The 121,896-nt window shown below is 37.1% G+C and overlaps 4 protein-coding genes across 6 annotated transcripts; 3 read left to right on the forward strand and 1 right to left on the reverse strand.

Annotated features, from left to right (window-relative positions):
- The first annotated feature begins 53,614 nt into the window (after positions 1–53,614).
- LOC104089458 (LEAF RUST 10 DISEASE-RESISTANCE LOCUS RECEPTOR-LIKE PROTEIN KINASE-like 2.4) lies at positions 53,615–76,621 on the forward strand. The gene is made up of 6 exons (XM_070197717.1): positions 53,615–53,764; positions 53,895–53,999; positions 55,320–59,794; positions 61,019–61,841; positions 62,992–63,027; positions 75,164–76,621. The coding sequence occupies exons 3-6, from the start codon at positions 59,651–59,653 to the stop codon at positions 76,324–76,326; spliced, it is 2,166 nt and encodes a 721-aa protein (XP_070053818.1). The 5' UTR covers positions 53,615–53,764; positions 53,895–53,999; positions 55,320–59,650; the 3' UTR covers positions 76,327–76,621.
- Positions 76,622–86,073: 9,452 nt separating this feature from the next.
- LOC138908565 (uncharacterized) lies at positions 86,074–98,023 on the forward strand. Its single transcript, XM_070199241.1, has 7 exons — positions 86,074–86,104; positions 91,021–91,320; positions 91,404–91,504; positions 94,288–94,433; positions 95,000–95,288; positions 96,621–96,679; positions 97,903–98,023. The coding sequence occupies exons 1-7, from the start codon at positions 86,074–86,076 to the stop codon at positions 98,021–98,023; spliced, it is 1,047 nt and encodes a 348-aa protein (XP_070055342.1).
- A 7,394-nt stretch (positions 98,024–105,417) lies between these two features.
- Positions 105,418–113,568, forward strand: LOC104096837 (LEAF RUST 10 DISEASE-RESISTANCE LOCUS RECEPTOR-LIKE PROTEIN KINASE-like 1.2). Of its 3 annotated transcripts, XM_033656297.2 has the most exons (6): positions 106,219–106,539; positions 106,823–107,068; positions 109,609–110,428; positions 111,913–111,948; positions 112,039–112,299; positions 112,407–113,568. In XM_033656297.2, the coding sequence occupies exons 1-6, from the start codon at positions 106,363–106,365 to the stop codon at positions 113,339–113,341; spliced, it is 2,475 nt and encodes an 824-aa protein (XP_033512188.2). In that variant the 5' UTR covers positions 106,219–106,362; the 3' UTR covers positions 113,342–113,568. The 3 variants fall into 3 exon arrangements, with proteins under 3 accessions (XP_009601566.1, XP_033512188.2, XP_009601565.2); XM_009603270.4 differs by lacking the exon at positions 106,823–107,068; XM_009603271.4 differs by lacking the exons at positions 106,823–107,068; positions 109,609–110,428 and having other exon boundaries at positions 105,418–106,539.
- A 4,547-nt stretch (positions 113,569–118,115) lies between these two features.
- LOC104096838 (protein SAR DEFICIENT 1-like) lies at positions 118,116–120,863 on the reverse strand. Its single transcript, XM_009603273.4, has 7 exons — positions 120,622–120,863; positions 120,459–120,534; positions 119,739–120,300; positions 119,363–119,523; positions 119,030–119,224; positions 118,842–118,938; positions 118,116–118,595 (listed from the first exon to the last, which is right to left on the reverse strand). The coding sequence occupies exons 1-7, from the start codon at positions 120,708–120,710 to the stop codon at positions 118,420–118,422; spliced, it is 1,356 nt and encodes a 451-aa protein (XP_009601568.1). The 5' UTR covers positions 120,711–120,863; the 3' UTR covers positions 118,116–118,419.
- Between the last annotated feature and the right edge of the window lie 1,033 nt (positions 120,864–121,896).

A 121,896-nucleotide genomic window follows, 5' to 3' on the forward strand; every position in this document is an offset into this window, starting at 1 on the left:
TTGGCCTCTTAAAGCCAACATAAGGAACCAAGTGTTCCGATTTCAACTCAAACACTTCCAAATCCCGAACCAACCATCCCCGCAAGTCATAAATAATTAAAAGCACATACATAAAGTTTTATTTTAGGGAACGGGGTTCTAAAAGTTAAAATGACCGGTTGGGTCATTACATTCTCCACCTCTTAAACAAATGTTCGTCCTCGAACGGGTTTAGAATTGTACCTGGAGTGCTGAATAAGTGTGGATATCTGCTCCGCATGTCTTCCTCGGCTTCCCAAGTCGCTTCCTCGACTGGTTGTCCCCTCCACTGGACTTTTACTGTAGAAATTCTCTTGGACCTCAACTGGCGAACCTGTTTATCAACAATGGCAACTGTTTCTTCTTCATAGCCCAAACTATTATTTAGTTGAACTGTGCTAAAGTCCAATACATGTGACAGGTCAGCATGATACTTCTGGAGCATAGATACATAGAAAACCGGATGAACTCTCGATAGACTGGGAGGCAATACAAGCTCATAAGCAACTTCCCCAACTCATCTCAACACCTCAAGTGGGCCTATAAAACTTGGGCTCAACTTGCCCTTCTTACCGAATCTCATAATTTCCTTCATTGGCAAAACCTTCAAGAGAACTTTTTCAACTACTATAAATGATAAATCACGCGCTTTCTGATCCGCGTAACTCTTCTGTCTGAACTGTGCTATACGAAGTTGCTCCTGAATCAACTCTACCTTTTCCAAGGCATCCTTTACCAAATCAGTACCATATAACTTAGCCTCACCGGGCTCAAACCATCCGATAGGTGAACAACATCGACGGCCATATAAAGCCTCAAATGGAGCCATCTAGATGCTAGATTGGAAAATGTTATTATAAGCAAACTCGGCCAAAGGCAGGAAACGATCCCACTGAGCTCCAAAGTCAATCACACATGCCCTGAGCATATCCTCCAAAATCTGAATTGTCCGCTCTGACTGCCCGTCGGTCTACGGATGAAAGGCTGTGCTGAGCTCTACACGGGTCCCCAACTCACTTTGTACTGCTCTCCAGAAATGTGAAGTAAACTGAGGGCCTTTATCTGATATGATGGAAATCGACACGCCGTGCAACCGAACTATCTCATGAATATAAATCTAGGCCAACTTCTCTGAAGTATACGTAGTCACAACAGGAATAAAATGTGCCGACTTGGTCAACCTGTCAATAATGACCCAAACTGCATCAAACTTCCGCAAGGTCCGCGGCAACCCAACTACAAAGTCCATAGTGATGCGTTCCCATTTCCATTCTGGTATAGTCATCTGCTGAAATAGGCCGCCTGGCCTCTGGTGCTCGTATTTAACTTGCTGGCAATTTAGACACCTAGCTATATACTCAACTATGTTCTTTTTCATTCGTCTCCACCAGTAATGTTGCCTCAAATCACGATACATCTTCATATCACCTGGATGAATAGAATACCGAGAACTGTGTGCCTCCTCTGGGATCTTTTTCCTCAGTCCATCCATATTAGGAACACATAGACGATCATGGAGTCGCAGAACACCATCCGCTCCAATAATAACTTCCTTGGCACCACCTCGTAGTACCGTTTCTCGAAGAACCATCAAGTGTGGATCATCATACTAACGAGCCTTGATCTATTCAAATAGTGAAAATTGAGCTACAATACATGCAAGAACTCGGCCGGGCTCTGAAATATCCAGCCGCACAAGTCTGTTGGCCAAGGACTGGATATCTAAAGCTAATGGCCTCTCTTCTGCTGAAATGAAAGCCAAACTACCCATACTCTCCGCCTTTCTACTCAAGGCATCTGCAACTATATTTTCTTTACCCGGATGATATAGGATAGTAATATCATAATCTTTCAGTAATTCCAGCCATCTACGCTGCCTCAAATTTAGGTCCCTCTGCTTGAACAAATGCTGTAAACTGCGATGATCAGTATAAACTTCACAGGACACTCCATAAAGATAATGCCTCCAAATCTTAAGAGCGTGAACAATCGCAGCTAACTCCAAATCATGTACCGGATAATTCCTTTCGTGGTGCATCAGCTGACATGAAGCATAAGCAATGACTCGCCCTTCCTGCATTAATACACAACCTAAACCAACACGTGAAGCATCACAATACACCGTATACATCCCCGAGATGGAAGGAAATACTAACACTGGTGCTGTAGTCATTGTTGTCTTGAGCTTCTGAAAGCTCACCTCACAATCATCGGACCATCGGAACGGAGCACCCTTCTGGTTTAATTTGGTCAAAGGCACTACAATAGATGAAAAACCTTCCACGAATCGACGATAATAACCTGCTAAACCTAAAAAACTCCTGATCTCAGTCGCCGAAGTGGGACGATGCCAATTCTGAACTGCCTCAATCTTTTTGGGATCAACCTTAATACTATCACCCGATACAATATGCCCCAAAAATGCTACAGATTCTAGACAAAACTCATATTTGGAGAACTTAGCATATAACTTTTGTTCTCGCAATGTATGAAGCACTACTCTCATATGCTGCTCGTGCTCCTCCTTACTGCGCGAGTAGATCAAAATGTCATCAATGAAGACAATGACAAATGAATCAATATATGTCGTGAATACCCTGTTCATCAAATCCATAAACGCTGTCGGGGTATTAGTTAAACCGAAAGACATTACCAGAAACTCATAAGGACCATATCTAGTACGGAAAGCAGTTTTCGGAACATCCGAATCTCGAATCTTCAACTGATGATACCCTGACCTCAAGTCAATCTTAGAGAACACCCTAGCACCCTGCAACTAGTCAAATAAGTAATCGATACGCGGCAACAGGTACTTGTTCTTAATAGTAAATTTGTTCAATTGGCGATAATCAATACACATTCGCATTGTGCCATCCTTCTTCTTCATAAATAATACCGGTGCACCCCAAGGCGATACACTCGGTCTGACGAATCCTTTAGCTAGTAACTCCTCAAGTTGTTCTTTCAACTCTTTCAATTCTTTCGGAGCCATGCGATACGGTGGAATAGATATAGGCTAAGTATCTGGAGCCAAGTCAATACAGAAATCAATATCACGATCAGGTGGCATACCTGAAAGATCTGAAGGAAATACATCGGAGAACTCCCGAACTATAGGCACTGAATCAATAGCCGGAGTCTCTGCGGTGGTATCCCGAACATAAGCTAGATAAGCTAAACAACCCTTCTCAACCATGTGTTGAGCCTTTATAAAAGAAATAATCCGATTAAATGAACTAACCGACGAACCCTTCCACTCCAGCCTAGGCAAAGATGGAATATCCAAGGTAACAGTTTTGGCATGACAATCTAGAATAGCATGATATGGAGATAACTAGTCCATACCCATAATAATTTCAAAATCGGTCATCTCGAGCAATAAGAGATCTGCTCTAGTTACATAACCACATAATGTAATAATATAAGACCGGTAGATCCGGTTCACAATAATAGAATCGCATACATGAGTGGACACATAAACTAGAGTACTCAAGGACTCATGAAAAATACCTAGGAATGGAGCAAATAGAGATGACACATATGAATGCGTAGATCCTAGATCAAATAATACTGAGGCATCCTTACCGCAAACAGAAATAATACCTGTAATCACAGCATCTGAGGCTTCTGCATCTGGTCTAGCCGGAAAAGCATAGAACCGAGCTGGAGCGCCAACTGGCTGGCCTCCGCCTAGCTAACCTCCACCTCTAGGAGGACCCCTACCCACCTGTCCTCCACCTCTTGGTGGTCGGACTACTAGTGGAGCAACTGGTCCGGTAAGCATAGGCTGCTGACCCTGCTGTACTGGTCTACCCCGAAGCCTGGGGAAAAACCTCCGCATGTGACTGGGATCCCCGCACTCGTAATAACTCTTCAGTGCGATGGGCTGCTGACTAAGTGTATGGCCTTGGGGAACTGAATACCCACTGGGAGGACCCTGAATAGCTGGTGGGCGGTAAGAACTCTCTGGTATAGCACTGAGATAAGGTCGCACTGGAGCACCTCGAGGAGGTGGTGGTGCTGGATATTGGGGCCAGCTGGACTGCCCTCTCACGAACTGACCTCTGCCCCCCGACCCCCCCCCCCCAGACGGAGCACCTCTGAACTCTCCAGAGTACCTGAACCGTTTATCTCTCATAATCTGCTTTCGGCTCCGCTGACGTACACCCTCAATCCTGCGGGCTATCTCCACAACTAGCTCAAAAGAAGTACCCATCTCAACTTCTCGAGCCATAGATGCATGAATACCAGTATGTAAACCAACTACAAACCTCCGCACTCTCTCCGCCTCAGTAGGGAGTATTATAAGTGCATGGAGAGATAATTCAGAGAACCTCGCCTCATAATCGGTCACTGACATCTGACCCTGTTGAAGCTGCTCAAACTGAAACCGCAACTCTTACCTCTGGGAGGGTGGAATATACCTGTCCAGGAAGATACGGGTGAACCTGTCCCAAGTCATGGGAGGAGAATCTGCTGGTCTGCCAAGAACATAAGACTGCCACCATCTACGGGCCCTGCCCTCTAGCTGAAAAGTAGCGAAGTCAACCCCATGAGATTCCAATATCCTCATGTTGTGCAGTCTGTCCCTGCAAGGATCAATGAAGTCATGTGTATCCTCATGTCACTCACCCCCAAAGACAGGAGGATGTAGTCTAGTCCATCAGTCCAATAGTTTCTGAGGATCGGCGGATACAGCTGGCCTGGGATCAGGTGTAGCTGCTGCCACTGACTGGGCTCCACCCACGGGTAGTGCACTCTAGGTCTGATATACAGCAGTTGTCTATCCATGAGCCTGCGCGGTAGGGGTCTGTGCTCCCCCGCCCGCCTGAGATGTTTCTGGGTCTGCCGGAAATAAACTGGCCTGAGTCATATTGTCCATGAACCGCAGCATACGACCCATGACATCCTGAAATCCCGGTGCAGATGTGAAATCCACCGGAGCTGGATCTGCCACAGGCACCTCATCCTGTTCCTCAACAATGGGGTTCTCTACTGGACCCACTGGCGGCATAACTAGAATAGTCCTGGGACGTCATCACCCTCTACCACAGGCTGGAGCCCTCCCTCGGCCTCTGCCTTGGCCTCTAGCAACTGGGGGAGTAGCTCTTCCCTGGTCTGGAACCTCATTCGAGCGCGTTCTCACCATCTGTGAGAGAATAAAAGAAGGATATTTATTAATACATTAATTTCACGATGGAATATGAAGAAAGGTAGTTTCTTAACACCCTATAGCCTTTCGAAGATAAGCACAGACGTCTCCGTACCGATCCGTAAGACTATATTAGACCTGCACATAACTTGTGAGACCTACGTGAACCTAGTGCTCTAATACCATGTTGTCACGACCCAGTTTCACCCATAGGTCGTGATGACACCCAACACTATAGCTAGGCAAGCCAACTAATAAATTAAACATATATCGATAAAATTTAAATCCAAGAAAAATATAAATACCAAGACCTGGTGTCACAAGTGTATAAGCATCTAGTAGATTATACAAAACTTCTAATACTGTCTGAAATAAAAATAGACAGAATAAAAAATACAAGGAGAGACGCTAGTAGCTGCAGAACGGCTCAGAAAGGCAGCTCACCACTATACCCCTGGATAACGTGGGTGTAAGATGATAGGCTACCCACTAGTACTTGCCTCAGGTCTTGCACAAAAAGTGCAGCAAATGTAGTATGAGTACGTAAGCAACGTGTACCCAGTAAGTATCAAGCCTAATCTCGAAGTGGTAGAGACGAGATGGCCGACTTTGACACTCACTATGGGTCAATAATAATAATTGAAATACAACTAGAATATCTAAATCAGCATGATTCACAAAATTTACAATAATTTATTTAACCAGCAGAAATAATCAAATTCCTTCAAATGCAACAATTCTCAATATATAAATTAAATTCCTTCAATTCAAATAATTTCCAATTTATCAATTAATCTCATTTACAGGAATAACAATTAATTCCTTAACAAGCACGCATAATAATTCATTAAATTCCAAGGATTCTCCAATTTATCAATTAGCTTCGCAAGCTGAAATAAGCTATTAAGGTATTGTGTGATAATTATTATTAAGCATGATTTCTGCCGAGGACGTATGACCCAATCCAGAGTGTCGTGTACACTGTCGAGGGACGTGCGGCACGATCCATAGATGCATCTATCCTGCCGAGGCGTTCGGCCCGCTCCACAAGAAAGGAGGACATTTTCTTATGTACCTCCGGAATGAGAGTATATTTATTATAAGATAAATTCAGGAGGAAGAATAATTTCTCTTAACAATTAATTAACTTAAACAGAAAATCAAGTATATGAGATTTTCATCCTTTAATATTTTTATCTAACAATTCACAAGAGATTTTCATCCTTTAATATTTTTATCTAACAATTCACAATATATATATATATATATATATATATATATATATATATATATATATATATATATATATATATATATATATACCAAATAATATTAATTAAACAAAGAATATAATTTACACAAGTAATTCATGCTTCGAGTCCTAAACTACCCGGACTTTAGTATTAATAGTAGCTATGCACGGACTCTCGTCACCTCGTGCGTACGTATCTCCCATAATTAACAACAATTATTTAATTTTTAATCACCTATGAGGAAATTTTCCCCTCACATGATTAGACAAGAGATTTACCTCGTCTTGCTCCAATTTAATCCACTAGAAGGACTTTTCCACGATTATCCCACTCTGTCTGGCTCGAATCTAGCCAAAATAATTCGATACAATCATTAAAAATTATTGGAATCAATTCTATAAGAAAATACTACATTTTCAATCCGAAATTAATTAAAAATTTGTCCGTGGGGACCACGTTTCGGAATCCGGCGAAAGTTACGAAATATGAACGCCCTCTAAACCACGAGTCTACCCATACCAAAATCACTAAATTCCGATAATAATTCGGCCCTCAAATCCTCAAATCAATCCATGAGGGTTTTCAAACTTTTCCAACTCAATTCACCAATTAAATGATAAAAGTAGTGATAGATTCGGGTAATTTAACCAATATTGAGTTAAGAATACTTACTCCGTTGTTTTCTCTGAAAATATCCCAAAAATCGCCTAAATCCAAGCTCCAAATCGTTAAAAATGGAAAATCCCATTTTCAGAACTTAAACTCTCTGCCAGTGATTTCTTCTACGCGATCGCGAACTTCCTCACGCGATCGCGTAGCACAATTTATTTATTCCCAAACATTAACCCTACGCGATCGCATCACCTTCCACGCGATCGCGATGCACCAGGTGGCCCAGCTTCACACGATCGCGTAGCACAACGCGTGGCTGAGCTTCCTCTCAAATTTCCCCTACGCGATCGCAAATAATTATACGCGATCGCGATACACAGCTGCCCAAATTAACCCTACGTGATCGCAACCCCATTCACCCGATTGCATAGAATAAATCCACCTCTGCCTAAATTACTCTACGCGATCGCAGACCAACTTATGCGATCGCGTATAAGGAAATCAGAAGAAAATACCAGCAGTGTTTCAAAGGCCAAAAGTGATCCGTTAGTCATCCGAAACTCACCGGAGCCCCTCGGGACCTCGACCAATTATACCAACAAGTACCAAAATATCATACGAACTTAGTCGAACCCTCAAATCACACCAAACAATGCTAAAACCACGAATTATCCCCCAATTCAAGTTTAATGAAACTTAAGATTTCCAACTTCTACATTATATACCGAAACCTATCAATTCAAGTCCGATTGATCTCAAATATTTCACACAAGTCATAAATGACATAACGGAGCTATATAAATTTTCAGAACTGGATTCCGACCCCGATATCAAAAAGTCAGCTCCCCGGTCAAACTTCCAAACTTAAATTCCTATTTTATCCATTTCAAGCCTAATTTAACTACGAACTTCCAAATAAAATTTCAAACACGCTCCTAAGTCCAAAATTACCATACAGAGCTGTTGGAATCGTCAAAATTCTATTCAGGGGTTGTTTTCTCAAAAATGTTGACCGAAGTCAAACTTGGCCTTTTAAAGCCAACTTAAGGAACCAAGTGTTCCGATTTCAACTCAAACACTTCCAAATCCCGAACCAACCATCCCCACAAGTCATAAATTATTAAAAGCACATACAGAAAGTTTTATTTTAGGAAATGAGGTTCTAAAAATTAAAATAATCGGTTGGGTCATTACAACATGAGAACATACCAGCTCATATGCACGAGAATGCACCCCACAACTTGAACAACCAAGTACCAAACCAAGAGGTCGAGGCAGAAGAAATAGAACCACAGCTCCTCGAGTAGAGAGTGGAATTTGCAAGCCTAAGCGAGGTAAAAGTATTACTGTTCAGGGAGATACAGGACAAGAAGTTCATCTTCAGCTATCCAACGACACTATACAAGCGTTCCCTGGACATCAGGCCTCCCCAGGACCCGACTGTAGGGAAACATGTTGTGATCCTAGTTCCTTGCCTTAGGCGAACCCCACCTCTCTCACCGGAGGAGAGGAGGAATGTAACAAAACCCCAAAACATACTGATGAATAGACCTTCTAAGATTATCTCGTGGAATATTCGTGGAGCGAATAATGATAATTTTCGTAGGCACTTTCGTGACCTTGTTGACACTCACATACCCTGCATAGTCACCTTACTTGAAACAAGAATGGCATCCCACACTGCACTTCTAAATGATCATGACTTAACTGAAATGATCGAAATACCTACGGAAGGACAAGCAGGAGGGATGATCATCCTTTGGAACAACAACTTTGTTAATGTCTACAGCTTCACCCGAAGAGACCAAGCCATCCATGCAATGATTGAGGTAATTACCACTCGTAAAACTTGGCTCTTTAGTTATATATATACTAGTACATGCACTAAAAATAGAAATAATCTATGAGATAACCTTAAGGATATACATAATAGTTACAAAGGGCCCTGGATGGTGGTTGGAGATTTTAACGATATTTTTTTTTTGGAAAAAGATAAGTTTGATGGTGGACCTATTAATCTAAAGAGATCTTCCTTACTTTGGAAATATATTAGTGATTGCAAATTAATAGATATTGGCTTTAAAGGATGCAAGTTTACTTGGTTCAACCATAGAAGGAGATCGAAGGGTCTTATTATGGAGCGCCTTGATTTCTTCCCTAATGCTTTCGTCACTCATCTCCCAAAAGCGTGCTCTGACCATAACCCTCTCCAGTAACATTATTAATTTAGGGCCCAAACCTTTTCGCCTAGAAATATTTTGGTGTAATCATCCTGGTTTTTTTAATGTCGTATACTTCAGTTGGACAAACAAGAACCTTATCACTACCACAAACGACTTCCTAGATCAAGTAATTAGGTGGAAAGACACTACCTTTGGTGATATCTTTTGGAAAAGAAGGAGAATCCTAGCTAGGTTAAATGGCCTCCAAACCTTTAATCATTATCACACGAGTGACTTCCTCAAAAACCTTGAAGATCACCTTCAAATAGAGTATAATGGTATCCTCAAAATGGAAGAAGACTACTGGAAGATAAGATTTAGATTTGCTTGGACCAATGACGGAGACGCCAATACATATTTTTTTTACATTATTGCTTCCAATCGACAAAGAAGGAATAAAATTATTTTTTTCAAAGATGATAATGACAATTGGTTTGACAGTGAGGAGGCTATCATAGAGTACACCACAAATTTCTTTAAAGACCTTTTCACCACCTCCATGACAACTACTAATGAAAAATATATCATTAACAACCCAACCAGTTTTGCTACTCTGAATCTCTCATCCTTGGATAAACCTCTTTTAGATGTGGAGATCACAAATGACATCTACTCCTTTAAACCATTCAAGGCTCCTGGACCGGATGGCCTACGCCCTTTCTTCTTACAGAAATATTGGCATATTATAGGCCCCTCAGTCACCTCCTTTTGCCACAAAGTTTTCAAAGAATTCTCTATCCCCCTCTCCCCCATAAACAATATTTACATCTGTCTAATCCCTAAAGTTTCCAATGCAAATAACCTTAAAAAATTTAGACCAATAGGTCTTTGCAACACTATCTATAAAATCATCTTCAAAATTAGTGTCAATAGAATTAAACCATCCTTGCCTCCATCATTAGCCCTTACCAAGCCAGTTTCATCAAAAATAGAAAGGCCGGTGATAATGCTATCATCATCCAAGAACTTATCAGGTCCATTAATAATTTAAAAAAAAAGGTAAGGTAGGCAACATTCTTATTAAAATAAATCTTGAAAAAGCTTTTGATAGGCTTGAATGGTCGTTCATATATCAAACTCTCCACCACTTAAAATTTTCTCCCATATTACCAAGATAATCATGTTGTGCATCACCACTAGCAACATATCCATCTTGGTTGATGGTAATAAGACTAGCTATTTCAGCCCTAGTAGAGGTATCTGTCAAGGTGATCCAATTTCCCTCTATATTTTTATTCTTTGCATGAAAATGTTATCTCGCTAGATAAATCATTTAGTGGATATCAATATCTGGGACCCTATTAATGTAACGTCTAAAGGCCCACATTTCTCACACCTGTTCTTCGCAGATGACCTAACTCTAATGGGCAAGGTCAACAAAAAAAGCTGCACCACTATTCTTAGTTGCATCACCAATTACTGTGAACTTTCAAGTCAAAAAATCAACCATTTGAAATAAAAAATTTACTTCTCCTCCAACTGCTCAAAGGATGACATCTCCTACATATCTAGCCAGTTATAGATTAAAAGCAATAATTACTTTGGGAAATATTTGGGATTCCCTATCCACAATTGCTGCCCTAAAATAAAAGACTTCTATTACATCTTGGATAACATGCGCACCAGACTGACCAACTGGAAAACTAACTGCCTCAACATTGCTGAACATACCACCCCGGCAATTTCTACCGTAGCCAGTATCCCTAACTACATTATGTAATTTACTTTTTTACCTATCAAAATCCTACAAAATATTGATAGAATTATTAGGAGCTTTATTTGGGGTACCATGGATAGCAAAAAAAGAATTACATCTCCTTAGGTGGAACACTGTCACAACTGATAAATCCATAGAGGGGTTAGGAGTTAAAAAAGCTAAATCCAAAAACAAAGTACTCCTAGCAAGCCTTGCTTGGCGTCTCTTAAACTACCCTCACTCCCCTTGGGCAAACCTTCTTATAACCAAATACATCAAAAACTCCCCCAAGAGCAATTCCTTTATCTGGAAAAGCCTTAAGATTGGTGGAAATATTTGCTCTAAAGGCACTGCCTAGACGGTAGGTAACAATTCATCTCTTGATGTCTGGAACTCACGATGGGTCCCCAATTGCCAACCCCTGCGTGAACTCGTTGTGGGGCTCCTAAATAACTTCGATCTAAACCTTACGCTTAATGACCTCTACCAGAATAACACTTTCTTTAAATAAAAATTTCTTTGGCATTCCTCATATAGGAACCAATAAAATTAATTCCATTATCATACCATCTGGTAACCTACATGATAGAGTTTATTGGGGGGAGGGGGGCACAAATGGTTCCTTCTCTACTAAGTCTAGCTACAAGCTCATTAACGAGTCTCGTGGTGATCAAAAGCACAATAACAAAAACTTTGATTGGATCTGGACTTTATATTGTCCCAACAAAATAAAAAAATTCTATGGCTATGCTACCATGACAGAATTCCGTGCAGAAAGTACTTACAACACATATGCATAAATATAGACCCAATTTACACCTACTGTAGGAATGGAGAAAAATATATCTATCATATTTTTCTAGAATGCAGTATGGCCAAAAGGTTTTGGAACCCAATCCTAGGCCAACCTCCAGATAAAACTAGCATCAACCACAATAATCACTGGTTTCTCTCTCTAAGAAACCTCAACCCCCATGGCTTCAACTTAACCACAATGCCCATCATAATAAGCTCGAAGGACCTCTTCCCGTTCATTATATGAAACCTTTGGTTGAACAGGAACAAGAACAACATCAACAATACATCCCATCCTTTATCGGCTTCTTTTGTAGTAAAACAAGCCCTCGAGTATAAACCTTTCACTGACAGGGAGAACAACACTTCTAAGAGAATTCACATAAGTATCAGTTGGCATACATCGCCCAATCGATGGTACAAACTTAATGTCGATGATGCTTTTCGAAGCGGCAAAACTGTCTCAGGCATTGGTGGGTTCATCATAAATGATGACGCAAACTGGTCACTTGGATTCATAAAGTCAATTCATGCAGACTCTCCCATCCATGCAGAACTCCAAGCACTCTATCAAGGATTAACTTCACTCCATTAGAAGTAGAAATGGACTCCACACACGTAATACATTATTTCCAGAAGGGATACCAAACTTACAACAATATTATTTTTTATTACAGGTGGTTAATGGCCAAAATGGGGCAGGTGGTTCTCAGGCATAGCTGCAGGGAAGGGAACTAAGCTGCTCACCTAATGGAAAGGGACGGATCAAACCAGTCTACCATAAATAAACTTTTATGTTTTACTGTTCCACCTCTTTTTGTCGAGTCCAGGATGCTGGAGGACAAAAGAGGGGTTGTTGTAGTACGAACTATGTTATTTAATGTTTGCAAAAGTCTAGTTGAACTAGGTAATATTGATGTCGTCCATGGTATCTGTAGAACTAGCAATGCTACATGTAATAGTGCTACACTACTTTAGTCTTTATGAATAAAATGCTTGTATCCTTAAAAAAAAAATCTATTCGTATTTTTTACAGTAGATTTTTTTCCCTCTTTGAAAACCTTCTTTGCGCAGTTTTTGCATGCTAAATAAGACCATCCACGATCTAATTCTAGGTGTACAATAGTTGCCACAATCCAAAAATTTTCTGGTTGCGAAAGAATTCAAAATACAACTGTTATGTAGTGAAAGATAAGATAAAAGTTGTGCTTATTAAAAATTAGGTACTCATATGCTAACGGTCAATCAAATCCTCAATAGTTTTTACTCCAATACTTTCAGATGCTAACTCATCAGCAAAAAAAATGAGTCTTTTGAGACGAAATTTGAGTAATTCTTTATAAGCTTTCTCCCGCACAGAAACAATTATATTTCATTGAGATAACTTAATAAATATTAAGAATAAAATTTAATTTAATATAACCATTAATTTAGTATAACTTATAGAAACCTGGAGCAAAAGTCAACAACTTGAGGAAGGTCTGAATTGATCCAAAGCTTGGAAGCATGTCAAGTATTGCTCATCGAATATTGTTTTGCAATATTAATTGTATACGTAAAAGTTTGCTAATCGTACAGAGAGATTGAATTGCAAAGTAATTAGACGATTCAATAACCTCAATATCGATGTGCTTTATTCAACTGCATGACGACGATAACATGCTTATCATTGGGTCCATTCAAATATGGCTTGATCTGATCCACAAAGTCACCCCAAAAGTTGCAGAAATGTTATTGTTGCTATATGAATAGAAATAACAAATTATTGAAACATTTATTTCGTTTAATTAATTATGGGTAGCTTACTCTTAATCCTCTATCTCAACATTCATGAACATACAGATTCTATCATCTTGTTTGATAGAATGTACATCTCCATAACTCACAATTTCACCAATAACATCTGCAATAATATTGATCAAAACAATCAGCGTAAAAATTGATAATAATTGAAGTCAGTATAAAGCAAGAACGTATAATAATTAATAAATTTCAGAAGAATCTACCCAAGATATAGCAATTGGTATACCAAGCTAATAAGACATAAAAGAGATAAATAAAATACACAACTTTTACTAATAAGATGATAAAAAAAATTCAATCAAAAAATATACAGATCCACTCTTTTATAAGAAGCTTGCAGATATACTATTTCTTAAAGCAGCTTAAAAGTTGCTTCATTAATTAAATATCAAGAGAATGCAACAACTTACAAAAAGACAAAAAGAAAGAAGGATAAGGTTGCAGACCGCAAAACTAACATTCCACATAAATGATTAAATAACTAACAAAATAAAGTAATTCACATTTGATATGAAAATTCAACTTTTACTGTAATTGGGATTGATTTAGTTCTCAATGAGTACTGATAAGACAGAAAGAAGATAACGAATCATAGATTAATGGTTATATTTCACTTGGCATTTTTGAAGCACCCTATTTCACAAAGGATCTATTTAAGATGCTTAAGATATTTTAAGTTACTAGCTTTAGGGTACGCGTACCTATGTTAATAAAAATAATAATTAAAAATTACATAAGTATTACTAAACAATATGTTTGAGTGATCAAATAAAAAATAAATATAAGTTTCTGAAAATGATAAATGTTAACCATATTTAGCTAGCTTAATAAAAAAAAAGATGTCTTATTGTGATTTTGGCATTGTCTTTAATTATTAAAGATAACTCTCTCTTTCTCTCTTTAGATTTTTTATTATTATTATTATATTATTATTATTATTATTTTGTTATAACTGTTGAGTATAATTTTCAAATATTATGCAAAAAACCCGAAGAAGAGGAAAGTATTAGTATTTGAGTAGAAAATTAAAATTGTTCAAATATAATATCGAACAATTTATAGTTAAACAAGATTAAATGATAATTCTATTTAACGTAAAATATATTTTAAAGAAAAAATGGATCATTATACAAATATAGATAAATCAGTACTAATCGAAATGGTTGCAACATAAATTGCATATAAATTTTGTGTCATAAGAATTATCCTTCTTAAAAGAATTATAATTGCAAAGGCATATGAGGAAGTCATGGTGATATTGTTGAGTTAAGTGTAAAATAAACGTGCTTTAAATATGTTTTTTTCCTTTTTTATATTTATTTTCTGATTATATTTTAGAAAATCATAGCTCCACTTTCACTCTATTACATTGTGTACTATCTCCGAATGATTGAGTTGATAGTGCTTTTGAATAAAATATTTAATAGTATATTTACGTTAATTTATTTAGCAGGGATGGTGGGAACTTTGATTACTCCCCAAAACTAAAAGATATTGATGGGAGTTAGTTTCAATATTAAAAAAACAGTTATCAACTTTTTAAAAAGTGTGAATTTATATTTATACGTTTCTTGTTTATGCAATGAACTAAAATTAATTTTAGCTGTTTTCAAATTAGGAAAATATTTATATAAGGTGAAACTTAATTAATTTTAAATTCCTAAATATAGGAGTTTTTACATAGTTCAAATAAGAAAAGAAATTTTAGATGATTTCAAATTCCTAAATATTAGGAACATAATTATTAAATTACAATTTTGTTCAATATGAAATCTAGTTTTAAGGGACAAAAAAGGCGAACGACATTTCGTTAAGGGTTTTCGTACTTTTAATATAGTACTAGTCATAGGGTACGCGCTTTGCGCTTATACCCTATATGTCACGACCCAATTTCACCTATAGATCGTGATGACGCCCATCACTACAGCTAGGCAAGCCAACTAATAAATTAAATATATATCGATAAAACTTAAATCCAAGAAAAATAATAAGACACCAAATTCTACCAATGTCTATGCCAAGACCTGCTGTCACAAGTGTATGAGCCTCTAGTAGATTATACAAAACTCCAAATACTTTCTGAAATGAAAATAGACAGAATTAAGAATACAAGAAGAGGCATTGGTAGCTGCAGGACGGCTCAGAAAGACAGCTCACCACTACGTCCCTGGATAACGAGGATGTGCGATGATAGGTCCTTCACTAGTATCTGTCTCAGATCCTGCACGAAAAGTGCAGCAATTGTAGCATGAGTACGTAAATAACGTGTACCCAGTAAATATCAAGCCTAATCTCGAAGTGGTAGAGACGAGATAGCCGACTTTGACACTCACTACGGGTCAATAATAATAATTGAAATAAAACTAGAATATATAATTCAGCATGATTCACAGAATATAACAATAATTTATTTAACTAGCAGAAATAATTAAATTCATTCAAATGCAACAATTCTGAGTATATTAACTAAATTCCTTCAATTCCAATAAATTTTCAGTTTATCAATTAATCTCATTTACAGGAATAACAATAATTCCTTAGCTAACAGGAATAATAATCCTTAAATTCCAAAGATTTTCAAATTATTCAATTAGCTTCACAAGCTACAATAAACTATCAAAGTATCGTATAATTATTATTATTAAGCACGATTTCTGCCGAGGTCGTACGACCCGATCCAGAGTTTCGTCTACACTGCCGAGGGACGTGCGACACGATCCATAGATGCATCTATCCTGCCGAGGCATTCGGCCTGCTTCACAAGAAATGAGTACATTTTCTGATGTATCTCCGGAATGAGAGTATATTTATTATAAGATAAATTCAGGAGGAAGAACAATTCTCTTAACAATTAATCAATTTAAACAGAAATTCAAGCATATGAGATTTCCATCCTTTAATATTTTTATCTAACAACTCACAACATATATATAAATATATCAAATAATTTAATTAAGTAAAGACTACCATTTACACAAGTAATTCATGCTTTTGAGTCCTAAACTACCCGGACTTTAGCATTAATAGTAGTGTCACGACCCAAAATCTCACCACAGGCGTCGTGATGGATGAATTAATTAGGTAATCAAAACTAACAGCGGAACAAATATGAATACACAATCTCCCAAGACTAGTAGTACTGAGTCACGAACTCTAACTGAATATATTGAATGATCACGAGGACCGAATATACAATACTGTTTGATTAAAAATTAACAGTACAATGAAATGAAAAGACTCCAAGGGACTGCGACGACTAAACAGCTCTACCTTGAATTCTTACGATCCCACTTTACTCTGCCCAAGTTCGCCATCTCCAATACCTGGCTCTGCACAAAAATGTGGAAAAGTGTAGTATGAGTACACCACGGTCGGTACCTAGTAAGTATCAAGACTAACCTCAATGGAGTAGAGACGAGGTACAGTCAAGACACTCACTAGTCAAATAATCTGTACAATATAGCATACAAAAATAATAAAAAAAATAAACAACAATAAGGGCAACACTAATCAACTAGTGATTTAAACAGCAAGGCAACAGGAACATCATAAATATTATTCAAACGAATAATAAACACAGGTAAAACCAATTAATCAAGTCTTTCAAAATATACATCTATTATCTATAAGTTTTTCAATGAAAGTCTCTAGAATATAATCATTTTTAATAAATATATTTTAAATATACTTTTTTCAATTAAATATCTTTCCATTATAATTCTTTCAAATAAATATCTTCTGAATAGAATTCTTTCAAATAAATCTCTTCTGAATATAATTCTTTCAAATAAATATCTTCTGAATACAATTCTTTCCAATAAATATCTTTCGAATATAATTCCTTCAAGTAAATATCTTTCAAATATAATTCTTTCAAGTAAATATCTTTTAAATATAATTCTTTCTAGTAAATATCTTTCAAATATAATTCTTTCAAGTAAATATCTTTCAAATATAATTCTTTCGAATAAAAGTCATCATGTGACGCCTCATTTAACTTTCATGGCGTGAGAAATATATTCAACACATCACATCAAATGGCACGGTAATATATTCGTGCACTTATCTCATTCTCACTCCATATATATATATATATATATATATATATATATATATATATATATATATATATATATATATATATATATATATATATATATATATATATATATATATATATATCAAATCAATTGGCACGGCAACACCCTTCGTGCATTTTTATCTTTCTCACTGTACATACATACAATAGTACCAACTAAGTGGGAGAAGTGCCAATAACAATAAAAAGAATAAAGTAGAGGCACACAGGAAGCAACAACGACTACAAGTCACATAGAAAACATAGGTGCACAATAACATCTCAAGATAAAGGCATGAATGTATACACAATAAACGATATCACAATATAATGTATGTCTCTCGTCCTCTCCTGCACGGAAACACCCTTCGTGCCATGAGTATATGATAATATAAAAATAATTGCACGGCATCACCCTTCGTGCTTTTACTCTCATCCTCACCTGATAATATAAATGAAACGGCACGGCATCACCCTTCATGCTTTTACTCTCATCCTCACCTGATAATATAAATAAAACGGCACGGCATCACCCTTCGTGCTTTACTCTCATCCTCACCTGATAATATAAATGAAACGGCACGGTATCACTCTTCGTGCTTTACACTGTCAATGGCACAACATCACCCTTCATGCTTTACACTCTCCCTCACATGATAATATAATTGAAATGGCACGGCATCACCCTTCGTGCTTTACACTCTTCCTCACCAAGCATATGTATATCATTAACAAGCAAGGTAGGAAGCATAAATAATATCAAGGAGAGTGTTTAATCCACAACACAATACAACAATTCATATCACAATTTGCCACTGACCACAATCAAGTTCCAAATATGTAGCAGAACCAATAAATTTCTCAATAAATAGCCCAAGGCTCCACACAACGTATATAAAACTTCAAAACAGTCAACAGAGGTGAAAAATACTCAGTATAGGGCAACACCTTCATTAATCCACATTCTTGATAATTATATTAACTCCTCAATTTAAACTTATTTAATAAATATTTGCAGATAAGGATTCCATCATGAATTTAGTTCCAAGAAACATATCAAATCAACAAACACATGGAATTCACATAAAATCCAAATAAGAATAACACCAAATTATTATATAAAATACAAACTTGACAAATAAGGAATGCAGCATGATAATTCAAGGATTTACTAGTACCAACAATTATCCAATTTAATACATAAAGATGCCTAAAAGTTTAAACTAATAAAATTTGCACATATAAGCCCGAGTACGTACTCATCACCTCGCGTACACGAATTCCAACCACACAATTTACACATAAGACTCAATGCCTAAGGGGTAATTCCCCCACTCGAGGTTAGGCAAAATACTTACCTTTTGAAGTTATGCCGATATTCCAAAATCGCCTTCTTGCTTGAATTGACCTCTGGGCCGTTCAAATCTATCCAAATTACTTGTATAACTTCATTAAAATTCATCGAAAATAATTCTGGATAATAATAAGTCGACTTAAAATTTTATTCCATAAAGTCAACAAAAGTCAATGCGGGGCTCACCATAATTTTCATAAAATCCGAACACCCATTCCGATATGAGTTCAACCATATCAATTTTATCAAATTCCGATACCATTTCGTCCCTCAAATCGTGATTTTTCATTTTGAAAATTTTCTTCAAAAACCACCCATTTCCTCAACTCAAAACACAATTTAAATGATAAACATAAAGATAGAATCATGGAAATAAATAGATTCTAGGTGAAGAACACTTACCTAATCAATTTGCTTGAAAAACCCACAAGGAATCGCTCAAAACCGAGCTCTACAAGTCAAAATGTGATAAGAATGGCCTAACCCTCGATTTGGAAAACTTATAATCTGCCCAGGTCTGAAAGCATTGCGAACGCGGAGAAAGGCTTGCGTTCGCGAAGAAGGAAGATAAGGTTGTCCAGAAAAACCCTTCGCGAACGCGAGGGAAGGAGTGCGAATGCAAAGAACAAGGGACGAAACCTACGCGAACGCGAGACGTTGAACGCGAACGCGAACACGAAGAAGAAATATGAGGCTGCCATGAAGAGCTTCGCGAACGTGAGTGGCTAATCGCGAACGCGGTGGAGGAAAAAGGCAAACCTTCGCGAACGTGAAGAAGAAATATGGGGTGGTCAGCAGTAATACTTCGCGAACGCGAGATACTCTTTTTGTTCGCGAAGAAGAACACCAGAAGACAGAACAACAGTTCAAAATAGGAGGGAAATGACCCGTAGCCCATCCGAAACTCACCCGAGGCCCCCAAGACCCCGTCCAAACATACCAACAAGTTCAATAACCTAACACGGACTCGCTCTAGGTCTCAAATCACATCAAACAACGTCAAAACTACAAACCGCACCATGAATCGAACTCATGAACTTCCAAAACATCCAACTTCGAAAACTCGTGCCGAAACCTATCAAACCAACTCGGAATGACGTCAAATTTTGCAGATAAGTCCCAAATAACATAACGGAGTTGTTCCATCTCTCGGAATTACATTCCGACCCCGATATCATAAAGTCCACTTCCGGTCCAAAACTCCAAAAATTCGACTTTCGCCATTTCAAGCTTAAATCAGCTACAGACCTCAAATTCACAGTACGGACATGCTTTTAAGCCCAAAATCACCCAACAGAGCTAACGGAACCGACGAAACTCCATTCCGGAGTTATTTTCACACAGTTCTGACTACGGTCAAAATCCTAAGACTTAAGCTTCCGTTTTAGAGACTAAGTGTCCCAAATCACTCTGAATCATCTGGTAACTGAATTCAACCATGCACGCAAGTCAATACACATAATAAGAAGCTTAGGCCTTATGCCGCCTGACGGAGCATAAATTCTTAAAACGACAAGTCGGGTCATTACAAGTAGCTATGCACGGACTCTCGTCACCTCGTGCATACGTAGCCCCCACAATTAGCAACAATTATTCAATTTAATCACCTATGAGGTAATTTCCCCCTCACAAGATTAGACAAGAGACTTACCTCGTCTTGTTCTAATTTAATCCACTAGTAGGCCTTTTCCTCGATTATCCAACTTCGATTGGCTCGAATCTAACCAAAAATAATTTGATACAATCACTAAAATTTATAGGAATCAATTCTATAAGGAAATACTACATTTTCAATAAAAATCCCGAAAATAATTAAAATTTTGTTAGTGGGGCCCACATTTCGGAATCCGGCAAAAGTTACGAAATCCGACAACCCATTCAATTACGAGTCCAACCATACCAGTTTCACTCAAATCCAACTCTGAATCGATACTGAAATCTCAAAAAATCGTTTCTAAAAATTTCTCAAATTTCAATCTCAAAGCACTAATTATAACGGTGAAAACAATGATATATTTGTGTATATAGACCTAATCCGAGTTAGAATCACTTACCCCAATGTCTTTCCTTGAAAATCTATCCAAAATTGCCTCTGCTCAAGCTCCAATTTGTTAAAAATGGCGAATGGGATAAATGCCCTCTTTTTATAAAACTGCCAAGACAGCCTTCGGAACTGGGTCTCGAACTGGGCTTCGATCATGCCTTCGATCATGGCCCTCGAGCCTAGGCCTCGATCGTGGCTTCGATCACAGGCTCGATTCTGGACCTCGGTCATGGCCTCGATTATGGCATCGAGCCTGGTCTTTCGATCATAGCCTTGATCATGGCATCGAGCCTGAGCATTCGATTGTGACCCTCGATCTTGGGTCTCAATCCTGGCCCTCGAGCATTGCCTTCGATCATGGCCCTCGAGCATTACCTTCGATCATGGCCCTCGAGCATTACCTTCGATCATGGCCCTCGAGCTGGACCTTCGATCATGGCCCTCGAGCTGGACCTTCGATCATGGCTTCGATACACAAGCTAGAGCCTGAGCCTCGTCAACCCTAGGCTCGATATCTGGGCTCGATACCTGGGCTCGATCATAGCCCGGAATGTCCCACAGAAGAGGAAAAATTGCAGCAGCTTTTTAAGTCCAACTTTTGATCCGTTAACCATCTGAAACTCACCCGAGGCCCTCGAGACCTCAACCAAGAATATCAACAAGTCCTAAAACATCATACAAACTTATTTGAAACCTCAAATCACATAAAACGACGCTAAAATCACGAATCATGCTCCCATTCAAGCTTAATGAAACATAAAATTTCCAACTTCTACATTAGATGTCGAAACCTATCAAATCAACTCTGATTGACCTCAAATTTTGCACACAAGTCATAAATGACATAACGGAGCTATGAAAATTTTCGGAACTGGATTCCGACTCCGGTATCAAAAAGTCAACTCCCCGGTCAAACTTCTAAACTTAAATTCTTGTTTTAGCCACTTCAAGCCTAATTTCACTACGGACTTTTAAATACAATTTCGATCATGCTCCTAAGTCCAAAATCACCATACGGAGCTGTTGGAATCATCAAAATTCTATTCCGGGGTCGTTTGCATATAATTTGACATCCGGTCACTATTTGAACTTAAAATTTTAATTTTTCATCAAAATTCCATATCTCGGGCTAGGGACCTCGGAATTTGATTCCGGGCATACGCCCAAGTCCCAAATCACGATACGAACCTATCGGAACTGTAAAAATATTGATCCGAATCCATTTGCTCAAAATGTTGACCAAAGTCAACTCAGTTGAGTTTTAAAACTCTAATTTACATTTTAATCCATTTTTCACATAAAAACCTTTCGAAAAATTTTACGGAATGCGCACGCATGTCAAGGAATGATAAATAGTGCTTTTTGTGGTCTTAGAACACAAAATTAATTATTAAATTTAAAGATGATATTTTGGGTCATCACATTCTCCACCTCTAAAATAAACGTTCGTCCTCGAATGGGTTTAGAATTATACCTGAAGTGCTGAAAAGTGTGGATATTTGCTCTGCATGTTTTCCTCGGCCTCCCAAGTCGCTTCCTCGACTGGTTGGCCCCTCCACTGGACTTTTACTGCAGAAATCCTCTTGGACCTCAACTGTCGAACCTGTTTATCAACAATGGCAATTGGCTCCTCTTCATAACCCAAGTTATTATCTAGCTGAACTGTGCTGAAGTCTAACACATGTGATAGGTCGGCATGATACTTCCGGAGCATAGATACATGGAAAACCGGATGAACTCCCGATAGGCTGGGAGGCAATGCAAGCTCATAAGCAACCTCCCCAACTCGTCTCAACACCTCAAATGGGCCTATAAACCTTGGGCTCAACTTTCCCGTCTTCCTAAATCTCATGATTCCCTTCATCGGTGAAACCTTCAAGAGAACTCTTTCATCCATCATAAATGATAAATCTCGTGCTTTCTAATCTGCGTAACTCTTCTGTCTGGACTGTGCTATATGAAGTCGCTCCTGAATCAACTTTACCTTTTCCAGGACATCTTTTACCAAATCAGTACCATATAATTTAGCCTCACCTGGCTCAAACCATCCGATGGGCGAACGACATCGCCCACCATATAAAGCCTTAAATGGAGCCATCTCGATGCTGGATTGGTAACTGTTATTATAAGCGAACTCGGCCAAAGGCAAGAAACGATCCCACTGACCTCCAAAGTCAATCACACATGCCCTAAGCATATCCTCCAAAATTTGAATTGTCCGCTCTGACTGCCCATCGGTCTGCGGATGATAGGCTGTGCTGAGTTCTACACGGGTCCCCAACTCACTTTTTACTGCTCTCCAGAAATGTGAAGTAAATTGAGGGCTTCTATCTGATATGATAGAAATTGGTACATCGTGCAACCGAACTATCTCCTGAATATAAATCTGGGCCAACCTCTCTGAAGTATACGTAGTCACAACCGGAATGAAATGTGCTGACTTGGTCAACCTGTCGACAATGACCCAAACTGCATCAAACTTCCGCAAGGTCCGCGGTAACCCAACTACAAAGTCCATAGTGATGCGTTCCCATTTCCACTCCGGTATAGTCATCTGCTGAAGTAGGCCACCTGGCCTCTGGTGCTCATATTTAACTTGCTGACAATTTATACACTTAGCTACATGCTCAACAATGTTCTTTATCATTCGTCGCCACCAATAATGCTGCCTCAGGTCACGATACATCTTCGTAGCACCTCGATGAATAGAATACCGAGAACTGTGTGCCTCCTCTAGGATCTTTTTCCTCAGTTCATCCACATTAGGAACACATAGACGACCCTGGAGTCACAGAACACCATTCGCACCAATAGTAACTTCCTTAGAACCACCTCGTAGTACCGTTTCACGAAGAACCATCAAGTGTGGGTCATCATACTGGAGAGCCTTGATCTGCTCAAATAGTGAAGATTGGGCCACAACACATGCAAGAACTCGGCTAGGCTCTAAAATATCCAGCCTCACAAGTCTGTTAGCCAAGGACTGAATATCCGAGGCTAATGGTCTTTCCTCTACTGAAATGAAAGCCAAACTACCCATACTTTCCGTCTTTCTGCTCAAGGCATCTGTAACCATATTTGCTTTGTCCGGATGATACAGGATAGTAATATCATAATCTTTTAGTAACTCCAACCATCTACGCTGCCTCAAATTTAGGTCCCTCTACTTGAACAAATATTGCAAACTGCGATGATCAGTGTAAACTTCACAAGACACCCCATAAAGATAATGCCTCCAAATCTTAAGAGCGTGAACAATCGCAGCTAACTCCAAATCATGTACCGAATAATTCTCTTCATGGGGCTTTAGCTAACGTGAAGCATATGCAATAACTCGCCCTTCCTGCATCAATACATAACCCAAGCCGACGCGTGAAGTGTCATAATACATTGTATACATCCCCGAACTGGAAGGCAACACTAACAGTGGTGTTGTAGTCAATGCTGTCTTGAGCTTCTGAAAGCTGGCCTCACAATCATCGGACCATCGGGACAGAGCAACCAAATTCTACCAATGTGTGTGCCAAGACCTGGTGTCACAAGTGTATGAGCATCTAGTAGATTATACAAAACTCCAAATACTGTCTGAAATGAAATAGACAGAATATAAATATAAGAAGAGACACTGGTAGCTGCAGAACGGCTCAGAAAGGCAGCTCACCACTATGCCTCGGGATGACGTGGGTATGTGATGATAGGTCCTCCACTAGTACCTGTCTCAGATCCTGCACAAAAAGTGCAGCAAGTGTAGTATGAGTACGTAAACAACGTGTACCCAGTAAGTATCAAGCCTAATCTCGAAGTGGTAGAGACGAGATGGCCGACTTTGACACTCACTATGGGTCAATAATAATAACTGAAATACAACTAGAATATCTAAATCAGCATGATTCACATAATTTACAATAATTTATTTAACCAGCGAAAATAATCATATTCCTTCAAATGCAACAATTTTCAATATATTAATAAAATTCCTTAAATTCAAATAATTTATCAATTAATCTCATTTACAGTAATAACAATTAATTCCTTATCAAGCAGGAATAATAATTCATTAAATTTCAAGAATTCTCCAATTTATCAATTAGCTTCGCAAGCTTGAAATAACTATTAAAGCATCGTGTAATTATTATTATTAAGCACGATTTCTGCCGAGGACGTACTGCCCGATCTAGAGTGTCGTATACACTGGCGAGGGACGTGCGGCACGATCCATAGATGTATCTATCCTGCCGAGGCGTTCGACCCTCTCCACAAGAAAGGAGGACTTTTTTTATGTACCTCGGAAGGAGAATATATTTATTATAAGATAAATTCGGGAGGAAGAACAATTTTTTTTAACAATTAATTAATTTAAACAAAAAATCAAGCATATGAGATTTTCATCCTTTAATATCTTTATCTAACAACTCACAATATATTCATATATATCCATTAATATTAATTAAATAAAGAGTACAATGTACACAAGTAATTCATGCTTTGAGTCCTAAACTACCCGGACTTTAGCATTAATAGTAGCTACGCACGGACTCTCGTCACCTCGTGCGTACGTAGCCCCCCGCAATTAGCAACAATTATTCAATTTAATCCTTATGAGGTAATTTTCCCCTCACAAGATTAGACAAGAGACTTACCTCGTCTCAAAGTCCACTTTTCGATTACCACATCGCGTTGAATTCTTGATTCGACGTCGAAAGATCCAAAACTATCCAATATTATACACAATAATTAATATATGCTAAATGATTCGAAATTTATCTATTAAATAAATTACCTTATCCAAAATAGTAAAATTCCTAAAATTCACCCCGGGCTCACGTGCTCGGATTCTGGAAATATTCGGATGAAAACATTACCCATAGTCTCATGAACTTAAATATATAATTTCTACCCAATTCCATAAATATTTTCGTGGTCAAAATCTCATTTTTATAAAAATCTAGGGTTTTCACCTAAACCTTTGATATCTAAGATTTACTAGTTATAATCTACCCATAATCTATGTATTTAACTCAACGGGTGTAGAATTAACTTACCTCCAAGTTGATAGTTGAAAACTCCTCACAAAGAGCTCTGAAATCGCCCAACAATGAATGAAAAATAGAAAGAAATGGACTGAGTTTTCGTCCGTTTTAAGGTTCTGCCCAGACAGGTTTTTCGCACCTGCGGAAGGATTACCGCACATGCGGCTTTTGCACCTGCAGAAATTCCTCGCAGGTGCGCATTTTCCTTCTTTTCCTGGTTCCGCACCTGTGGAAGAAGTGCTCGCTTCTGCGCAAGCGCAGGTGCGCCCATCCCTTCGCACCTGCGCATTTTTCCGCTTCAGCGCACAAGGCCATCGCGCATGCGCGTTCGCATGTGCGCCAAATGCTTCGCATCTGCGATGGCTGGGCAGGCTTCTCTCATTCGCACCTATGATTGGTGGCTCGCACCTACGGCTGTCCAAGCGCAGGTGCGATTATGACAGTAGCTGGGTGCTTCAGTCCTTGCTCAATTTCCCAAAATTGGTCCGAGCCTCGTCCGGTTAACCCTCGCGACCCCCGGGGGCCCGCCCGAACATACCAACAGGTTTGAAATCATAAAATAGACTCGCTCGAACTCTTGGAACGCGTAAAACAATATCAAATCTAAGAATCATACCCTAAACCAAATTGATTCAAACTTAAGAAATTTCAAGTTCTTCAACTTACTTCCAATGCGCCGAAATATACTTAAACTACTTGAAATGACACAAAAATTTGCGTGCAAGTCTTAAATCACTATATGGAACTATTCCCAAACTCAGAATTCCAAACAGACTTCAATTACTCAAAATCCTACTCCAAACCAAATTTAAAGAATTTTAAACCTTCAAATAGTTGAGTTTTACTATTCAGCGTCAAAACGCTCCTGGGTTATCCAAAATTCCATTCGGACATATGCCCAAAAATCATCATACGAACCTATTGGAACCGTCAAATCCCGATTCCGGGGTCGTTTTCTCAAAATGTTGATCAAAGCCAAACTTAGCCATTTAAAGCAAACTTAAGGAACCAAGTGTTTCGATTTCAACCCAAACACTTCCAAATCCCGAACCAACCATCCCTATGAGTCATAAATTAATAAAAGCATGTCCGGGGAGTTTTATTTTAGGGAACGGGTTTCTAAAAGTTAAAATGACCGGTTGGGTCATTACATTCTCCACCTCTTAAATAAACGTTCTTCCTCGAACGGGTTTAGAATAATACATGGAGTGCTAAATAAGTGTGGATATTTGCTCCGCATGTCCTCCTCGGCTTCCCAAGTCACTTCGTCGACTGGTTGGCCCTTCCACTGGACCTTTACTGTAGAAATCCTCTTGGACCTCAACTGGAAAACTTGTTTATCAACAATGGCAAATGGCTTTTCTTCATAACCCAAACTCTTATCTAGCTGAACTATGCCGAAGTCCAACACATGTGATAGGTCAGCATGATACATACAGAGCATAGATACATGAAAAACCGGATGAAATCCCGATAGACTGGGAGGCAATGCAAGCTCATAAGCAACCTCCCCAACTCGTCTCAACACCTCAACTGGGCCTATAAACCTTGGGCCCAACTTGCCCTTCTTCCCGAATTTCATAATTCCCTTCATTGGCGAAACCTTCAAGAGAACTTTTTCACCTACCATAAATGATAAATCACGCACTTTCTGATCTGCATAACTCTTCTGTCTGGACTATGCTGTACGAAGTCACTCCTGAATCAACTTTACCTTTTCCAAGGCATCCTTTACCATATCAGTACCATATAACCTAGCCTCACCGGGCTCAAACCATCCGATAGGTGAACGGCATCGACGGCCATATAAAGTCTCAAATGGAGCCATCTCAATGATGGATCGTTAACTATTATTATAAGCAAACTCGGCCAAAGGCAGGAAACGATCCCACTGACCTCCAAAGTCTATCACACATGCCCTGAGCATATCCTCCAAAATCTGAACTGTCCGCTCTGACTGCCCGTCAGTCTGCGGATGAAAGGTTGTGCTGAGCTCTACACGGGTCCCCAATTCACTCTGTACTGCTCTCCAGAAATGTGAAGTAAACTGAGGGCCTCTATCTGATATGATGGAAATTGGCACACCGTGCAACCGAACTATCTCCTGAATATAAATTTGGGCCAACCTCCCTGAAGTATACGTAGTCACAAAAGGAATAAAATGTGTCGACTTGGTCAACTTGTCTACAATGACCCAAACTGCATCAAACTTCCGTAAGGTCCGCAGCAACCCAACTACAAAGTTTATAGTGATGCGTTCCCATTTCCACTCTGGTATAGTCATCTGCTGAAGTAGGCCGCCTGGCCTCTGGTGCTCATATTAACTTGCTGGCAATTTAGACACCTAGCTACATACTAAACTATGTCCTTTTTCATTCGTCGCCACCAATAATGCTGCCTCAAGTCATGATACATCTTTGTAGCACCTGGATGAATAGAATACCGAGAACTGTGTGCCTCCTCCAGGATCTGTTTCCTCAGTTCATCCATATTAGGAACACACAAACGATCCTGGAGTCGCAGAACACCATGCGCACCAATAGTAACTTCCTTGGCACCACCTCATAGCACCATTTCTCGAAGAACCATTAAGTGTGGGTCATCATACTGGCGAGCCTTGATATGCTCAAATAGTGAAGACTGAGCTACGACACATGCAAGAACTTGGCTGGGCTCTGAAATATCTAGCCGCACAAGTCTGTTGGCCAAGGATTGGATATCCCAAGCTAATGGCCTCTCTTCTGCTGAAATAAAAGCCAAACTACCCATACTCTCTGCCTTTCTACTCAAGGCATCTGCAACTACATTTGCTTTACCTGGATGATATAGGATAGTAATATCATAATCTTTTAGTAATTCCAGCCATCTGCGCTGCCTCAAATTTAGGTCCCTCTACTTGAACAAATGTTGCAAACTGTGATGATTAGTATAAACTTCACAAGACACCCCATAAAGATAATGCCTCCAAATCTTAAGGGCGTGAACAATCGCAGCTAACTCCAAATCATGTACCGGATAATTCTGCTCGTGGGGATTCAACTGACGTGAAGCATATGCAATAACTCGCCATTCTTGCATTAATACACAACCCAAAATAATGCGTGAGGCATCGCAATACACTGTATACATCCCCGAACGAGAAGGTAAAACTAACACTGGTGCTGTAGTCAAAGCTGTCTTGAGCTTCTGAAAGCTTAACTCACAATCATCGGACCATCGGAACTGAACACCCTTTTGGGTTAATTTGGTCAAAGGTGCTGCAATAGATGAAAACTCTTCCACAAACCGACGATAATAACCTGCTAAACCCAGAAAACTCCTGATCTCAGTTGCCGAAGTGGGTCGATGCCAATTCTGAACTGCCTCAATCTTTTTGGGATCAACTTTAATACCTTCGCACGATACAATATGTCCCAAAAATGCTACAGACTCTAGCCAAAACTAACATTTAGAGAACTTAGCATATAGCTTTTGTTCCCGCAATGTCTGAAGCACTACTCTCATATGCTACTCATGTTCCTTCTTACTGCGCGAGTAGATCAAAATGACATCAATGAAGACAATGACAAACGAATCAATATATGGCTTGAATACCCTGTTCATCAGATCCATAAATGCTTCCGGGGCATTAGTTAAACCGAACGACATTACCAGAAACTCATAATGACCATATCTAGTATGGAAAGCAGTTTTCGGAACATCTGAATCTCGAATCTTTAACTGATGATACCCTGACCTCAAGTCGCTCTTAGAGAACAACCTAACACCCTGCAACTGGTCAAATAGGTTATCAATACGCGGCAATGGGTACTTGTTCTTAATAGTATCTTTATTCAATTGGCGATAGTCAATACACATTCGCATTGTGCCATCTTTCTTCTTCACAAATAATACTGGTGCACCCCAAGGCGATATACTCGGTCTGACGAACCCTTTAGCTAGTAACTCTTCAAGCTGTTCTTTCAACTCTTTCAATTCTTTCGGAGCTATGCGATACAGTGGAATAGATATAGGCTGAGTATCTGGAGCCAAGTCAATACAGAAATCAATATCCCGATCAGGTGGCATACCTGGAAGATCTGAAGGAAATACATCGGAGAACTCCCGAACTACTGGCACTGAATCAATAGCCGGAGTCTCTGCAGTAGTATCCCGAACATAGGCTAGATAAGCCAAACAACCCTTTTCAACCATGTGTTGAGCCTTTATAAAAGAAATAACTCGATTAAATGAACTAACCGACGAACCCTTCCACTCCAGCCTAGGCAAAGATGCAATAGCCAAGGTAACAGTTTTGGAATGACAATCTAGAATAGCATGATATGGAGATAACCAGTCCATACCCAAAATAATTTCAAAATCGGTCATCTTGACCAATAAGAGATCTGCTCTAGTTTCATAACCACAGAATGTAATAATACAAGAATGGTAGATCCGGTTCACAATAACAGAATCACCTACAAGAGTGGACACATAAACAGGAGTACTCAAGGACTCACGAGAAACACCCAGGAATGGAGCAAATAGAGATGACACATATGAATACGTAGATCCTGGATCAAATAATACTGAGGCATCCTTGCCGCAAACAGAAATAATACCTGTAATCACAGCATCTGAGGCCTCTGCATCTGGTCTAGCCGAAAAAGCATAGAACCGAGCTGGAGCGCCAATTGGCTAACCTCCGCCTAGCTGACTTCCACCTCTAGGACGACCCCTACCCACCTGTCCTCCACCTCTTGGTGGTCGGACTACTGGTCGAGCAACTGGTCCGGTAAGCATAGGCTGTTGACCCTGCTGTACTGGTCTACCCCGAAGTCTGGGGCAAACCCTCCGTATGTGACTGAGATCCCCGCACTCGTAACAACCCTTTGGTGCGATGGGCTGCTGACTAAGAGTCTGGACCTGGGGACTTGAATACCCACTGGGAGGACCCTGAATAGCTAGTGGGCGGTAAGAACTCTCTGGTATAGCACTGAGATAAGGTTGCACTACTGTACCCCGAGGAGGTGATGGTGCTGGAAATGGGGGTCTACTGGACTGCCCCCTCACGAACTGACCTCTGCCCCCAGACGGAGCACCTTTGAACTCTCCAGAGTACCTGAACCGCTTATCTCTCATAATCTGCTCTCGGCTCCACTGACGCGCACCCTCAATCCTCCGGGCTATATCCACAACTAGCTCATAAGAAGTACCCATCTCAACCTCTCGAGCCATATTAGCCTGAATGCCAGTATGTAAATCGGCTATAAACCTCCGCGCTCTCTCCGCCTCAGTAGGGAGTATCATAAGTGCATGGCGAGATAATTCAGAAAACCTCACCTCATAGTCGGTCACTGACATCTGACCCCGTTGGAGCTGCTCAAACTAAAACTGCAACTCTTTCCTCTGGGAGGGTGGAATATATTTGTCCAGGAAGATACGGGTGAACTTTTCCCAAGTCATGGGAGGAGAATTTGCTGGTCTGCCAAGAACATAAGACTGCCACCATCTACGGGCCCTGCCCTATAGTTGAAAAGTAGCGAAGTCAACCCAATGAGATTCCAATATCCTCATGTTGTGCAGTCTGTCCCTGCAACGATCAATAAAATCCTGTGGATCCTCATGTCGCTCACCCCCAAAGACAGGAGGATGTAGTCTAGTTCATCGGTCCAATACTTTCTGAGGATCGGCGGCTACAGCTGGCCTGGGCTCAGGTGTAGCTACTGCCACTGGCTGGGCTCCACCCACGGGTAGTGCACCATGGGTCTGATATACAGCAGCTGCCTGTCCATGAGCCTGCGCGGTAGGGGTCTGTGCTCCCCCGCCCGCCTAAGATGTGCTGGGTCTGCCGGAAATAAACCAGCCTGAATCATATTGTCCATGAACCGCAGCATACGACCCATGACATCCTGAAATCCCGGTTCAAATGTGAAATCTACCGGAGCTGGCTCTGCCACAGGCACCTCATCCTGTTCCTTAACAATGGGGTTCTCTACTGGACCCACTGGCGGCATAACTGGAATAGTCCTGGGACGTCCTCTCTCTTTACCACGGGCTGGAGCCCTCCCTCGGCCTCTAGCAACTGGGGGAGTAGCTCTTCCCTGGCCTGGAACCTTATTCGAGTGCGTTCTCACCATCTGAGAGAGAATAAGAGAAGGATATTTAGAACTACATTAATTGCACGATGGAATATGAAGAAATGTAATTTCCTAACACTCTATAGCCTCTCGAAGATAAGTACAGATGTCTCCGTACCGATCCGCAAGACTCTATTAGCTCAGCTCATAACTTGTGAGACCTACGTGAACCTAGTGCTCTGATACCATGTTGTCACGGCCCAATTTCACCTATAGGTCGTGATGGCGCCCAACACCACAGCTAGGCAAGCCAACTTAATAAATTAAGCATATATTGACAAAATTTAAAATCGAGAAAATAATAAAACACCAAATTCTACTAATGTGTGTGCCAAGACCTAGTGTCACAAGTGTATGAGCATCTAGTAGATTATACAAAACCTCAAATACTATCTGAAATAAAAATAGACATAATAAAAAAAATACAATGAGAGATACTAGTAGCTGCAGAACGGCTCAGAAAGGCAGCTCACCACTATACCCCTGGATAACGTGGGTGTAAGACGATAGGTCCCCCACTAGTACTTGCCTCAGGTCCTGCACAAAAAGTGCAGCAAGTGTAGTATGAGTACGTAAACAACGTGTACCCAGTAAGTATCAAGCCTAATCTCGAAGTGGTAGAGACGAGATGGCCGACTTTGACACTCACTATGGGTCAATAATAATAACTGAAATACAACTAGAATATCTAAATCAGCATGATTCACATAATTTACAATAATTTATTTAACCAGCGGAAATAATCATATTCCTTCAAATGCAACAATTTTCAATATATTAATAAAATTCCTTAAATTCAAATAATTTCCAATTTATCAATTAATCTCATTTACAGTAATATCAATTAATTCCTTATCAAGCAGGAATAACAATTCATTAAATTTCAAGGATTCTCCAATTTATCAATTAGCTTCACAAGCTTGAAATAACTATTAAAGTATCGTGTAATTATTATTATTAGGCACGATTTCTGCCGAGGACGTACTGCCCGATCCAGAGTGTCGTATACACTGTCGAGGGACGTGCGGCACGATCCATAGATGCATCTATCCTGTCGAGGCGTTCGGCCCTCTCCACAAGAAAGGAGGACATTTTCTTATGTACCTCCAGAAGGAGAGTATATTTATTGTAAGATAAATTCGGGAGGAAGAATAATTTCTTTTAACAATTAATTAATTTAAACAGAAAATCAAGCATATGAGATTTTTATCCTTTAATATATTTATCTAACAACTCACAATATATTCATATATATCCATTAATATTAATTAAACAAATAGTACAATGTACACAAGTAATTCATGCTTTGAGTCCTAAACTACCAGGACTTTAGCATTAATAGTAGCTACGCACGAACTCTAGTCACCTCGTGCGTACGTAGCCCCCGCAATTAGCAACAATTATTCAATTTAATCCCTATGAGGTAATTTCCCCATCACAAGATTAGACAAGAGACTTACCTCGTCTCAAAGTCCACTTTCTGATTACCACGTCGTGTTGAATTCTTGATTTGATGCCGAAAGATCCAAAACTATCCAATATTATACACAATAATTAATATATGCTAAATGATTCGAAATTTACATATTAAATAAATTACCTTATCCAAAATGGTAAAATTTCTAAAATTCACCCGGGCCCACGTGCTCGGATTCTGGAAATTTTCAGATGAAAATGTTACCCATAATCTCATGAACTTAAATATATAATTTCTACCCAATTCCATAACTATATTCGTGGTCAAAATCTCATTTTTTATAAAAATCTAGATTTTTCACCTAAACCCTTGATTTCTAAGATTTACTAGTTATAATCTACCCATAATCTATGTATTTAACTCAAAGGGTGTAGAATTAACTTACCTACAAGTTGATAGTTGAAAACTCCTCACAAAGAGCTCTGAAATCGCCCAACAATAGATGAAAAAAGAAAAAAATGGACTGAGTTTTTGTCCGTTTTAAGGTTCTGCCCAGACAGGTTTTTCGCACCTGCGGAAGGAGTACCGCACATGCGGCTTTCGCACCTGCAAAAATTCCTCGCAGGTGCGCATTTTCCTTCTTTTCCTGGTTTCGCACCTGCGGAAGAAGTGCTCGCTTCTGCGCAAGCGCATGTGTGCCCATCCCTTTGCACCTGCGCATTTTTTCGCTTCTGCGCACAAGGCCATCACACCTGCGCGTTCGCAAGTGCGCCAAATGTGTCGCATCTACGATGGCTGGGCAGGCTTCTCTCGTTTGCACCTGCGAGCTCGCACATGTGGCTGTCCAAGCGCAGGTGTGATTATGACAGTAGCTGGGAGCTTCAGTCCTTGCTCTATTTCCCAAAATTGGTCCGAGCCTCGTCCGGTTAACACTCGGGATCCCTGGGGGGCCCGCCCGAACATACCAACAGGTTTGAAATCATAAAATAGACTCGCTCGAACTCTCGCAACGCGTAAAACAATATAAAATCTAAGAATCATACCCTAAACCAAATTGATTCAAACTTAAGAAATTTCAAGTTCTTCAATTTACTTCCAATGCACCGAAATAAACTTAAACTACTCGGAATAACACACAAATTTACGTGCAAGTCTTAAATCACTATACGGAACTATTCCCATACTCGGAATTCAAAACGGACTTCAATTACTCAAAATCCTACTCCAAACCAAATTTAAAGAATTTTAAACCTTCAAATAGTTGATTTTTATTATTAAGCGTCAAAATGCTCCCGGGTTATCCAAAATCCGATTCAGACATACGCTGTAATGACCCAACCGGTCATTTTAACTTTTAAAACCCCGTTCCCTAAAATAAAACTTTCCGTAGGTGCTTGTAATGATTTATGACTTGCGGGGATAGTTGGTTCGGTATTTGGAAGTGTTTGGGGTGAAACCGGAACACTTGGTTCCTTAAGTTGGCCTTAAAGTGCTAAGTTTGACTTCGGTCAATATTTTGAGAAAACAACCCGGAAATAGAATTTTGATGATTCCAACAGCTCCGTATAGTGATTTTGGACTTAGGAGCGTGTTCGGAATTTTATTTGGAAGTCCGTAGTTAAATTAGGGTTGAAATGGCTAAAAACAAGAATTTAAGTTTGGAAGTTTGACCGATGAGTTGACTTTTTGATACCGGAGTCGGAATCCAGTTCCGAAAATTTTCATAGTTCTGTTATGTAATTTATGACTTGTGTGTAAAATTTGAGGTCAATCGGAGTTGATTTGATAGGTTCCGACATCGAATGTAGAAGTTGAAAACTCTTAGTTTCATTAAGCTTGAATTGGGGTATGATTCATGGTTTTAGCGTTGTTTGATGTGATTTAGAGGTTCGACTAAGTTCGTATGATGTTTTAGGACTTGTTGGTATATTTGGTTGAGGTCCCGAGGGCCTCGGGTGAGTTTCGAATGGTTAACGGATCAAAAGTTGGACTTAAAAAACGGATGCAATTTTCCCTTCTGCTGTATATTCTGGGCTATGATCGAACCCAGATATTGAGGCCTGAGTCGAAGTCAGGTACGAGGCTCAGTATCGAAGCCACGATCGAAGGCAAGGCTCGAGGGCCATGATCGAAGGCAAGGCTCGAGGGTCAGGATCAAGACCCAAGATCGAACTTGATCGAGGCCATGACCATGTCCCAGGCTCGAGGCCTGATCGAGGCCATGACCAGCTCCCAAGATCGAGCTCCTTGATCGAACTCGACAGAGTTGTAAGTTATAAAAACAGAGGAAATTCGTCCCATTTGCCATTTTTGACGAACTTGAGCTTGAGCAGAGGCGACTTTTGTTAGATTTTCAAGGGAAAAACATTGGGGTAAGTGATTCTAAATCGGATTTGGTCTACATATACAAGTATATCATTGTTTTCACCATAAATTAGTGTTTTGAGATTTAAATTTGGGAAATTTTTAGAAATCTCATAGAAACGAACTTTTGAGATTTCGGTATTGATTCGGAGTCGGATTTGAGTGAAACTGGTATGGTTGGACTCGTAATTGAATGGGTTATCAGATTTCGTAACTTTTGCCGGATTCCGATACGTGGGACCCACGGACGAATTTTTAATTAATTTCGAGATTTTTATTAAAAATATAGTATTTTCTTATAGAATTGATTCCTATAATTTTTAGCGATTGTATCGAATTATTTTGAATAGATTCGAGCCAGACAGAGTTGGATAATCGTGAAAAAGGCCTTATAGTGGATTAATTGGAGCAAGACGAGGTAAGTCTCTTGTCTAATCTTGTGAGGGGAAAAATTACCCCATAGGGATTAAATTGAATAATTGTTGCTAATTGCGGGGGCTACGTACGCACGAGGTAACGAGAGTCCGTGCGTAGCTACTATTAATGCTAAAGTCCGGGTAGTTTAAGACTCAAAGCATGAATTACTTGTGTGAATTGTATTCTTTATTAATTAAAATAATTTATGTATATATTGTGAATTGTTATGAAAAGTAAAAAAATATGAAATTTTCATATGCTTAATTTTTGTTTAAATCAATTAATTGTTAAAAAAAATTGTTCTCCTCCCAAATTCATCTTATAATAAATATACTCTCCTTCCGGAGGCAAATAAGAAAATGCCCTCTTTTCTTGTGGAGCAGGCCGAATGCCTCGGCAAGATAGATGCATCTATGGATCGCGCCGCACGTCCCTCGGCAATGTACACGACACTCTGGATCGGGTCGTACGTCCTCGGCAGAAATCGTGCTTAATAATAATAATTACACTATACTTTAATAAATTGAAAAATCCTTGGAATTTAATGAATTATTATTCTTGCCTGTTAAGGAATTAATTGTTACTCATGTAAATGAGGTTTAATTGATAAATTGGAAATTATTTGAATTGAAGGAATTTAATTAATATATTGAGAATTGTTACATTTGAAGGAATTTGATTATTTCTGCTCATTAAATAAATTATTATAAATTCTGTAAATTATGTTGATTTAAATATCTTAGTTTTATTTCAGTTATTATTATTGACCCATAGTGAGTGTCAAAGTCGGTCATCTCGTCTCTACCACTTCGAGATTAGGCTTGATACTTACTGGGTACACGTTGTTTACGTACTCATACTACACTTGCTACACTTTTTGTGCAGGATCTGAGACAGGTACTAGTGGAGGACCTATCATCACATACCCACGTCATCCCGAGGCATAGTGGTGAGCTGCCTTTCTGAGCCGTTATGCAGCTACCAGCGTCTCTTCTTATATTTATATTCTGTCTATTTCATTTCAGACAGTATTTGGAGTTTTGTATAATCTACTCGATGCTCATGCACTTGTGACACCGGGTCTTGGAACACACACATTGGTAGAAGTTGGTATTTTATTATTTTCTTGGAATAAAAGTTTAACCAATGTACGTTTGACTTATTAGTTGGCTTGCCTAGCTGTAGTGTTGGGCGCCATCACAACCTATAGGTGAAATTGGGTCGTGACAATATGGTATCAGAGCACTTGGTTCACGTAGGTCTCACAAGTTATGAGCAGACCTAATAGAGTTTTGCGGATCGGTACGGAGACGTCTGTACTTATCTTCGAGAGGCTATATGGTGTTAGGAAACTACCTTTCTTCGTATTCCATCGTGCAATTGATGTAGTACTAAATATCCTTCTATTATTCTCTCACATATGGTGAGAACACGCTCTAATGAGATTCCATACCAGGGAAGAGCTGCTCCCCTAGTTGCTAGAGGCCGTGGCAGAGGCCGAGGGATGGCTCCAGGCCATGGTAGAGGGCGAGGACATCCCAAGACTGTTCCAGTTATGCCGCCAGTGAATCCAGTAGAGAATCCCATTATTAAGGAGCAGGGTGAGGTGCCTGTGGCAGAGCCAGCTCCGGTGGACTTCACATCTGCACCGGGATTTCAGGATGTCATGGGTCATATGCTGCGATTCATGGACAATATAACTCTGGCCAGTTTATTTCCGGCAGACCCAGCCACATCTCAGGCGGGCGGGGGAGCACATACCCCTACTGCGCAGGCTCATGGACAGGCAGCTTCTGTATATCAGACCTAGGGTTCACTACCCGTGGGTGGAGTCCAGCCAGTGGCAGCAGCTACACCTGAGCCAAGTCCAGTTGTAGCCCCCGATCTTCAGAAACTATTGGACAGATAGACTAGACTACATCCTTCTGTCTTCGGGGGTGAGCGACATGAGGATCCACAGGATTTCATTGATCGTTGCAAGGATAGACTGTACAACATGAGGATATTGGAATCCCATGGGGTTGATTTCGCTACTTTTCAGCTAGAGGGTAGAGCCCGTAGATGGTGGCAGTCTTATGCTTTTGGCAGACCAGCAGATTCTCCTCCCATGACTTGAGACAGGTTCACCCGTATCTTCCTGGACAGGTATATTCCACCCTCCAGAGGGAAGAGTTGCGGTTTCAGTTTGAGCAGCTCCAGCAAGGTCAGATGTCAGTGACTGATTATAAGGCGAGGTTTTCTGAATTATCTCGCCATGCACTTATGATACTCCCTACTGAGGTAGAGAGAGTGCGAAGGTTTGTAGCCGGTTTACATACTGGTATTCAGGCCACTATGGCTCGAGCGGTTGAGATGGGCACTTCTTATGAGCGAGTTGTGGAGATAGCCCGGAGGATTGAGGGTGTACGTCAGCGGAGCCGAGAGCAGATTATGAAAGATAAGCAGTTCAGGTAATCTGGAGAGTTCAGAGGTGCTCCGTCCGGGGGCAGAGGTCAGTTCGTGAGGGGGCAGTCCAGCAGAGCCCCATATCCACCGCCACCACCTTCTCGAGGTGCTCCAGTACGAGCTTATTTCAGTGCTATACCAGAGAGTTCTTATCACCCACCAGTTATTTAGGGTTCTTTCTGTGGGTATTCAGGTCCCCAGGGCTAGACACTTAGTCAGTAGCCCATCGCATCGAAGAGTTGTTACAAGTGCGGGGATCCCAATCACATGCGGAGGTTTTGCCCCAGGCTTCGAGGTAGACCAGTACAGCATGGTCAGCAGCATGTGCTTACCAGACCAGTTGCTCCACCAGTAGTCCGACCACCGAGAGGCGGAGGACAGGTGGGTAGGGGTCGTCCTAGAGGTGGAGGTCAGCCAGGCGGAGGCCAGACGGTTGGTGCTCCAGCTTGGTTCTATGCTTTTGCGGCTAGACCAGATGCATAGGCCTCAGATGCCGTGATTACAGGTATTATTTATGTTTGTGGCAAAGATGCCTCAGTATTATTTGATCCAGGATCTATGTATTCATATGTGTTATCTCTATTTGCTCCATTCCTGGGTGTTTCTCGTGAGTCCTTGAGTACTCATGTTTATATGTCCACTCATGTGGGCAATTCTGTTGTTGTGAACCGGATCTACCGGTCCTGTATTATTACATTATGTGGTTATGAAACTAGAGCAGATCTCCTATTGCTTGAGATGACTGATTTTGAAATTATTCTGGGCATGGACTGGTTATCTCCATATCATGCTATTCTAGATTGTCATGCCAAGACTGTTACCTTGGCTATTCCAGCATTGCCTAAGCTGGAGTGGAAGGGTTCGCCTGTTAGTTCATTTAATCGAGTTATTTCTTTTATAAAGGCTCAACACATGGTTGAGAAGGGTTGTTTGGCTTATCTAGCCTATGTTCAGGATACTACTGCAGAGACTCCAGCTATTGATTCAGTGCCTGTAGTTCGGGAGTTCCCTGATGTATTTCCGTCAGATCTTCCAGGTATGCCACCTGATCATGATATTGATTTCTGTATTGACTTGGCTTCAGATACCCAGCCTATATCTATCCCACCGTATCGCATGGCTCCGAAAGAATTGAAAGAATTGAAAGAACAACTTGAAGAGTTACTAGCCAAAGGGTTTGTCAGACCGAGTGTATCGCCTTAGGGTGCACCAGTATTATTTGTGAAAAAGAAGGATGGAACAATGTGGATGTGTATTGATTATCGCCAATTGAACAAAGTCACTATTAAGAACAAGTACCCGTTGCCGTGTATTGATGATCTATTTGACCAGTTGCGGGGTGTTAGGGTATTCTCTAAGATCGACTTGAGGTTGGGGTACCATCAGTTGAAGATTCGGGATTCGGATGTTCCGAAGACTGCTTTTCGGACTAGATATGGTCATTATGAGTTTCTGGTGATGTCCTTCGGTTTAACTAATGCCCCGGCAGCATTTATGGATCTGATGAACAAGGTATTCATGCCATATATTGATTCGTTTGTCATTGTCTTCATTGATGACATATTAATCTATTCGCGCAGTAAGGAGGAACATGAGCAGCATATAAGAGTAGTGCTTCAGACATTGCGGGAACAAAAGTTATATGCTAAGTTCTTTAAATATGAGTTTTAGCTAGAGTCTGTTGCATTTTTGGGACATATTGTATCGGGCGAAGGTATTAAAGTTGATCCCAAAAAGATTGAGGCAGTTCAGAATTGGCACCGTCCCACTTCGGCGACTGAGATCAGGAGTTTTCTGGGTTTAACAGGTTATTATCGTCGGTTCGTGGAAGGTTTTTCATCTATTGCAGCACCTTTGACCAAATTAACCTAGAATGGTGTTCAGTTTCGATAGTCCGATGATTGTGAGTCAAGCTTTCAGAAGCTCAAGACAGCACTGACTACAGCACCCGTGTTAGTGTTACCATCTGGTTCGGGAATATATACAGTGTATTGCGATGCGTCACGCGTTGGCTTGGGTTGTGTATTGATGTAGGAAAGGCGAATTATTACATATGCTTCACGTCAGCTGAAGCCCCACGAGAAGAATTATCCAGTACATGATTTGGAGTTAGCTGCGATTGTTCACGCTCTAAAGATTTGGAGGCATTATCTTTATGGGGTGTCTTGTGAAATTTACAATGATCATCGCAGTTTGCAGCATTTGTTCAAGCAGAGGGATCTAAATTTGAGGCAGCGCAGATGGCTGGAGTTACTAAAAGATTATGATATTACTATCTTGTATCATCCGGGTAAAGCAAATGTGGTTGCAGATGCCTTGAGCAGGAAGGCGGAGAGTATGGGTAGTTTGGCTTTCATTTCAGCAGAGGAAAGTCCATTAGCCTCAGATATTCAATCCTTGGCTAACAAACTTGTGAGGCTGGATATTTCAGAGCCCAGCCGAGTTCTTGCATGTGTGGTGGCCCAATCTTCACTATTTGAGCAGATCAAGGCTCGCCAGTATGATGACCCATACTTGATGGTTCTTCATGAAACGGCACTACGAGGTGGTGCCAAGGAAGTTACTATTAGAGCGGATGGTGTTCTGCGACTCCAGGATCGTCTATGTGTTCCTAATGTGGATGGACTAAGGAAAAGGATCCTGGAAGAGGCACACAGTTCTCGGTATTCTATTCATCCAGGTGCTACTAAGATGTATCGTGACTTGAGGCAACATTATTGGTGGCGACGAATGAAAAAGTACATAGTTGAGTATGTATCTAGGTGTCTAAATTTCCAGCAAGTTAAATATGAGCATCAGAGGCCACGTGGCCTACTTCAGCAGATGACTATACCAGAGTGGAAATGGGAACGAATTACTATGGACTTTGTAGTTGGGTTGCCGCGGACCTTGAGGAAGTTTGATGCAGTTTGGGTGATTGTTGACAGGTTGACTAAGTCGGCACATTTTATTCATGTTGTGACTACGTATACTTCAGAGAGGTTGGCCCAGATTTATATTCAGGAGATAGTTCGGTTGCACGGTGTGCCAATTTCCATCATATCAGATAGAGGCCCTCAGTTTACTTCACATTTCTGGAGAGCAGTACAGAGTGAGTTGGGGACTCGTGTAGAGCTCAGCACAGCCTTTCATCCGCAGACCGATGGACAGTCAAAGAGGACAATTCAAATTTTGGAGGATATGCTTAGGGCATGTGTGATCGACTTTGGAGGTCAGTGGGATCGTTTCCTGCCTTTGGCCGAGTTTGCTTATAATAACAGTTACTAATCCAGCATCGAGATGGCTCCATTTGAGGCTTTATATGGTCGGCGATGTCGTTCACCTATCGGATGGTTTGAGCCAGGTGAGGCTAAGTTATATGGTACTGATTTGGTAAGGGATGCCTTAGAAAAGGTAAAGTTGATTTAGGAGCGACTTCATACAGCACAGTCCAGACAAAAGAGTTACGCGGATCAGAAAGCGCGTGATATATCATTTATGGTAGGTGAAAAAGTTCTCTTGAAGGTTTCGCCGATGAAGGGAATTTTGAGATTCGGGAAGAAAGGAAAGTTGAGCCCAAGGTATATAGGCCCATTTGAGGTGTTGAAACGAGTTAGGGATGTTGCTTATGAACTTGCATTGCCTCCCAGCCTATCGGGGGTTCATCAGGTTTTTCACGTATCTATGCTCCGGAAGTATCATGCCGACCTATCACATGTGTTAGACTTCAGCACAATTCAACTAGATAATAGCTTGGGTTATGAAGAGGAGCCAATTGCCATTGTTGATAAACAAGTTCGCTAGTTGAGGTCCAAGAGGATTTCTGCAGTAAAAGTCCAGTGGAGGGGCCAACCAGTCGAGGAAGCGACTTGGGAGGCCGAGGAAGACATGCGGAGCAGATATCCACACTTATTCAGCACTCCAGGTACAATTCTAAACCCGTTCGAGGACGAACGTTTGTTTAAGAAGTGGAGAATGTAATGACCCAACCAGTCATTTTAACTTTTAGAACCCTGTTCCCTAAAATAAAACTTCCCGTAGGTGCTTGTAATAATTTATGACTTGCGGGGATGGTTGGTTCGGTATTTGGAAGTGTTTGGGGTGAAACCGGAACACTTGGTTCCTTAAGTTGGCCTTAAAGTGCTAAGTTTGACTTCGGTCAACATTTTGAGAAAACGACCCCGGAATAGAATTTTGATGATTCTAACAGCTCAGTATGGTAATTTTGGACTTAGGAGCGTGTTCGGAATTTTATTTGGAAGTCCGTAGTTAAATTAGGCTTGAAATGGCTAAAAATAAGAATTTAAGTTTGGAAGTTTGACCGATGAGTTGACTTTTTGATACCGGAGTCGGAATCTAGTTTCAAAAATTTTCATAGCTCCGTTATGTAATTTATGTCTTGTGTGTAAAATTTGAGATCAATCGGAGTTGATTTGATAGGTTCCGACATCAAATGTAGAAGTTGAAAACTCTTGGTTTTATTAAGCTTGAATTGGGGTATGATTCATGGTTTTAGCGTTGTTTGATATGATTTAGAGGTTCGACTAAGTTCGTATGATATTTTAGGACTTGTTGGTATATTTGGTTGAGGTCCCGAGGGCCTCGGGTGAGTTTCGGATGGTTAACGGATCAAAAGTTGGACTTAAAAAGCTGCTGCAATTTTCCCTTCTGCTGTATATTCTGGGCTATGATCGAGCCCCAGATCGAACCCAGATATCGAGTCCTGAGTCGAAGTCAGGGACGAGGCTCAGTATCGAAGCCACGATCGAAGGCAAGGCTCGAGGGCCATGATCGAAGGCAAGGCTCGAGGGTCAGGATCAAGACCCAAGATCGAACTTGATCGAGGCCATGACCATGTCCCAGGCTCGAGGCCTGATCGAGGCCATGACCAGCTCCCAAGATCGAGCTCCTTGATCGAACTCGACAGAGCTGTAAGTTATAAAAACAGAGGACATTCGTCCCATTTTCCATTTTTGACGAACTTGAACTTGAGCAGAGGCGACTTTTGTCAGATTTTCAAGGGAAAAATATTGGGGTAAGTGATTCTAACTCGGATTTGGTCTATATATACAAGTATATCATTGTTTTCACCATAAATTAGTGTTTTGAGATTTAAATTTGGGAAATTTTTAGAAATCTCATAGAAACGAACTTTTGAGTTTTCGGTATCGATTCGGAGTCGGATTTGAGTGAAACTGGTATGGTTGGACTCGTAATTGAATGGGTTGTCGGATTTTATAACTTTTGCCGGATTCCGATACGTGGGCCCCATGGACGAATTTTTAATTAATTTCGAGATTTTTATTAAAAATATAGTATTTTCTTATATAATTGATTCCTATAATTTTTAGTGATTGTATCGAATTATTTTGGATAGATTCGAGCCAGACAGAGTTGGAAAATCGTGGAAAAGGCCTTATAGTGGATTAATTGGAGCAAGACGAGCTAAGTCTCTTGTATAATCTTGTGAGGAGAAAATTATCCCATAGGGATTAAATTGAATAATTATTGCTAATTGAGGGGGCTACGTACGCATGAGGTGACGAGAATCCGTGCATAGCTACTATTAATGCTAAAGTTCGGGTAGTTTATGACTCAAAGCATGAATTACTTGTGTGAATTGTATTCTTTATTAATTAAAATAATTTATGTATATATTGTGAATTGTTATGAAAAGTAGAAAAATATGAAATTTTCATATGCTTAATTTTTGTTTAAATCAATTAATTGTTAAAAGAAATTGTTCTCCTCCCAAATTCATCTTATAATAAATATACTCTCCTTCCGGTGGCACATAAGAAAATGTCCTCCTTTCTTGTGGAGCGGGCCGAACGCCTCGGCAGGATAGATGCATCTATGGATCATGCCGCACGTCCCTCGGCAGTGTACACGACACTTTGGATCGGGCCGTACGTCCACGGTAGAAATCGTGCTTAGTAATAATAATTACATAATACTTTAATAATTTATTTCAGCTTGTGAAGCTAATTAATAAATTAAAAAATCCTTGGAATTTAATGAATTATTATTCTTGCTTGTTAAGGAATTAATTATTACTCCTGTAAATGAGGTTTAATTGATAAATTAGAAATTATTTGAATTGAAGGAATTTAATTAATATATTGAGAATTGTTACATTTGAAGAAATTTGATTATTTCTGCTCATTAAATAAATTATTGTAAATTCTGTAAATCATGTTGATTTAAATATCCTAGTTTTATTTCAGTTATTATTATTGACCCATAGTGGGTGTCAAAGTCGGTCATCTCGTCTCTACCACTTCGAGATTAGGCTTGATACTTACTGGGTACACGTTGTTTACGTACTCATACTACACTTGCTGCACTTTTTGTACAGGATCTGAGACAGTAACTAGTGGAGGACCTGTCATCACATACCCATGTCATTCCGAGACATAGTGGTGAGCTGCCTTTCTGAGCCGTTCTGCAGCTACCAGCGTCTCTTCTTATATTTATATTCTGTCTATTTCATTTCAGACAGTATTTGGATTTTTGTATAATCTACTAGATGCTCATGCACTTGTGACACTAGGTCTGGGCACACACACATTGGTAGAAGTTGGTATTTTATTATTTTCTTGGAATAAAAGTTTAACCAATATACGTTTGACTTATTAGTTGGCTTGCCTAGTTGTAGTGTTGGGCGCCATAACGACCTATAGGTGAAATTGGGTCGTGACATACGCCCCAATCCAAGATCATCATACGAACCTATTGGAACCGTCAAATCCTGATTCCGGGGTCGTTTTCTCAAAATGTTGACCGAAGTCAAACTTGGCCATTTAAAGCCAACTTAAGGAACCAAGTGTTCCGATTTCAACCCAAACACTTCCAAATCCCGAACCAACCATCCCCGCGAGTCATAAATTAATAAAAGTATGTTCGGGGAGTTTTATTTTAGGGAACGGATTTCTAAAAGTTAAAATGACCGATTCGGTCATTACATCTCGATCCTGGCCCTCGAGCATTGCCTTCGATCATGGCCCTCGAGCATTACCTTCGATCATGGCCCTCGAGCTGGACCTTCGATCATGGCTTCGATACACAAGCTCGAGCCTGAGCCTCGTCAACCCTGGGCTCGATTCCTGGGCTCGATATCTGGGCTCGATCACAGCCCAGAATGTCCAACATAAGAGAAAAAATTGCAGCAACTTTTTAAGTCCAACTTTTGATCCGTTAACCATCTGAAACTCACCCAAGGCCCTCGGGACCTCAACCAAAAATACCAACAAGTCCTAAAACATCATACAAACTTATTTGAAACCTCAAATCATATAAAACGATGCTAAAATCACAAATCATGCTCCCATTCAAGATTAATGAAACTTAAAATTTCCAACTTCTATATTCGATGTCGAAACCTATCAAATCAACTCTCAAATTTTGCACACAAGTCATAAATGACATAACGGAGCTATAAAAATTTTTGAAACTGGATTCCGACTCCGTTATCAAAAAGTCAACTCCCCGGTCAAACTTCCAAACTTAAATTCTTGTTTTAGCCATTTCAAGCCTAATTTCACTACAGACTTCTAAATAAAATTCCGATCACGCTCCTAAGTCCAAAATCACCATACGGAGCTGTTGGAATCATTAAAATTCTATTCCAGGGTCGTTTGCACATAATTTGACATCCGGTCACTATTTGAACTTAAACTTTTAATTTTTCATCAAAATTCCATATCTCGGACTAGGGACCTCAGAATTTGATTCCGGGCATACGCCCAAGTCCTAAATCACGATACGGACCTATCGGAACTGTAAAAATATTGATCCGAGTCCTTTTGCTCAAAATGTTGACCAAGGTCAACTCAGTTGAGTTTTAAAGCTCTAATTCACATTTTAATCCATTTTTTACATAAAAACTTTTCGAAAAATTTTACGGACTGCGCACGCAAGTCAAGGAATGATAAATAGTACTTTTCGAGGTCTTAGAATATATAATTAATTATTAAATTTAAAGATGACATTTTGGGTCATCACATTATATTAACAAATATACTGTTTTAAAAAAATTACATAAATATTGTTAAATAATATATTAACTTATAAAATAAAAATTAATAAAAAATATATAAGTTCCTGAAAATGACGAATATTAATCTCATTTAGCTAGCTCAATGAAAAAAGAGTCTTGCTCATAAAAGTTCTCAATTGCGTTATTATAAGTTCTGAGCTCTTCTACAAATATGTCTTATGAAAATATTTATATTCCTATGATCAAATATGAAAATAAACAAAACAAAACAAAAACATTTATCAACAATAATTTGTCATATAAAACAAATTTAAAATTTAAATTTCTCTGTTTAGGAATGAAGAGGTTGTCATTACTGATAATGGGCAATGTAAAATCCGAAATGACAAATTTTAACTTAATATTCTACAACGACTAACTTAATATAAAATATATATGGAGTTATCATTTGGAATAAATATAAAATACTAATAATAATAATAATAATAATAATAATAATAATAATAATAATAATAATAATAATAATGACAACTCGTTTATTATATAGTTTGTATTCTACAATTTCATCCTTATTGCTTCAAGTTTTAATTTTTACCAGTTTGGCTCTCAATACGTACTATTATTATCAATTTTTCTAGATTTTTTGATTTATTTTACCGCTAATGCTCTTCTTATCAAAACAAATCGATGTATCCTAAGAGATTTATCAACTTCAAAATAATTTTACTTATATAAAAAAATAATTAAATTACATTATTTTGCTAATTAGTTAATTCTAAAACTTAGTTATTTATTCTCAATATTAAAAAAAATAGTTTAATTTTGGTTGATGCAAGTTCGTCACATTTGCTTATCTGTAATTTTAGATACTGAACTGTAATTATAATTTTATTCAATAAGATTTATATTATCAAAGCGTAAGAATTTAATTTGATTTTCACTTTTGAGATTTGTGTTTGGAGAATCATTAGTATCATTGATTTTTGTCAACCACTTTTCTTCCCCTCCCCCCCAATTCATTTGATTCTTAAATATTTTGTTAGTAATTTATTTTAATTATTAATCAGTATAATTTTCAAATATTAGAGTAATAATAATTATTACTACTATTTTTATTATCAAAAGAAGAATTAGGAAGAAAGAATAAAAATGCATGCATAAACCTAACGTCTACTCTTGGATAATCTATTTAATTAGGATAAATTTTAACAATATAAAATTCTTTGGTAAATTAAGTTCCTAAATATTAAAATTTTATATAACTCAAATAAAGAAAGATTTATTAATCAATATTTTAGTTGATTTAAGATTCATAACATAATTAAATTATAATAATAATTATAATAATAATAATAATTTTATCCAATGTGAAATCTATTTTTAAAGGCTAAAAGAATTGAATTATATCTTGATAGGGACTTAGTACTTTTAATATAGTATAAATAGATATAAATAATTATATAATACAATAAAGCCAAGATATGATAGTAGCTCGTTTTAAAGATCGAAATGTTCAATTTAAAATGGAAAGAGTTATATATTTAACCTTCAAAATATTTATATTTTTGCATTCTCTTTCCATTTTCCCCTTTTTCCTTTGCATTCCATTTTCTTTAGATAATATTTTGTGATGCATGTAATGGACAAATAAAAACATGTCATCTTGGAATCATTTTACTTTGTAACCAATCCTAATAATGTTTCGCATTTTACCTTCCGTTACTTTCGATTTGGAACAAACAATAAAATATGAAATATTCTAAATTCATTCAAAATAAGATAATGTATTGCTATCTTCCTTTCCTTTTCTCTAAATTAACACTTTAGAGTATATATCATGATTACAAAGATAATAATATAAATCTAACAATTTGTAGGAAAGATATTGTTGTATTGCTAATACAGAGTTAAAACGTCTATCATTTTATTGATTCTCAACCCTAATATATACATATATTAAAATGTTTTCAGATAATTAAATCTAATAAATTTTCTTTTATATAATTTTAATAAGTTTTTAGATGTTTTTTTCCTTATGGATGAACTAATATAGATTGTTAGATAACAGTTTAATTTCCACACCTATTTAGACAGCACCACTCAAAGTTTGGACGGAGACGTGAAGAGCCTATTCCCTGTTCGTTCATATTCTTAGTTTTACTATGAAAGTTAAATTAAATCTGTTGTAACTAAAAGTTTAGGAAGATTAACTTTCAAAACCACATACAGATATTCAATTTATTATGTATGAAGTATTTATATTGATCTTTCAATTTATTGGGGCAGTGTTATTAGAGGTGAGTGGTGACAAATATATAATTTTTTATGATTCTTATGAAATATTATTATGTTTTTTTTTCTACATTTATATTGAAGGAATAATCTAGTTTTCATAGGGTTAAATACCGACAAAGTTACATTTATACGTAATATTTGAAATAAGAACAGATATAATAAGTAAACAAATTTGATAATATTTATGTCATATTATATTATGGCCCGTCATATGTTTTCAAAGTATTAAATTAAAAAGTTGGAAAACTGAAACCCCCCTAACCTTGGCAACTATGTGTTAGAAACTAATCTTGTCTATCACTTCGCCACTTAGGTAATTGTATCTGTAAGCAAGGATATCACACCAAGATGGATCATTCACCCATAAATCACGAGAATACATACTCATTACCAGAAAAACAACAATTTAGACCAAAAAGAAAACTTATGATTACAATGAAATTTAACTCTAGGAAATCCAAAAACTAAAAGAGAAACTCAATTTAAAATCGAAAACCAACCATATAAGAAGATGGCCAACTGAAACTCATTTTATAATCGAAAAGTCAAACCTAATGAGAAGTTGTCAGCGATTGAGAAACTCGTGCAATAGTGATTTCTTAAATAAGTTATTCAAGATTGTTATCATTGCTGTAGTTCTTTAATAGATGCGCTATATTAACCCTAATTAAATATTAGGATTTCCTACATATTCAAATAAGAAAAAAAAATTTAACTAAAATTTTAGTTGATTTCAAAATTCTAAATAGTTGGAAAATAACTTAAATTACTATTTCGTCCAATTTAAAATCTATTTTTAAGGGTAAAAAAGACGAACGACATTTCACTAAGGGTCAAAAAGACGAATAATATTTAAATATTAAATTTATTATTTAATATTTAAGTTCCTGGAACTCATGTTCAGGAGCTTAAGCTTCAACTACTCCTAATTATAAGAGAGAGCTTGGAATTCAAACTATAACCTGTCCATTGAAAATGTTGTCAGCTACTCATAAATATGAAAGTGGTGGAATCTTGTAAAGTTCTGATCGGTCGTTTTGAGAATTAGTATTCTGTTCGGTGGTTTAAGATCTCGAGCAACTTCGTATTAGGTGTTATGGCTTGCGTGTGTGGTCAAGTTTGATTTTTGGATGATTCGGGATCAATTTGGAAGAAGGATTCTTGTTTTAGAAGTTTAAGCGGTAAGAGTTGACCAGAGTTTTTACTTTTGTGTAGACGACTCCGTAATGGGATTTTGATGATTCAAATAGTTTCATATGGTAATTTTGGACTTAGGCGTGCATCTGAATTTGGATTTGGAGGTCTGTAGGGTAATTTGAAATATTTCGGCGAAAATTGGAAAGTTGAAGTTTCGGAAGGTTGAAAGGTTGGACCGGGAGTTGACTTTGGTGGTATCAGGGTCGGAATGCGATTTTGAGAGTTGGATTAGCTCCGTTATGTCATTTGGAACTTGCATGCAAAGTTTGACGTCATTCCGGGTTGATTTGATATGTTTCGCCGCGTGTTTTGGAAGTTAAAAGATTTGGAATTCATAAGTTCGATTTGTGGTGCAATTCATAGTTTCGACGTTGTTTGATATGATTTGATACCTCGAGCGGCTCCGTGTTATGTTATGGAACTTGTTGGTATGTTTCGACGGGGTCCCGGGTGCCTCAGGTGTGTTTCGGATGGGCTACGGACCATTTTCTCATGTTTTGGATGGCTGATCTAATATCTAGTGTTCCCTTATACGCGATCTCGAAGTTCATTCCGTGTTCGCCTAGGTTATTTTGGTGACTGGACCTTTTCCTCTTCGCATTCGCATTATTCTGCTCGTGATCACGTACGTGTGTATGCCCCTTCATCGTGTTCGCCTTCGCAGCTCTGCGTTCGCATAGCACAACGTTAGCAGCTGGTATATTTTCTTCTTCGCGATCGCATGTTATTGTTTGCGATCGCGTATTACATTTCTTGGGGGCATAAGTTGTTCCCTTCTTCGCGATCGCGTAGTACAGTTTCTGGGCAGTAGTCATTTCCTTCTTCGCGATCGCAATTGCATTTCCTTGATCGCGACTTGTAAATCACTGGGCAATAGAATATATTTTCCAAAATCGTGGGTTTTGTATATTTTTTCATCTTTTGAGCTAGAGACCTCACATTTGAGCGATTTTTGAGGGGTTCTTCACGTGGTTGTTTGGGGTAAGTGATCTTTACCCGGTTTTGATTTTATTTCATGATTTTATCTTTGTTTTTATCATTAAATTAGAGAATTAAGTTGGAAGTTTGGGAAAATTTGTAAAATCTTTCAAAAGTGTAAAATGATGATTTGAAGGACGAATTGATATCAAAATTTGATAATTTTGGTATGGTTGAACTCGTAATGGAATGGGTGTTCGGGTTTTGTAAATTTTATCGGGTTCCGAGGTACGGGCCCGGGGGTTGACTTTTGAGTTGACTTTTTAGTTTTTGTTAAAGATTGAACCTTTATTATCTGAAATTATTTCCTATGAGTTTTATTTATGATTTGAAGTTATTTTGGCTAGATTTGAGCCGCCCGAAGATTGTTTCACTCGAGAAGCTTATTTTAGATTATCGGTCTAGCTTCTTTGAGGTAAGTATCTTACCTAACTTTGTGTGGGGGATCTACCCCTTCAGATTTGAGTCACTTATGCTGATGTGTCATGTGAAGGCCGTGTACGCGAGGTGACGAGTACGTACCCAGACTTATCTTTGGAAATTTGACCGTCTAGGGCTCTTAGGTTCTTATGTCCATTAAATATGAAGTTGTTTTGCCATGTTAAATTCTCCATTTACTAAATTCACCCGTACGTATCTTATTTGGAATTAATTACTTCATGTTTTACCCTTATTACCGATTAAACTCTTATGTGCCTTAACTGAAGTTATTGGCTCTTTTATTGCTATGCTATCCTTTCCGTAATTCTTTATCCTTGATTGAAGTTATTATTATCTTTTCCATAATCTATTTATCCTTAATTGAATTTGTTGTATCTCTTCTGTAATTGCTCAACCCTAAATGAAGTTTTGTTATCCCTTATCATTGTTGACTTATCCTTATTTGGAATCATTGATTCATGTTATCGCTCTTATCGTTGAATTGTACTTTTGTGGAATCATTGCTATGTCAAGACCCAAAACCCACTATAGGTCGTGATGGCGCCCAACGTCACCGTTAAGCAAGCCAACAATGAACTAACAACTTACAACAACAACAACAACAACAATAACAACAACAACATACCCAGTATTATCACACTATGGGGTTTAGGGAGGGTAGTGTATATGCAGACCTTACCCCTACATTGTGAGGATAGAGAGACTTCTTCCAATAGACCCTCGGCTCAGGAAAGCATAAGTACCAAAACAACCATTTAATTACTCATTTTATTATTTTTGAAATCATGAATCTTGTTAGATGGAGACATAAATGAGTTTAGAAATCATGAATACCTAAAATGTTAGAAAGATATAAAATAAAAGATGACAATATCAAGTCGAACCATAAACAACCACTAGAGTATTTCAAAACCGTGTCACAAGTGCATGAGCATTTACTAACGAGTACAATAATAATACAATATATGTTTGGAGTGAAAATAAGACATGATAAGATAAATAGTACGATGGAGGCTCTATGGGGTGCGATACGTAACCTGAAATGCAACTCACCATGAAGTCTCCTAAGCGGTTGCGCCTACATACCAAGATGACCACCAAATGAACCTCTCAGATTCTGCACATTTAGTGCAGAAGTGCAACATGAATACGTAAATCAACATGTACCCAGTAAGCATCTAGCCTAACTCTGGAGAAGTAATGACGAGGGGGTCGACATCGACACTTAGTAGAGGTCCAGTAAAGCAATATGATAAATCGTAAACAGATATGAAGCACAACAATAATAATGGGATAAAATGATACTTTTAACTATATAAACTTCTCAATCTCGTATCCTATCTCAACAGCTCGAAAAGTATCAAATGCCAATATCAAATGAATAAGGAATGCCATATAAAATGCCATACATCAGTGGAAGGATAATCTCGTGAATATTCGGACTGCTAGCGATATAACGCACGATTATGCCGAGGTCGTACGACCCGATCCCGAATAATGTGTCACTACCAGAAAAATGCTATTTTCTGACTACAGATTCCGACTACAAAATAGTAATCGTAATTTTTCGACTACAGTGATCGAAAAATTATAATTAATTTATATATATATTTTTTAATTTGTAGGCGACTGCCATTTCGACAGTAGTAGTCATAAAATTTGGCGCAAAATACAGCAAATTAATTTTTCCGATCACTATAGTCGGGATAAAGTCAATAAAAAAGTTTGACCAATCTTCCGACTACAGTAGTCGTAACTTTTAAAAATTTTAATTTTTAATTTTTTGACTACAGTAGTCGGACAGTGCACAAATTTCATGGTCACAATTTTAATTAAAAAGTCGACTAAAGTTGTCGGCCACTGTAATCGAAAAATAAGTCAACAAAATTTTGACCAAAATGAAAAAGAAATTTCCGACTACAGTAGTCGGAAAAAATCAAATAATTGCACAGCTAGGCTTTATTTCGCTCATCTCCTCTCTTTTTCAGTCTCCTCTCTCTCTCTCACACCGCCTAACGCTGCTCTCCCCCACTCCGCTGCCAGTCACTCCACTTCGGTAAGTTGACCGTTCTTCCGCCGGATTAGGCGGAGCTTCTTTCTCTTTCTTTAATTAGCAAAACCCTTCTCTAAACATTATTATAAACTGTCATACTGAAGTAATCCGATCTCTTTTTCTTCAATTAAAGTTCAAAGACTACCTCTAAACTTGAGGAATCCAAGTGAAGGAGATGGATTCTCGCTCCTCCAAGGAAGCTACTGCCAATTTTCGCCCCTTGAAGAGCTTGATCTAGGTAAGGAATTTTCTCTTAATTTGTCTACATTGTATCTGTTACTGTCAACTTAATTTGAAGATCCAATGCTTATCTTTGGTTGGTTTGAATAGAGGTTTGGTTTAAGAAACTTGAACAATTTTACTGTCGGATTTTGTTAAGGTTGATTATTGAAGAAGAAGCAGTAGGTTTATTGATTATTGAATATTTTAGTTGAATCTAACCATTGGAAATTATTGGAGTTAATTAGAATCAATTTTCAAAGCATATTTTTTCTTCTCATAGCTAAGATCATTGACACGGGAAACATAAAATCTCTTATAGAAAAAGATTTTTGTAGTTACTTCCATGGTACCAAGTTTGTTTAGAGACCTTCATCTGCTTTTCCAGATTTGGAATATTAACAAGGACTCATATTGTTCCAAATTGATGCCTCTTGTATTGTGCTTGATGAGTTTCTTATATTTAGAACCCATGAGTGCTTTAATAATCAAACTTGGAGTCCTGCAAATATGTGCCGTGATGAAAGCAAAGTTCCCCTTTTTATCATAAAAAAACTGATCGGATCTGACACTGATCATATGGTCATCTTATTGGAGTTATGTAAGCAGTACTTTGGCAGCCAACTTTTATAGTTGCTTGTGCTTATAAACTTATAATCACAATATAATTTCAAGAAATTCCTTTAACAAACTATTACTATCTTGTAGTACCTTCTATTACTACTACACATCAATCTCAAATTATTTGATACAGACATAAATTTCAATTGGCATGAATTAGCTTACGAACTATGTACTTTCTGTTTAACATGAATGATGGTTTTTTTGGTTATGATTTACAAATTGCTCAGTTATGTTCATTTATCTTTCTATTATGATTTACAGCCCACACGTTTAACACCAATTTTTTTCTCCTTCATTTGTCAAATGGTCTGTTGAGAAAAACTTAACATAGACCATAGATATGTATGTGAAAAACTCTTGAAAGAGGGATAGCTATTAAGGATATTGAAAGAGTTTTTCCCTACATCATTGCTTATATGTAAGATAGCAGAAATAGTATCCAAGATTACAAAATCACATAGACCTTGTATATGAAATACAATAATGTTGTCCACTATTTGCATTAGGGACTAGAAAAGGGACAATAATAGAAGATTTGAGAATATTATAAGCTATTTTGACTGATCCAACTTATTGTGTTGTTTAGTGTTGATTGGGATTATGAGTTGTATTTTCTTACTGTGATTATGCTCTATTTTTAAGATGAAATTGTATACTTCAGAATGATATATTTGGATGTTAATTGTGTGATCATGGTTTGGCAATTCGTGTATAGGAATTCTCTAACGAGAGGAAGTTGCAGATTGCAAGGCAAAGGGAAGAACATTTTGGTTAGCAATTTCATTGTTATAAGATACGAAACCTTTACCAATTTGCAATTCTAACTAATTGATTGCTTTTACATTTTCATAACCAATTTGATTATTAGAATAAGCTATAACAATTGAACTGGTTTTTCTTCATTGGAGCTATTTGTGTTTATCATTGTCATGTTTCGTTCACCTCTATTAGTCCACGACTAGTAGCTTCGCTTGATTCTATGTATGATCGTGCTAAATAAGTTTGTTTCTAAGTTATCAGTTTGTTTCTAAGTTCATTAGCTAATTAGTTTTCAGTTTGATTTACTTAGCCGCATCAATTTGATCAACTCTATTTTTGGTTAGACTAATTGATTGGAAATCTTATCTTCAGAGTTGTTGATTCATGAATCCTTTCTGATTAGCTGATCACTAAGTGTAGATTAGTCGTACATGTAGTCGTTGGATCATGTGCTTAAACTCTTTGCTCTTGCTATATAGTGCTGAAATTGTAGTTAGTAAGTTCCATGAGCTTATCTAACTTTGCTTGAATGTTTGGGACAACTATAAGCTGAAAATAATCTGTAAAGGATAAAAAAAGGATAAGGTTGAGTAGTAAAGGGTAAAGAAGGACGATTCAAGAGAAGGATGGATTGAGACACGTGCATCAGAAACATATGTAAGATCATAACTTTAAGAGTATTTCCATTTTTCCTTGATATTAATTTATCTTTATTACTTTTATTTCACGATGGATATCATAGAAGCTTGGATGAATGGTGTCAGACGCAGCCTGCTTCTGATGATGTGTCACGATCCAAAATCCAACTAGTCGTGATGACACCTAACCCAACCCGCTAGGTAAGCCAATTACCAACTATCCAATTCCAATGAAATTAATAAGGCAATTAAGTAAAAGAAAATATCTAAAACCAATACATTTCTCCAAGAACTGGTAGTACAAATCATGAGTTTCTAAGAATAGAGTTTACAAAGCTGGTATGAAGTAAATACATCATCTGTTTGAAAAGTACATAAACAGAGTTTTATGAATCTAAGGCTACCATGAACAAGAGGCAGCTACAACCGGAACGCATGTACATCTTCAGATTCAGCTCCCAACGAACACAGCAACATCAACAGCCAACATCTGCATGCAAGGTGCCGAAGTGTAGTATGAGTACAACCGATCCCATGTACTCAATAAGTAACAAACCTAATCTTAGGTTGAAAGTAGTGACGAGCTTGTACCAAGGTCGGGTCCCAATTTCAATAACCAACAATAGTTCATAACAACTTAAACAAGTAATACCAGAAGTAACTCAACAATCAAATGCTCAGCAAAAACATGATTTTTGAAAATAGTTCTGCCTTTCAAGTACATCAATGAAAACCCAAATCGTTTATCGGAGTTGCCAAAAATATGAATAAGTTTGAAAACAGTAATTTTTCCAAAATCCTTTCAATAATAAATAAGATGTTTCATTTTTCTTTCCAGATAAACAGTGTAAAACAAACGCATCACTATGCCCATCTGTCAACATGTGTGAGAAATCATGAATGATGTAATATCGTACAACATGAGGAAAATACATCTTTAGGCATGTATGTCATGTGTGCATGTCAATGCAATGTATTTCAGAGATGAACTCATATGCATACTCTCAGAGTATCAATTCACTCAGTCCTCACAGTCATTCAATCCTCACAGTTGCTCGGCACTCGCACTCAGTAGGTACCTGCGCTCACTGGGTGTGTGTACAGACTCCGGAGGGGTTCCTTCATCCTAAGCGCTATAATCTGCACGGACAACTCACGTGCTGCACGGACAACTCACGTGCTATAGTATCAACATCTGGATCCATACGGACAACTTACGTGCTGCATGGACAACTCACGTACTATAATATCAATATCTGGATTTGCACGGACAACTCACGTGCTGCACGGACAACTCACGTGCTATAGTATCAACATCTGGATCCGCACGGACAACTCACGTGCTATAATAAGCCAATCTGGCCTGCTGCGGCGTGCAACCCGATCCCATAATTATCCTCACAATCAGGCCCTCGGCCTCACTTAGTCATCAATCTCTCCCGTCTTTCGGGTTCACAATATCATGAAAATAGCCCGAAAATGATAATATAATGTATCAATAAATAACAACAGAGACTGAGATATGATATGTAGTGACATGAATATGACTGAGTATGAAATTTTCAATTTAAAACAAATAATTCACAACAATATGACCTCTATGGGTCCCAATAATACTGGCACATAGTCTCAACATGATTTTTAATATGATTCTCAGCTCAATTTCTTTAGCACATAAAACTATATAGAAAATGCCAAGATTATTTGACTACAAAATTCCACGGAAATAATTATGCCACAATTTCTATGGTGCACGCCCACACGCCCTTCACCTAGCATGTGCGTCACCTCCCAACAATTCACATAATGCATATATTCAGGGTTCATACCCTCAGCTCCAAGATTAGAAGAGTTACTTACCTTGAACAAGACGAATCTATTGTCGAGCAAGCTAAACAATGCTCCAGAAATTCCATTCTGCGCGTATCAACTTCCGAACGGCTCGAATCTAGCCATAATTAATTTGATTCAGTCCACAAAATTATAAGAATTAATTCCATATCAAAATACTAATATTTTTCACAAAATCCGAAATTACACCCCAAAAATCACCAGTGGGGCCCACGTCTCGGAACCCGACAAAAGTTATAAAATTCGATAACCCATTCAACCACGAGTCTAGCCATACCAATTTTACCAAAATCCGACCTAAACTCGACCCTCAAATCTTCAAGCTCCGAAAATACTACAATGCTCCAATTGATTAAAATGTCCAAATATCACCCACAATTTAATACCTACCATTAGATATCCCAACTACATCAAAATAAATATGAAAAGATTCATAAATATCCATTTAGGCTTCATAATTCGGCAACAAGCCTTCAACTATCCCAAATTATCCAATAGGCTCATCCATTAGCTTATTCAATTCCATTCTTATCATTTAATACTCATTTGGAGTCATTAATAATACTATGTTAATTACCCAACACCATTAAGTCACTATTCATTGTCTTCTCCAACAAAACCCTATGTTCAAGAACACCAATTTCAAGAACTAGTGTTGTATCTTGTCAAAATGATGATTCCCTATTCAATTCGTTCATCAATTAAGTTATCAAGTCTATTGGAATCATTAGAAACTCAAAACAATTCCTTTTATATCAATTCATCACTATTCATCTTCTTCTTTGCCCAAAATATCATTTTCAAGACCCTCCCTTAGGGGTCATACAATATCCCATTACAACTTCAAATAAAACTCATAAACATGCTACCCATACTCCAATATGACATATATATGAAGCTCAAGTGAAGAGATTACCTCTTGGTGGAAGAATCTAACTTTTTCTCCTTTTGGTGTTCTTGAAGATTCAACTCATTTTCTATAGATTTGATCCATATTAATGTTAGTATTATCACTAAATGATGTTATATAATCATCCTTGCACCAAAATAACTTACCTTGAAGTGTATCCATAGTGGAAGAGCTCCTCCTTCTCTCTAGAAATTCCTTCCAAGATGAAGAACTAACCCATTCTCTCTCTAAACCCACGTTTTTACCTCTTAAAATGACCCTTGAAGCTACTGGATTTGCCTACGCAATGGTGCGTAGGCTACGCAAGACTCGCGTAGCTGTTCTGCTACCCTTTAGTAAAAAGTCGTAACTTCTTGTAGTAATTTCCAAATGACAAACGGTTTGAAGCATTAGAAACTAGACACATAGACCTTTCTTTTGATAGGTTATACACCATATAACTCTTCATATCTTGAGAGTTATGCTCGTTTGAAGTTAGGTCTTGTGCGAACTCACTTGAAACTTTATCCCATCATAAAATTTTCAACTTGACTTAGCTTTAGGGCTCTTCTTAGACCATAAACCATTCTTAATGCACCTCATACATATATTATCATTATCAATTGATATTATTCAAATTATCAGTCTTGTTCATACCCGAATTAATATAATTAGCACCCGCCAATCTTCTTAATGGTCTTAAAACTCTTCGAAATTTTTGGGGGTGTTACATGATGGTACCCCAGTCCAACTGTCACCTCATGATATGAATTCAATATGGACAAATGTGGCAGGTGGTATATCGAAAGGTAGAGTTTACAGCATTGGAGTACAACGACCTTCCTCTTCTCGTCCATCGCCATTATTCTCGGAGGCTCCTACTGCGCAAAGTCAAGAAGAAATGGAGCAATGCGAAAGCAAATTGAGTTTCTCTTGAAACGGTGTGAAACAACCGAAACTCACATTGCTAGAGTGGATAAATTCATGAAAAAGCGCATTCCCCCTCTTACGATGATGAAGAGACTGAATCTGATGCGTAGTAGTGGGTTTATGGTAGGTTTGAATGTTTAGACTTTATATTTAGACTTAATGGTAGGTTTGAATGTTGTGGTATATATGTTTATACTTTATTATATTAATGTCGATCTATTATTAGCTACTTAGACTTGATGTTGAATATTTAGACTTTAATTAATGTTTTGGTTTGATATTATGAGATTTTAATGTTTGTTTGTTGAAGTTGGAATTGGTTGTTTAGTTGGAATTGTTTGGTTGAACTAGTTGTTTAGTTGGAATTATTTGGTTGAATTGGTTGTTTAGTTGGAATGGTTATTTAGCAGGTGGTGTGCTAATAAAATGGCAGTATTCTGCCAAAACTCAACCCAGTTTTCCGACTACTGTAGTCGGAAAATGTGCCTAAAAATAGTAAATTTTCGACTACAGTAGTTGGAAACTTTCCAGAAGATTTTCAAAAAAGTTTCAAAAAATTCAATATTCCGACTGATGTGGTCGGAAAATAAAATAAAATAAAATAAAAAATTATTATTATTTATATTATATTACGACTACAGTAGTCGAAAATATTTTTTAAAATAAATAATTATTTTATTACTTTTCCGACTACTTCAGTCGGAAAATAACTCCCTTTTGAATTTTTGGCGGAAACAAAATTCCGACTACTGTAAATCAGTCGGAAAGTAGTCGAAATAGGTACTTTTCCGACTATTTTGGTAGTCGGAAAATAGCGAATTTCTAGTAGTGTGTACACCGCCGAAAAATACGTATGTGATACCACTTGAATTTTTTTGTTTCCTGTTATTTTGAATTTTTCTTCTTTTTAAGTTTCTGAAAAAATATTTTATAGGCTGTTTTATATTCATTCATTGTGGAAATTAAGAAAGTCTTTTTATATTCATTCATTGTGGAAGTTAAAGAAAGTCTTTTTACAGTCTGTCTCGAAGGAAATTTCAAGGTTACTCAATTGAAAGCTACCAATAAGCTGGTTGTAAACATTATATGCCTTTTTATTCCTTTGAAATTTCTCCGTCTAGGTGTGAACATTAACCTTATTTTCTCCAATTCTACGTTGAAAAGTCAATATTCTTTATTAATCAGTAGAAAAGTCATCAAAACTAGCAGCTCTTCCGTTGTTGTCCATAATAGATTGGCAGGATGACATCTTTCGTCCGTCAAAAATGGATTATTTTTACACTCAAACATTAATTTCAATTGAATTATTTGAAATCATATACTTAGCAAAACTTTTCTAATACCTAGGTATTCTCCAGCCAACCTAGTCTCTCTTTGATGAGTTCTCACAAATGCATGCTCAAAACTTACTTCTTCCACTTCATCATCACCATCCTATTCTTCTTGATCACTTCCTCACTATCTTATGGCCAAGAAAATAAACAGCATGCCACTTGTAATAGCTCCTACAGCTGTGGGAATATTCGGAACATCGGCTTCCCTTTCTGGGGTGGTGATCGACCTCAAGAATGTGGTCTTCCACAATTCGAGCTTGAATGTGAAGCCAACCATAATCCCGTTATGAAGATTGCCAATCATGATTTCCGTGTACTTGACATTAATGGAGAAAAGCAAACCATGAGAATTGCACGTAAAGATTTTGAAGAAGACATTTGTCCTGATAGATTTGGTAACACTACCTTGAATGATGCTCTTTTCCGCTATGTTCCTGACTTGCAACCCTTCGTCCTGTTCTATGATTGTCCTTTCGATATACCTTCAGAATGGAAAAAGTTCTCCTTTAGCTGCAATATCAATGGAAACTCTAGTCTTGGTTTCTATCCAGATGAGTCATTTTCATCATTCTGGGGCCCAAGGTACCCGAGATGTGAGCATAAGGTCATGGTTCTTGTTGTGATGAAGGCATTTGAGCAGTTCAAGAACGAAGGAAGTACGAAGATATTGGAGCTATTGAAGCAAGGGTTTGATGTGGTGTATAACAAAAGCACAGAATGTATAGTTTGTGAGAAGTCAGGCGGGATATGTTGGTCAGAAACAAATCTTACGGAGCCAACGTGCCTTTGTAGGGACCAAACTTATTCATATAACTGCGGTTATGTAACAGATCAAGGTGTGTTCCATCTCCCTCATCTAACTTTACTCTGTCTGCCGAAATTGGTTGAATCTAACTGGTAGCCCAGAACTTCAACTGTTAAATAAGCGCCAGAAAGGGGGAAAAACCCATAGGCTGGCATATGGCCTAGTATTTTTGGCCCCGACAGACATATCTAAAGTAACTTTTGGAGAATCTGGTCCATTCTAAGTACTACCAAATTTGTTCCCGTCTTTGGTGTGGAACTTCCATTTCTTTTCTCGCCTTTATAATTTATTCCATCTCTTATGATCATTCTAGAGATTCAAACCTGAAAGATCTCTGTATAATTGATCTAGCTACACCAAATATTTATAATTTTGGGTGGTACTTGACAAGTATAATCCATCATTTTGCGACCAATGAGTCATCTAACTTTTGAAAGGTCTCCAGAAGAAGTTCGTATTGATGAATTTCTATAAGCAACCTAATAAAAAAAAGGTCATTATCTGGAAAAGTCATGCTCAAATAGTAAAATATACTCCTAGTTAGAGATTGCTCATGCACAAGCGCATTGCAGTGATGCCCATTCTGAGATTTGGGTATTAGACAGCAGCTTAATTTATGTGGCACAAGTTTTGTTTCAGCTTATCCTGGGAAGATGGATATATCGAAATATGCGAACAATGGAGATGAGAAAGTACAGTTCATAAGTTTAGCAAGGTTGTCCAATGCCGCAAAGTAATTTCAGCCTCCGGAGTGCTCCATTTAGCCTAGACCCTAAGACAACACCTCTTCTTCTCCTATGGCTGTACACAATCTTATAAAAGGGAGACAACATTATGTTATATATTGTGCCAGTGATGTGAGGACCCTGTTTATGCAAAACTGAGTTACTCACAAGTGTTGCGAAAGGGTGTTTTTTCCTACACTAGGATGAGGCTGAATGTCGTCATTGGCTGAATAGTAGAGGACACTGTGGTGCTCGGATGAATCCCCAAAGCAAAACGTGTCATCATAGTAAATCGAGAAACTAAAATTCCATATCCACATTTGACCATATCTCGATTGTTGGAGTGAGAAAAACTTCTTTCTTCATATATAGGAAAATAGTTGATTTATTATACCACTGAAGATCCTTTATTATGCTTCTGTATCAATTCATCACTTGTTTATCTTTGCATTACAGGCAATAAAATAGATATCAGAGTGAAGGCTGCCATAGGTAACTGTCCTTAATTTGACCTTGTTCATCTTATTATTATTATTATTATTATTATTATTATTATTATTATTATTATTCATCTCGGACGCAGAAGGAATATCCTTATCAGAAATATTATCACTATCCTGAACAATATTTGTCTGGGAGTTAATCTTAACCCTTTCAACTGGCTTATCACCCACTTCAGTAGAAATTGTGTGTAAAGATGCAACACGATTTCTAGCTGGTCCATAAACTGGTTCAACAGGAGAAATATGTTGAATATCAGGCAACAGTCTACGACTAGTAAAAGAATGTCTATTATAATTAGAACTAGTAGCAGGCAAAAGTCTATTATTAGAAAATGACTGCCTATTATAAGTGGAACTATTTTCATCAAACTGAATGCAAATCCTACCATCCGGATTTTGAGTAATATGGGAATATTCAGTATTACTAACAACATTTGTAATGTGACTTGGTGATATAACCGAGTCCAAAGTCCATGTAGTTGGAAAATTAATTTCTTCCCACTTAATAGGTCTCCTCGTGGTGACCTTAAACTTTGTAAAATTGGTTTCCTCTAATATAGTCTAATCAGATGTATCATATAATTTATATCTAGGGTTTAACATAGATAGCAATTTAAAATAAATTCTATACGATAAACATATAAGTTCGGAACCAGGTGCATAATTATAACCATGCTTTTTTACATTTAATGTCAATGCATCAAGTATATTAACATCAGATAGAGATAATTGGAGATTGGGTTGAGTATTAAAATATACTGGACCGTAGGCCAAAGTAGATTCAATAGAACCCATTAGAGACTGTCTGAAATTCAGATTTCTAGCATCTCTAAGAGCAGCTAAAAACGTCTCTGGTAACCCTTTAAGGGTTAATGGCTTAAAAGTAATTTGAACCATACCAATATGCAGATAATTATACTGATTTTTATAAATATCTACATCATGTTTGTTTAACAAACGAATAGTCTGTTCAGACGAATTTAAAGCTAAAGATTGCTCTATTGTTTTAACAAGTTGTTTAGAAGAAAGTTTATCAAACCATCCATAATCATAGATTGTTCTAATAAGGACTTTAGGAATCGTCCATTTGTTTAACAAATCAAGGTTTTGAGGTATATCTACCTCTTCCAACCTAGTATTTTTCATACTAGTTTCTCCTAAATTCATATTTCAGAAACATATCTATGTCGAATATTTCATATCTATCTCATATATACCATGAAAGTACCTAGGCTCTGATACCATTTTAACAGGATCAAGTGGCGGGCGGTAATCCGCACGGCCTTCTCAACTAAGCTAAAACAGAAATTACCGTTTGACCGGGAACTGGAATTGTTTCGCACCTCTGCTGACATTTATATGTCCACCGATGTTTCCACCAGTTAAAGATTTCTATTTTAACATACTTGAGAATTCTTAATCTAGCTAATTCAGTACCCTTATATTTAAAGACTGACGGTAATCCGCACAATCAGTAAGGATTTAAGAATTGAAATATACTTGAATTTTATATATAGTTTAATGACTGTATGGAAGGTTAAAACCTTTACTCAAGCAAGGGGTCTGTCTTAATATAGTACATACTTTTATTGAGCCCATGTGTCTAGCAGTTCTAACCGTGAAAGACGATGCCCTTTTTAACTCCTTTATCGGGCTGAGGTTCACGGCTGGCTAGACGAAGCCACTAAGGCAAAGCCAATAAGAGCAGTGTTATATTAGACTGTACCAACCATCTTGACACCAAGTCAAAATTCTATATATAAAGTTCATTTATATTTAAATATATGCCGTCTCTTTCATGGTTTATATAGGAGAGAAGTTAGATACTCAACATAGATATGAAGTCTCTTAGTCGGACATCGTCACGGCCAGAGAGGAGAAACTAGAAGGAAAACTAACTAGGAAAGAAATCAGTACCTTTTGGCCGGGATGCAAGGCCTGAAGATGAAGAACTGAAGACTTTATTTACTTTGTTCTTCTATTACAAGCTAACTCTTACTTACAACTTAGAGAGAGAGAGAGAGAGTTTTAGAGAGAGAGAGGGTCTCGCTCCTTCCTCCTTCTTTCTGAACGAATGAAACGTATAAATAGAAAAGAAAAGAATCTATGAACAGTAACAGTGGGTTCTGTGGGTCCCTATTACAGTAGTTTTACTATACAAAACAGTATTTCTACTGTTGATGAACAATGTATCTACTGTTGATGAACAATGTATCTATTATTTGAGTGGGGTCCGTCGGCTTCACTGTGCTGTGGGTCTGGCGGCTTCACTGTGCTTGTGGGGTCCAGTTGTTTCACGGTGCTGGTCTTTTGTCTGATTCTTTCATTTTGCGGAGGAATTATTCCGCATTCTGCAAATCTTCATCAGATAGTATTTTTTCTGATTCAAAGGGTTGAGAATCTTCAGCGATATCATCGTTGCTGGTTTCACTCTGCATAGAAGTGTCTGATTTCTCATATTGATTAATGGAACGAAGCAAATTTCTTTTGACTTCTTCCAAGTAGTTGTTAATCATTTCTTCTTTATCTCCTTCCTGAAAGGAGATCTTTTTGGCAATATGCCGTACTGAGCTGTCATCAATCACCTCTTTCTGAGGTTTGCTGGAATGTTCTTGGATTTTTATTTTGATGGAATCCAAGAGTTCTTGACCGTATAATGTCTTCGTTTTGGGATCCTTTTTCATTAGTTTATCCCAAAAATTGTTGTAAAAGGTCCTGTATAAGCACGGGACTCGTTCTTCGGTGAATCCAACTTCTGGAGTCCATTTATGAATCTAGGGAATAGAGAATTCGAGAAAGAAATAAATCTGGTCAATTTTTTCTGGGTAACAGATATGGTCTGTGTGATATAAATCGTTTATAAAAGGGGAAATTTTTATCCATTCTTTGTATAACATGAGAAATGGATCAGGTAAATTTTTTACTGTCGGATCGTGGTATAACCACCAGTTTAGAAACCAATTAGGAATAGTCTCTACAAATATCTTTGCACATACTTTAATAAACCAAGTATGTTTGTGTCGATCATTATTGTAGTGTAATACTTTATCAAATGCCTGGATGTAATCCCAATAGATAAAACTCATTCGAGATTTGTTAAGGCTTATCTGCCTTTCTTTCATTGTGGATATACCTCAGTCTTCAACAGATATAATCTGTTTAATTATAATCTTCGAGAAGTTATAAACGTTCTCGTCTGTGCTATAACCAGAAAAGTGCTGAAACTCTGCACTGCCAGTACTGGTGAGTATTGTTTCATAATAAGAGCGAGTTTTGTATGACTCACCCGGATAATACAATCCATTTATCAAATACCTTTGGAATATCTTCCACGACTCTTCTTTTCTCTGAATATCAGAATTTTCTAAAAGAAGTATCATTTCTTTTTTAGACACTTTCTCATATGACTTGATATCATCATTGTCATCTTTTGTAATGGAAGCAAAAGTATCACTTTGCTTAGCAAAAGTATTCTTTTGTTTTTGAGCAGTCAAATATGCCTGTAAGTGTGCGTATAACGAACTATCTTCTGGAATATCTTCCAGATGGACGGATGGTCCGATCGATGATTCTTCTCTGAGAGATATCCTCTAATTGGTTTAACTCTTTCTTCCCATTTGTATAACTGGGGAGTTTGATGTGGATCCGTATGACGATCCTGAAGGGGATGATCTTCCTCTGGATTGTGGGGATGATCTTCCCCAACCTCTACCTCTTCCCCTACCCCAGGGGGGTTCCATCCTGTAAATATTCACGAGATAAGAAATCTGGCAGAGAATTATCAATTTCCTTTTTGTATTGTATTTCAAAATCAATAGGGGCTAATTGAGCCTGCCATCTTGCAAATATCATTTTTGAGGCATCATGTTTAAAGTCTTTGTTAAACATATATTTAACAGATTGTGCGTCAATTTTCATCAAAAACTTTTGATTGTATAAATCGTCTTGAAATTTTAAAACACATTTTACTATGGTTAACATTTCATGTGCCACAATAGCGTATTTTCTCTGGGCTTCAGACCATTTACCAGAGTAGAATCTAATCAGATATTCATGCTTATTATTGGGATTTATTTGTTTCAAAATCCCTCCGTAACCAATATTAGACGCATCAGTCTCGATAATCTTTTGCCATGCAGGATTAGCAAGGGTCAAGCAAGGTAAAGATTTAACACGTTGCTTAATATTTTTAACCAAAGTAATATGACAATCACGCGATAAATCTTTATAAAAAGGCGATATATAATTTAAACTTCCCAAAAATCTTTGTAACTGAGTTCTATCAGTAATAACATCGGGAAATTTTGAAGCAAAATCGATCAATCTTTGAATAGGAGTAATCTTTCCTTGACAAATATAATGTCCTAAAAATCGAATGTTAGTTTGGAATAAACTCATTTTTTGTTTTGAGATAACCAAACCATTTTGTATAACAATTCTTTTAAAAATATCTAAATGCTTAATATGCATTTCAAGTGTTTTGGAAAATGCCAAAATGTCATCGATATAAACAATGATAAAGTCTAGATAGGGGTTGAAAATATCATTCATAATTTTTTGGAATTCAGAAGGGGCATTCTTCAAACCAAAAGGCATAACATTCCATTCATATTGCCCAAATGGAACATTAAAAGCAGTTCTATAAGTATGTTCTTTAAATATTTGAATCTGCCAATATCCAGATTTTAAATCAAATTTTGAAAATATATTGGCATTATATAACCTTGACAATAAATCTCTTTTATTGGGAATAGGATACCTAACCCACTTCAAATATTTATTCAAGGGTTTATAATTAATGACCAATCTAGGAATACCACGTTCCTTTTCAGCTGCGTTATTAACATAAAAAGCTGTGCAAGACCAAGGAGATTTTGAGGGTTTTATCAAACCCTTTTGTAACAAATTATCAGTCTCTTTTTTGCAGAATTCTACCAATTCCGCGTTCATCTGACAAGGTCGAGATTTAGTAGGAATATCATCCTCAGAGAAATTATCTTCATAAGGCAGAGTGACAATATGCTTTTTTCTATTCCAAAAAGCACTGGGATGTTCTGCACAAATATCAATAGCAATATTTTCGGAAATCAATTTGATCTTTTCCTGTACTTTAGTAGAATTCAAAGTATCCAATATATTCATACTAAACAATTCTAACTGCAAAGAATCAATATGTTTCTGCTTCATATCAATTAAAGCATTAATATCTCTAGTTACTGGATCTGTAACAAAAGTATAACTTATCTCTTTATCCTTATAAGTAACAGTAAAACCTTTCGAGTCTATGCTAGTAAAAGGATAAATGGCGTTAATAAACGGTGTTTCAAGTATAATAGGAGGGTATAACTGGTTTTTAACCAAGAAAAAGAAGTGAGAAATACAGACTTTATTCTGACAAATACCCGTATTAGGTAATTTATACTTTATATCTAAAGCATGTCCGGATGCAGATCTAACTATATGAGTAGTTTTTTGAAAATATTTCGTAGGTATTAAACCTTCTTGAATGCAGCTAACATCTGCTCCACTATCAATCATGGCAATGTTTGTAATAGAAAAACTATTATCAATGAGAATAGTACATTTGATATACCATTTATGAGCAGTAATAATTTGCATCATTCCTAAAAACATATCATGTTTAGGATCAAAACTAATAGGTTTTTCTTCAATATCATTTTCAGAAATACCTTTATTTTTATCATTAGATTTCTCAGCTGGAGAATTGATTTTCTCAATCTGAGTAATCCTATGATCACAAATCATTTGATTTTGTTTAAGAGATTTGATTTCTCGTTTCAAGTTTTCAACTTCAACTTTTAAATCATCGAAAGAAGAATCTCTTGCTGGAATTGTATTTTTATTTAAAAGACGGTTATTAACCTCAAGCAAAGAATAAGGCGGGGAATATTCAAATTCTTTTTCAAAAGGTTTTGAAAAATTAAAACTTGAACTAGCAGCCAAATTAATAATTTTTTCACGAAGTTTTTCATCAGCAGTGTTTTTAAGAGCGAGAAGCGCAAAAAAGCGACAAGGGCTCGCCTCGCTTCAAAAGCGAAGCGCACGCTTTATTAAAGTGAAGCGCAATTCTTAAAAAACATAATGTAAACCTTGCAAAGACACAATATAAAATTATAAATAATCAAAAAGTTCAAATTGTCAAAATCAAAGCTACTAAATTACTAGAATCAACCTCTTATTCTTCTACTCTTCTTGTTCTTCTTCAAGATTGTCAAAATCTTGAATTCCTCTATTATCTTCATATTGCTCGTCATCTTCCTCCTCCCCCTCCTCTTCCTCTTCATGATCACTTTCATCTTCATCAATTAGGGATATGGATCGACTTGTAGTAGCCACACTTTTTCCCTTCCTAATCGAGCTTGAACTTGAAGTATTCCCCCTTAAACCATAAGGATTCTCCCCAACTCCACTAGCAACCGCAACATCACCCCAAGTGAAATTAGAATCGCCTTCAAATACTTCTTCATCTTCACAATTTTCGGGGACTCCGGTTAGCCACTCATTAGCCTCATCAATATTGTCCAAAAGAATTGGATCAATTAGATTGCGGTGGTTGTAGCGACGCCTCAATGCTCTATTATATTTTATGAACACTAGATTATGGAGGCGCTTCAAGGTTAGTCGATTCCTCTTCTTTGTATGAATCTGCAAACAAGATGTGTCAACTAATTAGTAGGAGTTGGGACAATTGAGATATAATTTACTTTATCTCAAAACATGAAATAATTCTTTTTATTTCTCACGTGTTCAAAAACGCTCCAGTTCCTTTCACATCCGGATGAGCTACAAGTTAAACTTAGAACTCTGATGGCGAAAGTCTGTAAATCCGGAGTCTCTACACCATATTGGTCCCACCACTCAACTATAGAAGTGAAAAAAAATTCAAGAGTTAATAAGTATAAAAAATACATTAAAGTTAGAGCTATAAAATATAGAAGCACTTGGTCACCTAGTGATTTCGTCTTTCTTTGTTTAATAGCAAGTCGGAGCTTAAAAAGTTCCTCAGCTGCCTTGTAAATAGCAAGCTGATCTACTATCTTTTCTTGCATGTCTTCATCTGGGGTCAACTTGATAACAACCTCATAGAATCCTGTCCACACTTCTCTAGCCAATGAATTATTCTCATGCTGATCATAAAAGAGTGACGGGTTCAGAATAAGTCCAGCTGCATGCAAAGGTCTATGAAGTTGCTCACTCCATCTTGCATCAATGATCTGAAAGACCTTTGCATATTTCTGCTCATCAGTGAATGATGCTTGAATAACCTCCTTGGCCCTATCCATAGCTTCATAGAGGTAGCCCATTGGTGGTTTTTGCTCCCCATCCACCAAACAGAGTACTTTAACCAAAGGGCCACCAATTTTAAGAGCATGAAGGACATTATTCCAAAAAGAATAAGAAAGAATAATGCGTGCAACATCTTTCCCTGCACTTTCCTTTGCAAATTTACTCTTGTTCCATTCCTCTGAAGTGAACAACTTTCTCAAATTGTATTTTTGCAAGTGGATACTATGTAAAGTCAAGAAAGCAGTGGCGAACCTTGTCTTGCCCGGTTTCACCAAATTTTTTTGTCCGGTGAATCTTCTCATCATATTCAATAACAAGGGCCGCTGAGAAATATAAGAATGTACCCTAACGCCCTGGCCAAAAACTGTAGAGAAGGGTTTTTCCTTGAAAATGTCCCCGAAGATTAAGTTGATACAATGAGCCGCACATGGAGTCCAATAGACATTCTTGTACGCTCCTTCCACCATGCCACCCGCTTTCACATTTTCACTCGCATTATCAGTGACCACTTGAACAACTTTGCTTGGGCCAATCTTTTCAATGGTGTTCTGAAACAAGGTGAACATTTTGATGTGGTCAGTGGATGAGTCGCTAGCATCAATGGACTCAAGAAACAAACTTCCCTTGGGAGAATTCACCAACACGTTAATAATCATTTTTCCAGTTCTTGCCGTCCACTTATCCATCATAATGGAACAACTATACTTGTTCCACGCAACTTTATGTTCCTCCACAATTTTATTAGTCTCCTCCACTTCCTTATTTAGATAAGGACCTCTGATTTCATGATAAGTGGGAGGCTTCATTCCAGGTCCGTATTGACCAACGACCTCAATAAAGTCTCCAAAAGTGTCAGTATAGTTGACACAATTGAAGGGGAGCCCAGCATCATAGACCCATTGTGCAAAAGCTCTAACTGCACGATCCCTCAAAATGTCCTTAGCAATTTTTTGTACATCTTTTCCACCGTTCTTTCCTTCCGGCTTCTTTGGGAAATAGCAATCTATAGGACCTTTAGTCCTACTCGTACCCGTCGATCCATGGCTTGAAGAGATTGTATCTCTTCCCGTTTTGTTGGAAGTGACAATTCTTCAATATCATCATCATCATCATCATCAAGATTGGTCACCAATGGTTGATGACTCATTTGATTTTTTTGCTCCTTCTTCTTCTCAACAAAATTCTTTATTTCATCCCTCACCTCCGGTGGACATTTCGGACAACTTGTGACGTTTCTATCGCCACCAATAAGATGAAATTTAAAGCGATAAATTCCATCCGTTGTAATCTTGTTACAAAACTTGCATACAATATTTGTATTCTTCTCATTAACTCTATCGCCATATTGCCGAGCCGGGTCTTTATCTTTCGATCTTTGAGACATTTTGAAATCCCTATTAAGATATAAGAAAATACATAATCAAATAAACTGAAAATACATATAATATATATAATAATTAATTTTATAAACCGAAATACACATTAAAAAAATCAAATAAACTAAAATATAACATATATAATTTTCTAAAATGAAATACATATAAAATTAATCAAATAAACTGAAAACATAACATATATATAATAATTAATTTTATATACTGAAAAATACATTAAGAAAATCAAATAAACTGAAAAATATAACATATATAAATAATAATTAACTTTATATACTGAAATATACATTAAAAAATGAAATATACTGAAATATACATTAAAAAAATCAAATAAACTAAAATATAACATATATATATATATATAATAATTAATTTTCTAAAGTGAAATACATATAAAATTAATCAAATAAACTGAAAATATAACATATATAAATAATAATTAATTTTATATGCTGAAATATACATTAAAAAATCAAATAAACTGAAAAATATAACATATATAAATAATAATTAATTTTATAAACTAAAATACATATTAAAAGTAATAAATAAGAAGAATAAAAGGGGGAAAAACAAAATGGGTTAGAGATAAAAGGAAGAAGAAGACGCTGAAGTCTGAACAGTGCAAACTGGACTGTCAGAGTCTCAGAGATAAACGAAGAAGAAGAAGGAAGAAAGAAGGAAAAAGAAAGAGAAAAAAGCAGAATCTGACAGGACCAAGAAGAAGAAAGAAAGAAGAAAGAAAAAAAAGAGAAGAAGAAAGGAGAAGAAGAAAATTACCTGGACTGGTCAGAAATGTCGATGAAGTTGAACCCTAGGCTTTGGTCGAGCTCGATCGAAGAAGAGAGAAGAAGAAATGGCCAATTTTTGTCAATTTAGGGTCTGTTTTGTATAATAAAAAAACAGACCCAAAGTTTTTTTATTTTAAAAAAAGGGCCCTCTACGCTTTTTTAACAGAAGCGATCGCTTCGTCGCTTTACTCGCTTCGTCGCTTCGTCGCTTCCTCCGTTGAAGCGTGCGCTTCCCTCGGTCGAGTCGCCTCAGGCAGCTAGAAGCGACACTGAGTCGCGTCGCTTCGCGCTTAAAGCGACGAAGCGATCGCTTTTCTAAACACTGTTCATCAGTAACTTCTTTTAAAAGTTCTATCACATTATCAGATGTAATAGTTTTCATGTTCAAATCTTGGAACTGAGATTGCAATTTATAAAATTCATCATCATCACAAGTGCATGTATTACCATTGCAAGTTGTACAAGTATTATCAACATTTTTATCACTATCAGATAAATCAAGTAAATCTACTTCAGCTTCAGATTCTGACTCAGAATAATAATCAGATTCTGATCCAGAAGTGTATAACAAACCATAAACCTTATCACGTAACTCATCGTCTAGTCCTAAGGTTTTCAGCTTTTGAAGCTTACAATTTGGGGCTATATGGCCAAATTTACCACACTTGTAACACTTAATGTCAGCAAGATCTCGCTTAGACCTATTTTTGGTAAATCTAGTAGCCTTACGATGGGCTTTCTTAGCTTCTCATTCTTCTTTGGATCTATATCTAGATCTCTTTCTCCTATAAGGACTGTCTTGGTTGCGGTATCTATGATACTTATGTTTCTTTTTCTTATGAGTAGAAGTCTCGGGTAGACCGAACTGAGTACAAAAATCTCCTAACTGGGATTTTTCTTTAAGCTTATCCATCTTAAGCTGTCTGGATAACTTTAACTCATTGCACAAGTTTAATCCTTCTTGTGTGCATATTCCTATCAACTTACCATAGGTATAATTGTTGTACGGGATTTCACCAAAACTACCTCTTAGAGTCTTTCTAACTCTTTCAACAAATAAGGAGGGAAGACCATCTATAAACTTGGCTTTCCAATGGTCAAACTTATTTTCGGGTAGTTCCATAATCCTACTCATAAAGGTATCTTTATACCATCTGAATTCACCTAAGGTCCTACATCTAAGACCATTAAGGAGAGTACAAACTGTCTCATGCTGGTTGGTAAATCTACCGTTGAAGTGTTCTAATATAGTAAGAATAAGAGTATAAACAACATCTTCTTTATTTGCCACTAGGGCCATGCCTAAGTTATCAACTCCTTCGTCAGGGGCTTTAGCATTAATAACCATTGCCCTTTCATCGACAATCAAATAATTATCCCACCAGCCACGAAGTTGGCCAGTGAAACCTGCAACAATCATTTTGCAAATAGTTCTATCTGTATTTTCACACTTTTACAAATAGTCGCATACATAAGCAATCTATGCACAAGAATAGTCAATTGTCTATCAGTCAATCCATCAAGATTCCATTCGTAAATTTCGGAACCACTGTAAGACGTATTAGTCTGATTCCAATCACGTTCTTCTATTAAAACATCTTGAGGAGTAGGACGATTGTAATAATAAGTTTGCATTCTGGGTTTATCAGCATATCTGCTATCAACAAACTTACTATTCTTTTTGGGATAACCTCTGAGTTTATTAAACTCTGACAAAACATCATTTTTATAATCAAAAGTAGTATCCAATTTATCAGCAAAATCTTTTGATAAATCAATAGGTTTGATATTCAAACCGGATAACTTTTTATCAAGAAGTTCTTCTAAATCATTTAAAGATTTAAATTTAAAATCCTGAATCTCAGGGGGTCTTTTAACATGAGTAAGAACAATTTGAGCTCCTGACTTGCTTCCTGAAGTAGAGACAATATCAGTTATTTTCTTGCTAGTACTCATATCCTTTATCAAAACTGTTAAATCTTCAAGTTTTTTATCAAGAAAACTGATTTGTTTTCCCAAAACTTTAACATATAAGCTCAAATAATTATTTTGAGAAATTAATTTATTAATTTCTGCGACGCTGACTGCAGCAACATCTTCATCAATAAATTTTTGAAATGCAGTAAAAGTAATACCTGTATTATTAAGTAAAACAAAAGGTGCTTGAGGAGGGTAAATGACTTTAGTAATATTGCCACTCCCATCTTTATAAAATCTTTCCAAAACTTTTATAAAAAGTGATAAATATGTGGTTATAAACCAAGGAACAAAATACATAGTTTGATTATGTAAAGCACAAGTTTCATAAAATTCTTGAGAAATATTGTTTAAATCCTCTTTACTATAAGTATCAAAAAATCAAGTTTTAAACCGGTTCCATTTATCACTGAAAAATTCCTTTTGAATATAACCTCTAGCTTGTGACCCTTGACTAAAATCAATTTGGTGTGGAATCATTTAAACTTCATTTGGGTATATATAATAATAATAATAATAATAATAATAATAATAATAATAATAATAATAATAATAATAATAATAATAATAATTATCTTTCTCTTCTCAACAATGACCAAGAATTTATAGATAATCAGTGTATTTGAACACCCTTTTTTCGTCTGGTTAATTACAGGCATATCTGCTGCTGGGATAACAACGATATTGGCCTGCTTTATCTTTTACTGCTTCGCAAAGAAATCATCTGGTACATGCCTTTTGTTATCAAAGAAGAGGAGAGAACACCAGAATATTGAGTCTGTCCTCCGGCAGTATGGATCCCTAGCCCCTAAAGCATATAGCTATTCAGACATTAAGAAAATGACAAATTCACTTCAAGAGAAACTCGGACAAGGGGGTTATGGAGGGGTCTACAAAGGTAGCCTTAATGGCCGTCTCGTTGCTGTCAAGATTTTAAATGAGACTAAAGGGAATGGGGAAGAATTTGTCAATGAAGTTGCAAGTATCAGTCGAACTTCCCATGTCAATGTAGTTACTCTGTTGGGATTTTGTTTTAATGGTCGAGAAAGAGCTCTTGTTTACGAATTCATGCCCAATGGATCCCTTGATAAACACATCTATGGTGAAGGTTCTAAGTTGGGATGGGAAAAGTTGTATGAAATCGCTCTTGGGATAGGTCGAGGACTGGAGTATTTGCACCGAGGATGCATTGCACGAATATTGCATTTTGACATAAAACCTCACAATATCCTTCTGGATGAGGACTTCTGCCCCAAGATATCTGATTTTGGCCTAGCAAAATTATGCCTTCAGAAAGAAAGCATCATATCAATGTTGGAAGCTAGAGGAACCATCGGTTACATTGCTCCAGAAGTATTCAGTAGAAATTTCGGAAGTGTCTCACACAAATCTGATGTTTACAGCTACGGAATGATGGTTCTTGAAATGGTTGGAGGAAGAAGGAATTACAGCGCTGAAAGAAGCAATCATAGCGAAATATACTTCCCACGTTGGGCTTATCAACGCCTTGTGACAGATGAAGACATAAATATACAATGCAGCACGACAAAAGAAGAAAAGGAAATTGCAAAGAAGATGATATTAGTAGGTTTGTGGTGCATTCAAACTGATCCGTCGCAGAGACCACCAATGAGTAAGGCAATTGAAATGCTGGAAGGTAGCTTAGAGGCCATCCAATTTCCACCGAAGCCTTTCATATGTTCTCCCTCAAGATCAGAAGGATCGACGATAATATCTTTGGGGCAGCCAACGAAGCCCTTTATATATTCTTCTACGAGTTCAGCACTTGATTCTACAGCCTCAGCAAGTGAAGAATGACACTTGAATAACAAATGTTTGGACAAGACTTAGACTCATTGGAGAACAAAACAGAGAGATGGAATGTTGAAATAGCCATACACCACCAACTTTGAAATGTTGAAAACTGATCTATATCTTGCGCAAGCACCTGTATATTTCTCAACCTAATCTTAAGTGGTACTTCTTGATATTAAGGTAAGTGATATTTTAGGATAGTTTCAGAACACAAAATTTTTTCTGTAGAATTTCGTAACAATTACAAAACATATTACTTTATATAAGGATGATGCCCTCTATGAATGTTGAGAAATTATACTTGTGACTTGTGCAAGCACCTGGTAATTCATTCCAAATAAGGAGGACAACAATTCAATGTTACACTAATCAAATTTTAACTTCAAAATACTTTTAATTAGTACTTTTGATAAAGATAGACTAAAATTTTAGGATAGTTTCAGAAAACAACAATTTAGCAGTACGTTTGGTAAAAATAGAATTTCGTATCACAAGGACTGTATATTTCAACGATGATTTTATATTTTCAAAATCTACCACATACAAACATTTTCGACTATTTCAGCAACATGCAGTCAAGTTTTGCAATAATAGAACATTTGGAGACGATAAGTTTAAACAAATAGAAGTGTATCATGTCTACCTCGATAAATCTTTTCTAATGGAAACATCAAAGCAAGTTCTTCTCTAAGCACTTCTTTAAATTCTTAAAACCTTCTTGTTCTTAACGCGCTATTTTTTTTTCCATATAACTTAAGAACATTAGGAACGTAGCGTTTAATGACGATTATACCTACCACTTAAAATTTGTAATTAAAAAAAGGTTTCTAGTGACACTTAATGTTTTTCTTGTTCTCTTGTTTCCAATATGAAACACATTTAATATTTTAAATAACTTAACAATTCTGTTTTAAGTGCAGAACTGAGTTCTCAAGCAAGCCCATAAAAAAAAAAAAAAAAAAGAAGTAAAGGATTTTATATTTATGAAAAAGAGTGGTGCATATGTGCGTGCGTCACGTCGTGTATATAAAGTATGGAAACGAGTACTGAGTCAGTTGTGGTCAGCAGCATTAATATTGTTTAGACACCAGCCAAAAATAAAACAAAAAAAACAACGGAAATGAACGAAGATTTTTAAACAGCGTCCTAACATTTCAGGTGGCCATGTGATTATAGCCGCAAGTATAGGTTTAATTATCTCTAGATAAAATAAGTAAAATGAAAAAAATGTACATCTGTTAGCAGCCATGGAAATGACGGTCACGGCTCTGTTATAGCTGAGCAATTATGGTCGTGAAGAAGAGAGGAGAAAAAAGAATGAAGCCACCGACTCTACGAAACTGAGAAAATAAAATCTTATATTCACTTCAATGAGAGTGCAGTGATTATACACACAACTACAGCATTAACAACCTTCCTAACTAACATTTACCACCTAACTAACTTTTTAACAACTAACTCTACCCTTTTAACTTAACTATAGTATAGTCAGCTTGGTTAAACATAGTCAACACTCCCCTCAAGCTCACAGTCGAATACAGATTCTTCACCCCTAGATTATGCAGCAAATGATCATGTTGTGTTTTTGCAAGGCTCTTTGTAAGTATATCTGCAAGTTGCTCCTTGGTAGAGACATGATTCATTTGTACCATACCCTGTAATATTCTTTCTCTTACGAAATGACAATCTATATCAATATGTTTTGTTCTCTCATGAAATATAGGATTGGCAGCACTCGGAATTGCAGCCTTGCTATCACACCTCAATTGTACTGGCAGCTGAATCTCAACTCCAAGCTCTCTGAACAGACCAATAAGCCAATAAGCCAATAAGCCAAGTAATTTATGTTGTGCATGTAGCCATACTTCTAAACTCAGCTTCAGTTGAATTTCTTGACACTCTTTCTTGTTTCTTTGACTTCCATGAGACTAATGCATCCCCAAACTTCACTGGATAACCTGTTAGAGACCTTCTTGTCTGAAGACAAGCTCCCCAGTATGAGTCACAACTCACAATAGGCTAGCAATTGGTTAGAGCTCTTTACAGGCATAAGCAACCCTAGTCCAGGTGCTTCTTTTATGTACTTGACCACTCTTAAGGCAACTTCCATATGACACTATAAGAAAATCACGTATTACATGGGAATTTCCCTGGGGATTATATAGAAACATTCGCAGGAAATTAAGTTTCCTGCGGATTTTCCTTCTGAAAAAATCCGATGAAAAAACCTTCGTGGGTAACTATTACCTGCGAATTTTATAAATCCCCAGATAATGTACCTGGAGATTTTTTATCCGTGTGTAAATTACCTGGAATTTTAAATCTGCATATAAATTACTTGCGGATTGTTTCGTAAGAAATTCTAATAATTCACATGAAATTTTTGGTAAAACTTTATGAAAGTTAGGAAGTAGTTTTCTTGCTGATTTTAACATCCTCACCCCATATTTGTTTGTATATGAACCCACACACCCTGGCACCACAATATTATTTTTATTTAGTAATTACTCTTTCTCATTAACTATTATTATTAATTATTATTAATTTTCTAAACATATTTGCAACCACCCCCTCCTTTTTTTTTTATTTATATTTTCTAATTATCTTATCTTAACTTAAATACAAGTTTATCACTTATACCAATATACTTCTACCATCGAAGCTCATTACCAGTTCACGACTGGACGCACCAACGTGCTGAGCTTATAAAGTGGAGAATCTCACATCTCTTGTCCAATGTGAGACAAAGATGTCCCCACGGTAATTTCTCTCCCAACATACTACTATTTTTATGTTTTCCTCTTCTTCTTCTTCTTCAATTTTTTTTTTTTTTGAAAAAGGATGCATTAATTAGAGATTTCATAATCAAATGAAAAAATCTTTTTAGATGTAAAAGCAAGTGAATTGAATTATAATTATATTACTTTTAATTTTATTTTCTTTAAAAGTTTTATTTATATTCTTGGTCTACCACATTAATTTCCTTTTTATATAAAAACATACATTAATTAAAAATAATAGTTAGACATGATAATTGGTAAGCATTATTTTGTTAATCCTAACGTATACAAGATTAATTTATTTTAATAATATAAGAAGTTAATCAAGATCGATGATGTTAAAAAGTAGAATTATATAAACACTTGAATTGTATTAAAAGGTAGATGATGTTAAAAAGAGAATTATATAATCAAGATAGATATTGTTGGGTATTTGTGATAGTTTTTAGAACTTGTGGGTATAAGTCATGTTTCATATTTTTTTTAAAAAAAAGTAAAATATGTTTTGAAAACTGATGTCCAAGTACATTTTTTATAATGACCCGACCGGTCGTTTTGAGTATTACAACCATGTTCCCCCATTTACTCCTCAATTTATGATTTATAGTTGTTATATGACTTGTCGGAGTAATTGGTTCGGGTCCGATGAAGTTTTGAAATGAGTTGAGACACTTAGTCTCCAAGATGAAAACTTAAGTTGAAAAGGTTGACCGGATGTTAACTTATATGTAAACGACCCCGGAATAGAATTTTGATAATTCCAATAGCTCCGTATGGTGATTTTGGACTTAGGAGCATGTCTGAAAAATTATTTGGAAGACCGTAGTTAAATTAGGCTTGAAATGGCTAAAATAAAAATTTAAGTTTGGAAGTTTGACCGGGGAGTTGACTTTTTGATATCGGGGTCGGAATCCGATTCTGGAAATTTGAATAGTTTTGTTATGTCTTTTATGATTTGTGTGCAATATTTTAGGTCAATCGGACTTGATTTGATAGGTTTCGGCATCGAATGTAGAAGTTGAAAATTCTTAATTTCATTAAGCTTGAATTGAGGTATGATTCGTGACTTTAGTATTGTTTGATTTGATTTGAGGTTTCGACTAAGTTCGTATGATGTTTTAGGACTTGATGATGTATTTTATTGAGGTCCGGGGGCCTCGGCCCTCGGGCGAGTTTCAGATGGTTAACGGATCAAATTCGGACTTAAGAAAAAATCCGAAAATTTTAGTCTTCTAGTGTACTCACACATGCAGAACTTTGGTCGAGGTGCAAGCTCGCAGGTGCGAGGAGTGGAGCGCAGATGCGGCCAGGCTTGGGGTGGTTAGAGCTCGCAGGTGCAAAGATTTTTCAGCACCTGCGTGGTCACAAGCACGGTGAGGGATTCGCAGTAGCGCACCCGCAGGTGCGCGAGTCGGGGACTTGGCGTGTCTTCCACATAAGCGGTTGCACATGTGCGGATAGGGGGTCACAACTGTGAAAAGCCTGGACAGAATGTTAAAAATAAGGGTCCGCGATTTTGTCTTCATTTCTAACATTTCCAACACGGGTTGAGGCGATATTTTAGCGAGAAACACGGAAAATTTTGAGGTAAGTCACTTATGATCATTGTTAGTCAATAATATTAGATTATCATTGAGTATTTCGACTAGATTACATATTTTTGAGGTGAAATTAGAGGATTTGGGCCTCGGGATTTCAAAATAAGAATTTGAGATTTGGAGGTCGAGTTGATGTCAGAATTTGGTAAATTTAGTATGGTGGTACTCGTGGTTGAATGGGTGTTCATATTTTATAACTTTTATCGGATTCCGAGACGTGGGTCCCACGGGCGATTTTTGACTTAAATTTCGAACTTTGTTGGAAAATTAGTATTTTCGTATGGAATTAATTTCGATAAATTGTATTGTTTTAATCGAATTAATTATGACTAGATTCGAAGTTTTCGGAGACCAATCCGCGAAGCAAAGTCATAGCGGAGCAAGAAATTATACGGTTTGAGGTAAGTAACACTTCTAAACTTGGTTCTGAGGGTATGAATCTCCGAATTTGGTGTTATATAAATTGTCTGGAGGTGACGCACACGATATGTGACGAGCGTGTGGACGTGCACCATAGAAATTGTGACTTGAATAAATCCTGCGAAGTTGTAAAATTAAAGAATCGTGTTATTATTCGCATATTCTCCACGTGTTAGGAAATTGAGCTGAGACTCGTATTAAAGATCATGATTAGGCTACGTGTCGATATTTTGGGACCCAGAGGGTCGTGATGCTGTTGAATTAATTGTTTTAAAAATTTATATTTCATACTCAGTCATGTTCATCCATTGTGAGGATATTTATGGGATCGGGGCTGCCCGCCTGCAGCAGGACATATCGGGCTATATATATATATATATATATATATATATATATATATATATATATATATATATATATATATATATATATATATATATATATATATATATATATATATATATATTATTATTATTATTATTATTATATGGAACAAGGTTGCCCGCCTGCAGCAGGCCTTATAGGCTTTATCATTATATGGACCGGGGTTGCCCACCTACAGCAGGCCATATCGACTTTATATCACGCTTGGGCTCAAGGAGCCCCTCAGGAGTCTGCACCCCCCACAGTGAGCGTAGATGATTTATATACGGGATGGACTTCCCAGGGCATGGACTTGCCTTATTTGTTTATATTTGTGATGAACTTTCCTGGACATGGATCTTGTCCGAATCATTTATATTTGGGGATAAATTACCCCAGGGCTGGATTGGCCTTATACGGTATTGAATGACTGACTGTCAGTCGATGCGTATATATATATATATATATATATATATATATATATATATATATATATATATGAGATGGAATATCCCTAGGTTGGATTGGCTATAAAAAAGTACCGAGTGACCGAGTGATTAGTGATTGTGAGTACACGAGGTTTTCTACTGAGATGTCATATTCCTCATATCATGCAGTATTGGTCTATCTTACTTGTACTCAGTTTAACGGTCGAACTTGAAAGCATGCCTACATTTCTGTACCGTTATTTCTATACTGGACTATACCTGTGGAGCTCGTCACTACTTTCAGCCCAAAGGTTAGTCTTGTTACTTATTGAGTTGGTTGTACTCATACTACACTTTGCACCTCGTGTGTAGATCCAGGTGCTTTCGGACACACCGGCTGTTAGATTTCAGAGTGCTATCAATCGGAGACTATCAAGTAGCTGCATGGCGTCCGCTGACCTTGACTCTCTTTCTTTCAGTTATTGTACTGTTCTATACTTTCAGACAATATTGATATTAGTCAGATTTTGTTATCATTTAGATGCCCATGTACTCAGTGACACCGGGTTTTGGGAATGTATTAATATCTGTATTTGTGAGATTTTCTGTGGGAATTCAAATATTATGTTTTCAAACTTAAAAGATATTGTGGTTTATTGAGGTTGTCGGCTTGCCTAGTATTGAGATATGCGCCATCACGACATGTTAGGATTTTGGGTCGTGACATTTTCATCTTCAAACAAAACTTCACCCAAATCAGATTTTTCAAAACAAATTTGGAAATCTATGGTCAAACACTAGCTAAGTTTCAATACTGACATTTACAAACTAATATCATTTTATACATACTATAATTAATTTTTATCGTTTTAAATACACGTGAAAAATTGACATACATACATAAAAAGTTAATAAAAGTTAGTTATTTTTTTTAAATGTAATATATTTTTTAATGCTTAGAAATTAAACTTAAATTATGTACTTATGCATAATTTAGTATACAAAATTAATAAAAGTTACATAAATGTTTATAAATATAACATAAATTTTTATGCTTAGAAATTAAACTTAAATTGTGCAATTATGCACAATTCAGTATACTTTATGATGATATTAGCTGAAAATGCTAGATGTAGTCGTATCTTTAGTTTTGTTATATCTTTTTATATCAACCATATTAAAATTTTAATTCTTAAAATAACTAAATTTATGATAATTATTTTGTTATTGAATTTGTTCAAAATATTAATGACTGACTATATTATGCTTAATGACTTGTAATGTTCAATATGAAATATGTATATTATTAGTATTATATAAAGTTATCATTTTAACTATATTTACCTACATAATCGACAAATATATAATAGATAAGATCAATACTGAAGGATGTGTTTTACATATCAAATTTTTGTAGCTTTCAGAAAATATAATTTTAAAATTATCAAATTATATTTTTTTAAAATTTCAAATAATATTTTTTTAAGTATTTAAAGAAATTCAAACTTAAATATGTATCCATAAAATCCTCAGGTAAACTCTCAGATGTTAGATATCTAATTAAATCAACAATAATAAAATTTCTATCTAAATCCCGAGAACAAAAATCCCCAATCAAAATATGAGATAAATCTTAAGGTAAGAAAATCCCCAACTATATCACCAAGAAAAAGTTTGTAGCAAAAATTATATTACTAAAATGCCCATGTAATTTTTCAAATAAGAAAACCCCCAAGTTAATCCCCAAAAAATTATCCTTAGCTGAATCCGTAACAACAACATCTTTAGTAGTTCCCTAGCTAAGACAATCCCCAGGTAAATTCCCCAGCAAAAATCTCTAGCTAAATCCTTAGCAACAACATCCCCATGTAATTCCTCAAATAAGCAAATCCCCAGGTAAATCTCCAAAAAAATATCCCCAAGTAAATTTGCATGTAGCTCTACCTGGGGATTTTCCAACGGATTATCATAGGAAACATTTTCCATTTTCTTCATTTGTTTACCTGCGAATTTTCCTACAGATATGTACTTGCCGATTAATTTTCCCAGGTAATTTCTCAGAAAATATACCTATGATTTTTCTGGAAAAATATTTTTCGCAGGTAAAATATTTTAAATTTAGGAATTTTAATTTTTCTCATAAAAATTCGCAGGTATTATCTACGAATAAAATCCCGATGTAACATTTCCATGTAATTAGCATTTTTCTTGTAGTGTGAGAAACCTTTGGGCTGTGCATGTATTTACTCAGTACTTGAACTGTAAACGCCAGGTCTGGTCTGGTCATGGTGAGATAGAGCAGCTGCCTACTAGCCTCTGATAAGGGCATGCATCCTTGAGATTTTCATCCTTGTTGCTGCTTTGTGTGTGCTTATCATACTCCTCAGATGTCAGCATGTGGTTAAGTTCTAAAGGTGTACTAACTGGCTTAGCTCCTCCAAGTCCAGCTTCAACTATTAGTTCTAGGGCATATTTCCTTTGACACATCACAATACCTTTACTTGATCTTGCAAACTCAATCCCAAGGAAGAACTTTAACTTAGGGTTGGGCATAATACCGTCCGAACCGAAAAAATCCGCCGAATCGTGAATTTTAATTTTTTCGGTTTCGGTTTAATCGGTTATTCGGTCAGTGCACAGTTTTTAAATTATTAAATTTTGGTTTTTCGGTACAGTTTACGATTTTGGTGTTTCGATTTTCGGTTAAACCAAAAAACTAAAATTTTGGGTATTAGTTGAGAAAAATAGGTTTGAACATATGGGTTCTTTTGAGAGTTTAAAACTTATTACCCATCTGAAGCGCAATAGTCCAATACCCATCTGAAGCCCACCTAATTTACCCAAACCTATCTGAAGCCTAACCTAAAACTTACTCACTTAGTGACTTAAGTTATTACCTTCCTTAGAAATCAAAAATTAGGGTTCCTCTTCTAGTCCTCTCACCTCTGTGCGACTGCTGATGCCGACGCCCGACTGCTAACTGCTGTGACGCCTTCTTCCTCAGCTCGTCGCTCATTTTTCTTCCTAAGGTTAGTGGTTACCTCCTTATTCTGAGTTCTGTATTTCTATATCCAATGTTCACTTTTTAGGCATTCATGAATTCCATAATTGAAAACAAAAGTATCAATTTTTATTTTTATTTTCTGAAGATTACTTGCTTGCTTCATTTTCATCATTTTAGATCAGTAGATGGTCTAGTTTTGTTTTGACCAGAGCTGCTTTTTGACATGGACAATTGGAAATTGCTAAGGCCATGGTGGACATTGTTTGTTAATAGTCTCTGGAGACTTATCATTTGAACTATTTATACATCTTAGATTTGCTTTGATGGTAAAGTTCATGAGTCATAATAATGCTCAGTTTTTGTGTTGGAGCCTTTTTCACTGTATATATAACAGAACTCAATCTTATGAGTCGGACCCTTTTCGTACTTATCTAGTTATTATCACTTGTAATTGAAAAGAGAACTTATAGTTATTCTGGCACCAGAACTGGAAGTTTACACGGAACAACGGTGAAAGAACTGGAAGTTTATGACCAAAACAGTGAAAGAATAACCACTGGACTGGAAGTTTATGACCACCGGAAGTAAATCCAAGATATAAAAATCTTGAACCGTTAATAACCGAAAAACTAAACCGAAAATAACCAAACCAAACCTTGAAAAAACTGCACCGAACCGTAAATACTTTTGTTTGATTTAGTTATTAATATTACATAACCAAAAACCGATAAAACGAACCGTACTTTCATAATAACCGACCGAACTGACCGACGTCCATCTTGAATTTGGTTTGCAACTCATCTCTGGTTTTATGTAGAATATATTGACTACTGCTTGTAATTAGTAAGTCATCTACATAGACTAACACCACTGTTATATTACCATTGGTCTTCTTGGTGAAAAGAGAATAGTCATAGTGACTCTCCTGAAATCTCATATGGACCAAAGCCTCTGTCAGCTTTTTGTTCCATTGTCTAGGAGTATGTTTAAGGCCATATAATGACTTGTTGAGTTTGCAGATCTTCATAGTCTCCCCCTATCTAGCAAACCCCTGAGGAATATTCATGTAGACTTTTTCTAACAGATCACCATTCAAAAAAGCATTATGGACATCCATCTGACAGATGATCCAATTCATAGAGGCAGCAGGAGCAACAATGGATCTTACTGTGACCATCTTAGCTACAGGTAAAAAGGTTTATGTATAGACAAGGCCTTCCTGCTCACTATTGCTACACCATGTGCGTCCCAAGGTGATGTAATAAATATGATACTTGTTAATCATTATTTAAATAATTTTAGAATCATAATATAGCTATATATGATGTTTGGATAGAAAATATGAAGTTTAAGAAAAATCGGATTAAAGTTGCGGAAATACCGACTAAGGATTTGTCATGTAACAGAGCTTTTTGAGAAATATATTTCGTGTACTATATGAGGTCTTTTTGGGACATATTATATATAAAATTGAAGGTATTGGAATGTATTTTTCAACGCACTTAATCGTTTATTTATTTGACACCTGGATAAAAAGTTATAAGTATTGAAAGAAGGGCCAATCATAGGGTACCAAGTAGCACCTTTATGACTTTTAAAACAATTGGGATATTTACATCCCATCTCGTCTCTTTCTACAGTTTTCCAGAGAGCTCGCCCAAATAACACCCCTAACTTTACTCTTAATCTCTCTATAAGAGCTTCAAATAATAATATCATCCCGGGCACGGAATCAAGAAGCGATAATATTAAAACGATCCCTACGATGTAAGTATCGCTATATCGCCTCTTTTTTTCTTTGTGGTTTGAGTTTTGGAAGGTACTTCATAGTTAAGAAAACGTGTACTTTCTGTATTTAAGTTTTTAAATATCAAGGAATATTGATAAATTCATTTCCTAATAGTTAAAACTTACGGGACGATGATCGAAAGTCGTGAGTTCGAGTTATTTGATTTGTAGTGGACTGTTTTATGGGTTGTTTCGTGTTGCCTTTGGGCTGTATATTTTTCTATAATTTAATGGAGTTTTTGAGGATAAATGGTGTGGAGAAATACCATATAATGACAGAATGGTGGTCTGGTCGTTCGTCGTTACATTATTTTTGTTGTTTGACACTACTTTGGTTGTCGTTTTATGTATGAAGTGATTAGGGTGTGTGGGCTATTTTGTGGTATATTGTGATGGAGATAAGGTTGGAAAATGATGCTTATATGTTATTATTGTTGTGTTCTTATTGTTGTTGGTATATGGTATTGGAGGAGGGCCTAGTTACCGGGGAGATGCTGCCCAAATTTACGTAAACGAGCTACTAGTTTAAGTTGTGGACTTAGCATTTACTCAACACTAATTTTAAATCTCCTAATGCTGTGGTAGATTGGATTGAGTTGTTTGAAAAATTTCTTGGAAGGTATTAAGGACTCAACGGAGTTAAGGTATGTAAAGGCTATCCATTCTTTCTTTTTGGCATGATCCAAATGATACATACGAAACGAGCAAAATACGCAACTTTCATAAATGAATCTATTAATAGAAATACTAGGGGTATCTATATTCTTGATTACCTATGTGAATTATTATTATATCCTCTATTTATGGGTCTCAGAAAAATACGTATTTGATAAAGTTTGTCTGAAAGGCATATTGATTTTATGATATTCCAGAAATCTTATTAACGTATTTCTTATGCATTTCATGCATTTATACATGTACATTGAACCAAGACCAGAAGGCGTTATATACGCGTATATTATATGTATATGGGATATGGGAAAAGGTTAAGGCGTTATATACGCACCACCACGTGATCAGCAGGTATACGTTGATGATTTTGCCCACAGTGGCTGAGATGATATAATGGGATGCCCTTAGAAGCTTGATGATGTTATATACGCATATACCTATGCATGGTATGACATTTATAGGCACATGCATGACATTATAAATTTTCATGATTCACAGAGCTATTCAGAATTACAGGTTGAGTTCTTTACTCCATGTTTCTCTCATGTCTATTATTTACTGATTTTCATTCCTTACATACTCGGTACATTATTTGTGCTGACGTCCCTTTTGCCTGGGGACGCTGTGTTTCATGCACGCAGGTCCCGATAGACAGGTTGAGAGTTCTCCTAGTAGGCTATCAGCTCAGCAGAAGGTGTTTGTGCACTCCACTTGCTCCGGAGTTGCCTATTTGGTCAGTATGATTTGAATATATATTGATTGGTATGGCGGGGGCCACCGGGTGCCCGTCGCGGCCCATCTGTTTGGGTCGTGACAGAAGTGGTACCAGAGCAGTTCTGTCCTAGGGAGTCTACAAGCCGTGTCTAGTAGAGTCTTGTTTATAGGTGTGTTTTGCACCACACTTATAAGCAGGAGGCTACATGACATTTAGGACTGTCACTCTTTCTTCTTATTCTAGATCGTATGGTAGAGCTCAGTTGTAAGAAATTCAAATTCCTAAATTATATTTTATTCGTTATACAGCGACATCTACTTTCAGAATGACAGTTGGTAAGAGATTGAATGTGGCTGTGGAAGAGTTGAGTCAGAGGAACTCGATTTTGTGTCATGCTTATGATGAGTAAATGTAAGGCCTTTAGTAGATATGTGTGTACTACGACGTGTGAGCCTCTTGATAAGGATCCCTAAGGCATGAATATTTATCTACCCCTATGGTAAAAAGTAACGAGAGAATCAGAAGGTAGATACAAGTTTCAACAAGTAGAAGAAGCTAGGTGAAGAAGGATATGAGGTACCCAGTTAGTGAAGATTATCTGTATTTACAATTCAGGCAGAGAAATATAAACATTCGGAGTTACTTTCAACAGTAACAGAGATATATACAATTGGTCATACCTATCTCAATTATGTCCTATGAGAGCTAACAAATATAATTTAAGAGAAGGGTGGGATATCAGCGTCCAGCCGGGGTTAGAGTGACCCAAATTTTTGGATGGATTGTTATCATTAGCTCACATTTCCGAGGGATATTGCAAACATGGTAATGGTTCTCCTTGTGAGACACCCAGATGGTACACTCTAGAATAGTACAATCAGATATGAATACTAGAATGTTCAGAAATTTTAGAAGATTGGCATTGGAATCCTAGAAGGGATAAATATTTACCTTTGTATGGCTCTCGTCCCTAGTAAAAAGAGAATGTTAGGCATTTCGAAGAGCCAGTGAGATGAAGCAAGTGGAGCTAAAAGTGAAGGAACATTTTGAAGAAGTTTTCATAGTAATGTGATAGACAGAAATATTAGTAGGAGAATAAGAAGAAAGTAAATGAAGCATTATGAGTAAGATGTGATAAATGGATGATAACGGTACATCAAAATATGACAGGACTATAGATTCCATAGTCAAGTGAAGGAAAAGACAAGAAGTCACAATCCTTGAGACAATAAAAGAATATAAGCCATAAAGTCATGTCCCAATTTCAAGAAATGAGTTGGTGACTCATACATGATTACCAGAAGGAAAAGTTAGACCTCGGAGTAATAGAAATTAGTATGGGCTAGTGAATACAATAAACTGAACATGAATTCGGGATCGAAGGATTTGATAATAGTTGTCATCGTGAGAATTTCAGAGGTCGCATTGCGACGATAATTGAATGGACAACAGAAGAATAGCCTTTAAATGTCATTCAGGAAGACGCTTCCCTAAAACAAGCGTTGTGAGCAGAGTTAAGCTAAGGGACTAAGTGTGACAGTTACACTAGGTGTCACCTTTGTGTGTAAGAAATTAAATTATCCCTGGTACAGAAGGGTTACCGCAAGGCAAGTAAGAGTCCATAAAGATGTGAAAAGACGCCAAGTATGAAGAGGTGAAGCATTTATAGGTAAATCTTCATAGCAATAAATGTTAGTACTTCCCTAAAGGGGGGAAGATGGTGTGATATGGTATTAAGTCGGAGTTATGTGGTTAAGGTAACTATGAAATAGTAAAGAAAGAATGTGGTAGAATTGCGAAAGGAATGAGATTGCATTTATTCAGATCCTACGGATATGATACTACTCTGGAACATTATGAAAGCATAACGACGGGGAGAGACAGTACGGATTCCATCACTAGATGTTATTGATAAATAAGTGCAAATAAACACTGGATACATAAGGAGCCAATGTACGGGATAAGTTAAGACAAAGGATATAACCCACGAGAGATTACGCAGAATATAGATATGATAATGGACTAACGTGTAGTTAGTAGTTGATTTAGGAAGAGCCTAGCCATGACTTAACAAGAGGGTACCGACAAATCAACAGGTTGTGCAAGATAAACATAGCGAAACCCAACATAGGGAATTCAGTCTCGCAAATATGATGACATCGTAATCCTTGAGAAATATTCAAATAGGAGTTGGGGTTGTTAAAGGTACCGTATAAGTGTTACGAAAAAAATATGGTGCCACTGAGAAGTCAGTCAAAATATTTAGTATAGAATCAACCTTACGAGCATAAGGGCGTGGAGGTAAGTAATTAAGGATAATTATAGGCGAGTAAGAACGTCAAAAATCCTTTCGGGTATACGATGTAATAAGCTCGCAACTTTACAGAAGACAAAAGGGTCTCTCTTAAGTACTACAAATAAAGACTAGCTGGGGGATAAAGGAAGAAGGCTTCAACTTAAGCATAGTGACATAAGGAAGAAATGGTCTTGTAACAACAGTCTCATAACAACATTGTATGCACTCCATAAGAAAGTGGTACATATCGTGACTAATGAACGAGAAGAAAAAAAAAATTCAAAAGATGATATTTGAGATCATATGAGTTACAGGAAATTCCAGTATTTGTGGGCAATGAAATAAGCCATGTATTCATGCAACAAGTGGCAAAATGGCCACGAAAAGTAATTGCTTATATTTAAAGATAACTAAGAAAGCAGGAGAAGAATTACCCAACCCACGATTTAGAGTTAGCCGCGGTGATTCATGCACTAAATATGTGGAGGCACTATTTGTATAGCATTCATGTTGATATCTATACGGATCATAAGAGCCTTCAATATATCTTCAATCAAAAAGAATTGAATGTATGCCAAAGGCGATGGTTGGAGCTACTAAAAGACTATGATGTTGATGTTTTATACCATCCAGGAAAGGTGAATATAGTAGCCGACTCCCTCAACCGTAGATCTATGGGTAGCATGTCATATTTACAGTTAGATAAGTGTGGGATAGCCCATGAGATTTATCAGTTAGCTAGTCTTAGAGTTCGATTGCTGGACTCAGGTGATACCGGAGTTACTATTCAGTACACGACAAAATCCTCTTTAGTAACTAAAGTGAAGGAACGCCAGTATGAGGATCTTGTGCTAGCTCATTACAGAGATACATCCCCTCAAAAGGAGAATACACCATTTGAGATTACAGGAGATGGAGTTCTCAGATATCGAGGTCGATTATGTGTTCTAACGTGGCAAGTTTATGTCAGCAGGTTATGGGAGAAGCTCACTATTCTCGTTATTCTATTCATGCAGAAGAGACGAAGATGTATCATGATATCAGGGAAAGATACTTATGGGACGGAATGAAGAAGGATATAGCAGAGTTTGTTGCTCAGTGCCCTAATTATCAGCAGGTTAAGATTGAGAAACAGAAACCCGGTGGATTATTACAGGCTATAGAGATTCCGACTTGGAAATGGGAAGTGATTATTATGGATTTCATCATAGGCTTATGTTACAACCCATGTTTTCGTACGTACGAGTACGTCGTAAGTCAATTGATGTAAGCTCAAAAATGAAATCATATTTGAAAAGTTTATAAAGTAAGTTAATCATATTACCACAGAGGTTACAAATATTGAAGATCATGAATAACAAGTACAAAGATGGTTGGAAGGTTCAGAAGCTAAAGGAATTGAAAAATAAATAATGTTTTGTCGAACGTCGACAAATTGGGAATGTTATAACATGTACTTTTGGAGTGAGACCAGGGTGTTTAAATTGATAAGGAGGTTATTTTATGAGTTATGTTAGTTGCATGATAGTCGTGTGTTGTTTTGAAGTCAAGCGAGTGGTGGAACAAAAGTCGATGAAAGTCATCACAAGTTACGTTCATGAGTTTTACTGAAACTTTGGGTCAAATGTAACTGCCATGTTCTCCCAATATACGTAGAGTTATGGGGTGTTCCACCCATCAAATTAAAGATCTATGAGTCTATTTTCTAACGCATTAAACCGTTTGTCAATACGATATTGGATTAGAGAGATATGGGCATTGTTCCGAGACTGCGCAGACTGTCACCTACTTGCTTAAACGAGAATCCAAAACTAGGCCTGTTCGGGTCGTCCAAATATGGGCCAGTTTGGGTAAAATAATAGGATTATAATAGGGTAAAATAACCAGACTTAATCTCTGCAAAACTCCTCCCAAATATTTTCCCCAAACCCCAATTGATTTTCTCTCCCTTTCAAGTTCTAATTGGAGGTAAAGCCTAGAGTTTGAAGAACCAAAATAGGAGCCGAGTTATCCAACAAATAAGGCAAGTTTACTGCTCTCTTTCATCCATTTTTTTTCTGCTGTATATTCATAGTAAGTCGTTCTATATTTGTAAGAACTCACGGGACGGTGATCGGAAGCCGTGAGTTTGAGTTATTCACTTGTAGCGGACTGTTTTGTGAACTGTTTGGTGGTGCTGTTGGGCAGCGTGTTTTACTACTGTTTTGTGGAGTTTTGGAGGAGGAAGGGTGTGGAAAAACACCACATAAATGCAGGATGTTGGGCTGGTCGTTCATCGTAACAATTTTGGGTTGTTGACACTACTACGGTAGTCATTTTGTGTATGAAGAGATTGGGGTGTGTTGGGATATTTTGTAGTATTGTGTGGTGTTTATAAGGTTGGAAACTAATGTATATATGTTGTTATTGTTGTTTTTGGTGTTGTGGTGTTATCTTGAATTTGGAGGAAGTAAGGATTATAGGGGAGATGCTGTCCGTTTTAATACAAAATAAGCTTGTCGTTCGTTGTGCGTTAGTTGTACCTTTCGTAACTTAATGATAGTATTATTATCGTTATTGTAGATTAAGGTGAGAAGAGGCGAGTTCAAGTTGGTGATTGGAAAGATTGTGATAAGGTATGTTAAGGCTAAACCTTTCTTCATTTTAGCATGATCTCGTAACTACATGAGTTTGATAACGAGGCATAAAGAGAAGTTCGTATTCCTGAATTTATTCACATTATCCTAGTCTCAGAAGTTACAGTATTCTCCCTTATCGGGACTTCATATTCAGTTTAGTATTGTCTTATTTCAGCTAAGAGAGCAGAGAATGTGTGTGTGTATGTGTGTGTGTGTATATATATATATATATATATATATATATATATATATATATATATATATATATATATATATATATATATATACAGTGTTACAGTATTTTTTACCACCATCGAGCTATAATCGGTGGGCAGGCCCCTATTGGAAAACCTCTGATCAGATGGTAAGTTATATACCGAGCCTACTGTGGCCGAGCGCCTATGAGCGAGCCCAGAATGGCCGAGATACAGAGCCTAGTATGGCCGAGCGCCTATGAGCGAGCCTACTACGGCAGGGCAGTTACACATACCGAGCCTTATAGGGCCGGACAACTATTTTACATACTATATGGAGAGAGTTGAGTCAGTATCAGCAGGTAAGCATATCTTCAGATTATTTTTGACTCCCAGTTACATTCCGTTATTATATCATCAATTCAGTTTCAGCTTTCAGTTATTTTGTTTCCTTACATACTCAGTACATTATTTGTACTGACGTCCCTTTGCTGGGGACGCTGCATTTTATGCTTGCAGGTCCTGATAGATAGCTGGATAGACCTTCCCAGTAGACAGAGCCAAATATCAGCTTGGTTGGTAAGCTCCACTTCCCCGGAGTTACCAGGTCTATACCTTGGAGTCCGTTTTATATATATACAGGTCTGATGGGTAGGTCGAGGCCCTGTCCCGACCATGATATAGTTCAACTATCTCTAGAGGCTTGTAGACAAGTCCTGTATAGTTTGTATAACAGTAGATGTTCACGGCGACCTTGTCAGTCTGCACACACACACACACACACACACACACACACACACACACACACATATATATATATATATATATATATAATGTTTACCCCTTAGATGAGACAGACGATATTTTCAAATGATTCAGAATATGGCCTCATCGGCCTAGGTTGAGGGTTATTCCTCTAGAGTTCACAATTACAGAGTGGTACGCTCGGGCCGAGTATGGTACCGGGTGCCGGCCACGCCCCTTCAGGTTTGGGGCGTGACAGCTTACATCGTACCCAACGTAAGTTCGATTCTATATGGGTTATTGTCAATAGACTTACAAAAGCAGCCCATTTTCTGTCTGTCAAGGCTACTTATTCAGCAGAGGATTATGGAAGGCTTTACATTAGGGAGATAATACAACTTCATGGTGTCCCTATATCTATTATCTCAGATAGAGGTGCTCAATTTACAGCTAATTGCTGGAGGTCCTTACAAAAGGATTGGGGACTCATGTAAGTCTTAGTACATCATTTCATCCCCAGCAAGACGGTCAGGTTGAACGTACTATTCAGACACTGGAGGATATGCTACGGGCTTGTGTGATGGACTTCAGGGGTAGATGGGATGATCATTTTCCATTTATTGAGTACGCATATAATAATAGTTATCATTCTAACATTCAGATGGCTCCATATGAAGCTATTTACATACGGAAGTGTAGGTCACCTATCGGATGGTTTGAGGTTAGGGAAACTAAGTTAGTAGGACCAGAGTTGGTACAATATGCAGTTGAGAAGATTAAGCTTATACGGGAATGACTATTAGCATCTCAGAGTCATCAGAAGTCCTATGCAGATAATCGACGACGAGACTTGGAGTTTCAGGTAGATGACTGGGTATTCCTAAAGGTATCACCGATGAAAGGCGTTATGAGATTCGGTAAGAAATGAAAGCTTAGCCCTCGGTACATTGGACCTTATAAGATTATACGCAGAGTAGGCCAAGTAGCATATGAGTTAGACTTGCCTTCCAAATTGGAGTCTGTACATCCAATATTTCATATGTCTATGATCTGTAGGTGTATTGAAGATCCCTCTAAAGTCATTCCAGTTGACGATGTTCAGGTTACAAAGCAGCTATCATATGAGGAAGCTCCCATTGTTATACAAGATAGACAAATTCAGAGATTAAGAACTAAGGATGTAGCTACGGTTAAAGTACTTTGGATTAACAATAATGTGGATAAGATGACTTGGGAAGCTGAAGAAGAAATGAATACTAGGTATCCTCACTTGTTTCCACTTCCGAAGGAGGATCAAACTAAGACATCACAACCTTTAGGTACGTATATTGTACTTGATTCTTATGTTAGTTATTGTTATTGGTCGTGTGAGGCCATTGGTGTTATTGATGATTGTGGCCCTGTGTGGATTTGTATTATTGGGTTATTGTGTGACAATTTGGTAGTAGTACCGCTACAGAGGAGACTCTGCCAAAAGTTCTATAGATTTCTGGGAGTTTAACATTCGAGGACGAATGTTTCTAGGGGGGAGGATTGTTACACCATATGCGTCCCAAGGTGACGTAATAAATATGAGACTTGTTAATCATTATTTAAATAATTTTAAAATCATAATATGGCTATATATGATGTTTGGATATAAAATATGAAGTTTGAGAAAAATCAGATTAAAGTTGCGGAAACACCGACTAAGGATTTGCCATGTAACAGAGCTTTTTAAGAAATATATTTCGTGTGCTATATGAGGTCTTTTTGGGACATATTATATATCACATTGAAGTTATTGGAATGTAGTTTCCAACGCACTTAACCGTTCATTCATATGACACCTGGATAAAATGATATAAACATTGGAAGAAGGGCCAATCATAGGGTGCCAAGTAGCACCTTTATGACTTTTAAAACAATTGGGATATTTATATCCCATCTCGTCTCTTTCTATAATTTTCCAGATATCTCTCCCAAATAACACCCCTAACTTTACTCTTAAGCTCTCTATAAGATCTTCAAACAATATTATCATCCCGGGCACGGAATCAAGAAACGATAACATTAAAACGATCCCTACAATGTAAGTATCGCTATATCGCCTCTCTTTTTCTTTGTGGTTTGAGTTTTGGAAGGTACTTCATAGTTAAGAAAACGTGTACTTTCTGTATTTAAGTATTTAAATATCAAGGAATATTGATAAATTCATTTCCTAATAGTTAGAACTCACGGGACGGTGATCGAAAGCCGTGAGTTCGAGTTATTTGATTTGTAGTGGACTGTTTTGCGGGCTGTTTTGTGTTGCCTTTGGGCTGTATATTTTTCTACTGTTTAATGGAGTTTTGGAGGATAAATGGTATGGAGAAACACTACATAATGACGGAATGGTGGGTTGGTCGTTCGTCGTTACATTATTTTTGTTGTTTGACATTACTTTGGTTGTCGTTTTATGTATGAAGTGATTAGGGTGTGTGAGCTTCTTTGTGGTATATTGTGATGGAGATAAGGTTGAAAAATGATGCTTACATGTTTTTATTGTTATATTCTTATTGTTGTTGTTATATAGTATTGGAGGAGGGCCTAGTTACAGGGGAGATACTGCCCAAATTTACGTAAACGAGCTACTAGTTTAAGTTGTGGACTTAGCCTTTACTCAATACTGATTTTAAATCTCCTTATGCTGTGGTAGATTGGATTGAGTTGTTTGAAAAATTTCTTGGAAGGTATTAAGGACTCAACAGATTTAAGGTATGTAAAGGCTATCCATTCTTTTCTTTTGGCATGATCCAAATGATACAAACGAAACAAGCAAAATACGTAACTTTCATAAATGACTCTATTCATAGAAATACTAGGGGTGTCTATATTCTTGATTCCCTATGTGAATTATTATTATATCCTCTATTCATGGGTCTCAGAAAAATACGTATTTGATAAAGTTTGTCCGAAAAGCATATTGATTTTATGATATTCGAGAAATCTTATTAACGTATTTCTTATGCATTTCATGCATTTATACATGTACATTGATCCATGACCAGAAGGAGTTATACACGCGTATATTATATGTATATGGGATATGAAAAAAGGTTAAGACGTTATATACGCACCACCACCTGATCAGTTGGTATACGTTGATGATTTTGCCCATAGTAGCCGAGATGATATGATGGGATGCCCTCAGAGGCTTGATGATGTTATGTACACATATACCTATGCATGGTATGGCATTTATACGCACATGCATGATATTATAAATTTTCATGATTCATAGAGCTATTCAGAATTACAGGTTGAGTTCTTTACTCTATATTTCTCTCATGTCTATTATTTACTGATTTTTATTCCTTACTTACTCGGTACATTATTTGTGCTGACGTCCCTTTTGCCTTGGGACACTCCGTTTCATGCCCGCAGGTCCCGATAGACAGGTTGAGAGTTCTCCTAGTAGGCTATCAGCTCAGCAGAAGGTGTTTGTGCACTCCACTTGCTCCGGAGTTTCCTATTTGGTCAGTGTGATTTGAATATGTATTCATTGGTATGGAGGGGCCCTATCCCGACCTTTATGATATTTATGTACTCTTAGAAACTTGTAGACATATGTTATGTATACGGATACTGGTATGGCCTTGTCGGCCTATGTTCTGAGTATATTAAGGATCATGTCGGCCTTATAGGCCAGTACGTCAAATGTATAAGTCGGTATATCAAGTTGGGCCATCCTATATCGAGTATTCCCTTATGTTTTATTCTAGTTATCTCACGTTAGCCTTTCTGGCTCATTTACCTATGATAGTATGATACGAAAGATACGTTACGTTGGGTACTCGGTTGAGTAAGGTACCGGGTGCCCGTCGCGGCCCATCGGTTTGGGTCGTGACAGTAGCCCTTAGCTACCAGTCTTGCTTTGTACCTCTCTATCTCCCCGAAAGCCTTGTACTTGATCTTAAATATTCACTTTCACCTTATAGGCATTTTGTTAGGAGGAAGATCTACCATGCTCCATGTATGATTAGCTTTCTAGGGCCTCAATCTCCAACTGCATTACTTTTATCCACTTTGGTTCCTTGGTTGCTTCAGCAAATGACTTAGGTTCAGTGGTAGAAGAATACACTGTGAGAGCATGGTAGTATGAGGTTGTGATATTGTTATATGTGACATAGGAAGACAGGGGATAGTAGCAAGATGCATTTTTTGAATTGGTTACATAATCTTATAACCAAATATGTGGTCTTCCTATCCTACCAGATCTTCTGAGAGGATGATCATTAGTTGGTTCATATGTGTGCTCAGTAATGCTCCTTTCTCCTGCATTTGTTGGTATTAGCTCAGTGATATGGAGTTTCTCATGAGGACTCTTGGCTTCCTCAGATGGTGCCACATATAGTGCTGAGGCAGACTCCCCAGGTGGTGAACTAGAGGGAGCACCACATGATACTGCTTCATAGGGAACACTGTCACTAGAAGACAACAAGTCAAGAACTGGAAATAGACGAGTGCTTATATCCCTCATATGCATGAAGGGGAATATCTGCTCCTGGAATATGACATTCTTGCTAACAAAGAAAGATTAGTGTGTAGTGAGTACAGTTTATGCCCCCTCTGAGTGGAAGAATACCCCATCATTACAGCAGGTATGGCTCTAGCAACAAATTTGCCATGATCCTTTGGATTGGTTACATACAAGAGGGATCCAAAGATTTTAAGATATGACAAGGAATGTGGATGCAAATAAAGCATTTCAAAGGGATACTTGTTGTGAATGACTCTAGAAGGTAGTCTGTTGATGAGGTACACAACAGTACTTATGCATTCACCCCAGAACTTCAAGGGAACTTGTAACGACCCGACCGGACATTTTGAGTTCTAGCGCGTCGTTCGGCTGTTTGGGGCCATGAGCAGTTTCACTTCAGGTATTATGACTTATACGTGTGGTCGGAATTGAAATTTCGGAAGTTCAGAGTTGATTTGGAAAGAAAATTCTCATTTCGAAAGCTTTAAATTGGAAGAATATATTAAGATTAGATTTTAGAGTAAACGGCCTCGGAATCAGGATTTGAAGGTTCCAGCAGGTTTGTATGATGATTTCAGACTTGGGCATATGTCCGTATCGGGTTTTGGATGACTCGGGAGAGTTTCGGCGCCTATCGTGGAAGTTGGCATTTTAGAAGAATATCATAAATTTGGGTTGAAGTGAATTTCAATATTATCAATGTCCGTTTGGGATTTTCGGGTCTGGAAATAGCTCCGTATAGTGATTTTGGTATTGGGAGCGCGTCCGGAAGTGAATTCGGAGGTCCGTAGGTCATTTTGGGGCCATTTGGCGAAAGTTAGAAATTTGAAGGTTTTTGAGAAGTTTGACCAAAAGTGGCTTTTTGATATCAGGGTCGGAATCTAATTCCGGAGGTTGGAGTAGGTCCATAATGTCAAATGTGACTTGTGTGCAAAATTTGAGGTCAATCGGACATGATTTGATAGGTTTCGACATCGAATGTAGAAGTTGAAATTTCAAAGTTCATTAAGTTTGAAATGGGGTGTGATTCATTATTTCGATGTTATTTGATGTGATTTAAAGGCTCGACTAGGTTCGTAATGTGTATTGGAATGTGTTGACATAATTGGTTGAGGTCCCGAGGGCCTCGGGTGTGTTTCGAGTTGGTTTCGGTTCAATTTCCCCATGTTTTTCTATTGCTGATGCTGGTTCTGGTATCCTTCATCACGAACGCGGGGAGGAGATTGCGTTCGCGAATAAGGATTTGGTGCTGGAGGAAATTACTCATCGCGAAAGTGAGGTGTAGGTCGCGAACGCAGTGAGGTTGACTGAGGAAACTACGCGAACGTGAAGGGGAAATCGCGAACGCGTGGAAGAAATGATGAGCTGGGCCTAAGGCCATTTGGCCTACGCGAACGCGAGGGGTCCGGGCAGTTGGCCTTCATGAACGCGACCAGTATGACGCGAACGCGAAGAGAAAATTTTGGTCAGGAACCTTTGGCCTTCGCGAACGCGAAGAAGGGCGGACCTGGGCTGGGCAGAATTAAGCGGGGTTTGAGTTCATTTCACCCATTTTTCACACTGCTTGGGGCAACTTTTGGAGCTTTTGAAGTGGGGATTTCATAATCAAGTATGAGGTAAGTGATTTCTACTAGTTGTGAGTTACATACAAGGATTATACACGGATTTAAACATGAAAAATTTGTAGAAATTTGGGATTTTGAAGAAAAACCTAGAAATTGATATTCTGGGATTTTGACCACGGATTTGGGCATGAAATTGGGAATAAATTATATATTTGAGTTCGTGAGGTTATGGGTAAAGTTTATCTTCGAAAGTTTTCGGAATCCGGGCACGTGGGCCCGAAGGTGATCTTATCAACTTTTCAAACAGAGTTGGAAATTGTTATAAAATGATTAATTATGAGTATTAGAGTATATTTTGATTCGGTTGCGTCATATTTGACTAGTTTTGGAGCAACGGACTTCAGTTTGAGTTGTTAGAGCGGCTTTGGAGTCGGTTATGGAATTTTGGAGTGAGGTAAGTCTCCTTTCTAATCTTGTAAGAGGGAATTAACCCCCTAGGTGAACTAAATTATTGTGTGCTTCTATGTGTGGGGGCTACGTATGCACGGGGTGACGAGAGTCTGTACGTAGCTACTAGTTATGCCTATGTCCGGGTAGTTTTAGGCTCACATCAAGCCTTATTGATATTGTTAGTGATTTATGTTTATTGTTTGTCTTGAGAGGGAGCGAGATTGAGTCTGCTTATTAAATGTTTAGAAAGGAGTCAAAATTGAAGAATTTAGGATTTAAAAGGTTTCATTTGAACTTCGAGATTTCAAAAAGAATCGAGGAGTATTATAATAGCTGAAGAAATCTATGTGTAACCGTGTCGCATGTATGTTTCGCGAGCGGGGTAATTTCCTTAAAAAGCTACAATTTGAATTTTCCTTATTTTGAAAAGAATCAAGAAAGAGATATGATTTTAATAATAAATTTATATTTGACCGCGTCGCAAGTATGATCCGCGAGCGGGGTGATTCTTTAAATTTATACAGCGTCGCATGTATGATTCGCGAGTGGGGTATTTCCTACTACTCTTATGGGATCGGGCCGTTTGCCTCGGCAGGATTTATGTACCACACTCTCATGGGAGCGAGCCGTTCGCCTTAGCAGGTTAATAGATGCATCTATGGTTCGCGTCGTTCGACCCTCGATAGTGCATAGTTTACTTTTATGTTGGACCGGGCCGTATGCGTCGGCATTTCCTATATATATTATCCTCATGGAATCGTGCGTAATATTTGGCATGAGGCCAGTGTATCTGAGGTCTTTCCCTGATTTGAATTATGACAACCTTTTTGATGAGATCCACTATCTCTATATATATGCTCCGGTTAAGGAGGGAACTTGCTAGTTGAGAGCTTGAGTAAATTTGTAAAGAGGGAAATTATACCATGTATTTTATACATGTTTATTTCATACATTAACTCGGTTTCATATTTATTCACTTCTTTACTGTACCTGATATTATTGGACCACTAGTAAGTGTCCGAGTCGATCTCTCGTTACTACTTCTTCGAGGTTAGGTGGGATACTTACTGGTTACGCGTTGATTTACATACTCATACTACTCTTGCTGCACATTTTGTTATGCAGGCACATATATATTATTGGCCTTGTGGGCGAAACGATGTGGTTGATACGAGGACTTAGGTGAGTTGCATTTTGTGAGACGATCCGCAGCCAGCAAAGTCTCCTTCAAAGTATTGTATTTTCTTTTCTGTCCAAATTTGTATTCCAGACAGTTATTGTATTTTATTTTATCTCCTAGTAAATGCTCATGCACTTGTGACACCGGGTTTTGGGATTGATTATGGGAGTTCAGTATTGAAATTGATAAAAATATTATTATTTATTCTGAAAAATCTCATCCTTTACTATTTAATTTGAAGGAAAATATGATTTCAAAAACATTAAAGATGATGACCAAATCTAGTATTTATTGTTGACTTGCCTGAGAGTGGTGTCCGGCTCCATCACGACCTTAATGGATTTTGGGTCGTGACAGAACTGCAGCTTGAAATCTAATAGATCTGGCCATCTCCAGAATGGTTCTGTGCTTCTTCTCAACTACTCCATTCTGTTGAGGGGTGTAAACACAGGAAGTCTGATGGCCAATGCCAAGACCTGACAATAGTTGTTGAAATTCATTGCTGCAGAACTCGCTACCATTATCTATTCTGATTACCTTAACAGTAGTGGAAAACACATTTTGTGTCTTAGTTAAGAAGTCTCTCAAAACCACAATAGTGCCAGACTTGGAATGAATGAGGAACACCCATGTGTATCTAGTGTAGTCATCTATAACAGTAACAAAGTATTTCTTTCCATCATATGTGGGAACTTTATAGGGTTCCCATATGTCACAATGCAATAGATCAAACACAGACTTAGAATTAGTATTTCTTAGCTGAAAAGGTAATTTTGATTGCTTTGCTAATGGACACACAGTGCAATGTGTTACATTCTTCAAGGAACTAAGAGACTTGTGTTTCTTTATAACATCAACATGTGCATGACCTAACCTCATATATATGCCACAAATAAGGAGTTGCAGTACTGATACTAGTGCTAGTAGCTATATGTACACATTTATTATTAGCTGTAGAGCTTGACTTATCCTTGACAAGAAGCCTCCCTTTCAGCAGATAGAGCCCATGATCTTCCTTACCAATCCCTATCACCTAACCATTGTAGAGGTCCTAAAAGACACAAAAATCAGGAAAGAAAGCTACTAAGCACTGTAGTTCCTTGGTGAGTTGAGAGACAGACAAGAGGTTGTACTTAAAGTCAGGTATGTAAAGTACATTACTGATATCCTGATCCTTAAGTACAGTCGAATTCCCTTTATGAGACACTAGGACAGTGGTTCTGTAGGTAAGTAAACTTTGCTTCTTTGTGATGTAGGAATCTATTGATAGCTATTTAACATATGTAGATCTGCTGTCATATGATTTGATGCACCTGTGTCTACTATCCAGTTGTGATTAACATACTCAAACAGTAAGGATATCAAAATACATGTAGATAAAGCTTTGCTAGAGGCTCCTTCCTCAGTTCCTTTGTTAAGCAAGTGCACAATCTGTTGGTATTGCTCCCGAGTGAAGAAGGGTACAAGTATCTTGCCTGGTGCTGGTTGAGGCTGAGTGAAATCTGAATAACCTCCTCTAAACTGTGATGGCTGAGACAGACCAACCTCACCTCTGCATTGTTGACTAACACCTTGTTGTTGACAGCATCCTACTGCATTACAACCTTCTCTTATTGGATAAGATGTACCACTGGCATGATTTGAGTAGATGCCAAGACTAACACCTTTTCTTTTGGACTTGAAATCCGGTGGATACCCAATCAACTTGTAGCAGTTTTCCTTTGTATGTCCCTTGAAGTGACAATATTCACATTGAACTTGACTTTTCTTTTGCCTGTAATTACCAGCTAGTTTAAATTAGCTCCCTGTGTTGTTAGTCACTTTGTTGTTGTAGAGTGCAGTGCTATCTAAACTCTCAGTAACTTGCACTGCTTGAGTGAAATTGGCTAGATTCCTTTGACTCTCCTGATCAACAAGCAGTGAGTATGCTTTATTGATGCTGGGAATATGAGTCATCATCATGATCTGACTTCTAGCCTATGAGTATGACACATTCAGGCCCATAAGGAATTGCAGAAGTATGTGATATTCAAAGCGTTGTGCATACTTCTTAGACTCTGGGCAGGGGCAGCCAAGACATGACATACGTGCATCAAATTCATCCCATAAATCCTTCAACTTAGTGAAGTAATCAGTCACAACCATGGTGCCCTGTGTGTGGGTATGAATTTCTCTATGTAGGTATAATACTCTGGATCCATTAACCTTGTCGAACCTCTCCTTCAAGTCTTCCCACACTTTGTGTGCATCAGAAGCATACAGAATACTGCTCAGAGGACCAGGCCTAACAGAGTTCATAATCCATGATAATACTACAGCATTCACCTTCTCCCATAAATCATGAAGAGCACGATCAAACCTAGACTTAGGAAAGCGACCATCGACAAAACCTAATTTTCTTTTTCCTAGTAAACCAACTCTCATAGCACGACTCTACAATGCATAATTATCTGATCCATTCAATTGGAGAGAAATCAAGGAGCTACCTGAAGTATCAGTTGGTTGAAGGTACAGTGGATGGTTGTGGTCAATGACAGGAAAACTTATGGTTCCAGCAGTGAAGGTACTCGTACCAGTGGCACGAGCGTGTGGAGCTTCAGATAGTGAAGAATTATCCTCAATCGCTATTGCAACAACAGAGTAGCAGCAATTTTTAAACGTCGCTCAAATCTCAAACCCTAGTTTCGATTTGGATCACTTTCAGACACTTCAATACTACAAGAGAGAAGCGTAGTGACTAATTGAATACTGGTGAGCTGACGAGCGATCAAGATCGAGAGCATAGGCTCTGATACCATGTTAGCAGCCATGGCAATGACGGTCACAACTCTGTTACAGCTGATCAATTACGGCCGTGAAGAAGATAGGAGAAAAGAGAATGAAGCCACCGACTATATGAAACTGAGAAAATGAAATCTTGTATTTACTTCAATGAGAGTACAGTGATTATATGCACAACTACAGTATTAACAACCTTCCTAACTAACATTTACCACCTAATTAACTTCTTAACAACTAACTCTACCCATTTAACTTAACTCTAGTATAGTCAGCTTGCTTAACCATAGTCAACAACATCTGCCAGAACATTTTCAAAGGATTATTAAAAAGGTTAAAGTTAAGACAAAAATCAAAAATAGAAAACCAAATACATTTTAAATTATGCATCGTATAATTCTTTTTTTAATGTATCAACATAAGCAAATCATAAGAATTAATTAGGAATTAATAAATCTCAATAGTATAATATCTCCCTTTTAATCCCACCATAATTTTGTCCGCTAATCAAACATCTTATCAATATTTTGATGAGAGCAGCGGCGAAGCCACCTTATCTCAAGTGTTATCAACTGACACCCTTTCGTCAGGAAAATTATTTTATGTAGGCCGGTAAATTTTATTATATATAACTATATGTTGACTTCCCTTGATTTTTTTGCGTGTTTACTTTTTTTATATTTTGACATCCTTTAATGAATACAAAGTATTTGTACGTGAAATCAAATATCATAACCTATTGCATGTGCTTCTCTTTTCAGTGTTGTACTACTGTAATCCTCTTTGATTAATCAATACGTTTTTCTGTACCTAAATTGCAAATAGGCGTGGTGGAGGAAGCTCGTTGTTTTGTACTGCAATATAAAGGGAAGCAACGTTGCTATTTCCTTCATTTTTCCTCTTTTGGTTGACATCGCGATTGACAGTATATTTTCTTGTGCATTTGGAATCAAAAGCATAATACGACTCACCTTCTTCCCCATTCTTTATGTTTCCCAATACATAAATATAACAAAAATCTTCAAAAAAGAAATTCCACTAAAGGCAATACCAAAAATCTTCAAAAAGAAATTCCACTACAGTCAGTACCTATATTAAGAAATCAAATACTCAATAACAAATGAGCCAAATAGTTCGGTGCCTACCCGTGTCTATAAAGCTTCACAACAAATATTTCAGCTCCCAAATTCAACGTTTCATACTTCATACTAACAAGAATATATAATTGCAAGTCCCAATTTTAAAAGCATATTACACTTGAAGCTGCAATAATTAAAGATACTACATGTATTAGTATACCAATCAGCATTACATCAATTGACCATGTTTCAGAATCAATCTCACTCCTTCTTCTTCTTCTTCTTCTTCTTCTTGTCTCTTCTTTTTCTTTCTCTGTTTTTCTCCTCAGTTAAATCCAGTGCAAATGATGACGCTCCGTCTTATGCATATTGTCCTAAACATAACTGCAGTGGAGTTGAAGTTTCATATCCTTTCTGGAGGCTTGACAATTACAACGCAACCGCTCCTCAGTACTGTGGTTACCCTGGATTTGGCATCAGCTGCTCTATTTCTCATTCTCAACCATATCCTATTCTTCACCTTCCGGGTGATGCTTTCTACGTTAAAAATATAGATTATGAAACCAATTCCCTCACTCTAGTGGACATTGATGTTTTCGACGTGCCATGTCCCAGAGCACGTCACAATCTTACTTTAGAGCACTTGCCTTTGGATTATTCGGATTCCGATCTGAAACTTACATTTTATTTCAATTGTACAAAATCTCTACCTCAAGCTTATCCCGCGGAGTGCTTAATAAAATCAGGTGGAAAAGCATCTTATTTCTATGTTGGGGAAATCAGTGAGCCGGAAGATTTGAACTGGATTGGGATTTGTGAGGAGAAAGTGGTGGCGACGGTGACGGAGAGGGGAAGCTTCCAGAACAATGATTGGATCGGAGGATTTGGTGGGGCCATGGGCGAGGGTTTCTTGCTGGACTGGCGGAGCGCGTCGGAGTGCGGCAAGTGTGAGGACTCACACGGGCGGTGTGGTTTCAACAATTCAACCCAGAATCTCTTGTGCTTTTGCAAAGATGGTACCGTTAAGTTTGATCATTGCAAAGGTACGCCCAACTTTATTTTTATCAACTTCACTAATAGTACTATTTATCTTGCATTTAGAAAATTGCAAAAACCAACTAACTACTAAGATTCTATATTTACAATCAAATTGAATGTCGAGTTTATATATGCATGAAACAACTTGCAGTATCACTTTAGCTTATTGATACACTGAGAACTTTTTGCTTCTTAGATATTCTATATAAGAAAGATCATTCCACAACTCATTATTTTTCGGTTTATTCACCTAATTTTTGAAACTCACTGGATTGATTAACTACACAGAATTCACTAAATGGGGAAGCATTTCCAACGAGAGATTTCTCCATTCCAAGACATTTACTAAAAAGTGAAAGAATTACATCTATCCCACCACATTCCTTTATTATAAATCGGGAGGTATTGATACCGAATCAATCCTTTAAATCTGGCTTAAAGGCTGGTGTTAGTCAAGACTCAAGAGGGATTCCACAAACCATATTAAAAAAAGAAGAATCACTGTCCGTCCTGCACAAGAATATTGATGCAAAGGTTAGCTTGTATCACTTATTTTTCCCAACTACTAATTTAAAATGTTATCTGATCCAAAAAGTCCAATCTTCTGATTTTTGGCATACGCGTTTATTCATTAGGAGTATCTTTATCTTATTCTATACGCCAATGGTATCGGGTTTCGTTGAGCAGCTGATGTTAGGATTTGACTCTTAACATTTTACCATTTCTATTCTCTACCTGCTTTGAATTCAAAGTACAACTTTGCGTTGTTTATTCACTATTTACTTTTTCTAGACATATGTATGCATTATACATTGACTATACATGTTTATACATATATAATGCACAAATTATATATTTCATATATTATATCTACACCAGCTATTTTTAACTTAAGTGGTTAGGTGAACGCCTATTTGAGTTAATTCTTCTCGAATAATCCACAAAGAGAGCCCAAAATGAAGGGAATCTTTTGCAAATACTCACTCATCACAAACTATTTACCCAAACACATTAAGTTTTCTCCCTACCCATTTTTTTTAGCCAAGCCGAACCAAACCAAACCGAACCAAGCCAAGCCGTGCCGAGCAGAGCCAAATCAAGCTAAGCTAGGTTAGGTAAATAGTTTTAACTGGATAGATATATATCATAAATAGTTTTCAAATAGGTAGAGAAGGATAATTATTTTAAATTCAATGGGTATTTTGTATAAATCTCCCCAAAATGAACCCAGTAGGCAGTGTAGCTAAAAGGCCCATTAAAGGTTGGCCTAGCCCAACTGTTTTTGGCCATACACATTTTTTGCTTTTCTCCGGAAAATATTTTAAAATACGTGTTTGCCTATAAAAATTTGTAAGTTTTTGAAACATTTTCGAAAATAAATTTTTCAAAAACCAAAAATTTCAAGTTTTCCGGAAAATCCTTTTTTTCCCTACTTACAAAACTTTAATTTTTTTTCATTCAAATATAACTTCAATTTCCAGATTAAAAATTCTACTTAGAAAACTTTTTTGGCATCTATGGCCAAGCGCATACTTAGAGCCCGTTTGGACATAAAAACTTTTTTATTTTTTTCGAATTCTTTTTTGTTTTTTTTCCGAAATAAGTGTTTGACCATAAAAATTTTAATTTTCGTTTAAAGATAAATTTTTGAAAATTTGAAAAACTACAAAAAACTATTTTTTAAAATTTTAACTCAGATCATTCACAAACCTTCACAAAACAATCCAAAATTATATTTATATCCAAACACAAACTCTAATTTTTAATATTATATTCCCCTAGAATTCTTTTTCACTTTTTTTGAAATTTTACAATTCTTATGTCCAAACGCCCAATTAGTGACCTTCTGATACCTATGATGTTTCTTTTCTGTTCTTTTGGAATTTTTCCTCTTTTCCACGTAATTGGAATATGTAATAAACTGGTTTGTCTTCTTCGTTGAAATAAGCAAGTTCTGCCTGTTTCGTAAACACTCCATGACTCCAATCTAGAGATTATTCTTTCACGACCTAGTTCAGGTAGCTATTCTTTTCTGAAAGTTTCTTTTTAAGGACAGATCCATTAGAAGCAGGGAAGAAAATTAGAAAAGATGAGAACATTTTGCGAATTAAAATATTATACTAAAGTGATACAGGGCGACCCAAAAGAAAATTCGAAAGGAAAACCCTCTTTGTAGACGAGACTCGGGGTCTAAAAAAGCCCTCTCCTTTTTTATTATTTATCTCCTATTCTTTCTGCTAAGATGTAGATTGTGACTATCCGCTGCACTGAAAATACCCATTAGGTTCACATGGCACAAAAAAAGAAAAAAGAAAAAAAACCCTTAATAATATAGACGCATTAGACAATGGTCATCAGGTGCAGTCAGCTCATGAATATAGACTTTTTTAGAAAACTAATTCAAAGTTTTAGTAGGAAATTTAGGATTTGATATTTGTTAGTTTATTTATTTCATGTCTAAATATGATTTGTAGTTAGAATTAATATAGGAATAAGTTTTTCCATTTTTAATTGAAATATGTTTCATACTATTATAAATATGGATATTAATAGTTTATTTTATGTGTGAAGAAAATAAAGAATTATGGAGATCGTTCATAAATTTATAAGTAAAATATTTTCCATCTTAAGCGAGAATTTTCATAGGCATACGTTTTTTTTTCCTGTCCACATTAGTATTGCCGCCCGCCCTTTTCCTATCTTTTTATTGTTAAATTAGCTTTATCATCTAGAACTGCATTTACAGTCTCGGGTGAAAGTTTCAAGGCAATTGCATGGAAAGCTACCAATAAGACTGGCATAAAATATCTATGCCTTTTTATTCGTTTGAAATTTCTCCTTCTAGTTGTGAACAAGAACCTTATTTTCCTCCAATTTTCTTAAGTTGAAAGCGAATTTTCTACAATAATCACTGGAAAAGTCATAAAAGGAGCAGCCATTTCTTTGTTTACCATAATAATACTCAAGTATGACATTTTTTGTTAGTCAAAACTGGATTAACTTTGACTTTTGGACGACATTTCAATTGAATCATATATTTTACCGATCTTCTCTAATACCAAAGTATTCTCCAGCCAACCAAGTCTATCATTGATGAGTTCTCACAAATGCATGCTCAAAGCTTCCGTCTTCCTCTGCTTCATTCCATCATCACCTTCATATTCTTCTTGATCACTTCCTCACTATCTTATGGCCAAGAAAATAAACAGCATACCATTTGTAATAGCACCTACAGCTGTGGGAATATTCGGAACATCGGCTTCCCTTTCTGGGGTGGTGATCGACCTCAAGAATGTGGTTTTCCACAATTCGAGCTTGAATGTGAAGCCAACCATAATCCCGTTATGAAGATTGACAATCATGATTTCCGTGTACTTGACATTAATGGAGAAAAGCAAACCATGAGAATTGCACGTAATGATCTTGAAGAAGACATTTGTCCTGATAGATTTGGTAACACTACCTTGAATGATGCTCTTTTCCGCTATGTTCCTGACTTGCAACCCTTCGTCCTGTTCTATGATTGTCCTTTCGATATACCTTCAGAATGGAAAAAGTTCTCCTTTAGCTGCAATATCAATGGAAACTCTAGTCTTGGTTTCTATCCAGATGAGTCATTTTCATCATTCTGGGGCCCAAGGTACCCGAGATGTGAGCATAAGGTCATGGTTCCTGTTGTGATGAAGGCATTTGAGCAGTTCAAGAACGAAGGAAGTACGAAGATATTGGAGCTATTGAAGCAAGGGTTTGATGTGGTGTATAACAAAAGCACAGAATGTATAGTTTGTGAGAAGTCAGGCGGGTTATGTTGGTCAGAGACAAATCTTACGGAGCCAACGTGCCTTTGTAGGGATCAAACTTATTCCTATCACTGTGGTTATGTAACAGATCAAGGTGCGTTCCATCTCCCTAATCTAACTCACTCTGTTTGCCAAAATTAGTTGAATCTAACTGGTAGCCCATAGTCTTCAACTGTCAAAGAAGCTCCAGAAAGGGAGAATAGGCTGGCATATGGTCGAGTATTTTGGCCCAGACAGACATATCTAAATTGAATAGTCCATTCAAAATATTTTTCCCCATATTTTGGTGGGAAACTTCCAATTCGTTTCACGCCTTTCTAATTTATTTCATCCCTTGTAACATTTGTTGGGGCATTTTTTATCAAGTTTGTGAAGCCCAAACAATAAAATATAGTTACAGATTTCCCAGCACAAGCCATTTTTGCTGATGCCTGTTCTGAGATCTAGTAGTATTAGCCAGCAGCAAGTTTTGTTTTAGCCTCACCCGGCGAGATAGGGATATCAAAATTGGTGAACGGTGGAGATGACAATACATCTATAGAAAGAGAAATTCACCTATGATATGTGATAGAATTGCCAGGAAAAAGAACAGATTGAAATTGATTAACTCATATATTCTTGGAAAAGGTCTCCTTCAGGGTATTCTTTTAGTGCGTTCCTAAAGCGCATATGGACGGGATGACTAAATAAAACAACTTCTACCCTCTCTGTTTCCACGCATTCGCTCCTACCAAGCAGAGATTTGATACTTCACGAATTTCCTGTTCTTTCTACTTGTTCTTTTCTAATTTGTAATTGAAATGTCTCAGCTTTTGGCCCCATCTCGACTCTTTGACTCTCTTAGCCAGTAGGTGGTGAAGTTGGACATTTGGCATTTGTAAGAAATGCAACTTTTTCTCACTTTTTCACCCGAATTTCTTTATATTCTATCATTTTAACCTGACTTAGGATTCAGGCTTTTCTAAATATTGTTTTTACAACAGTTATTTTCCATGTTTCCTTCTATTATCTGTATTGCTTGTTAAGATTCCTTCATTAATACACTAAGGAGGGGACAGATCATAAAAGACATAGAAATCTGATGAAGCAGCCTAGGTCCAACAACATCTCCTCTTCTCCTATGACTGTACCCAACCTTGTAAAAGGAAAACATATGTTGTAAATTGCGCCAGTAACACTGTCATCAATCATTCTTTTCCAGTTTTTCATAGTGAGTTTCTAGAGCACTATAACTATGCAGTAGAATCATGTCAGCACCCTGTTTATGCGAAAATGAATTACCCACAACTTCTGCAAAAGAGAATGAGGCTAAAATGTTGAGATTGCTTGAATAGCATAGAGCAATGTGGTGCTCGAATAACGAATCTAACCTCAAAGCAGAACACGTCATGTTTAATCTAGAAACTTAAAGTCCAATTCCACGTTTGACTATGTAATCCAAAACGGAGTAGAAAAAAACTACCTTATTCCTTCATAGATAAGAAACAGTAAGGTGATAGCAGTTGATTTATTATACTACAGGAGATTCTTTATTGTGGTTCTGTATCATTTCATCACTTGTTTATGTTTACATTACAGGCAATAAAAGAGATATCAGAGTGAAGGCTGCCGTAGGTAACTGTCCTTTGACCTTGTTCATCTTGTTATTGTCCTTCTCTTCAACAACGATCTCGAACTTCCTGGTCACATATTTCTCTCTTTCAGGTGTAAGTGCAGCTGCATTAACTGCCTTTTTGGCATGTGTAATTTTCTTTCTCTATCGTCGTCGACAGAAGAAAAGTGACGCTGGTTCATCTTTGATCTCCAGTAGCATCCTTTCTTATCCCTCCTCAATAACGGACCCTGAAAAGGCTTCACACTATTTTGGAATTCACGTATTTGACTACAATGAACTGCAAGAAGCCACAAGCAATTTTGATTCCAACAAAGAGCTAGGAGAAGGTGGCTTTGGCACAGTATACAAAGGTAAAATAATTATCTTGAAGTGATCTTCTTTTCACTACCAACCTGCTACTAAACCTAAATATTTTATCCGAATCATTAACCATCTGGTTGTACATGATATGTTACAGGTAAACTTCGAGATGGACGTGTTGTTGCCGTAAAACGTTTATATGAGAACAACTACAAGAGGGTTGAGCAATTCCGTAATGAAGTCAAACTCCTCACACGCTTGCACCATCGAAATCTAGTTACCCTTTATGGATGCACATCTCGCCATAGCCGCGAGCTTCTTCTTGTGTATGAATATATTCCCAATGGCACAGTTGCTGATCATCTTCATGGAGAACACACTAAGCCTGGATCGCTTTCATGGAATACACGAATGAGCATTGCCGTAGAAACGGCAAGTGCACTAACCTATCTCCACAATTCAGATGTCATTCACAGAGATGTAAAAACTAACAATATCCTCCTAGACAATAATTTCTGCGTCAAAGTAGCAGATTTTGGCTTGTCTCGGCTTTTCCCAACTGATGCTACTCACGTCTCAACAGCTCCACAGGGTACCCCTGGATATGTTGATCCCCAGTATCACGAATGCTATCAACTCACCAGTAAAAGTGATGTGTATAGTTTCGGGGTGGTACTAATCGAGCTTATATCCTCCCTACCAGCTGTTGATATCTCTAGGCATCGATATGAAATAAATCTGTCAAATATGGCAATTAACAAGATTCAGAGCAATGCATTACATGAGTTGGCTGATCCAAGTCTTGGTTTTGATTCCAATGAGAAGGTAAAGTTGATGATCACTGCCGTGGCAGAGTTGGCTTTCCAGTGTTTACAGAATGACAGGGATTTGAGACCATCCATGCAAGAGGTTTTGAAGTCTCTACTGGGAATTCAGAGTATGGACAAAGCTGCAGGAGAAACAAAGAAAGCAAGTCCTGGTGATGATTCTGGGCTGTTGAAGAATAACGCTTTATCTCTCTCACCCGATTCAGTTATTGCAAAATGGACTAGCAGTAGCAGGTCAACAACATCTACTTCTAGTACTGGCTAAGTTTATGCCCTCACCTTGTCTAGTTTGTGGTTTTCTTGACGGTGATACCTGAGCACTTGCTCTTTTGACTGCCAAATTTTTGAAATTTGACGTCTTTTTAAAATTAATTTGGACCTTCTTTATCTTAAAGCGGATGTACATATCTGGTATGCAGCACTTTAAATTTAACAATCCTAATTCAATTCATTTCTTAAATTCTTTAAGTAAATGGTATAGATACTTCTTAATTGGTTATCTTTGCCATAGCAGATTATGAGTGAGTTTTGCCAGGATGATTAATCAGAGTACATTTTGTCTGGCATAGCAGGATATTGATATTAAATCTAAATGTATTGATCAGAGTACATTAAGCTGCAAAATTGTCCATTAAAGTGAGCTACTACAAAGGACCAATTTAGGAAAAAGATGTCAACTTCGCTGAAGGAAACTTTACTGCAAGATTAATATCCTTAGACAGTAGTGTTCAATATCAGTATGTCTTTTCTACTTTGTTACTAGTAATTTTCTTCCAATTAGCTTAGAATTAATCTTTCATTGATTTCAAAACCATAAAGTAACTACGATATCAATTAGTTACATTACAAAGGAATAAACGACTTATGCTATTAGCGATCCGATTCTTAGTTATCTTACCAAATAATAATATCAACATGAAGATTCTACCTATGTTTACCGAGTAAGGCACCAGATAGAGAATATAGGTACCTTCACCCATACGAATTTGTATAACGCTTTTGCTTCACGTAAAGTCTATTTTTCACCGTTCTCTTCATATATAAGGTTTTAAATTTTTCCTTTGGTTGTGGTTTATACAGAAACTTCACGTAAAACCTCATTTGAGAGATTTAAAATGATATCTGCTTTTGCCCTTTTATCTATGACGGCAAACTCCTCATCCGTCATTTTATCCGGCTTCTTCTCCTTTCCTTGCAACGCCAAGTCTAAGCCATCCTTAATTAAGATAGCTTCCATCTTTAATTGTCACATTCCGAAGTTTGCACTTCGGCCAAATTTCTCAACATAGGTCTTTGTTAGAGTCATTTTGGTTATTGAAACTAACCCGGTTAGATCCGGCTCTGATACCAATTTGTTAGGATTGGGAACCCGGGTAATGCGAAATTTAGTCAAACAACGGTATAATGACAATAACAAAGACAATGGAAGTTGATAACAACGGTAATTAAAGCAGATAAAGAAGACACCAATTTAACGTGGTTCGGTTAGTGTGACCTACGTCCACAAACGGAGAGGAGCAATTTTACTATAACAATAAGAGTACAAAATTAGAGTAAACACTCTAATTAATCTCAAATACCCTAACAGAATAACCGCACAAGATCACTCCAAAGAAAGGGTCCACACAAGTGCTTCCCAACACTAACTCTCATACAAAACACTCTTAATAAAGGAGGAAAGGAAGAAACAAGAAATGAAGATTCAAATCTTGTTGGTGTGTCTAAAATGAACTAATGACCTTCCCTTTTATAGGCAAAAACGTCTTTGCCTCTTAGGTGTAAAAGAAGAGATACAACTTGTGCAAATAATTTCCACCACACAATGCAATATTTTTGGGTCCTAAAGAATATTACCAACAAAGTTTACACTTTGCAAAGATGCCTATGCTTATGTGAGATGGACTCCATTAGCCAAAATATTGGCTATAATTATAAATCTCCACCTAGGCCTAATTTTGGTTGATATAGTAAGTTTGCTCCACCTTCTCCGCAAAAGCCCCAATGGGCATATGTCAAAATTTAATGCCATCAAAATCAGATAAGTTGTCTAATACCGAAACTGTAGTATGTCCTATAACAGTGGAGCCCAATAAAGTATACAACGAATCAGATCTCTGTGCTTTCATGATCACAAGAGCACCTTGAAAACATTTCAGAACTCCACCTTCACCAGTGAATTTGCACCCAAGGGATTCTAAAGTGCCCAAAGATATGAGATTTTTCTTCAACTCAGGAACATATCTAACATGAGTGAGAGTTCTCACTACACCATCGTGCATTCTAATCCGAATTGTACCTTTGCCAACAACGTTACAAGTAACATTGCTACCCAATTGGACAACTCCACCTGCAACTGAATCATATGTAGTAAACAAGTTCTTGCTAGGACACATATGATATGATGGAATCTAAAATCCACTCATTGTCAAATATGAAACTAGTTTCAGTTGCTAAAAATATAGTTCCCTCAATCTCATCAGTTGCTACACTAGCTTCGGCGGTGTCGGTATTTTTGTGCTCATTTTTTCTTTCTTTATGCTTTTCTTTATTTTTCAGTTTATAGCATTAAGAGATAATGTGACCTTTCTTATGACAATAACGACACTCCAAATTATTGTATCTGGATATGGAGTCGAATTTGCCCCTAACAAACAAGCCAACTTCCGCTGGAGTTCCACTAGCTTCCCTAGAAATATCACTATCTATATGTTCTTTTGATTTTAAGATAGAATTAATATCCTTATAAGAGATATTATCCTTTGCATAAAGCATAGTATCTACCTCTTATATGCTTAAAAGATGGGGGTAGAGGCAGTAACACAGCTTGATCCTCATCTTTAATTTCAGCATCTATATTACTCAAATCCATAAGAATGGAATCAAAGGTATCAAGATGAGAGAGAGTAGAGGTACCTTCACCCATACGAATTGTATAAAGCTTCTGCTTCAGGTAAAGTCTATTTTCCACCGTCCTCTTCATATATAAGGTTTTCAAATCTTCTCACATGCCTTTAGTTGTAGTTTCTACAGAAATTTCACGTAAAACCTCATTTGAGAGATTTAAAATGATACTTGTTTTTGCCCTTTTGTCTATGACGGCAAACTCCTCATCCGTCATTTTATCCGGCTTCTTCTCCTTTCCTTGCAACGCCAAGTCTAAACCATCCTGAATTAGGATAGCTTTCATCTTTAATTGTCACATTCCGAAGTTTGCACTTTTGGTCAAATTTCTCAACATAAGCCTTTTTCTAGAGTCATTTTGGCTATTAAAACTAACCCGGTTAGATCCAGCTCTGATACCAATTTGTTAGGATTGGGAACCCGGGTAGTGTGAAATTTAGCCAAACAACGGTATAATGACAATAACAAAGATAATGGAAGTTGATAACAACGGCAATTAAAGCAGATAAAGAAGACACCAATTTAACGTGGTTCGGTCAGTGTGACCTACGTCCAGAAGCGGAGAAGAGCAATTTTACTATAACAATAAGAGTATAAAATTAGAGTAAACACTCTAATTAATCCCAAATACCATAAGAGAATAACCTCACAAGATCACTCCAGAGAAAGGGTTCACACAAGTGCTTCCCAACATTAACTCTCATACAAAACACTCTTAATAAAGGAGGAAAGGAAGAAACAAGAAATGAAGACTCAAGTCTTGTTGGTATGTCTAAAATGAACTAATGACCTTCCCTTTTATAGGCAAAAAAGTTTTGTGCAAATGATGTCCAACACACAATGCAATATTTTTAGGTCCCAAAAAATATTGTCAACAAAGTCTACACTTTGCAAAGATACTTATGCTAGATGGACTCCATTAGCCAAAATATTATCCATAATTACACTCTTTATCATAAAGACTTTATGAGATCATAGGGAGAGATTAATTCAGTAATGATTTTAACATTCTCTAATTATGTGAGAAATCGCCTTTACCATCATCAACTCAGTTGACCGAAGACATCGAATTGCTTCAAAAAATGGTATAGCGAACTAAACTCACTTGTTTTAACAATTTCAGCATTTTTAAATATCTTTTTAAAGTATTCAATCACCTAAACTACTTGATATCTTGAGGTAACTTATAAAGTGAGCTTAGCTTCTTAAAAATGGTTTAACTAAGAGCGAGCTCCCTCAATCCCGCTTTCAAATTGTTTAGTTAACCTCCAAGCAGCTTTCATATTTTTGGGGAATGTACATTTTTAGGTGAACTTATTAGAGAAATGTACATTTTTTGTCATTCCCAAAAATATTAGTGATATATATATTATACACAATTACTTCCGGCCGACGGACAAATTTATTATTTCATTTACATTACAAACCCTAATTCAAGGGGCATATTGCCTTATTTAAAGGTTACACATCAAGCAATAGAAAGGTTTCACTCGAATATAGTACTTTACCTTGAGGTAAAAGAAACAAAAAAATTACCCTTACAACACTGATTACTGATACAATTCATGCTATTACACAGCTCTACACTGGATCGTAATTACTAATAAACTTACATTCTTCTAGAATGCAAGAGTAAATTTTAACAAATACTAATAAACTTATCGAGAATGCGAGAGTAAAGTTTAAACGACAAAAATCCAAAAAAATAAAAAAGACTTTGGCGTCAAGGCCCTCTTCAAGTCAACCCCCACCCCTATATAAATAAATCCTTAAAAAAAATAAAGAATTACTCATATCTTCACATTAGGTGTTTACATAAATTCAACAAATATAGATTAAACTATATAGCCTATATACACCTATATTTAATTTACAGGATTTTCCGAGCTTAACGGGTGCTAGTTACCCCCTAGATTCCACATGAGTCCGCCTCTGCTTGTGAGATGCGTCTTCTGTAAACTTGTGAGTGTTAGAAAAAAAAATGAAATGGGACAAGTTTCAATAGTGACTTGAAGAAAGGGTGTTAGGAAGTCAACACATAATTATGTACTTCACCAGCAACTTCTCTCAAACTTTTTTTGGGGGGTCAACGTATTTTAAGTTGTATAAGGGTGTAAAATAAAGAAGATATATGTAGATGCATAATCAAATAACTAATTGCATTTGTTCATTCAGCTAAATTGATCAACAACCGCTACAATAAAACTTCCAGATTTGAAGTTAAAACAAAAAACAAAGAAAAAAAACAGACTTCTACTATTGCCAAACCACGCATCTTTTACAAAGGGGTTGGCGCGACCTCTACAACATTTTGTTGTTCCTACACACTATGTACATGAACGTGATGCATAAATTTCATCCCTTTCGTGTTTGTTTTCTAGAAGAATGTAACTTCTGTACTGATATTATAAAATAAAAACAGTTTAACTCGGTTCTTCATTATCAGAAACCACCATTATCAGCAGGGGGCCAAATGTAGCTAGAACTAACAATCCAATCATTGTTGTATTCAACTAATTGTTCTGATGCATCTGGCAAAGTTGCGTTCAGTTGATACGATCGCAGCATTGTCGGCTGCTGATAAAGAACATTCGGATATTGATCTACCACTGTTTCTCCTGTTCATATCAGAAATCATTACTATATTATGGTAACCAACAAACCGTACTAAAATATAGAGCAAAGAGCGTTGACTGTTACTATTAATTCCAAAAACTTGAACTTTTCGAAAAGGAACTCTTTATATATACTACAATCTTTAGAAAGTACAACTAAATTAAAAGCAACTTTTTTGTGCATGGGTGGGCATGTAATATGATATTAAGGTACGAATTAGACATAGAAAAAATGCATATAAAAAGTACCTTGAGTTAGCAGTGCTGGCTCATTCACCCTACCATCAACTTCTTCTAAGGAACTCCAATTGGCGTAAGCCTCCTTCACCAAATTCTGAATATATCCCTAAAAATACCATGGTATATATGTTATTAAAACTGTTTAAGTTAAAATATACAGTATCTCAAAGTGAAAATTAGATAAGTTAATATGTTACCCTTTGAATTCCAGTTAGGTCACGATTTGCACAAATCTGCCCATCAACGATTGCCCTAACAACTTGACATATTGGACTAAGAAAGAGAGTGTAGTTTGCTCCACTGGCCATATATAACTTAGATCCCTTCTCACAAGTATTTGCATGTTTGTATGTCGCATCCCAAATTTTGTCAGACATTCCACTTCCTAGTATCTGTGTAATCATAAACAATTAGTTGCTTTATAAAAAGATTCTTTTTCATATGTAATTTAGATTTGTTTATCTCATTTTTTTCAGGAGCATATTAACCAATCAAAGGAATATTCTTGTGAAGTCACAGTAGAGGCTTACAGTTCTAAGCTTCGGTGTGTCAACAGTGGCCAACTTCAAGAAATCCTGTACAGTGTTGATTCTATTTGAAGACAGCTTCTTATGAAAAGTTCCATCTTTTCCAATCTTCTCAAGCCGCCACACTTCATCTCCTAGTGCTGGTGGGTAATGTTTCTTGTACACTGTAATATATTACATATCAAATTTTTGAGTTCAATTAAAAAATATTACAACACTAAATGATAACTACAACTAATAATCAGCAAAAACGAAACTAAAAATCCGAAAAATGAAACAGATTACAGGTTACACTTGGAATAATGAGTCATCGATGCTTGTCGAGTTAAAATATTAGTTTTGACTACTAAAAAATATAATGAAAAGAGAAATAGCTTACATTCTCCGCGGTGATCTTTAACCCTAAAAGATTCAGTAATGGCTTCTGTAATCCGAACAGTAGTTTCACTTGTTCCAATTTGAACCAATTTTGCACCAAGCCTAAATCTCCCGCTCCGAATCCAGCTCGAATTATCAGTAAATTCAATTTCTCCAACAGAAACGACGCCGTCACGCATGGTGAAATTGAGTTCACCAGCAATCAATGGCCTCCTTCCAGTTCTCTCCTTAACGATGCTTTTGTTAAATTCCTCATGAGTCCAGCTTGTTTGATCATTTTGTTTTGAAAGGAAATCTCCGTCTAGTACGACGATTTCCAGTTTGATAGGATAAGGTAGAGCCGTCGGAACCATGCCTTCGCCGCTTGTATCCACCAGAAGAATTTGGAGATTGTGGCCGTCGCCAGCGACAATTTTGCTGCCGGTGAAAATTGGTGCAGAGAGTTTTTTGCTGAAAGTGAGGCGAAGATTTGATGGTTCTAAAGCTTTGATTCTTAGTGAAGGAGATCTCGTTATGGTACGACATGAGTAACGCTTTAATCCACTTTCCACCTCTTCATTAACCTGTAAATTTAATTTCACCAATAAAGTTTAATTACTTTAACATGATAAAAAAAAATTAATAAATTTAGCGTAACAATGATAAACACAACAAAAACTCTGAATCTAGCTATGAACTTCGTCGCTAAATATAGCGATCTCGTATTAAAATTAACTCGTACCACTCGACGGAGCATAGGTTCCAAGGCCGAAGAGACATTATCTAAGAATTTCACCATCACCACTTCTTTAATGACACTACAAAATAACGAAAAAAAAAGGGTAAGTTAGATTTCAATATTAGAAAGGAAATTAAAAGTAATGATCTATGATAAGGGAACATACGAAGCAAAAGAAGGTGTAGTTCTCATGCGTTTGTAATTTGGCTGGTTTGGGTCGGTATCGGAATCGTCAAAAAACCGTTTAGCAGCCATTTCTGTTTTGAGTAAAATAAAATGTGATAAGCTCAAGATTTTTTAGCACAAACACTGCTAAAAGTGGAGGTTAGAGGTGATGAGAGATGGGGAAAAGTAGGTGGATATGAAGAGCTAAAAGAGTAGTATAGTTATATATAAAGGGATAGGAGCCTGGCTTTTCTAAACTGAAAAGTGGAGAATAAATTAATAGGAGAGGGTTATTTGTAATATTAATGGTTTAATTGGGTAATTAGAGAAGCTTCGTGGAATGAAGAAAGAAAGAGCTAGGCAAGAGAGGTTCCCAATGACCTAAGGCTGCCTGATGTAACGACTTTAACGTCAAGGCCCTCTTCAAGTCAACCCCCATATAAATCTAGACACACACACACACTAAAAAATGGTATCTTTATGTTAACACAAATTCAATAAATACATGATACGAGAGAATATGTTTTTTAACAGATTCTGATTACTTAACCATGATTCTTTAATTGTATATATTTTCATCTCAAGACGCTAAATTATCTTAACTATGATAATCTAATGTAATTTAATTAAGCACTAAATATGAGTAAGTATTTGGTACGGGAAAAAAACTTACTCACGTTTTGTGCTCACACTATTCACCCGCAAAGAAATCAAGAAACAGTATACATGGAAGACAAAACCCAAATCAACAGATTAAAGCAATAGAAATATATTCTCTATATTCATTTTTAATTGTTCATTTTTTTTACTTTGCACTCCCTTCAAGAAAAAAAATAAAATATGTATTTTACAATTTTACCCATAATAATGATAACATTTCAAAAAATACATTTGAAAATAATTTGAGGAATGAGTAATTAATGATAAGGGTAAAACAAGAAAAAAAAATTATCTTCTTTTTTATTTGCTAAAATAGACAAGTAAGATTAAAAATATGCTTTTAGTATCGTGGACGACTAAAAGTAAACGGAGTGAGTACTTTCAATTTCTTAAACATCCTTAGAGAGGGAACAAAGAGGAGTTAAAATTTATCTAGACAAGAGGAATAATATGTACGCAAACGTTCCTGTATGAATCTTAATTTCCTCATTCCCAATAAAAAGAATTATTTCCTTCATTTTATTGACTTTACTCACCATATATAAAGAACTCTCCAAAACTTCCCAATTAACAATTGAGACTAAAGCAAAAAAGCATAGATCCGGACAAGAAACTA

The sequence above is a fragment of the Nicotiana tomentosiformis genome, chromosome 3 (assembly GCF_000390325.3).
Source record: "Nicotiana tomentosiformis chromosome 3, ASM39032v3, whole genome shotgun sequence".
Taxonomy (NCBI): Eukaryota; Viridiplantae; Streptophyta; class Magnoliopsida; order Solanales; family Solanaceae; genus Nicotiana; species Nicotiana tomentosiformis.

Coding starts and splice junctions, on each gene's coding strand:
- LOC104089458 (XM_070197717.1), top strand. CDS start 59,651: ATGCGAAAGCAAATTGAGTTTCTCTTGAAACGGTGTGAAACAACCGAA. Junction 59,795..61,018: donor TGCGTAGTAGTGGGTTTATG/GTAGGTTTGAAT, acceptor TCTAATACCTAG/GTATTCTCCAGCCAACCTAG. Junction 63,028..75,163: donor CAGAGTGAAGGCTGCCATAG/GTAACTGTCCTT, acceptor GGTTAATTACAG/GCATATCTGCTGCTGGGATA.
- LOC138908565 (XM_070199241.1), top strand. CDS start 86,074: ATGGATCTTACTGTGACCATCTTAGCTACAG. Junction 86,105..91,020: donor TGTGACCATCTTAGCTACAG/GTAAAAAGGTTT, acceptor TATACCATCCAG/GAAAGGTGAATATAGTAGCC. Junction 91,321..91,403: donor TGGAGTTCTCAGATATCGAG/GTCGATTATGTG, acceptor CTATTCATGCAG/AAGAGACGAAGATGTATCAT.
- LOC104096837 (XM_033656297.2), top strand. CDS start 106,363: ATGATTGGATCGGAGGATTTGGTGGGGCCATGGGCGAGGGTTTCTTGC. Junction 106,540..106,822: donor TAAGTTTGATCATTGCAAAG/GTACGCCCAACT, acceptor TTAACTACACAG/AATTCACTAAATGGGGAAGC. Junction 107,069..109,608: donor ACAAGAATATTGATGCAAAG/GTTAGCTTGTAT, acceptor AGTATTCTCCAG/CCAACCAAGTCTATCATTGA.
- LOC104096838 (XM_009603273.4), bottom strand. CDS start 120,710: ATGGCTGCTAAACGGTTTTTTGACGATTCCGATACCGACCCAAACCAG. Junction 120,535..120,621: donor ACTACACCTTCTTTTGCTTC/GTATGTTCCCTT, acceptor GTTATTTTGTAG/TGTCATTAAAGAAGTGGTGA. Junction 118,596..118,841: donor GCCAGCACTGCTAACTCAAG/GTACTTTTTATA, acceptor TGATATGAACAG/GAGAAACAGTGGTAGATCAA.